This window comes from Astatotilapia calliptera, chromosome 16 (assembly GCF_964374335.1).
Source record: "Astatotilapia calliptera chromosome 16, fAstCal68.1, whole genome shotgun sequence".
NCBI classification, from domain to species: domain Eukaryota; kingdom Metazoa; phylum Chordata; class Actinopteri; order Cichliformes; family Cichlidae; genus Astatotilapia; species Astatotilapia calliptera.
In genome coordinates, this window is record NC_137437.1 from 3503299 (window position 1) to 3647477 (window position 144179).

At 40.5% G+C, this 144179-nt stretch overlaps 6 protein-coding genes and 3 long non-coding RNA genes across 13 annotated transcripts; 5 read left to right on the plus strand and 4 right to left on the minus strand.

The window, feature by feature from the left end:
• Nucleotides 1-16959: 16959 nt before the first annotated feature.
• On the minus strand, nucleotides 16960-20455 carry LOC145421123 (uncharacterized). Its single transcript, XR_013902418.1, has 3 exons — nucleotides 20315-20455; nucleotides 17615-17772; nucleotides 16960-17485 (listed from the first exon to the last, which is right to left on the minus strand). It is a non-coding gene; the product is annotated as an uncharacterized LOC145421123 (long non-coding RNA).
• A 4860-nt stretch (nucleotides 20456-25315) lies between these two features.
• Nucleotides 25316-49924, plus strand: ubxn4 (UBX domain protein 4). The gene is made up of 13 exons (XM_026144664.2): nucleotides 25316-25523; nucleotides 26499-26601; nucleotides 27588-27616; nucleotides 30013-30131; nucleotides 30980-31127; nucleotides 31467-31545; nucleotides 32323-32377; nucleotides 36293-36457; nucleotides 38894-39021; nucleotides 44885-44987; nucleotides 46580-46711; nucleotides 48134-48351; nucleotides 49148-49924. The coding sequence occupies exons 1-13, from the start codon at nucleotides 25439-25441 to the stop codon at nucleotides 49284-49286; spliced, it is 1503 nt and encodes a 500-aa protein (XP_026000449.1). The 5' UTR covers nucleotides 25316-25438; the 3' UTR covers nucleotides 49287-49924.
• A 2000-nt stretch (nucleotides 49925-51924) lies between these two features.
• On the minus strand, nucleotides 51925-61944 carry LOC113007359 (G2/M phase-specific E3 ubiquitin-protein ligase-like). Its single transcript, XM_080290976.1, has 7 exons — nucleotides 61922-61944; nucleotides 61438-61509; nucleotides 55661-55875; nucleotides 55273-55540; nucleotides 54976-55130; nucleotides 54504-54736; nucleotides 51925-53250 (listed from the first exon to the last, which is right to left on the minus strand). Exons 2-7 carry the CDS (start codon nucleotides 61492-61494, stop codon nucleotides 53000-53002), a joined length of 1179 nt encoding a protein of 392 aa, XP_080147102.1. The 5' UTR covers nucleotides 61495-61509; nucleotides 61922-61944; the 3' UTR covers nucleotides 51925-52999.
• A 475-nt stretch (nucleotides 61945-62419) lies between these two features.
• LOC145421126 (uncharacterized) lies at nucleotides 62420-64154 on the plus strand. Its single transcript, XR_013902421.1, has 2 exons — nucleotides 62420-63129; nucleotides 63212-64154. It is a non-coding gene; the product is annotated as an uncharacterized LOC145421126 (long non-coding RNA).
• Nucleotides 64155-66232: 2078 nt separating this feature from the next.
• LOC145421127 (uncharacterized) lies at nucleotides 66233-68064 on the minus strand. Its single transcript, XM_080290979.1, has 3 exons — nucleotides 67605-68064; nucleotides 67334-67498; nucleotides 66233-66928 (listed from the first exon to the last, which is right to left on the minus strand). The coding sequence occupies exons 1-3, from the start codon at nucleotides 67837-67839 to the stop codon at nucleotides 66912-66914; spliced, it is 417 nt and encodes a 138-aa protein (XP_080147105.1). The 5' UTR covers nucleotides 67840-68064; the 3' UTR covers nucleotides 66233-66911.
• A 31-nt stretch (nucleotides 68065-68095) lies between these two features.
• On the plus strand, nucleotides 68096-75773 carry LOC113007985 (uncharacterized). 5 transcript variants are annotated; one of them, XR_013902422.1, is made up of 9 exons: nucleotides 68101-68214; nucleotides 68935-69607; nucleotides 69695-69765; nucleotides 69845-69901; nucleotides 70374-70442; nucleotides 70536-70613; nucleotides 70808-70876; nucleotides 70973-73584; nucleotides 73707-75773. XR_013902422.1 is itself a non-coding variant. In XM_080290978.1 (7 exons), the coding sequence occupies exon 2, from the start codon at nucleotides 68935-68937 to the stop codon at nucleotides 69535-69537; it is 603 nt and encodes a 200-aa protein (XP_080147104.1). In that variant the 5' UTR covers nucleotides 68096-68214; the 3' UTR covers nucleotides 69538-69607; nucleotides 69695-70442; nucleotides 70536-70613; nucleotides 70808-70876; nucleotides 70973-73584; nucleotides 73707-75773. The 5 variants fall into 5 exon arrangements, 1 of the variants encoding a protein (XP_080147104.1); XR_003269974.2 differs by having other exon boundaries at nucleotides 69695-69901; XR_003269972.2 differs by having other exon boundaries at nucleotides 69845-70442.
• Nucleotides 75774-76172: 399 nt separating this feature from the next.
• LOC113007358 (C-type lectin domain family 10 member A-like) lies at nucleotides 76173-80004 on the minus strand. The gene is made up of 6 exons (XM_080290977.1): nucleotides 79887-80004; nucleotides 79680-79781; nucleotides 79353-79499; nucleotides 78527-78669; nucleotides 77568-77671; nucleotides 76173-77249 (listed from the first exon to the last, which is right to left on the minus strand). The coding sequence occupies exons 1-6, from the start codon at nucleotides 79957-79959 to the stop codon at nucleotides 77099-77101; spliced, it is 720 nt and encodes a 239-aa protein (XP_080147103.1). The 5' UTR covers nucleotides 79960-80004; the 3' UTR covers nucleotides 76173-77098.
• A 2489-nt stretch (nucleotides 80005-82493) lies between these two features.
• Nucleotides 82494-84006, plus strand: LOC145421128 (uncharacterized). The gene is made up of 2 exons (XR_013902424.1): nucleotides 82494-82633; nucleotides 83900-84006. It is a non-coding gene; the product is annotated as an uncharacterized LOC145421128 (long non-coding RNA).
• Nucleotides 84007-92234: 8228 nt separating this feature from the next.
• On the plus strand, nucleotides 92235-136519 carry plekhm3 (pleckstrin homology domain containing, family M, member 3). The gene is made up of 8 exons (XM_026144670.2): nucleotides 92235-92371; nucleotides 95461-96543; nucleotides 104544-105650; nucleotides 117676-117821; nucleotides 118306-118499; nucleotides 124412-124475; nucleotides 134115-134272; nucleotides 136001-136519. Exons 2-8 carry the CDS (start codon nucleotides 96021-96023, stop codon nucleotides 136161-136163), a joined length of 2355 nt encoding a protein of 784 aa, XP_026000455.2. The 5' UTR covers nucleotides 92235-92371; nucleotides 95461-96020; the 3' UTR covers nucleotides 136164-136519.
• The last annotated feature ends 7660 nt before the right edge of the window (nucleotides 136520-144179 follow it).

The window sequence follows — 144179 nt, forward strand, 5'->3', positions numbered from 1 at the left end:
AGGTGTTCAAACAAGTACAAGATATTTACAATAAGCAGACCTCAGTGCAAGAAAGAGTCTTTCCAACACTGAAAAAGCACAGAGGCCAACTTTGACATGAAAAGGTATAAAAACAAGTACAATATATTCACAATAAGCAGACCTCAGTGCAAGAAAGAGTCTTTCTAACACTGATAAGCACAGAGGCCAACTTTGACATTAAAAGGTGTTCAAACAAGTACAAGATATTTACAATAAGCAGCCCTCAGTGCAAGAAAGAGTCTTTCCAACATGGAAAAAGCAAAGAGGCCAACTTTAACATTAAAAGGTCTTCAAACAAGTACAAGATATTTACAATAAGCAGACCTCAGTGTAAGAAAGAGTCTTTCTAACACTGATAAGCACAGAGGCCAACTTTGACATTAAAAGGTGTTCAAACAAGTACAAGATATTTACAATAAGCAGACCTCAGTGCAAGAAAGAGTCTTTCCAACACGGAAAAAGCAAAGAGGCCAACTTTGACATGAAAAGGTGTAAAAATCAAGTACAAGATATTTACAATAAGCAGACCTCAGTGCAAGAAAGAGTCTTTCCAACACGGAAAAAGCAAAGAGGCCAACTTTAACATTAAAAGGTCTTCAAACAAGTACAAGATATTTACAATAAGCAGACCTCAGTGCAAGAAAGAGTCTTTCCAACACGGAAAAAGCAAAGAGGCCAACTTTGACATGAAAAGGTGTAAAAATCAAGTACAAGATATTTACAATAAGCAGACCTCAGTGCAAGAAAGAGTCTTTCCAACACGGAAAAAGCAAAGAGGCCAACTTTAACATTAAAAGGTCTTCAAACAAATACAAGATATTTACAATAAGCAGACCTCAGTGCAAGAAAGAGTCTTTCCAACACTGAAAAAGCACAGAGGCCAACTTTGACATGAAAAGGTGTTCAAACAAGTACAAGATATTTACAATAAGCAGACCTCAGTGCAAGAAAGAGTCTTTCCAACACTGAAAAAGCACAGAGGCCAACTTTGACATTAAAAGGTGTTCAAACAAGTACAAGATATTTACAATAAGCAGACCTCAGTGTAAGAAAGAGTCTTTCCAACACTGATAAGCACAGAGGCCAACTTTGACATGAAAAGGTGTTCAAACAAGTACAAGATATTTACAATAAGCAGACCTCAGTGCAAGAAAGAGTCTTTCCAACACTGATAAGCACAGAGGCCAACTTTGACATGAAAAGGTGTAAAAACAAGTACAAGATATTTACAATAAGCAGACCTCAGTGCAAGAAAGAGTCTTTCCAACACTGATAAGCACAGAGGCCAACTTTGACATGAAAAGGTGTTCAAACAAGTACAAGATATTTACAATAAGCAGACCTCAGTGCAAGAAAGAGTCTTTCCAACACTGACAAGCACAGAGGCCAACTTTGACATGAAAAGGTGTTCAAACAAGTACAAGATATTTACAATAAGCAGACCTCAGTGCAAGAAAGAGTCTTTCCAACACTAAAAAAGCACAGAGGCCAACTTTGACATTAAAAGGTGTTCAAACAAGTACAAGATATTTACAATAAGCAGACCTCAGTGCAAGAAAGAGTCTTTCCAACACTGACAAGCACAGAGGCCAACTTTGACATGAAAAGGTGTTCAAACAAGTACAAGATATTTACAATAAGCAGACCTCAGTGTAAGAAAGAGTCTTTCCAACACTGATAAGCACAGAGGCCAACTTTGACATTAAAAGGTGTAAAATCAAGTACAAGATATTTACAATAAGCAGACCTCAGTGCAAGAAAGAGTCTTTCCAACACGGAAAAAGCACAGAGGCCAACTTTGACATTAAAAGGTGTTCAAACAAGTACAAGATATTTACAATAAGCAGACCTCAGTGCAAGAAAGAGTCTTTCCAACACGGAAAAAGCACAGAGGCCAACTTTGACATTAAAAGGTGTTCAAACAAGTACAAGATATTTACAATAAGCAGACCTCAGTGCAAGAAAGAGTCTTTTCAACACTGAAAAAGCACAGAGGCCAACTTTGACATTAAAAGGTGTAAAAACAAGTACAAGATATTTACAATAAGCAGACCTCAGTGTAAGAAAGAGTCTTTCCAACACTGATAAGCACAGAGGCCAACTTTGACATTAAAAGGTGTTCAAACAAGTACAAGATATTTACAATAAGCAGACCTCAGTGCAAGACAGAGTCTTTCCAACACTGAAAAAGCACAGAGGCCAACTTTGACATGAAGAGGTGTTCAAACAAGTACAAGATATTTACAATAAGCAGCCCTCAGTGCAAGAAAGAGTCTTTCTAACACTGCAGAAGCACAGAGGCCAACTTTGACATGAAAAGATGTTCAAACAAGTACAAGATATTTACAATAAGCAGACCTCAGTGCAAGAAAGAGTCTTTCCAACACTGATAAGCACAGAGGCCAACTTTGACATTAAAAGGTGTTCAAACAAGTACAAGATATTTACAATAAGCAGACCTCAGTGCAAGAAAGAGTCTTTCCAACACTGATAAGCACAGAGGCCAACTTTGACATGAAAAGGTGTAAAAACAAGTACAAGATATTTACAATAAGCAGACTTCGGTGCAGGAAAGAGTCTTTCCATCGCTGATAAGCGCAGAGGCCAACTTTGACATGAAAAGGTGTAAAAACAAGTACAAGATATTTACAATAAGCAGACCTCAGTGCAAGAAAGAGTCTTTTCAACACTGATAAGCTCAGAGGCCAACTTTGACATGAAAAGGTGTTCAAACAAGTACAAGATATTTACAATAAGCAGACCTCAGTGCAAGAAAGAGTCTTTCCAACACTGATAAGCACAGAGGCCAACTTTGACATGAAAAGGTGTTCAAACAAGTACAAGATATTTACAATAAGCAGACCTCAGTGCAAGAAAGAGTCTTTCGAACACTGATAAGCACAGAGGCCAACTTTGACATTAAAAGGTGTTCAAACAAGTACAAGATATTTACAATAAGCAGACCTCAGTGCAAGAAAGAGCCTTTCCAACACTGATAAGCACAGAGGCCAACTTTAACATTAAAAGGTCTTCAAACAAGTACAAGATATTTACAATAAGCAGACCTCAGTGCAAGAAAGAGTCTTTCCAACACTGAAAAAGCACAGAGGCCAACTTTGACATTAAAAGGTGTTCAAACAAGTACAAGATATTTACAATAAGCAGACCTCAGTGCAAGAAAGAGTCTTTCCAACACTGAAAAAGCACAGAGGCCAACTTTGACATGAAAAGGTATAAAAACAAGTACAATATATTCACAATAAGCAGACCTCAGTGCAAGAAAGAGTCTTTCTAACACTGATAAGCACAGAGGCCAACTTTGACATTAAAAGGTGTTCAAACAAGTACAAGATATTTACAATAAGCAGCCCTCAGTGCAAGAAAGAGTCTTTCCAACATGGAAAAAGCAAAGAGGCCAACTTTAACATTAAAAGGTCTTCAAACAAGTACAAGATATTTACAATAAGCAGACCTCAGTGTAAGAAAGAGTCTTTCTAACACTGATAAGCACAGAGGCCAACTTTGACATTAAAAGGTGTTCAAACAAGTACAAGATATTTACAATAAGCAGACCTCAGTGCAAGAAAGAGTCTTTCCAACACGGAAAAAGCAAAGAGGCCAACTTTGACATGAAAAGGTGTAAAAATCAAGTACAAGATATTTACAATAAGCAGACCTCAGTGCAAGAAAGAGTCTTTCCAACACGGAAAAAGCAAAGAGGCCAACTTTAACATTAAAAGGTCTTCAAACAAGTACAAGATATTTACAATAAGCAGACCTCAGTGCAAGAAAGAGTCTTTCCAACACTGAAAAAGCACAGAGGCCAACTTTGACATGAAAAGGTGTTCAAACAAGTACAAGATATTTACAATAAGCAGACCTCAGTGCAAGAAAGAGTCTTTCCAACACTGAAAAAGCACAGAGGCCAACTTTGACATTAAAAGGTGTTCAAACAAGTACAAGATATTTACAATAAGCAGACCTCAGTGTAAGAAAGAGTCTTTCCAACACTGATAAGCACAGAGGCCAACTTTGACATGAAAAGGTGTTCAAACAAGTACAAGATATTTACAATAAGCAGACCTCAGTGCAAGAAAGAGTCTTTCCAACACTGATAAGCACAGAGGCCAACTTTGACATGAAAAGGTGTAAAAACAAGTACAAGATATTTACAATAAGCAGACCTCAGTGCAAGAAAGAGTCTTTCCAACACTGATAAGCACAGAGGCCAACTTTGACATGAAAAGGTGTTCAAACAAGTACAAGATATTTACAATAAGCAGACCTCAGTGCAAGAAAGAGTCTTTCCAACACTGACAAGCACAGAGGCCAACTTTGACATTAAAAGGTGTTCAAACAAGTACAAGATATTTACAATAAGCAGCCCTCAGTGCAAGAAAGAGTCTTTCCAACATGGAAAAAGCAAAGAGGCCAACTTTAACATTAAAAGGTCTTCAAACAAGTACAAGATATTTACAATAAGCAGACCTCAGTGTAAGAAAGAGTCTTTCTAACACTGATAAGCACAGAGGCCAACTTTGACATTAAAAGGTGTTCAAACAAGTACAAGATATTTACAATAAGCAGACCTCAGTGCAAGAAAGAGTCTTTCCAACACGGAAAAAGCAAAGAGGCCAACTTTGACATGAAAAGGTGTAAAAATCAAGTACAAGATATTTACAATAAGCAGACCTCAGTGCAAGAAAGAGTCTTTCCAACACGGAAAAAGCAAAGAGGCCAACTTTAACATTAAAAGGTCTTCAAACAAGTACAAGATATTTACAATAAGCAGACCTCAGTGCAAGAAAGAGTCTTTCCAACACTGAAAAAGCACAGAGGCCAACTTTGACATGAAAAGGTGTTCAAACAAGTACAAGATATTTACAATAAGCAGACCTCAGTGCAAGAAAGAGTCTTTCCAACACTGAAAAAGCACAGAGGCCAACTTTGACATTAAAAGGTGTTCAAACAAGTACAAGATATTTACAATAAGCAGACCTCAGTGTAAGAAAGAGTCTTTCCAACACTGATAAGCACAGAGGCCAACTTTGACATGAAAAGGTGTTCAAACAAGTACAAGATATTTACAATAAGCAGACCTCAGTGCAAGAAAGAGTCTTTCCAACACTGATAAGCACAGAGGCCAACTTTGACATGAAAAGGTGTAAAAACAAGTACAAGATATTTACAATAAGCAGACCTCAGTGCAAGAAAGAGTCTTTCCAACACTGATAAGCACAGAGGCCAACTTTGACATGAAAAGGTGTTCAAACAAGTACAAGATATTTACAATAAGCAGACCTCAGTGCAAGAAAGAGTCTTTCCAACACTGACAAGCACAGAGGCCAACTTTGACATGAAAAGGTGTTCAAACAAGTACAAGATATTTACAATAAGCAGACCTCAGTGCAAGAAAGAGTCTTTCCAACACTGAAAAAGCACAGAGGCCAACTTTGACATTAAAAGGTGTTCAAACAAGTACAAGATATTTACAATAAGCAGACCTCAGTGCAAGAAAGAGTCTTTCCAACACTGACAAGCACAGAGGCCAACTTTGACATGAAAAGGTGTTCAAACAAGTACAAGATATTTACAATAAGCAGACCTCAGTGTAAGAAAGAGTCTTTCCAACACTGATAAGCACAGAGGCCAACTTTGACATTAAAAGGTGTAAAATCAAGTACAAGATATTTACAATAAGCAGACCTCAGTGCAAGAAAGAGTCTTTCCAACAATGATAAGCACAGAGGCCAACTTTGACATTAAAAGGTGTTCAAACAAGTACAAGATATTTACAATAAGCAGACCTCAGTGCAAGAAAGAGTCTTTTCAACACTGAAAAAGCACAGAGGCCAACTTTGACATTAAAAGGTGTTCAAACAAGTACAAGATATTTACAATAAGCAGACCTCAGTGCAAGAAAGAGTCTTTCTAACACTGAGGAAGCGCAGAGGCCAACTTTGACATTAAAAGGTGTAAAAACAAGTACAAGATATTTACAATAAGCAGACCTCAGTGCAAGAAAGAGTCTTTCCAACACTGATAAGGTCAGAGGCCAACTTTGACATAAAAGGTGTAAAAACAAGTACAAGATATTTACAATAAGCAGACCTCAGTGCAAGAAAGAGTCTTTCTAACACTGATAAGCACAGAGGCCAACTTTGACATTAAAAGGTGTTCAAACAAGTACAAGATATTTACAATAAGCAGACCTCAGTGCAAGAAAGAGTCTTTCCAACACGGAAAAAGCACAGAGGCCAACTTTGACATTAAAAGGTGTTCAAACAAGTACAAGATATTTACAATAAGCAGACCTCAGTGCAAGAAAGAGTCTTTTCAACACTGAAAAAGCACAGAGGCCAACTTTGACATTAAAAGGTGTAAAAACAAGTACAAGATATTTACAATAAGCAGACCTCAGTGCAAGAAAGAGTCTTTCCAACACTGATAAGCACAGAGGCCAACTTTGACATAAAAGGTGTAAAAACAAGTACAAGATATTTACAATAAGCAGACCTCAGTGCAAGAAAGAGTCTTTCCAACACTAATAAGGTCAGAGGCCAACTTTGACATAAAAGGTGTAAAAACAAGTACAAGATATTTACAATAAGCAGACCTCAGTGCAAGAAAGAGTCTTTCTAACACTGATAAGCACAGAGGCCAACTTTGACATTAAAAGGTGTTCAAACAAGTACAAGATATTTACAATAAGCAGACCTCAGTGCAAGAAAGAGTCTTTCCAACACGGAAAAAGCAAAGAGGCCAACTTTGACATGAAAAGGTGTAAAAACAAGTACAAGATATCGTTAGCTTCATAGCATAAGTGCCTAAGTCATTTGACTAAGTCAATGACTTAGGCACTTATGCTATGAAGCTAACGATATTTACAATAAGCAGACCTCAGTGCAAGAAAGAGTCTTTCCAACACGGAAAAAGCAAAGAGGCCAACTTTAACATTAAAAGGTCTTCAAACAAGTACAAGATATTTACAATAAGCAGACCTCAGTGCAAGAAAGAGTCTTTCCAACACTGAAAAAGCACAGAGGCCAACTTTGACATGAAAAGGTGTTCAAACAAGTACAAGATATTTACAATAAGCAGACCTCAGTGCAAGAAAGAGTCTTTCCAACACTGAAAAAGCACAGAGGCCAACTTTGACATTAAAAGGTGTTCAAACAAGTACAAGATATTTACAATAAGCAGACCTCAGTGTAAGAAAGAGTCTTTCCAACACTGATAAGCACAGAGGCCAACTTTGACATTAAAAGGTGTTCAAACAAGTACAAGATATTTACAATAAGCAGACCTCAGTGCAAGAAAGAGCCTTTCCAACACTGATAAGCACAGAGGCCAACTTTAACATTAAAAGGTCTTCAAACAAGTACAAGATATTTACAATAAGCAGACCTCAGTGCAAGAAAGAGTCTTTCCAACACTGAAAAAGCACAGAGGCCAACTTTGACATGAAAAGGTGTAAGAACAAGTACAAGATATTTACAATAAGCAGACCTCAGTGCAAAAACGTGTCTTTCCAACACTGACAAGCACAGAGGCCAACTTTGACATGAAAAGGTGTTCAAACAAGTACAAGATATTTACAATAAGCAGACCTCAGTGCAAGAAAGAGTCTTTCTAACACTCAGGAAGCGCAGAGGCCAACTTTGACATTAAAAGGTGTAAAAACAAGTACAAGATATTTACAATAAGCAGACCTCAGTGCAAGAAAGAGTCTTTCCAACACTGAAAAAGCACAGAGGCCAACTTTGACATTAAAAGGTGTTCAAACAAGTACAAGATATTTACAATAAGCAGACCTCAGTGCAAGAAAGAGTCTTTCCAACACTGATAAGCACAGAGGCCAACTTTGACATGAAAAGCTGTTCAAACAAGTACAAGATATTTACAATAAGCAGACCTCAGTGCAAGAAAGAGTCTTTCCAACACTGAAAAAGCACAGAGGCCAACTTTGACATGAAAAGGTGTAAAAACAAGTACAAGATATTTACAATAAGCAGACCTCAGTGCAAGAAAGAGTCTTTCCAACACTGATAAGCACAGAGGCCAACTTTGACATGAAAAGGTGTTCAAACAAGTACAAGATATTTACAATAAGCAGACCTCAGTGCAAGAAAGAGTCTTTCCAACACTGACAAGCACAGAGGCCAACTTTGACATGAAAAGGTGTTCAAACAAGTACAAGATATTTACAATAAGCAGACCTCAGTGCAAGAAAGAGTCTTTCCAACACTGATAAGCACAGAGGCCAACTTTGACATTAAAAGGTGTAAAAACAAGTACAAGATATTTACAATAAGCAGACCTCAGTGCAAGAAAGAGTCTTTCCAACACTGATAAGGTCAGAGGCCAACTTTGACATAAAAGGTGTAAAAACAAGTACAAGATATTTACAATAAGCAGACCTCAGTGCAAGAAAGAGTCTTTCCAACACTGATAAGCACAGAGGCCAACTTTGACATTAAAAGGTGTTCAAACAAGTACAAGATATTTACAATAAGCAGACCTCAGTGCAAGAAAGAGTCTTTCCAACACTGAAAAAGCACAGAGGCCAACTTTAACATTAAAAGGTGTTCAAACAAGTACAAGATATTTACAATAAGCAGACCTCAGTGCAAGAAAGAGTCTTTCCAACACTGATAAGCACAGAGGCCAACTTTGACATTAAAAGGTGTAAAAACAAGTACAAGATATTTACAATAAGCAGACCTCAGTGCAAGAAAGAGTCTTTCCAACACTGATAAGGTCAGAGGCCAACTTTGACATAAAAGGTGTAAAAACAAGTACAAGATATTTACAATAAGCAGACCTCAGTGCAAGAAAGAGTCTTTCCAACACTGATAAGGTCAGAGGCCAACTTTGACATAAAAGGTGTTCAAACAAGTACAAGATATTAACAATAAGCAGACCTCGGTGCAAGAAAGAGTCTTTCCAACACGGAAAAAGCAAAGAGGCCAACTTTAACATTAAAAGGTCTTCAAACAAGTACAAGATATTTACAATAAGCAGACCTCAGTGCAAGAAAGAGTCTTTCTAACACTGCAGAAGCGCAGAGGCCAACTTTGACATGAAAAGGTGTAAAATCAAGTACAAGATATTTACAATAAGCAGACCTCAGTGCAAGAAAGAGTCTTTCCATCACTGATAAGCTCAGAGGCCAACTTTGACATGAAAAGGTGTAAAAATCAAGTACAAGATATTTACAATAAGCAGACCTCAGTGCAAGAAAGAGTCTTTCCAACACTGATAAGCACAGAGGCCAACTTTGACATTAAAAGGTGTAAAAACAAGTACAAGATATTTACAATAAGCAGACCTCAGTGCAAGAAAGAGTCTTTCCAACACTGAAAAAGCACAGAGGCCAACTTTGACATGAAAAGGTGTTCAAACAAGTACAAGATATTTACAATAAGCAGACCTCAGTGCAAGAAAGAGTCTTTCCAACACTGAAAAATCACAGAGACCAACTTTGACATTAAAAGGTGTAAAAACAAGTACAAGTGTTAACTCAAAATACACGACGTCGTACTCTCAGTCACAGCGCTTTATTTGTTCCGCCATTTTTCATACGGACAACAACAACAACCCTTCGCGGGCTACAGTACTCTCGCGATAAAATAGAAAATAACAAGTTAACAATCTCCCTCTTTCTTAAAATAAAATAAAATAAAAGTATAAACACACCCCTGTAAACATTTGTATACATATATGTATATATTTATATAAACAAAAAAAAAATTTCAAAAGTGCTTTGCTTTACTTAAAGCATACTATCATTGCACACAATAAACAATGGTACATTTGAATGCAAAGACAACTTTGTAAACAAAGGATTACAGTATCCAGAGTCCTTCATCTAGCGCCTTTAGAAGGGTTAAAGGTGAAACTCCCTTTTTTGTCAGACAATCAGCAAGTTGAGATTTTGAATCTGACCAACAAACCTGTCTGATTTTCTTGCCTTGTATGAGCTCTTTAATGCTGCTCATTTCTAGCCCCAGTCTCTTCCCTGTAACCTGCTTAGTAGACTTGAGTGCATCAAACAAGGAATGATTATCAGTCACACAGATCAAAGGAAGAGCGTTTAGACCAGTGTTACCAGTTGTAAGCTCAGAAAAAAGTGTTGCCAGGAAGACTGCACTGTCTATTCCATCTGACATGGCAAGAGTTTCTCCTGCCAGTGTACTTCTGACCACGCGCCTGATTTTTTTAGACTGCCAGAAGAGAGGACAAAACTTTCCTCCTTTACCCATAAGGACGATTAATGCCCCTCCTTGAGTACCGCCATCAGGAAGGTTGCCAAATGAAGCATCACTGAAAACAACCAATGCCAGATCCTCACTGTTACCCAAGTGCTGAAACTTAAGAGTCCCTTTCTCTGCCTTAAGTTTACGGATTACTTTGTTCACTTCATGAATAGACTGTACAGTTGCATCTTTGATATTAGATCCAAGGCTACATGTGTCAAACATAACATCAGGCCTTGTTTGTTTGGCAACCCACAAAATCTGTCCTATTTTTGACCTGAGTTGCTCACGTTCTGTTTCACTTAAGGAAGCCTCCCTCTGTACAGCCCGTGCTGCTTGTAACTGAACCGGTTGTAGGTTGTCAATGTAAAGTTGTTGATGCACCTCTATTACATCATTAACTGTACAAATGTCCATACCAACATAAGAAAAGCTGTCATGTTCTTCACGGCCCACAAGGAAGGTAGATTTCAGTACAGGAATGATATGAGTTGCAAAGTGACTTGAACCAGCCCAAAGGAAATCATCAACGTGACATGCAAGCACTCCTGTAACCTCAGATTGTTCATTCTGCCAATAGAACACTGCAGGATCAACCTGTGATATTTTACCACCAGTTTTGAGCATAATGTCTTTGACCTTATTGTACCAATAAAGTGAAGCATCTGCAAGTCCATAAACACACTTTTTCAGTTTCCATTGAACATTGTCCTTGCCAGCTTCAGGTGGGGGACGAAGATAGATGCCTCTTGACAGTTCCATTCCCTGCAAGAAGGCAGATTTAATGTCCATTGAATTTACTCTCCACTTGTTTTGACATATCACAGCTAGCACCAGTCTGAGGGACTCAGACGCACATGTTGGAGAGTCTTTCTGTAGTTCTTTAGTATTTACCTCTTCAAACCCCCGTGCCACAAGTCGAGCCTTTGGGACAACACCATTAGTAGTTTCTTTGAGTGTACAGACCCATCTAGTAGACACACATTTTTGACCCAGGTTTTTCACTTCATCAAACACACCATTACTTTGCCAGCTCTCAATCTCCTGCTGCTTAGCAGAATCAAAGGAAATATCTTTTGTTATGAGTACATCTGCATCTCTGTTTTCAGCTTCACTACCATCATGCTCAAGATATTGCACATTGTACCAGTTTTTGTATTGCCCTTTTGCTTTTCCCGCTCTGCCTAGCACTCTGGCTGTGTGTTGAACACCGTTGTCTCTGTTGGTAAAAGCAATCAGCTGTCCTGATCTTAATTTTACATTTGCAGAGACGTGATCAGTGGGTGTAGAGGGCTCATTTGCAGTTTGTGTGACAGACATGTTTTCTGTAGTGTTGGTTTCTCTGTCAATAGTGATGTCTTCTTCCTCACTAATACTCTGTTCACCATCGGGTGTGTCAGTGTCATCATTTTCAACTGCGTCTTTGTTGTCATCATCAGTAGTACTGTGTGGTATTTGTTTATCTCCAGTCTGTGAATCCACTTTAGTCAATCTTGACTGGTGTACTCTTACAAGAGTCCCCCCATGTCTTACAAATACAACAGTTCCATCCTGCCCAATAACTACACCTGGACCCTTCCACTCTGTACAGTCGACTCGTTTGTAGTATACTTTATCTCCTGCCTCATATTTGTCATCTGTAGGCCTAAGTTGTTTGCGTAGTGCTCTCCTGATCCTTTCTGAACACTCTGCCTCAGTAAATGCTTTCCTGGAAGCTACTCTTGCACTTACAGTTGTGCCCTCTAAGGCAGGTGGCTTATCCATCAACACAGAAGGAAGGTTGGGGTTTTGGCCAAACACAAGTTGATGTGGACTATAACCATGTACATTAAGCATACTGTTTTTGGCCATAAGGGCCCAGTCTAGCGCAGTGTGCCAGTCACATCCACGTTCCTTTTTTACCTTCAGGAGGATTTCTGTAAGTGTCATGTTATGTCTCTCCAGTAGTCCGTTGCTCCAGGGACTATACCCCGCCGTTGTTTTTACCTCAATGTTGAAGTTTTCAGCCATGTCCCGAATGTCTGTGTTGTTGAACTCTCCGCCGTTGTCTGTGTAGAGCCGTCTGGGGGCACCGTGAATGCTTATCCAGGTGTGAATGAAGGAGTTGATGATCTCTGCAGCTTTCTTTGTCTTTACGATGCTGCCGGCACTGAAGCGTGTGAAGTGGTCGATGATGTGAAGGTACCACACATTGGGCTCCAGCTCATGTAGATCCATCGCTACTGTCTCATTATACTCAGAAGCCAGGGGTAGACCAACAGCAGGTCTCGGCTTGGTTTTGCAATATTTCTGACAAATGTCACAGTCATGAACTATCTCTTGTAGAATAACTGCACATTGTTTATCTGTATTGCCAGAGCTTTGGATGAGCCTCAATAACCTCTCTGCAGATGCATGACCAAACTGCTTATGAAGTTTCACAAGGACTTTCTGTTTCTCTTTTGTAGACATTTCAGCAGTTACCATGAGAACTTCATTTTCATTGCAACTTTCTGTAGTATTTTCATCTCTAATGTCCACGCAATAGTGTCCCGAACTAGTGAGCTCTAGAGGAACAGGCCGCTTGAACATGACAACACTGTCATTCTCCATGTCTAGAACAGTCCCTGCTTTCTTGAGAGACGTTTTGCTCAGTAGTAGTGGAATGTCAACAGGAACTACTTCACTTTCAATGTCACATTTTGTTTGTCCAATTTTGGCTGGAAGTTTCACTTTTCTGCTGGAATACACTACAATACCATCCCCAAAGCGAAATGGTCTGGAGCTGGGGGTTTCTGATTGCAACAGCTTGTTTACTTGGCCTTGGCTGAGGTCACGCATGTAACTATCTAGCCACTTCTGACCACAAACTGTACGTGTACATGCAGTATCAATAATGGTTGACCCCAGTGCCTCAGTCAGGAAAATTTCAGCGTCTGTCATTGAGGCTTTAGTGTACAAAGTAATGTTACACTCCTCCACTTTTTCATCCGGTTATAACGCTGTTCAAAGTCTATAATGTAGTCTGCCATGGACACGCTGTGGTTCTTTGCAATGGAGTCAAAACACGAGTAGGCTTCATAAGCGCGGTCTTTCTCTTCTCTCTGAAACACCGCGTCAAGTTTTGCAAGCAGTATTTCCATACCGTAATCTTTGTCCAAATCTTCTGCGGGTATCTCCATGGCCGTTTCTCTGGCTCTTCCCTCGAGGCCCAGCACCACCGCGAGTGCCTGTTTCTTTTTATCCAGCTCCGTAACTCGTCTCCAGATGTTGACTTCATTCTTCCAGCATTCGTATGGCCTGGCTTCATCAAGCTTTGGTGGTACTTTGTAATTGGAAACCATCCTCTGCTACCAATGTTAACTCAAAAGACACGACGTCGTACTCTCATTCACAGCGCTTTATTCATTCCGCCATTTTTCATACGGACAACAACAACAACCCTTCGCGGGCAACAGTACTCTCGCGATAAAACAGAAAATAACAAGTTAACACAATATATTTACAATAAGCAGACCTCAGTGCAAGAAAGAGTCTTTCCACCAATGAAAAAGCACAAAGGCCAACTTTGAAATTAAAAGGTGTAAAAACAAGTACAAGATATTTGCAATAAGCAGACCTCGGTTCAAGAAAGAGTCTTTCTAACACTGATAAGCACAGAGGTGAACTTTGACATGAAAAGGTGTAAAAACAAGTACAAGATATTTACAATAAGCAGACCTCAGTGCAAGAAAGAGTCTTTCAAACACTGAAAAAGCACAGAGGCCAACTTTGACATGAAAAGGTGTTCAAACAAGTACAAGATATTTACAATAAGCAGACCTCAGTGCAAGAAAGAGTCTTTCAAACACTGATAAGCACAGAGGCCAACTTTGACATTAAAAGGTGTAAAAACAAGTACAAGATATTTGCAATAAGCAGACCTCAGTGCAAGAAAGTGTCTTTCCAACACTGATAAGCACAGAGGCCAAATTTGACATTAAAAGGTGTAAAAACAAGTACAAGATATTTGCAATAAGCAGACCTCAGTGCAAGAAAGAGTCTTTCCAACACTGAAAAAGCACAGAGCCCAACTTTGACATTAAAAGGTGTAAAAACAAGTACAAGATATTTACAATAAGCAGACCTCAGTGCAAGAAAGAGTCTTTCCAACACTGAAAAAGCACAAAGGCCAACTTTGACATGAAAAGGTGTTCAAACAAGTACAAGATATTTACAATAAGCAGACCTCAGTGCAAGAAAGCAAGGTGGGGAGGGGGTACTCACCTTCCACTTCACTGACACGCATCAGCATCCAGTTCTTCATGAGAAGAGGGGGAGGATGAGAGGACGATGTACTCACCTTTACTGACACGCACGGTATCAGTGTCCCACGCTTCATCAGAAGAGATGGCGCTCAGGAGACTGTCATCAAGGATCCTGATGACTTCAGAAAGGTCTCGTTCTTGGGACGTTCAACAATGTAGTCAAGACAGCCTGTAAGGAAACAAAGTTTAAAATAACAGTAGAAATGTAGTAAGCACCCAGTGCTAAAGCTACAGGCTACATTCATATCAGACTGAATGACACTTTACTTGTTCATGTGAGAAGAAAACAAGATTTCAACTATGTCCACAATCATTAAGTGAAGCATCCAAATCTCTGCCAAGGCAGCTCACTCTGTGCACACTACACTTTTAAGGTAACAGTATTGTATTTTGTATACATTCATTTTGTTTATTTGTTCTTTTTAAACCTTTATGCAAACACTACGTTGGACTAGGTCATGGATAATAGGTACTGATTTGTAAAGAACTGGACATGAATAGCATACTGCAGAAAATCCATAAATAATTTAGCAGCTCATTCTCATATTTTTTTTAATTCTTTCATTAACGATGTAAAATATAACGAAACATTTAATCTCCCCATGTACCAATTCCATGTCCTAAATATTGCTAATGCAAAAAAGGCAGTAGAACTCCACACACAATTTTAAAAATAAAACACATTTTTGTAACAGTTTGACTTTATGATTATTTTTGACTATGATTGATGTTTTAATATTCTTTTTTATATTATTTCATTTTATTTTATTTATCATCGCATATGTAGCTGGGAAAAAGTTATAGTTTATTCAAATGAAGCCTTTGAGAAGAAAATGATGTCAGGACCTACAGGGGACCTGGTGTGTTTACTCCTATATGTCCTAACATTGTGAGGAGATGCTGTTACCATAGAAACCGATATACACATATACATATGTATATTTGGGGAGGGGGGTATTTTACGAATTTTAAGCTAATTTTAACCATTTCATTGGAAAAAAGTGTCAAATTTGAAGGCTTCAAATCAAAGTAAAACCTTTTTTCACATTCATACACCAGTCGGTAATAAATTCTACACCTCTCCTGGAAAATTTAAAGCATAAAAGCGATTTGCCAGGAAAAGTCTTAGAACACACTTATTTTGATCACATTAAAACGTGATATTCACACTGGAACCTGTAAAATTACTATAGTCATCTAGTGATTCTTGAAATAATTGAAGAAATTTTGAAATGTACCTGGTGGCTGTCGACGAGTCGGGGTCCACGATCTTCAAGCTTTGCTGTTATGATGAAACACAAGTACAAAAGATCCAAAGATGCAGTAGTTGTTGTCGCTTTGTAGTAAAATCCGCTTTCTGTAGAAATATTCTCCAAAAGTTATCTTTCCACAAGCTGAGCTTGGAGCAGGTCAAGACAAATCCAAGAGCAACAGCCTGCATGGTTACGGTTGCTAACATGCGTGTGCACGTGATATAACTATATGAACTGAGCCCATCAGTGTAATTTACAGTAAAGTTATGGTCATTTATAGTTACTGCCTTTGTCACCCTTTATGTGGGATGTCTAATAACCATGTAGGTATATCCAGAAATAAACACAGATATTAGAAAGCAGTAAGTCAGTACCTGAGATGTTTGTTTCAGTGAATAACATTAGCATAGCTCATGCTAATATTACAGCTTCACATTTTTCTTTTCAAAGGTAACAAAAACTTTGCGTTCTCGCTACTTACCATGCTGTAATACAGGTATATGCTAGCAATGACAACATTTAACAGATGTTTTTTAAATGCTAGCCGTGCTAATTAGCCTTAGGATCGCTTGAGGTCTTGTTTCCAGCTCTAGTTGTCATAAGGGAACTTAGGCCTGTGCAAGCCTTTGGCACGAAAATGAGTCTCGTAAAGCTCACTATTAAACTGACAAAAAGCCTTAGAACCTAGAAACTATTATTCTTACAACTGTGCTGTGTTTATGTTATAACATATAGCAAGAACCTATAACGATAATTGACATTTGACCTCACTGTATGATTATAGCAGCTGTGTGTTATGTCATGGCATGTTTTTAAAATGCCACCTGAAATTTAGGAGGGGGGTTCTTGAGAGTTTTGTACTTTCATCTGATAACACATACTGTTTATGTATATTTAACACAACAGGCAAGGGATTGTGGTATAATTAGAATTAACACAGATTGTGTAGTCTTTAAATAGACGAGCATTTTTAAAAGCACACATATTATTTGAACACTTCCGTAACTTATTTTTAGTTTTGCTGCACATAAGTTGAATGCAATTAAATCTCATTACCTTTTATTATCCTTGAACTTATTTCATTACACGTAATATAAACACTGCTTATTTAGAAAATAATAATTAAAACACTCCTTGTAATGCGTTAAAATCAGCCCAACTTTTATTTTCAAATTTAAAGCATTTCAGCCAACATACTGGACACTGTTCTGCTGAACAACACACATATTTCCAATATTGTAGCTGGTGTTACTTAATAATTTATTATTTTATTTGTCACACACTTTAAAACTTTAATAACTTTTCAATGAAACAAAGTCTCAGATTTAATTATTCTGAAACTAAGTTTAAGCTTCCCATAACTTTTTATTGCAAGTTACATTACTAATATAATAAATATAAAATGTTTTTATTGTTCATCCACAAGTGCAGTCTCTGGCTCAAACAACACAGAAGCTTGGTATGTTCGTTTGTCAGTCGAGGCATTACTGCTTGAGTGCCTGTCATGAATTTAGCTCATCCAAATGCAATTGTCTGAAGAAAGTCTTTAACATTGTCCCAACTTCCCTTAAGTACAGTGGCAGTAGATGTGGGCTGGAGATGCAATGACCTTGAACCTGCAGGTGACCACACCATCTGTGATGGAGGGCTCATCTCTCCTGGTGTCCTGCAAGGAAACAACAATATTCTTTAGAACACCAAGTTATATTTGATCTACTTATTTCACTTATCTGTGGCCGGGTTGTGGGGGCAGCAGCCTAAGCAGAGAACTCCAGACCTCCTTTTCCACACCCACCTCCTCCAGCTTATCTAGGGGAACTCCATCATGTCTTGGGTCTGATTCAGGGCCTCCTCCTGGTGGGAGCTCGTCCAGTACACCTCACCTGGGAGACGTCCAGGAGGAATCCTTGTCAGATGCCAGAACCACTTTAACCTGCTCCTTTTGATGTGGATCTTTGAAAAATACAGAAAAAACCCAATAATCATATGATTTCTGATGAGCATGCGCTTTGGCAACAGTGGGAAGGAAAAACTCCATTTTAAAAGAAAGAATCCTCCAGTAGCACCAGGCTGAGGAAGGGACAGCCATCTGCCACAACCTGTTGGGATGAGCAGAGGAAGACAGGACAAAAGATAAAACTGAAGGCTCTGCCTCCCATTCTACTTTTAAATACTCTAGGAACAACAAGTAAGCCTGCAGTGTGAGAGCGAAGTGCTCTAATAGGGTGATATGGTACTACAAGGTCATTAAGATAAGATGGGGCCTGATTATTTAAGACCTTGTATGTGAGGAGCAGGATTTTGAATTCAATTCTGGATTTAACAGGGAGCCATAGTCTGTCCCCCAGTGCATGTAGCAGGCATGGAGGAAATCCAGGCCCCAGACACCCAGAGGCCCCCAGAATGTGAGAGCCCAAGGAGGACTATCGGAGTTGCAGCCATGCCACCCTCCTGGGAAGCGCTGAGGAGAGCCCCAGATTAGAGGTCACCCAGCAGCCACGGAGCAGAAGCCACAGGGGGCCCGTGATGTGGCTGTGGGCTCTGCCGGCAGACAGCTGTGGCAGAGTGACCTGAGCCACAGGCCCAGAGGCCAGAGGACTGAGAGCCCCCCACCCCCCGGAAGTGGCCTGACGGAGCCACGGGTGCCAGACCTCGCCAAGCAGTCACTGGGAGTGAGCCGGTACATACCTGAGCGCCCAGCCCCGGACACCAGAACCACCAACACACCGACGCCTGAGGGCATCAACTAACGGCAAGGAGTGTGGTGAATCGAGATAGGCCTCCATACCTTGGAGGGCCTGAGATGTTCCCAGAGACGTGGAGTGTAACCGACCTGACATACAGACACAGTCGAACAGGCGCACGCAGCCACCAACGGGCATTCCCACCCTCATGCACACATATTCATACTCCACAATCACCCAACGTGGAGACAGACACAAATGGACACTGTACACAGTCCTCTTTTAAGGAAGAAAAATCATTGCAGATTCATGCATTACTCACTTTGAAACAGTTACAACAACATATCTAATAAAATGGACATTCTCAGTCACCCACACATGAAGTCCTACCCCACCACCCTCGGGAAAAAACATACGTTACTTATGTTGTTTCTTTTTATGTGTTTTACAACTGTGAAAGATTCACTGACTCTTACTAAATGACCTCACACAGTGCCTAATTTCTAAAAAGGATTTCACACTAATAGAAACACATCGACGTCTCTTTTTCTCAGAGAGAACCTACACTCACACTGTATTCTTTTTGTTAAACCGTCACTGGCTCCTTCACTGGCCTCCTCATGTTTGGGTGACACTTAACAGCTAATTACTGAAATGTTCTCATTGCATGTTTGTATATCAACTAACGCACGGTTGGATCACCCAGAGAACTTTCTACTCACACGAAACATTTTTGCAAATGCATCCTGACGCTAATTTGACCTGCAGGCTTTCAATTGCTCCTCTGTTGTAAACCCCACAGCAGCTTTTTCAGGCCAAAAGAAGGTTTTGCACTAGCACAGAATCTGACCCTAAATATCACCATGATAGCTCTGACCACTTGATTTCTCGTTATTAACTTTATCAAATGAAACACTCTGAAGATGACAGCTGAATTCCAATCAATTAAACTAACTCTGCATATTGTATTCCTGTCTTGGGATCAAAGTGCTGGAGAGGTGATCCGGTGAGTTCCTGCAGGACAACGTGATGTGAAAAATTCTTGTTTGGTTTGAACAACAAAACTGATGAGTTGCTGACTGTGAGCTGCAGCTAGTGTAAATCATGCTTTTGATGGATATTTCTCACTGACACACTTTTTGACCTCCTCTAATAACAAATGTTACCTGAGTTCAGTGTGCACTGCTTTCGTGTCAAGCAGATATGTGTCATATGTCATATGTGTTCTTGATTGAACCTCCTGCTCTGGTTGTTTCATGCAGGCTATACTTATGTTCTTGATCAAAACCGACCTCAAAAATAAATGATGTTTATCTTAAGATAGACACTCAGTGATGCTGCAATAGCAGGAACTGACCTACAAACCCTCATCCTGCCCTGCACCAGTGGTCACAGTGGGAGATTGAAGTAGTTTAAGCAGTTTTGTCCTGTTGAAATCATCTTTAGTGAACCCCTCTGATAAATATTTAGACTTTCACACATTTCAGGTTGTAGGAGTGGGCTGATTAAAGTGTCTACTTTCTTCACTTTACAAGCAGCTTAAATATTGTACAAGGACATTGCTCAAAATTTTATAACACATCTGTTCTGCTATCCCTCCTGTCAGCTAAGCACAGAAAGCTGAGGCTACAGTTCATATGGGTTTGGAAAATTGGGAAACAATGCTGAGTTTCAATTTCAATCTTGTTGTAACACAGATTATATTTTTCATGAATAGAGTCAGCCAGGACACAGCCTTCCCCTGCACCCGTACCTACTCCTAATACCTAATACACAGAAGAGTAAACACAGTCAGTAAGCTTGTCACTTACGGAACTCATCAGGAATCAGAAGACTGCAAATCCTGTAAAAGAGTTAAAGATGCAGCGTTAAGAGCATATGAGCTGGCATTATGGTTAGTTTATTGAAATTTAATTTTACACTTTTTTATTTAACAAGCAGACCTCAGTGCAAGAAAGAGTCTTTCCAACACTGAAAAATCACAGAGACCAACTTTGACATTAAAAGGTGTAAAAACAAGTACAAGATAAAAATGTAGGAGACTCTCACCCACGCTTGACTGCAAAAGGTAGAGATAACTTAAACAACCAGAGGAGAAGTAGGGCAAGGTCGTAGCCTTGCTGGAGCTGAGTAAAGACGTTTAGCAGCTAATAGACAACAACCTATGAGTACGCTATGCAACGTGCCTACCGAATGCTTGTGTAACACTGTTGTTTAGACTAGAGTGGGAAAACTGTTAAGCACACACCGTCATTTCGAGATTGGCAGCAGAGTGCCATGCAGGACACATCTCCCTTTTGTAAGAAATAAAAGTGTAAAATAAAAGTGTAAAATGGTCTACTGAGTGGCTCAGTAGACCATGTGCTGTCTTCCATCAGATGCCTATGAGGAATTAAACGAAACACGAAGTGTTGATACTTAACAATATTTATGGCTGAATCTTATAGAATTCAACATCCCCATGTTGTGCAAATGTTTTTTGCAGCTGTTTGATTTAAGATTTTCAAGTTACTCACAAAATAAAAAACTATAATTTGTTTTGTTTGAGAATGCCAAATGCATGTAACAGTAAGCATTACATGCAATAAAGCGTTTTTCTACAACTTCATATAAATAGCTGTAACTTTTGATAGAAGACTCAGACACACATATTTATGGCTAAGATGTTAAAGTTATTCACATAATGAAAAACTTTTTTTTGTGCGAGAAAAGCACTGGCCACGGTGTAATGTTGATGGAATCAGCCAGCAACACAGGCCCTGGTGAAATGTGAATGGTATCAGCGAGCAGCACAGGCCCTGGTGTGGTGAATATGGCCTCACTGTCATGATCCTGGGTCTTTTGACCCAGCGTTTTAAGTTTGAGTTTATTTTGTTCATTAGGTTATCTAAGTTCATTTGGTTATTAGACTCCTTGTGTTTTCTTCCCCTGTATTTAAGTTTCCCCTCAACCTTCGTGTTTCATGCTGCGTGTCATTTGTTATCAAGTTTGTATTATCATGCCTAAGTGTTTCTAGTTATTATTTTCCCCTCGTGTTTCCAACCATGTTAAATCTCCCCTGCTCATCCATGTCTCATCTCCAGGTACCCATGTCAGTTCACTATGGTTAAGGTTTTTCATGTTTTGTTATTAGTTCACCCAGTTTAGGTTATTGTTTAGTTTTCACCGATGCCCTATTATTTTGTACCCTCGTTGCTAACCTCAATAAACGGCTTGTTTTGTTAATCCACACCACGTTTTGGTCTGCGTTTGAGTCCTCCTCTGCAACACATACGGTCTGCCCCAGCCAGACTGTGACAGAACGACCTGACCATGCTGGACCCAGCGGACATTTATTTCAGTGACTTTTTTGAATTTAAGATTCGTGTTACACAGCTTCGTGGACTTTGGATTATCTCCTGTGCAGGGAAGCAGGGGGAGGAGAAGGAGGCTATTCGGGCTCAGTTGACCCGGATAGCCACGGCTAACCCAGGTTTTATGGACTGCCTGCCTGCAGATTTAAAGAAGTTTGCTACAGCCACGATCTCCTCTGCCTCACCATCATCGTCTGAGCAGCAGAGAAGTGCTGCGTTTCCCTCACCTCAACCGGTGGCTGCTTCCAGTGCTACATTCACCTCAGCTGTAGCGGCGCCGGCCTCCACAACCACCGCTTCCAGGAGGAGGCAGCGTCCAGGTCGTCACCACGGCTCACAGCAACATGAGGTGGGTGATTGTATCCTGAATCCACGCGTTTTTTCTAAAGACAATATTGGAACAAACACTGCCTTAAAGGTTCATGGGCATGTTTATGAAATGACTAAGACTGAAAAATCACCAGCCAAGTCTTCCACGGAATATCTTATCCCTCTGCACAACTACCTAGCATCCCAGTGTATTGATCACGCTATGAACTTTGCTTCCAAGAAGCCAAATTATAAGACATTTTGCACTGGAAGTGCTAGCCATGAGGCTCAGCTAAGCCACTGTGGGACCGAGATCCAGGCCAGGTTGGAGCCAGGGGCTGAGTTGGAGTTTGTGCAGCCTATTTCAGCGTCAGCTGGAGGGCCCGAGGAGCCCGTCCAGCCTCATGCCACGTCAGCTGGGGGGCCCGAGGAGCCCGTCCAGCCTCATGCCACGTCAGCTGGCGGGCCCGAGGAGCCCGTCCAGCACCACGCCTCGTCAGCTGGGGGGCCCGAGGAGCCCGTCCAGCCTCATGCCACGTCAGCTGGGGGGCCCGAGGAGCCCGTCCAGCCTCATGCCACGTCAGCTGGCGGGCCCAAGGAGCCCGTCCAGCCTCATGCCACGTCAGCTGGCGGGCCCGAGGAGCCCGTCCAGCACCACGCCACGTCAGCTGGCGGGCCCGAGGAGCCCGTCCAGCACCACGCCACGTCAGCTGGCGGGCCTGAGGAGCCCGTCTGGCCACCTTCTGCTTCACCACCTGTGGCTGCCTCACTGTCACCTGGTTCTGCCTCTGCTACGCCAGGACCAGCTCCAGCCTGTGCTTCGTCAGCCGCAGCTCCAGCCTGTGCTTCGTCAGCTGCAGCCTCAGAGCCTTCATCCTCGCCCGGTCCGGCCTCTGCATCAGCTGCTCCTGCTCCACCTGGTCCGGCTCCGGCTTCAGCCTCAGAGTCTTCGCCCTCGTCCTCGTCTGGCCCAGCCTCAGGGTCTTCGCCCTCGTCTGGCCCAGCCTCAGGGTCTTCGCCCTCGTCTGGCCCAGCCTCAGGGTCTTCGTCCTCGTCTGGCCCGGCCTCGTCAGAGTCTTCAGCCTCGTCTGGCCCGGCCTCGTCAGAGTCTTCAGCCTCGTCTGGCCCGGCCTCGTCAGAGTCTTCAGCCTCGTCAGAGTCTTCAGCCTCGTCAGAGTCTTCAGCCTCGTCTGGCCCGGCCTCGTCAGAGTCTTCGGCCTCGTCAGAGTCTTCGGCCTCGTCAGAGTCTTCGGCCTCGTCTGGCCCGGCCTCTGCCTGTGCTTCTGCTACGCCTGGTCCGGCCTCTGCCTGTGCTTCTGCGTCACCTGGTCCTGTTGCGCCAGCTGGAGGTTCAGCCAAGCCAGTCCAGCATCCCTCCACGCCATCGCCTACAGCGCCATTATCTGGTCCAGCCACGCCTGTGCTCGTCCCGCCAGCCAAGCCACCCGACAGGTCTTGTCCACGTCACCGCCGGCCGCGAGCCAAGCCTCCCGAGTGTGGCCAGCCATGCTTGCTTCTCCACTGCCACCTTCCACATGGCCGGCCCCCTGAACCCTTGAACTATGGACTACTGTGCCATCGGCCTCCAGGTCGGCCACCTGAACTACTGTGCCATGAACTCCTTTTCTGCCAAGATCATGGTCGCCTTCCTGAAACAGGGTCTCGGACTCTTTAGCCCTTGTGTTTGGACTGAGTGCTTCGGTTTCTTTGTTTTGCAACACTGGCGGTTGCCCAGGGCGGCATCGTGGTGGGGGGCGGCATCACGGGCATCGGCAAAAAATTTTTTTAAAAAAATGCTCGTACTCGTGCTGCCCTGACGTCAGCCAGCGCATATTGGGAATGGCATAGGCACCGATCGGTTTTCTATCGCCCATTTCCTGGGAGTATAGGGCGCCCTTCGTTTGCGAGCTGCGCCTGCTGCTTGCGGCGCAGAGAGGAGAGGGCGGGGCGGCGGGGGATTCTCTGACCGGCTGGAGCAGCATCTAATAACCAACTCGCAAAATAAAACAAAATAAAAACAAAACAACAAACACGAAAACACCAGACATTATAATACAGACTTATAATTTGCACCGGTGTTTTTTCGAAATTCTATACATGAAAAGTGAGCGCGAGAGCCCTCGGTGCACCTGCTTGCTGCTGAAGTCAAAGTAAACTTTATTGTCATCTCCGCTACAGTCCAGTATATAGAGAGACGAGACGACGAGGCTCCAGTTACAGCAGTGCAAGTAAACAAACAATATATATAAGAAGAGTAAGAAAATAAAAATACACTTTAGGACTAGGGATAAAGGGATCAATAACAATTTAAAATTTACAGTTTGATGATTTAAAGTCTCACACACAAGCCGTCGAAAGGGGAGGGGGGCTTCCAAATAGAGCGCATTTCATTTATAATGTTGTAAATCCAAGCCTCACAGGGAGAAAATCTCAAATCTCAGAAATGCACCCTAGACAAAGTGAATCTGTGAACTAAGATGTAGGTGTGTTAGATCATGTTGGGTTGAGGGATGGGTGTTCATACTGGAGTGCAAAATTAAAACCAATGGAAGATGGACAAGAAAAGTTCAAAGCCATCAGGTCCTCAGTTTAGAAAAAAGAGAAAAGAAGAGGAAGAGAAACGAGCAAAAGATACAGGGAGGGAGTGTTCGCCCAGGGCGCCAAACAGGCTAGGACCGCCACTGAGAAGAACAGTACCAAAAAAGATGTGTCATAGTTTATGGATGATCCCTACATAAAATGCTGTTAGTATTTATGTCTCTTTTAATCATGTTACTCACGAAGCCGTGCTAAGTTTGCCCGTCACTATGGCAGTGGGTGGGCCTGGACTCCGCAGTGGATCTGCCCATTATCCCATTTCTTATTAAATAAACACTCTTTTCTACAGTCATGGGCGCTTCATTACTCCCCATAATTCTTTAGAATGTAACTGTGTTGATTTGACACATGGATGCAATGAACAAGAGGAGAGGTGATTAGAGATCTGTAAAGTTTAGGGCCAGGGAAGAACAGAAGGAGACTCTTTTCGAGAATAATTAATTAGCATAGAGTTGAACCGATTGTAATTAACTAGTGAACCTGAAGGAGGCAGTAATGCAACACTTAGGATGCTGATTGTCGTTAAACTGGAGAGAAGAAGAGAAGCTGACGCTGCAGCCAGCTGATGTGCGCTGTGAGCGGAAGTAGAAAGTGACAGGCTGACTGGGCTTTAGGTTTGGTAAGCCTAGCTGCTCATCCGTGTCTCCAAAGCAGAAACACAGAACTCAGCTTGCAATGATGCTTTGGTTTCAGGGTTCAATTCCCGATGCCATTAAATCGGCTAAACAACGGAGTTTGGTCTTTGTCGTTGTCATCACAGGTAACAGTGGAAAACATGCGAAAACTCTACATGGTGCTAGCCAGTTAGCGTTGGAAGCCATTGTAGCCATTAGCTAATTAGCATAGTCAGTGTGGTATGAAAGAAGTCGTCATATGTATTTGATGAATACCCATCGACAGCAAGAATACAGAAGTCTAGTAACGTATCTATGGTGTACACGGTGTGTCGGTGTAACGTCCTGTGCAACAGCACCTGCTGTCCTCACAGCTGAACCGGGCTGACGTAACGCTAGCGTTAGTTGTTTGCATTCCGCAGGCCAGTCCGAGGATTTCATAAATGACGGACCGTCCGTCCACTTCCAGAACAGTAGCCGAGTACACTCGTGTGGCCAGCCGCGGCGCCTTCGTCGTTACATCACAGTATGACAGGGCGCTCTGGAGCAAAAGGAGCTCCACATAGTCAGCATGGTTCACGATATGCCGCATATATCTCTGTGTTTTGTAATTAATCAGAAAGCGAAATGTAAAAAGAAACACATTTATGGAAAGGCCTACGATCATATGTATAATAAATAACGAATTATAAAGAACTAGACCCATGGCATGGTCTCCTTTAAACAGCTCTCTACAATAAGTCTCAGCATCACACTGGACCAGGTATAAACAGCCTGTGTTAGTAGTATACAACAGTTTATTGATTTTAATGTGACTTTTGATCTGAACAGATGTTGTCAAGCACAAAGCTGACACAAAGTGAAAAGCAGCTTCTGTTTTCTGTGGGGTAAAAAAAGGTTTTGTGTCTCCGTCCTGGCACAGTTGTGTTTCTGTAATACATCAGTGCATCACAGAAACACTGAGAACAGAAGAGAGAAAAGTGGATCCCAGAATACGCAGAGGGACGTTACTGTAAGAGTTGGAAAAGATGAGACTTGCACTCTTCTGCAGTTCCATCTGTGAAGCTGGACCCATAGTTTTGACCACATGTCTCATCAGTTTTCTGTCACTCTGTCCTTAGGAGAAGATGAACAGTCAGCACAGCTGATGTCCAGCTGGGAGGATGACAGGGTCTCAGAGGCAGCCCAGAAATGTTGCGTGGCCATCAAAGTGGAGGCCAAGAGGTAAAGAGTCATTTTAGTTGAAAGTAAACTGCTAAATGATGAACCAGGATTTAAAGTTACCTGTGTGGAATTAACTGTACATAAAATCAACAATAGATTGAGGTGTACTAGCAAAACTTGCTGTGGCGACTTTAAAATCATATGACAGGGTGCTTCATGGATGTTTGTAGATATGATCTGTTACACATCATTTTGTTTCAGCTTCTCAATATTGAATCAGTTGAACATGACCTAAGTCTGTGTGTACCCTGTCTCCTACTCACCGTGTCGGCCAATCTGAATGAAACTCTGCATAAACATTGTCATAGGTACGGCGATTATGAATATTGATTGACATCGCATGTCACAGCATGATTTATTGACATAAAAAAGTTATTGTATTTGGCGATTAGACCCCGATGATCCATCATAGCAGGATGAATCACAGCAGTGATGGGATTTGAGACAGGACGCCCTGGAGTCTAGACTCTGGTGGCGATGAAGATGAAGACTGAGGCTTGGATGGAGCTATGACTGAGGTGTCTGAGGTGGAGATGGGGAGGAGGTTGGTTGCATGGACGAGAGTCTTTTTAAACCAGAGGCTAATTGGCTCAAAGAAGGTGGACAGGAAGATGATTGGACTAGAGTAATGATGCAAGTATTGAGCTTGACAGTGTGAGAAAGTAGAAGAACAGAAAACCAGACCTTATTAAACTTATGCATAAACTTATTGTTTTTAAAAAGATGTGTTATAAAGTCTTCTGTTACCTGTTCGTAGCTTAACAGTCACCAAAAATTGTATGTGCTGTGGAATTTTGTGTGAGTCACCACTAAATGTCGAATGAAGAATTTAGAAAAGTATTGATCATTGTGGGTTTTTGCCTTTTGATGTAGATCTCGATCACTCTGTCAGTCTAACAAGCATTTGATGTAATACCTCTAAACAGATGTTAATGTACATGGAGTTAAACCATGAAATGTTTCAATTTTTTCTTCTTTCCCCACAGTGACACGTGTGCACAGTTCTCCCAGATTTGTATCCTTCTGTTGTGCGAGGTTTGAACTTATTAACTAAACTTATTACTGACTTGTCTTTGGGAACTGGGTGTCTTGCCGGAGCCTCACAGTAAGAAAGTTCTGACTTGATCTGATTTTAGAGCTTTCTGTGAGCACGTTTTGCTTGTGTGGCTTTTCTCCAGGCTGCTGTGGCTTATCCTCACAGTTCAACAAAGGAGTTTTTAGAATTGTTGCTCAAGACAACTTAAAAACTTTACACAGAAGTCTGCCTTCATAGAAGCAAAATCCAAGGAAATGAAGGCAGGCTTGAGATGCTTGCAAAGTACTGTAAATTGAGACAACAGATGCTGATGTTAGCCCATATTTCTTAGCTTGAAACTGAGGTCACAGTACATGTTGCCTCTGTTTAGATATTTTTCTTAACTTTTAACTCTTAGCATTGTTATATTTATACTATTATTTCTAAGTTCTCGTCTCTTTTTAATTTCTCAGCCTCTGCTGATGATAATGTTGGGCACCTAGTAAACTCTTTTAATGAACATTGCCTTGCCATTATGATCAGGTTGCTCCTTACAAATATATAAAGTAATTGCTTTAATTTTACCTAATAGGCTGAAGGCTTTGGCTGGTGTTTCTGTCTCAGCACTTGACTGATTTCCCCCCTGTTTATCTGGAAGGACGTTCTCCTTTAGGGCAGCTTCTCCTCCTACACTGCTTGTTTGACCTGCGGTGTCTCTCAGGGTTCCATCCTGGGTCTGTTGTTATTCTCCTTTTACATGCTTGCTTTAGCCGGTATCATTCAATCTTTCTCTGGTGTTTTGTTTTTTACCATTTTTAAGCCAATGACATTCGATTGTAAGTAGAGCAGGGCGATATGATCAAAAATATTTATCACGATATACATTTGAAAATTTGCGATAACGATATAACTGACGATATAACTGACGATATAATTGACACTAGACAAAATACTTTACAACTCCACAACTTTATTAGTGCAAAAAACCCCATTAATGTATTTTCACTTAAACAAGCAGCTGTTTTTTAAGTGCATTAAAGTTATATAAAAATGTAACAGTGCAAAGGCAAATTACTTGCTGACAGTTTAACCAAAAGGCATTTCCAGTGGAAACTGGCCGACATATCCTCAGCATAACCATGTATAATATCCACAAAACTTAAAAAGAGCTTATACACACACAAGATGTTGAAGCACATTACGTATCACTCCGCGAGGCTCCTGCCTACGATAGCTGTAATGCTCCGACAATCCATCAAGCGGTGCGGGTTCGTAGCTTAGCAAAGTCGTACTGAAACATTTGAGAGATTTTCGAGTGCCGTGTACATAAACTCGTTTCGAGGTCAGTAAACACAACCAGAGTTCATACATAAGGCACACGGGATTATAAGAGGCACTGTCGACTTTCAGAAAAATCAAAGGATTGATTTTAAGTGTGCCGTATTTTCCAAGCAACACGGTAATAACGACGGCCCGCTAGCATGCGCTACCAAAAATAGTGCTTTGTTGTGTATCTGAGGGACGAAAGCTAAACCACTTCCACACCACTGAAGCTGCAGCATTTTTACAAACCAGTTCTGGTTCATCCGTTTCATTTAACGATCTGCTTTCGCTCTTCTCATTCTGCGTCGCCGCCATGTGCGTATGTAAATATAGGCACTGCGCATGCGCGTTTTACCCATATTTTATCGCGATATTTCATTTTCCTATCGTTGCCCAAAATTACACCGGTATTACCGTGAACGGTATGATATGGCCCAGCCCTAATTGTAAGTGTCTTTTAAGCCTCACCAGCTGGATTGGCTGTCCACCCTAGTTGACTGTTAATCCCGCATTAGTGACCGGCTCACCGATAATTCCCTCATTTTAAACTCCAACAAGACTGAAGCCGTGATTATAACTCCTCCTCAGATACACTCAAGAATCAGTCAGACAATTGAAGTGTTAATGACGTGTGTGATATGAACTGAGATGGTAAGGTTTAAAGCCTTCAAAGAAAATAATGAGAGTAATGATGAGAACCTGCTACCAAGATCCATCTGCTTGTAACTAATGACTGGAATAAGTAACGTCGGGCTTGAATGAATGAGCACATTTTTTTTGCAGTTCTTAATGTCAGTTATCGTATTGTCATTTTTAGAAGGAAATGCAGTAAAGATTGTGCACATTCATGCTACCCTCACAAAGTCTCGTAGGTCAGCAGGCGTACTCAAATGTTTGGTGTTGTTTTGGTGTATTGTGTTTATTGGCAACCCTTTCTGCTCTGTATGCCTGTGGACTAGAATCCACTAGAAACCCTTTTAATGTAAATGATGTGTGCTATTTAAAGACTCAGTCAGTTCACATCACTCATGTGAGTTGCTTGAAACTTGGGCCTTAACAAAACCACCCTTAAGATCCAGTGGTGTGCGTACCATCGAGCTTCTTCATTGGAGAGAACGGGATTCCTTTGGAGGTCATCGCTGGAAGTGTGTCTGCTGAAGAACTGATAAAGAGAATCAACAGAGTTGATCAGGTACTGATGCAATGTGTGAATTATGTACAGTTACTTTTACAGCTACGGGCAACCCTACTGTTAATTATTTTTTTGAAATAACTGTTCCTGGAGTCGTGATTCTATTTTGCAGCTCAGCAATGTGATGTTTGTGTGTGTCTGTGTGCACATGACAAATTCTTTTAAATGAAGATGGCAGCAGAAATCAACCATACTTTGTCAGTACTTGGTATCCCGTTGGTAGAGAGATTGTGCCAGAGACCCTTTAAAGACTCACACTCTGGCCTTTGTAATGAGGTGACAGGTCATTTTTGTTTGCACAGTCATGCTGCACACTGTATCAGTGCAACATTATATTGATGTTAGTTAAAAGTTGCTGCTTTTGCAATGGAATTGAGGTTCTTTTATCTGCTCATGACGTTAAAGTTCCATATGTTGTGAGGTTGAGCACGTATGATTTTATAGCCCTTCCAGTAGTGAGTTTCATAATATACAGTGCTCATCAAATGTATTAGACCACCACCCAATGTTACACATGAATTATACTTCTGTGTCAGATCTACGTCGTAATTTACACCACAAGGAGAGCCCCACCAAACGCAGCAGCCTTGTACATAACCTGGTGTGTACCTCCTGAGAAATGTAACTACACGTAGCGTTGACAGATAGCACAATGACTTGGAAGGTTGTGCTGTAAGGATACCAGTTACTATGTAAGCTGGGACATGAATTTCCTGAAGAATGCCACAGCTGCTCTAAATTATCAGTATTGGTAATAACCAAATACATGTAATGTTTCTTGGTTAACACGAGATATTTAATTCAAATTATTTTTTTGTGTTATGATTTTTCTCCCTGCTTTCTGGTAGATGCACACTCAGGAGAGTGGAAGTGGGACAGTGTCATCAGAGGCAGATGATCCTGTAGCGACCAGCTCAGCCACAGAACCTGCCTCAGCTTCAGCAGTGCCTCTATCATCTACAGAAACCACAGAGCCTGTAGCAGAAGCAGCAGGAGGTGATTGAACCTGCGCCACATACTTAAAAAAAAAACAAAAAAAAAACATGTCAGAAAAAAAAGTCCACCCTAGATTTGGGGATCATGTGTGATCGCTGTTCAGATAGCAATACCTGCTGTTAATGAAGCTATACAGCAAACAATCGTTGTTAACTGAAGATCTGAAACGGTCACTTGTTCAGACCACTAGCTGTGGAGATTTTGATCCATTTCCATTTTTTGATGGATCAGGAATTTAACGAGGTTGTGTGGATGTAGGGAAAAGATTATGCTCAGACTGTGTTCATGCTGACAAGGTCTTAACTCTGTGCTTCTCTTCTGCGTCCCTGTTCTACATAGTGTCTCCCTCAAGTCCAGAGAATGCATCTTTAGATCATCCGACTCAGGGTGAAGAAAACTTGGATGCTAAGGTGGAACGGTGGGTACACAAATGCATGTCAGGCTGAGTGTGATCTAAACAGAGGATGTTCTTTGTGTTAAATTGCAAAAAATGGCAACTTTTACAGCAGAATAACAATCAAGTCTAATGTTTCACTGCAGTATTAATAAAAATGTGAGAGTAGCTTTGTGAAGCTGTGCTTTGATCTTTGTGTTTGTAAGCTTAACGTCTGAGACGCTGCTTTTTTGACCCCTCAGCTATAGAAGGCTGATATTGCCAAAACCCTACTGGGCGGGTGGGCAACGTGGACAGTTTGAAAATACGATAACTCGAGAACAAGGCAACATGTGATTTTTTTTTTATTTTATTTTATTTTTTTATTTTTTATTAAATTGATAGCAAAGGTGGAGCTACTAAAAAATCTCTGATGAGTTTGCCTTCCAGTGACCTTAACCTCAAAGTCAGGTCGACTTTTCTGTAAATGTTCACATTTTCATCATAGATGGGTCTATTGGGAGGCCCAGGGGTAGCACTGGTGGCTGCCAGTATTCTCCAGGGTTCTAAGACACAAGCTTAGAACCCTGGAGAAATATTGGCAGCGTATTAAGGTGTGGCGTGATGGATGTCAACCAAACCTTCTGTGCCATAGCTCGATTAAAACATTACACGTAACCAGCAAAGAACAACAAAGACTCAGACTGCCAAGTTTAATCATAATTAATTTTGGCATTTCGGGACTGGGTTACGATTGACATGAGACTGCAAAGATAAAATACCAGCTCGATGTTTGATTGGATCATTTTCTTACTTTGTCAGATTGACCAAGAAGCTGGAGGAGAGACGAGAGCAAAGAAAGAAAGGAGAAGAAGAGGTAAGACATTTTGAACACTGAAAACTGTTTAACCAGAAAGAGCACAGTGTTTGTAGGCCCTGGTTTTTTGCAATGATGCTTACATAAAGTGAAAAGTGTAATATCAGAGAAACATAACAAATCCGATGCCTGGCCATAGCATAGCCCATTTATCTTTGTTTACGCTAAGGGAACAGTCAGACCACACTTGAAGGATTTTCACCATGTGATCCACTGGGGCATCTACAACAGCAATGTGTTGTTTCAACAGATATGAGTTAATTACCTTTGAGCTGAGGTCACATGAGGGCAAAGTGGGCTCTTCTGTGAAGGTGGCGTGGTGTTTTGATGCGCTCTGTTTATTCGTAAACTCTGCTTTGCATTCAACCAGAACTTCTTACACCAGAGATAAGCTGATGAACATAAGGGCTGCAACCCATTAAGACTTATTTCTATCATTCATCACCTCAACTGCCAACATTTGGACCGTTCTTATTCACAACGTGAGACACCGTAGGAGAGGAAAGCCAGACAGTGTGCTCGTGTGTCTCTTTCCTCTCCAGTGTGTCCTCACCAGTGTTGGTCAAGTTACTTGAAAAAAGTAATCAGTAACTAATTACTGATTACTTCCCCCAAAAAGTAATCCCATTACTTTACTGATTACTTATTTTCAAAAGTAATTAATTACTTAGTTACTTTTTTAAAACACGATTTACAACCTGAATAGGTGATAAAGTGATAGATCTTTCAGCCCAATTCTACTTTTTCTACATAATCCATCATACAAAATGTAATCAAATGGAAAAGTCCCTTTTTAAAACTTGTTTTATTAGTTTTAATCTTTTAACTTTATGCATCAAGCAAAAATTTAATTACATGCAACATTCTCTGACTGGAAGAAATTTGTTTAATATTTAAACCTATTTTCTGCACATTCCAGCACATAAAATAAAATATTTTTTTTGTGTGTTTACACTCACTAGATGCAAGTAAAACACAGCAGAAAATAAATAAAATCAAAGACTAGCGGTCCTTTTGCTCTATTTTCACCTGTAAAGCAGGAGTAGGGAAGGCGGAGGTTTACCCTGGTGCAGGTGTGCCGCAGCGGGCAGTGGAAGAATCCGCGAGTTTCTCTGTGAATTTCCCATTACGTCGTAGCGCACTCGGTGCTTGCTTGGAAGTTTAGGGTTTTTTTCGCTGTAAAAAGAAGTTTTCTTCCCACGCGCAATGGACGCTAATGTTTTTGCCACGTTTTATGTAATCAAACTCAAAGTAAGATCAGTACTTCCACACTTTAAACGCTGCACGCTCATACTCTCTCCCGCACTCGATATATGATCCATTGTTGATCTGCACACAGCTGTTGTCACGAACCTCGCACTCACTTACGTCACTGTCATGAGACAGTCTCGCCAAAAAATCACGGTTTTAGTAGCGCAGTAACGCAGCGTTCCTACGGGAAAGTAACGGTAATCTTATTACCGTTTTTGCAATAGTAATCCCTTACTTTACTCGTTACTTGAAAAAAGTAATCGGATTACAGTAACGTGTTACTGCCCATCTCTGGTCCTCACAATAAAACAGATGAACTCCAGCGATTGAGAGGGAAAAACAGAGACCCCTCTTCATCGGCTGTTTTGTGGAAATGTAGCTGTGCGGATCAATATTGGGCTCTGCGATGCAGCTGGCAGGATTCCACTTCTTCAGAGCAGATTGGCACACGGAGATCTGCAGCAAGACAAAAGCTGGAGGAATCTGTGTTTATATAGGCAGTGGTTGGTTTAACCATGTGACTGTTATTTAATAACATCGCTATCCTTACCTAGAAACTTGTTTCATCCACTGCAAACCTTTTTCCCCGTTTTGAGTATACTTCAATTATTTTGCTCAGCGTGATTATTCTTCCAAAGGCCAGCGTACAGGAGGCCCAGTGTGTGGAGTGAACAAACCCAGAATCCTCAGGTATTGTTCTTGGTGATTTTAACAAAGCAAACCTCAGACAGGAACTCCCCAAATACAGACAAGTTATTAAATGTCTGACCAGAGAAGACAACATTTTGTTACGTCATAGTAAACAATGCCTACAGCTGTATACCATCATGCACCAGGGTGAGTTATAATGATAAGTCCTGGTTCCCAGCTAAGGAGGCCAAAGCAAGAAAAGAGGAAGTGTTTCAGAGTTGAGACAGCGACTGTTTCAAGTCATCAAAGTAAAGGTTTAGCAAGGCAGTATGAGAGGCTAAACAGACAGAAGAAAATACAGTGGCCGTCAGCTTATGACTCTCCTTCTGTCTGGAAAGGGCTCGAGAAGTTAACCAATTACAAGCCTAATGCCACCCAGTCCACCAACAGATCACCAACAACCTGAACAGCTTTTTCTGTCACTGACAAACAGTGAAAGAGTGACCTGCCCACCCCCCGACTCCAATACAGGAAATGGATTACTTATTACTAGGGGCAAGAATCTGGCGATGTGATATATATCACAGTACAGGGGAGACGATACGATATATTGTGATACTAAAAACCAGACTATATTTGTGATATTTTAAGACTGAATTTAATTGTAGGAACTAACAGTAAACAGTCCAAACTGTTAAATGCTTAACATCTCAACCAAAATAAAGGGCTACATTTCACTAGAGGAAACAAAAACACTTGCTCTTTAAGTTCAAAAGAAATGGAGAAATTAACATCTTTATCAAAGTCATTTCAAATAAATAAAAAAAGGCAGTCACTGTAGTGTTACGTTCCCCTAAAAGGGTCCAGGCGATGAGAGAAAGTAACAAAAAAAGGAGACAGAGAAGCAAAATGGTTAAATTAAAGAGTTTTATTAAAGGTTCTATTAATAACTCAACTAACAGAGACTGACAAGCCGCTATCACCATTTAAAGAAACAAAACAAAACTGAAGCGTCGGTCAGTAAACTGAAAAGTAAGTCAGAAAAGGGTTAGTAACTAAGCCAAGCCACCAAGCAGGACCAAACAACCAGCTGCAACCACTCACATGGCACTCTGGCACCGGAGCTCACCTTTCTCTTGGCTGAAATACTTTTACTTGCTGATGGAAGGCAGCTGTACAAAAGAAAAAGGTGGCACCTAAGGCAGGAGAGCTGGTAGGACCACACAGGCAACTTCAGGAGGAGGCCCCGATAGGGCCGTAACAGTAGCAACACAAACACAACTACTTTCATCAAATATCAACTCTTTTGAATAACATGAAAAAATATGTGAACAAGGTAACATTGAGGTCTTTCTTATTAAGTACTTTGATTTTAAAATACTAACCCAAAAAATGCTCTCAGCAACATCAAAACAAAGCACTTTTATGTTACTTTAAGATACACGAATATAAATCAAAAATGAAACTGCCTGAAAAATTAACCAAGTAAATACTGACAAACAATATGTGCTATTACAATAAAGTACAGCCCTGCAATGTCCATCAGTAGAACACTTTTTGTGCAACCTGAAAAAGGAAATTTACTCGTCTTCCAATGTAAATAAGTGCCTATGAGATGGATGAGACCAAAATATCAAACTCAAACCTGACATTTTACATGTTCTAACTGATGCTCACGAGCGTTTGGTACCACAGTGTGTTCAAACACTGCAGACAGAGGGGGCTGTAAGTGACCCGGAAAAGTTTGAACACCTGTAGGAATTAGTAACACAAGCTTTCAAAGCTCGATCAACCCCCATTGGTGCAGAACAGCTTTAAACTGTGTTTAATCCTTGTTTTTATAGACAGCGGCACTTTTCATATCATGGGTATTGTCAGTAGTGCTTTGTTTTCATTTGGTGACTAATTTGTTTTGTAGTGTTCCTCTTAAACATGTTGTTACAGCTCTGACCTGTTAGTAGTGTGTTGGATGATGTCTTTTTAGAATATGAGCCACTCCACGCTTAACCTACCTGTGTTTTGTCTCTGATTCAGAATGAAATCAGAAAGGAAATGGAGAGACGGAAAGTGGGGAAAGACATGCAGGACTTCAAGAGGAAACAAGAAGAGGAGAAAACCAAGCGACTCTTAGAGGAAAGGAATAGAGAGAAGGCAGAGGAGAAGGCTGCCAGGGAACGGGTCAAACAGCAAATTGCTATGGTAACCTTATCTGCTCTGTTTGGAAGGAATACCAAAAACAATCATGTCCCCCTCAGAGAAATCTGTCCTTTGTGTTTTACATCATCAGACCTTTAGATAGTTGTTAAGTTAACTTATGCTCTATTTAGCATGTGTTGAGCTACTGTTGCTAAATCAGTTTTACCCCGGTTCTTTTATTCGTCGAGGCATCCAGAGACTGCACCGGAACTCAGTAGTTATTTCACAAAACCTTTATTCATCTTTATTCATCTTCATTTAAGCATGCATCTTCTAGAAGGGAAGCCTTGCCAGGCCGGTGCCCCCCTGCAAAATCTTCCCCCCTTTGTCTGTGAAACACAGTTTTGTAGGGGCGACCCTATCATAAAACCCCCACGGTGGGCTGTCTGTGTGTCTATGTGCACAAGCACATGAATGCCTACATGTGCGCGTTCCCGCATGTCTATGTGAGTGCTTGTGAGTGAGTGTGCGTGTGGATGTGTGTGCGTGACAGTTAAAACACTGTGGGTGTAGGTGACTCCCTAGAGGTCATAAAACCCATCTCCCTTCCAGACCACAGTTATCCAGTTACAAATGTTGAGACCCCCACCCAAACATTCTCTGGGGAATTTCCACTCAGCATTAACTCCTCTCTGTTTTACTTTCACAGTTCAACTGGGGAGGGTCTCCTATACTATACTCCTAAGTTCATGACACAGTCAGGCCTTTATTACATTGAGGGCAGTGTCAGTGTCTCTACAATAATTCTAGATTCTATGTTTACACATTTCTAAACTCTAAATCAGCTAAACATTTCTACACTACTTGCAGTATATATCTGTTTATCCCATTGTGGTCCCAGCTGTAATGGAGCGAGAGGTCAGTACACACTTGTACAGGCTGGAAGTCTGTGGAAGGGCTAACACAGAAAGTCCTGAAACACCCCTGCTGTGTCAGCTCTGTGACAGGAAAGAAAATGGATGGATGTGTTTTCATTTTGTTTTGGGTGAAACTTGAAAGAAAGGCATCAGAGCTCAAATGTGACATATTTAAAGTTTTTATACAGTATTTTCAACATGTTGACTACACACAAAGCACACTTGTAGGAATCCTAGTCTCTTCAGTTATAACAGTTTGTGTCACTGCTGAAAAAAATGTATCAGTAAGTTGAGCGTGAAGACTTCGGTGGATGTAAGGCACATTTTAATGGATCGTTTACATGACCCCATTGTTCACCCCTACAGAATTTTTTTCAAATTCATTCAAAACTTTTTCAGCTGTCTTGTTTACAGACAGAATGACACAAGCGTAGATGCAACCAAAAACATAACCTGGTAGAGGTGATTAAGTGTAGTCATGTGTTAGATTACTGGATTACAGACATCTTAACAGATTTTCTAACGTCTGTTTGAATTCCCATGCTAAGGACAGTTGTAGAGTTTACTGTGAAAGACCAAAGGTTTTGACAGTAAATTTTATTTCAGTTGTTGTAAACATCTTATAATCTGATATTTGAAATTTGCCCCACTCACATCCTGGGTGTAAAGGCGTCTGGGAAAGGATCTAAAAACTGGATTATAGATGGCAGACAGTTGGTGTCGTAAGCCCCGCCCTCTGTTCAAAGATGGTCGTTCACAGTGGACATAGATGGCTTCTTTCACTCCTCTTTCCATCTTCTCTGTCCAAAATGTGAACACTGGCATCCTCGAAAGAGTGACCTTTGTCCTTTAGATGCAGATGGACCGCCAGGTCCATGACCCTCTTGGGACGCTCCCATAGGGCTTAAAATCTGGGACTCTCCACCAGTTGCTCTTAGAACCAAAGAAGCTTCTCGAATGTGAGGTGAATCGTCTTCAAGGAAACTTAAAGAAATTCCAGACGCTTTTCTTTCCAAGCTTCTTAGACTACGATGACCTGGATCACTGAGGACATTCACAGACATTCTGTTTTGCGTTCTTCACTTTCTACCCCTCAGCTGTAAAAACCTGGTGGGGTGTTGTTGTCACCCTGAGTGAGCAATGTAGACACCCAAGTTTTTTAGATGCAGTAAGTTGAGAATGATGCGATCTAGGAACTTCAAATGAATACAATAGGTACATCTACTAAAAATCTTGGACGAGTTTGAATTTTGACCTCAACGTCAGAGTAAGTTTTCCAAAGATCTTGTGAATTTGATAACTTGAGAACAAGGTTACATAGGATTTTGAAATTAATACCATAGGTGTGTGTACTAGGGGCTGAGGGGTAGGACTGGTGACTGCCTGTATTTTTGTACTATTGGTTTTATTTAATTGGTGGCTGTAACAGAGTGATTTCCCAGTTTGGAGAGAAAATAGCATTTTTATTTTATCCTGTTTTTTATTTATTGCAAAAAGTAATTGTTACTACAGTATTGCATTACTTTGGAATGTGTTGTGCCCAACTCTGGCTGTATCTGCTTCCTGTCTTTGTGTTTTGCAGGACCGAGCTGACAGAGCAGCGCGCTACACCAAAACACGAGAGGACGAAAAGGCTGCTAAGCTGGCGCTGCTGCAGGCCAGGCAGGCAGAAGAGGAGGCCAGGAAGGAGGCATTAGTTAGGGAGAGGAGGTGAGTGGACCATTTAAATTTAAGAAGTAATGTACAGCAATCACATGCATTATTGAGTCAACTGATAGGTGAAGCGAACAATCTCTTCACATTTAGAGTCCGACTGATTTTTAAGACTGATGTAGATATTTGGTCAGTTAAAATTTGATATGTGAGCCAATATTTTTCCTTTCAAACTAATAAAACCTAAATATCTCCTCAACATTTGTTGTGTAGTTACATATGAGTCCTTAATAAGATGACAATGGTATTTAAAAATACGTTTCTTTTATTGTCACAAGTTACTTGACTGACTGTGGTTGGATCAGCTGCTTTTTGCGATTGTGGCGTTCAAAACCAACATGGAAGTTGCAAAGTGCCCTCTGGTTGACAAACTATACAGTATAATATGGTTGAAGGGTGTTTATCCAGTCCTTTTTTTACTTTAATTTTCTCATACCAATATATTTTCAAATAGCCAATATTGGCCTTGAGCTCTAATCACAATCTGAATGAGCATCCACAAAACCCACACAGAACCCAAAAGATCCACTGCCAGTTTGAGAATTGCAGGTTAAGTAAGGGCACTGAGAGGAGATCCAGCATTATATGGTAAATTGACTTCTTATATAGCACTTTTTCTGCTCTACCTGAGCACTCAAATCGCCTTGTTCACCCATTCAAATAAGCACTTTTTTTCTATACTTTTCTGTGTAAGTGTTCTCTAACAGTCACACACATTCATAGTGGTTTATACTCTAATGGATGCATCAGAGAGCAACTTGGGATTAGGCATGCAGACTGGAGTACCAGCCTTCTGATTGGTGGATGACCTGCTCATCTTCCTGAGCGACAGCCACCCCACATTTACATTTGATTTCCTGTTTGTTTCAAACTGGACTTATGACAAAAGGGACCCGAGGCGGCATCATCATCGATTTTGGTAAGTTTAATGTGTAATTTGTTATCTGTTCAGTAATGAGTCTCAGCTAGCTAGCGCACAGTCAGCTATCAGAGGAAAGCCAGGGTAGATAATGCATGCACAAAAATGAAGTTCCTTACCCCAACTAAGGAAATCACTCTGTTGTGCTTAAATGTTAATTAAATGTCAGTGCTGTTGTTTAGCTATTAGCTTTGCTGGTCATACTGTAGTCGACTGAAGGATGTGAAGATCTGCAGCAGGTGTTGAAACTGTTGACATGAGAAACTGAGAAGTTATTAAGCTTGCCCCAGTCAGTAACCATTACTGTGCGTTTATTGTAAGTGATAGCAAGCGGAACTTGCTATTAAATGTAATTATGAATTTGCTACTAATGACAGGGAAAACACAGCATTAACCAAAGATAAATTACTGAGAAATCTGAACACTTTCCCACAGTATTTTGGGCTGAATTCACACACTGTTGGTGATATTAATTGAAATATGGATTAAATACTGAAAACACAGCTGATAACCATAAAATAAACAGGGTTTAACTAAAGCTGTCTATGTGTGGCTGAGCTGTTACAGCTCAGTTTGTAATTCACATTAAAACTAGTTAGAGCCTGGTAAACTCAATCTGTGACTACTGGCGTTACATCAAGGCCTTATCACATCTAAAACTATATACAAAATTAAACTTTAACAAAGCAAATTGACCTCTCCTTTCATTTCATAGAGCACTATCATAAAGCTCCTCATCCGTTTGCATTGATCATTTACATTACTTACCGCAGTGAGGCTATTTTCACCACAAGCTGCGCTTGTTTCGCACTTATAGGAGATTGATGCTGTCTCCGTTTTACAGGTGTTTCTGTCTCCCATTTATAATAACTTGAGATAGGCAAGCTGAGAAGCCAGCAGCTATTTTCTCATGGTTTACACATTGTGGATACATTTTTGGCCTTTGACAGTAAACTGATCAGAGACTTTTGCTGGTCTGAGATCATTTCTGTGGAAAGCTGTGTTCTGTGGAAGCACAGCAAGCATTACCGTGTAACCAAGTTCAGTAATTTGTCATTGTATTAGATCAGAGTATAAGAGATTGTGTCCTGGGGATCTCCTCCTAATTCTGGACCAGGGCATCACTGAGCTCCTGGACAGGGCATCACTGAGCTCCTGGACAGTCAGGTGCAACCTGGCAGTGTCAGCAAAGCATCATTTCCCAGAGCTCTTCAATTAGATTTAAATCAAGCGAGCTTGGTGGCCACTCAATGGCATCAATTCCTTAATTCTTCAGGAACTGCCTGTATACTCTCACCACACGAGGCACCAGGAGGAACCCAGGACCCACTGTAGCAGTGCAGGGGTCTGACGATGGGTCTAAGAATTTAATTCTGTTACCTAATGGCAGTCAGGGTGCCATTGTGTAGGCTGCATGATTTAGGATGTTAGTGAGGCACTTTGAACTCTTCTTAGCAGAGTTCGAACCACATATGAGGAGGTAGAGAAATCATTTCAGAGAGCCAAGTGAGCTGGAGTATTGTTCAGCTGTGTGTCTGAGGTAAAACTGTATTTATTTTATTATTTTTATATCATTGCATATTCAGTACAATTGCGCAATTTGAGCCATGAGTGCAATTGTTGCCAAATGCAGTGATCTGATTGTCGGATCCGTTTATTCGGATCCCAAAATATTTTTACCCTTGAAATATTCACATGAATTTCACACATCCGGTGTGAAAGGGTCTTTACTCTGCTCAAAAAAAGTTAATCGGTACAGTGCTTAATCAGTCTTTTAAAAGGACAAAATTTTGAGAAATTTTTCAGCACCACATTTTAATATTTTTATTACAAAAATGTAGATACATACTGAACACATCAAATATATGAAGCAAGATATATGGAATTATGTATTAAAGAAGAAATTGATTTTAAAAAAAAAGTCTGATATTTTAGATTCCTGAAAGTAACCACCCTTTACTTTCCAAAAGTTGATTCTGTTCATCTGGACGTTTTCAGTGGGAGAAACGTTTCGTCACTCATCCAAGTGACTTCTTCAGTCTCAGATGACTGCAGGTTTCCAACTTTATAAACAGAACATTACCACAATGACTGAAACTAGCACCACTTAATGAACAACGGGCTGTGAGGTCAGTTCCTTCATCATAAATATGCAAATTGTCATGACCATTGATTAACAACTACTGATCACAGACCACTGATCAATGGCCATGAGTACCATTCACAGAGAGTTGGGGAATGGCTGCAATCACAGCATTGTAAGATGGTTAAAGATGTACCCTTAGGCCCCCTAATTGATTCAGAGAGGGTATTTCCCTTTTCACGTAAATGGCTCCTTGACTCCCCGCACAAACCAGTATTCTCTCCTGTCCAGGATGTGTACTTCCTCATCGTTGAAAGAGTGTCCACTGGCCTGAGCTGAGACTGAAGAAGTGACTTGGATGAGTGACCAAACGTTTCTCCCCCTGAAAACACTACGTCCCGAAGAACAGAATCAACCTTTTGTGACCAAGCTGTGTAAGGGCTATTTGACAAAAAAGAAGAGTGATGGAGTGCTGTGCCATACAGCCTGGCCTCCACAGTGACGTAAACCCAATCGAGATGGTTTTTTGATGAGGCGGACTGCACAGTGTAGGCAAGAAGGCCAACAAGTGCTTAGCATCGAGCAGGGATAGCTCTGTAGGTAGAGTGGTCGCCCCATGATTGGAAGGTCGTGGGTTCTAATGCACTGAATACAAGGCTACCCTGAGGCATCCTTGTGCAAGGTTTTGTCTCTACACATTGCTCCCCCTGGCGCTGGACTGGTAGCTGCCCACTGCTTTGCTGAGTGAATGGGTTAATGTAGAGGAGGGGTTTGAAATTAAAAATCTCTGGGAACTCCTTCAAGACTGTTGGAAAACCATTTCAGGTAACTACTTCATAAAGCTCATTGAGAGAATGCCAAGAGTGTGCAAAGCAGAGGGTGGCTGTTTGAAGAGTCTAAAATATAAAACGTTTTGAGGTATTTCTTACTTTTTTTGTTTACTACTGTGTCCATTCATAGTTTTAATGTCTTCAGTGAGAATCTACAATGTAAATAGTCACGAAAATAAAGAAAAATGGATAAATGAGAAAGTATGTCCAAACTTCTGACTGGTAGTGCATGTTGTCAACTTCTAGGGCAGCAGATTAATATAATTGTGTTAATACCTCTGTATGTTTTGCTCTGTTTTTTTTTGTTTTTTTTTTAATGTTGACAATGCTTGACTGGCCTGATCTTTGCTCAAAATAGGTAAAATAGTCTGCATTAGTAAAAATCTAAGAGCTGAGAAAATCAGGACCTGTTTCAGGACAGGGATGGACTTTATTTCAGCTTTGAGGGACAAACTGAACAGTTAACTATTTGTGATCATTGTTTTCTCTTTGTGATTTCAGGAGCTGCCCTCCGATTCAGAGCCCAGCAGCACACAGAGACGACATGGGCAAATCATTCTACGTGTCTAGTTCTTATACTGAACACACTTGTTTTTATATTGTAAATAAATCTAATTACCAAATACATCAAATGTATGTAATGTATGTATATATTAAAATTAAGTGATACCTTAAATATAAGTCATGACAAAAGCACGTTATGAGCTGTCAGTAGAAACTGTAGTTTCACCAACAAAATAAAAGAGAAAAAATTCAATAGGGATTAAATATGTTAATATCATCATTATATATCCACACGTACTCTGCTTCTCCTACTTTTGTATTTTAGGAGTATAAACTGTGATTTGGTGTTTAACAAAAAAAAGTCCACTGTTACAAGCCGAAAAGTTGCTAATCTAAATGGGCTTGTGTCTGATACAAGTATGTTTTGAGAAAAATTAAAGCTGCAGAATAGCTGACACATAAATGTTAAAATAATGATGAAAGCTCTTTTCTTATAGCCTTCTGTAGGAAATTAGTTGAAAAGGAAATTTTCCACTAATAAGTGTGATGGCTGAAACCCAGTGGTGTTTCCCACTTGAGTTGTCATTCTTTTAATATTTTATCTAATTCTTTTCTGTTGATGCCGCTTTCTCCTGTAAAATGCACCGTGAAACAGCACAAATGTCATGCAGTAGTGTGCAGTGAAACAAAATCTAAAATATCCACTGATTCTTTAGATGACTTGGTTTGGAAATCTTTGACTTGGCTAAGTTTGGCCACAATGAAAGCGAGGATGATCACCCTCTTCATGTAAAACAGAGTTTGGTGCTCATGACATTTGTATCCTGTTGGGACTAAATGATGTGAATTTGAAACTGTAAACATTACCTGATTGTGTTAGGAATAATTGCTGCTTTTTAATCACTGTGAGGGAGGGAGAGTGTACTTTATGTGTCTGAAAATGTGAGGAGTAGTTAGATAACAACTCACGCATTTCAGTTTGTGTAAATGTGAAGGTCTCGCCTCGTCACACCACCGCCACCGCTGAAAGCCTTCTATAAGTGATGTCACCAATGGATGGATGTTGCACGTATTACACAACAAAAGTGAATGAGACACGAGGCAATTACAGAAGATTTAAAAAAAATGTTAAGACTGAATCCAAAAAACTAATGTGAAAGTGGAGAAATTATGTGTTTTTGTTTTTAGTGCAACTATAAATTAGTATGAAAATGTATCAAGTTGAGTTTACTTTAGGTAACCACGTGGAGTTTCCACAGCTTGCATTATTTCAATAGATAAACTACTATTATAGCAATTTGCTAACTTGAATTGTTAAAAGTCAATATAATGCATATCGAAAACATGACTAATTCATACGTGTACAATACAAAGTTCCCAGGCTGTGGCCCTAAAAAGTGGTTTCCCATTCAGCAGGACTAACCTTTGCTTGACTGTAGCTTCTAGCAGTTCTGTGAACAGTCTGATGTGCATGTGTATATGCATATGCTGCTCAAATTTTATCCTCTCCTCGCTCTTCTTCAGTACCATAGCAAGGATCCAGTTCCGCCTCCCAGACGGCTCCTCCTTCACCAACCAGTTCCCCTCACAGAGTAGACTGCAGGAGGCTCGAAACTTCGCTGCTCAGGTCTGTCTTGATTCTTGAATTTCACATCCTCTCTGCTCTTGTTGAGCAGTCCAGATATCCTAATATATAAATATTAGGATCAGGTTATCTTTGTCACAATCGGCTCAAAGGATATGACAACTGGGAGACCACACACAGGCTTTTAAAGGCTGTAAGATATATTAATGAAATAAAGTAAAGAAACTCAAACACAGTTTAAATGTTACAAAGGCCATAACAGAACATAACCAAGGGATAATGAGCCACAGACGGGGAGAGACAGAGGTTCAGTCAAAGTGGCTTTATAATGCACCATGACTGGATTTCTCTGGTGTGCTGCATCTGTAATTGGGTCAGCTCCTGAGACTTAAAACATGCGGTTGAACTACTAAAAGCAGAAGACAAATCAATAGGTCTGGCAGGACACCTCTCTCTTTCCAAGTGTTTAAGGAGGAAGTTAAGATATGTAGCATCTTCCACTCCTCTGTGGGGCTTGTAAGCAAACCGTAGAGGATCCAACATAAAGTCTCTTGCCTGGATGACTGTGGGACAATTACAGCATCCTCCCAGACACTAAGGAGATGTTGTCATTTTAAGGACTGATTAAAGATGTTGTGAAACACTGGACTCGGCTCCTTCGCACACTGTTTAAGGAGCTGTCCACTTATATTGTCTGGTCCACGGCACGTTTTACCTGAATGTGAAGAAATTTCTCACAACTGTTATAAAAGCAGTTTAGAGCATTGACAAATTCTGTGTGAATTAATACCCTCTAAAATATCCTGAGCACTGGTCTTTGCATCCTGGATTCCTACAGTGTTTTTTTTTTTCTTTTGCAATACCAAGCCAAGTCCAGGTTATTGCAGACATTTTATTTTCGAAGAGGAAAAAAAAAGTCTTTGTTCACAGCCAGCTGGATTTCTCCTCCTCAAATTTCTGCGGATCGATGAAAGGCTTGTCGGCTTGTTTAGCCTTTAGGATTTCTCCTTTCAGCTCTTTGGTAGCTGTCTGCAGCTCTGATGCCTCATTCTTTAAATTGTGGACAAAACTGCCCAGATTGCTTGAAGACATCCCATTCAGTGCATTGGAAACAGCCCCACAGGCAGAGCACTGCTTCCTCATTCCAGTTCTTAATGTACATGATTTGGACTTTTTCCCTCCTGACAACAGTTTTATAGCTAGGCAGATGTACACAGTTATGATGTGTCAATCCCAGAGGTGGGAATCTGAGGGATTTAAGAAAGACATGCTGATAAAGGTTAATGTTTTTGGGTGTTTTTTAAGACATACATGATTATAATCATCCAAAATAAAAATTCGGGGCACCAGGGATAGTGTTTGCACAGTGTTAACAACTAGAGACAGAGGCAGGCCTTCTGGTGAATGTACACTGTGGTACTAAATGTATCGCTTTCAGCTGTAGTGTGTAATGTATGTGTGGTTGCGCTGCATTTTTGCTAATTCAAGCATCAGGATGATTTTCTGCTTGCTGATTTTTGTAGCCTGTGTGTTAAACAAAGCTCTTCATTATTCAGAGTATGTTAAAGCATGTCACCCAGCACTGTATCACTTCATGCTAAGTCACTGTAAAATGTTTGTCCTGGTGTCCTCAGGAAGTTGGCAACCGCTATGGAAACTTTTCCCTCGCAACCATGTTCCCTCGGCGCGAGTTCACCAGTGAAGACCTAAACAAGACTCTGCTAGAACTGGACCTGGCTCCAAGTGCTTCTGTTGTTCTTTTGCCAGTGAGTAGTCTACTTTTTAGTAGTTAGTTACTAAGTTACTCAGAGAGTTTCATATTCAGCCTTGGCCTTAACAGGTTTCCTTGGCAACAATTGAAGTTTCACCTCAGCGGGTTTAGCAGAACGTGGAAATCCCTGCTAAACCTAAAAAAAAAAGTTTCTTTCTACAAACCTTGACTAAATTAAAAACTGCAGATTTCTTTTATGGTTGGCAAACATTTACGATACTCAAATGTCTTAAGTCACTTGTCATTGCTTTTCTGAAGGAATGTACTGTATTACCTTGTAACTTTTTACCCCTCAGCCATAAAAGGCTTGTATTGTCATCCTGGACGGACACAAACTTGGACGTCCAAGTTTGTGAATGTGATAACTAAGAACAAAGTGATTTAGTAGTTTCGAATTGATACTATAGGTGAAAAATCTCAGATAAGTTTAAATCTCAGGCCAAGGTTAGAGCTCAAATTTTCTGCAAGTCTTGTAAATGTTTATAACTTGAGAACAATGGGACCATTGGCAGTATTTTTAAAGTGGTCTTGAACAGTAGTTCTCCAGGCTTAAGAAATTACTTTCAAGTCAAGTCATCTTTATTTATATAGCACATTTAAAAGACATCAAGTGTCGGCCAAAGTGCTGAACAGAGGGATAATATAATAAAATAATTAAAATAGAAAGAAAACATTTTAAAAAAATAATTGTAAGACATGTAAGAGTATATAGCATACAGTATAATGTACATGCAAATATGCACATACATATACAAAACTGTACACATTCACACACAAGCACACATATGTGAACATAACGTATATACACATACAACACCATCCAATAAGATAAGAGACCAAATAGACAGAATCAAAAAGATATCAAAGTCCCGTTTTTTCAGGGTTTGCTGTGGTGGTATTTTTATGTTAAGTATTCTATTATACTATACAGTACAGTGAGTGGATCTGGGCAGGTAAGCTGACCCTGAACCACTCTCGCCTCAAGGCACTTTATGTTGCAAGGTAGACCCTAAATAATACGCACAGAGAAAAAGCAAACAATCATGACCCCCTATGAGCAAGCACTTTGGCATCAGTGGGAAGGAAAAACTCGCTTCTAACAGAAAATAACCTCCAGCAGAACCAGGCTCAGGGAGGGGCGGGGCCATCTGCTGTGACGGTTGGGATGAGAGAAGAAAGACAGGATAAAGACATGCTGGTGAAGAGAAACGCAGATTAACATGTAGAGGGAGCCATGAAATTCTCTGAAATTTTCTTTGACTTATGCACAAACTCAGTTTAACATAGAAAAGTGTGGACACACACACACACACACACACACACACACACACACACACACACACACGTGTGCATGTTTGAAAAGGTGAATCCTTTTTAAATGCACCTCCTGTGACAGTGTATGAACTCTTCTTCTCAGCAATCAGGCAGGCCTGCAAACACAGTGGTCCAGTCCTCTGGTGGTGGCATTTGGGCAGTTCTGGGTACACTCCTCTACCCTCTGCTGGCTGTATGGAGATTTCTCAGTTCCTTTGTGTTTGCAACACCACCCCCCTCTGCAGCATCTGTCCAGCCCAGGGGTCCCGCTCAACAGTCCAGCTCTTACAACAGCTCATCAGCCTCAAACAAGGCAAAGAGGTGAGGGCCATTTTGCAGTCTCCACACATGTAGAAGCACACATCATTAATGCGCATATAATGCGACTTTAATGAGGTTCTTCTTAGGGCTAACATTGAATCCCTGATTTTCTGTATTTTTTTCTTGCAGAAATTCACATTAAAGGCCTTGACACCTGTGTGTAACATTTGTGCAGATATTTCCTATTTTTAAAAATATTTTTTGTACTTAATTGTTCTTAACGCAGTCTTTCATATCCAGCGCTTAGTGTCATTAGACATATTTGCAGCATTTCTTTTTTTGACCCAAGCTTTTTTCCACAGTATTTCTGATCTGACCAATCAGACCACTGTATTTGACAACAAGTGTGCAGGTAGCACAAAACATGCGCTGCTACTGAATATACAAATAGTTTTAAGTCAGACACACAGTTACATGCTGCTCTGGGTCACTCAGCTTCGTGAAATTACTTCTCTGCCTCCTCAGATGTGCACTGAAATATATACAAAAGCTTCCATGATGTTCCTGCTGAAGCCTCCTGTTGGGAATCGGATGACCCAGAATCTCAGTTTTTTCTTTTCTTGTCTAAAAACATCAAGACCAACTCATTATCGCTTGATGTCGACTTCCTTTTTCTTTCTTCATTTTCAAGTTTGGATCGGGAAAATTCTAAATGTTGTTGTTTTTTCACAACGTGTGATGGCCTTAATATAATGACATTTTTAGACATCAGATGTATTGTTTCTTTTTCTTGATTTGGAGAGTTTATGTTCTGAATGTGGTAACTGGCTTACTGTCCTGTTATTTTCCATTTCAGGGGAAATCTCTCCAAACACACGTTGGAGAACCGTCCCAAGGAATTCAAGAAAGATGGTAAAGTCTGTAGGCTCAGGACTCAGGAGGACAGTGAGGATGACAACAACACTTGGAATGGAAACTCCACCCAGCAGATGTAGTACATTCAGTAACAGCAGCTTCTCCTTCCTCTCACTCTGTTGCTGTGAATTAGTTCAGTCTGACCAGTTCCAGATTTCTGCTGCACGTAGACCTGATCTCTTTTTCGTTTTCTCTTACTGTGTTCCAGCCCTATGCTCTGCACCATGGGTAGCTCGGTTATAATAATCCACAGAGCCTCCTTTGGGCTTAATCTCAGTGCTTTGTGTTAATTTTGACATGATTCTGACACTTAATTAGGCTCCGATTTTAGCAGGTTGAAACCCCTGCGACCATAAAAGACTACACCAGCACCACCTCTTTCAGTTACAGCTCCTATGTGATTACTGTTAAGTACATGAGGCGGTTAAACCAAACTGACTTTGTGGAGAAAATGACAGAAAAGAGTTGACCTACAGGTCTTGTAATCTGAGTCCAGCTTTATGTTTTGGAGTCACTGCGTTTTGAAAAGCGCGCACTGGTATGTCTGCTGCTGCAGTCAGAGTTCTACCAAGTGAGACGCAGCACACCTTCACAGGACTGTTGGGATTAGTTGGCAGTGGGTGACTGTTGTAGTTCTTCTAATTCAACATTAAAAATCAAAGCAGCTTGGTTTTGTTTTGGGTTTTTTTTTTTTTTAAATAAAATCACTTAAACTGTGTCTGACTGCTTTAGTGATGTCATCTGAATTCAGACAAACTGGTTCAACAGACTCACTGTACTGTGGTTGCTTTTAAAACTGGAAGCGACCTGGTGACCAGAGACCACAGAATGAATATTTGCCTGTACGTAGTTTAGCATTTGTCGGCAATTTACCCAATTTAAGTGGATAAATTTTGGGACCCTTGCAAACTTAACTTTGCAGGAGCTGCAGTCTTTGAAGCTGACTTCTTGTGCCCCTCTTTGTTTAAAATTCAGTCATTTTCAAGTTGCACTCTTCCATTCACATTAAAATATGAAGAAGGGCATGAGAGAGTTAAAAAGTCAGCTTAATATGTATATAAAAACATATCAGAGAGGGGAAACAAATTGGCCCAGCCACTGCTACAGATATGCGGACGACACCTGGGTCAAAATCAAAACTCAAGAAGTATCCTTCACTGCAAACATGTGGATAAAAACAAAGTGGATAAAAGCTGTGGATAAAAACAAAGTTCACCAGGGAAGACATAAAGAATAACTGTTTGCCAATCCTGGACTGTGCCGTGCACATTGAAGGGAATGGAAACCTCAACATTAAAGTTTACTAGAAGCCCACACATACGGACTAGTACCTCCTCTTTTACTCCCACCACCCTCTGGAACACAAACGTGGAGTAATCCGGACCCTACAACACCAGGCAAAAATATTCCCTCTAAGCCTGAAGGGGAAAAGAGGTAACGCACACCTGTAAAGAAAGCTCTTAAAACGTGGTTATCTTAACTGGGCTTTTATCAAGTCAGCAAAGATGCACAGAAAAGAAGATCAGACACCAACTAAGGATAAGAAGAACAATTGGAACAAAATTGTCATCCCCTATGTAGCAGGTTTATCAGAGAAACTCAGGAGTTTTCTCCAAGCACGACATCCCAGCTTACTTCAGACCCATCCACAAACTCAGACAAAAACTGGTTCATCCCAAAGACAAAACTCCTAAACACAAACTTAACAACGTAGTGTATGATGTACAGTGCAGCAAGGAATGCCCAGACCCAGGGCTGGACTGGGACAAAAAATCAGCCTGGGCATTTTGACTAGAGACTGGTCCACCAGGTATTATAGGAAAAACCATAAAGCCTTTGAATGAAAACAAATGTCGTTGTGACAGTGATGTACACTGTCTTGTACACTGTCTCTAATATTAGGGGACTTTAATCATGTCTCGCTGGACTCCACACTGCCCACCTTCACCCAGTATGTGACCTGCCCCACCGTAGGCAATAAAACATTGTACTTAATGTATGCCAATGAAAAAGTGGCATACAGTTCATCACCTCCCCCTGCCCAGGGAAGATCCGATCGTAACCGAGTGCGTCTTGTCCCTGTGTGCAGCCCTTACTGTGCAGGGAGCCACTAATCACCCACGCAGTGCAGAGATGGTCCGCGGAGGGCATATAAATAAATAATAAAAGCAAGTAAATGACAGTATGCTCTTTCTGAAACAAACAAAAGGAGACCTTAACTTTTATGAAAATACCGCTTTACTCAGTTTAAAGTAATACCACTGTATAATAGCCTTCAAATTTAATGTTAACAGTATCTCAGGAATATTTTTCAAATCTCACCTTTTCCCCTTATTTTTCAGAGATTACAAGTTCATGTGTGACATTTATTTAAACCACCATGTAGCTAAAAGTAAAAACAAACACTGTAGAAGCACTTGTGGCTGTGTCCTTTGTGAACACACATTAGGGAAAATGAAAAACATTCATTTATAGAGTGTTTGATCTATAAACATGTACCACTGTGTAATCCTGTTTTTGGATGAACTGAGGCTTAAAAATATAGGCTAGAAAGCGACTGTTCATTTCAGGGATTTTGGTTCCTTATCAGCGGAGTCAGAGCATGAATATGATGAGGCTTGTAGAGATGACAGTAGGCAAGCAGACAAGTTTCCTGAGGTTGGGCTGAATGAACCTAGAACACAGGAAGAAACCTAAACAAGCATAAGGAACTTTAGCTAAATATATTGTCACGTACAGCCAAATGACAGTAATAAAGAAGGTAAGCCGTGACCATAGAAAAAGCAAAGCAATCACTGGATTGACTGTCCAAATTGCTACACACTTTTTAAGCATCGTTCACCAACAAACTGAGTCTAACAAATCATTTTCTTTACTTTGGTAATTACAGTTATTGCCTTATGTATAAAATATAATTTTAATACCAGTGTTCATTATCTTGACATTATTTTTTTACAAAAAACACTAGCTTTACAGCCATCATCTCTTACATAATTCTACCACAATACTACCAAATTCTACCACATTTACATAATTGATTTTTAACCAGGTTATAGTAAAAGGCCAGGTGCCAATCTCAGAGTTAACGCCGGAGTTTAAAGTCAGTTTGTTAAAACTGCTTTGTTCTCGAAAGCAGTAAAATTAATTCATAACTTTTAATTCTGAGTTGAGATGGATTCTTCAGTTCTTGGTTTGAGAACAGATGAGGGTAAATTCATTTAACCTTTTACCTTGACTTAAGCACATAATTGTACTTCATAGCCCTCGTCAATGGAACCCAATACCAGTATTTGACAGTAACAGGTAAGCCTCAAATTTAATTTTTAAATAGACAAGACACCATGAGAACTGACATTACAATATTTTATTTTACAAAAGTCAGTGTCTTTTAGTTCAAAGTTTGTCTGGCATCTCTTGTACATCTTGAAAATAAATAAATAAATAAATAAAAAAACCCACACTCTATGCAGTGTACTATAATTGAACATAAACAACAATTTTCCAAAAGAATATTTCTAGATGAATTGTCATTTGAACTATTTCCTGGAAACTTTCTGAACACCACTTATTTTGCATGGCTTGATGCATGCATACCCTAGTTGTCTTAACTGGACTATAAATATAACTATATACACAATGAACAGTCATTTGTAAAAACACTTTTAAAATGTAAAATCTTTAAGAAGCCTGAGTGCCAGGAGCAATCCCCTTTAAGAACACTTACAATAACAACTTCATCCCAAAAGGCCACAGGTTTTAACCACAGCTTCCCAGCATCAGTTCATGTATGCAGCTACACCTTTCCAAATCCCAGGGATCCTTTTAATGCATCGTTCATAAGATCTTTGAATTGATCTTCATCTGCAACACCTCTTGGGAGATACAGGGATAAGCTGCACATTGATTTGTATGGGAAGCGCCGCATCCCTGACTCCTGATCGTAAAAGTCTATGTTGCAGGACTGTGGGAACCCCAGTGGTGGAAGTAAGTCAGCCCCAGTTATAAAGACCAGCAGCTCTTCAAATGTGTGGTCCACCTCTTGCTCTGTTAAAATACATACAAGTGTTAAATAAGGTGCAATGTGTAGATTTATAATCAGTTACACTGACTGCATAGTAGAGCAGTTGCGTTAATGACTATTTTGGAGTCAAAAACAGGTTTTTAGGCAAAACCATTATTGCAAAGCATTGTATTAAAAAAAAAAAATACTCAAAGCAATCCTGCCCTCCTAAGACAGGAAATTAATTTTGGTCCTCCAAGTCAGACCTATATGTCAAGGACTGTTTATGCAATGTGTATTTTTTTTTTAAAGTTATTCATTCTGTCCTTGCAAGAGTACATTGGCTTTCTAGTGATGTCACATTTGCGCGGGTGTTGTCATTGCACCACTCGATTACCCTAGGACACTAATATACAGGAGGTTTCGTTATAGTCAATGGAATACCTGAAGGTTCTTCTAGTTAGGCAGTGCATCTAATTAACAAATGACACAAATAACACAATTTGAAACCTGTCTTAAACACTGCAAAAATACTGGGGGCGATCGTGGCTCAAGAGTTGGGAGTTCGTCTTGTATTCGGAAGGTTGCCGGTTCGAACCCCGGCTCGGACAGTCCCGGTTGTTGTGTCCTTAGGCAAGACACTTCACCCGTTGCCTACTGGTGGTGGTCAGAGGGCCCGGTGGCGCCAGTGTCCGGCAGCCTCGCCTCTGTCAGTGCGCCCCAGGGTGTCTGTGGCTACAATGTAGCTGCCATCACCATTGTGTGAATGGGAGAACGACTGACTCTAGTCCTTAGGGACTAGTAAAGCGCTATACAAATACAGGCCATTTACCATTTACTTAATTCTCAGATGTGCTAATACAATTGAATCTTAAATTTTACCATATTTTAAATACAAGTATGTAATATAACTATTTAATATTTTAGTGTTAGGAGATGTTTTCGGTCATGTAATAAAAATAATGTTTTACCAGAAATCACAATGAAAATCAAATTACATCCTATCAGTCTAAACAAGATCTGGTAGAGATGACAGAGGATAAAAGAAATAATCTTCAAAAAATATTTGTTGTAGGTGGTTTCCTTTCAAATACCTCACCTAAAAGGTAAAATAGTCAAAAACTTCCTCATATGCTCTAAGAAGGGGTGGATTTTGCAAAGTTCTAAGGTTTTATTGCACCCAAGTGTTGTTTCGATTTAGTTGTCTGTATTTTGTATTGTGGACACTGTATTTAACATGAAATGCCTGAAGCAATTCAAACAGAAACAAGACATGTGTTGTATTCTATGTACTCACCCTGAATGGCCATAAGCCACCATTCCCACTGAAAGATGGTGGCTTTTTCACGTCTGTCACTTCCAGCTGGACTCCATCCAATGGTGAAGAGATCCTGGAAGCTGTTTCTTGTAAGTTTATTTCCTGCAATTGTAAATACAGGAAGGAACTGCTTCCAGCATCTCTTCACCATTTGCCAGAACCGACCACACGAGTCCATACCGGCAACAAACTGCTGAATCATGCTGGCAACCCTGTTGACCACAGATTGTACTCTCAATTCATACAACATAGCAAAATTGTGAAACAAAACAAAAAGTTTTGTCAAAACAAAAAGTTTTGTTTTGTCAATTTAAACACCACCTTAACTGCAATACAGATATCAACTCAGCAGATTGATGATTTGTTTAAGTGTTAACTATTAGGGGGGAACACAATGGGAAGACGAGCCCTGACCAGGAAACTACTTTGGAATTTTCTAGCAAATTCTCACCTGTGAAATGCAAAATGAGATACAATCTTGCCCCTTATCCTCTTAACATCAAGTAGTGTGGCAGTGTAGATGTCAGGGATACCACAGCCTGCAATCCAGTCCCCAAGGTGACTTTTCAAGTCTGCCAGGTCTTCTAGGGTGCTGAAGTTGGAAACCTTGAAAATCAGGCACCTCCATAAATACATACGTTTAAAGCATTCACTAAGTGCACTTACATTTTGAGACGTTCCACTTATGAGTTAAGCTATGCATCGTTTCATTGAATTTAATTACACCTCAGCATGCACACAGCTTTACCTTTTCTATGTTCTGTTTGATGTCTTCGTCCATGAAGACCTCTACATCGAAGTCATCAAGAGATGTCTTCTGGCCACACATCATACAGAACAGGTGTCTGTTGATACACCGTGGCCCTGGCCCATTGTGTGCTATCGACCAAGCAATCAGTTTACCAGCCGTATAAAACTTGTTGCTTGACAGCAACTGCTGGCTATAGCTGAACAACAGACTGCCAGGCTTCCCCTCAAAAATCCCTAGGGAATTCTGAGTTTCGACCATAAGTAAGCTGCAGGAAAAGATAGTAAAAAATAAAAAAAATTGAGTCAAATTGTGATTTCATCTTTGCAACAACAAAAAACACATTCACACATTCTATTATTGTGTGGGAGAGATGGGAATGGGTTACCGAAAAAATTCCTGCCTTGGGCCTCCATAATCATCGGCCATTTCACCAACAAATTCAATATTTGGCAATTTATGCCAGGCAAAATATGACTTAGAAAGTGCCATGCAGGCACTATGTAGGATTTTCCTTCGTCTGGCTATTATTGTACAATAATTGCTGGTGTCAAGATGTGTTTCCTGGAAATCTTTCAACACAGTCGCAAGGTCCATCTCGTCCTGAAGAAAAGAGGGGGGGGGGGGGGGGGGGGGGGAGAGAGAAAGGTCATGACTACATGAAACACATACACAGCAGTTCTGGCAGTGTTGTTCATGAGACATACATGTGAATCATTTCGTTCAGGGGAAGCCAGGACAGCCTCATCCAGGTCTGATACTTCTGACTCTGCAGAGTCGATGTAAAACTCTTCCCTAAACAGAACAAATGCATTTGATTTTTTTAATATCATGTGTACATACTGAAATGGAATGACTCATATGATAAAAGAATCTGATTTCACATTCTTTTACTGTATAGATACAGGCACCTCCTATTAGGTCCTGCGTGTTGTACTAAAGTACATTTAAAACACGGGAGGGCATGGTGCTTCCTGCCAGAGAGCAGCAGGTGTCAGTACGGCCCCTCCCGAGAACACTCAGTGTCTACATGCATTTAAAATTGAGAGGTGGGCAGAGGTGAGGTGGAACACACAGACCGTCCTCTGGACGCCGTGTAATGTGCCCATCCCCAAGGCCCTATATGTATGAGAGTGTGAGTAATGTGGATGTCTAAGTTGTGGAGTAAAATTGAGGTACAGGTAGCCAGAAGGGAACAGAGGAGGAATGCCTCCCCTGCACCCTGGTGACACACCTGCACTCCAAGGCCCTGCATGTGTGGGTGGGTGTGGTGGAGCAGGAAGGGCGAGGGAGTTGGGGATGGGAAGGGAAGGGCAAGTAGCCCTTTCTGGGGTCTCCCCCGCTGACCCCAGTAGGAACCCCTGCCCTCTGGACCCCACCAAGGAAACGGGGCCCAGGCCCATCCAGACTGGGGCCCATGGCAGCAGCACCGCCAAGCCCCACAGGACCCAGGGCAGCCCAACTGACCCCACCGCAGAGGAAACTGTACCCACAATCAATCAATCATCAATTCAGTTATCTCCCAGGCTACACAAGACAATAGATATCCAGGTTAAGTCCATTCTCCACCTCTCCTATATCTCTCCCCCACCTACAGCGTGAACTCCTGCATGGATGAAACAACCTCCCTGCCAGCTGAAGAGACCCCCAGTTAGGCTGATGCACCAGAGGCCCCCTGTGACCCTTCCCATGAGTGATTTGGGTAGAGATTTCTATCTAGTCAGATCGCCTTGTACTTTCTTTAGAAGTGGGGTGTGGTTTAATTTAGTTAAATCTGCAAGCTTAGGAGAGACGGACGATCTGATATTCTCGTGTTGGCGTTGTTCCCACATCATCATAATTAATGTTGTTCCAGGGTCCACATTACAAGTAACCAATCACCTTCTTGTGACGTCATACTTTTGCGACTTCGAAAAATACCCACCTTAAAAAAACAAATGTTCTTCGAGAAACCACCTTTTGTCCGACGATTCAGCAATTTCAATTCCTCTCAAGATACTTTTCTTTAATAAACGGTAAGTATAATACATATGTTTTCCTTGAAATGGATAGCTGTTTGTTTGCTAGTGATAGGCTACTTGCGAACCAGTGTTCTCCAGACAGAGAATTGCGTGTCAATGTATTATGATTAATTATGAAAGTACAGGTGAATATAGCTCTCCCGTCAATATATTATGATATATAATAAATGTACAGGTGAATATAGCTGTGATAACAATGTCAGGCAAAATTGCAGTAGCTTCCCTGATCACTTTACAAACATAAGTGAAGAGAATTTGAACTAAAAGGCCTAGACTAATGGTTGTGTGCTGAATCTATGAATCAAACTATCACCTGGAAACATAATTAACTGGTCCATAGCTGTGAAACTGGACATGAGTTCTTGATTCTATGGAGATTAACAGTAATCCAGAAATTTACAAATTTGTCCTGGGACATCTTGTAAATGTTGTCCCTGGGACATCGTGTTAAAGTTGCCAGACACATACCATATGAAAGTTTAGCCTCTTTTAGCCCCTGCTTGTTTAATATTATATATATATATATATATATATATATTGTTTTAATATTATATTTAATATTTACATTGTATTGGAAAACAACCCAAAACAAGTTAAAATGAATTAATGAATATTGACTAATTAAACCTTTGTTATTTTACCACCAGAAATGCACGATATAATTAGAAGAAGTGTTCTGAATGACGAAAAAAAAAGAACTGGAAAAGACACACAACTTTGTGTGCATGTGTCACAATGCCAGGAGGACCCATTCAGTGTCGTGTTAGAAAAACTGAACTCATTAACCCTTCATGGACATTATAAATGTTTAAATGTTGCCTCAGGTAAAGACAGGAAAAGAGACTATTACAAATTCAACTGCATCAGAGCTGGAAAAAAAAGTCGAAACAGCTACAGGGCAGTGGGCTGTAAGGCCTTTGTTTCATTTAAAGTACTCAAAGTACTTTGTTTTTTGCAGTACTCAAAAAACAGAGTAGGTGGATTTGCCTAAACCAGCTAAACCGGCACAGAGCATTCCTTTATAAAAGACGTGTGCAATTCCAATTTTTTTTTAAATAATACAGTCTTGATTTAAACTTTAAATTCCTTCAATTACAGTTACTAATCATTTCAAATAACTTTTTTTCAGATTTTTCCACCGCCTGAAATACCTTTTTTTTTTTTTTTTTTTTAATCTGGCTACAAGAATATGTGTCTGGATGATCTAATTGAAGTGCTCCTAGGGAAGGCCGACGACTGCTTCTCAGTCATAAAAACCCTGCAAGATGTGGGCCGCATGAAAAACCGGTTTGCTGACACCTTGTCTCAAATTTCAGACTCTGCTTCAAGACTGATGGAAAGTGGTTGGGCTCTTAAAATTACAGTCAAGAACAGCCATGGAGTTAATGCATATCAAGTCCCATTTGAGTCAAGAGAAGTGTATGATGTCTGCCCTGTTGAGTCCTACTACAACTGTACATATGGCTTACGAGGACTTCTTTGCAAGCATGTAGTGTTACTTGCAAAATTAGCAGAGGCTGACAATGACATCTATCCAAACATGGAAACAGACATTTCTACCTTGGCAAGAATTGCAGTGAAAGAAAGGCATTACTTTGTACACTGTGAGGACTTGAAAATGCCAAGTTTGTTTGGAAATCTGTGTTTTTTTGCATCGGCTGAAACACTTCAGTGCACTTGTTGTACGTTCTCTCACTATAACACATGTGCTTGCCTGAAGGTGGCTTGTAGCTAAGGATGCAACGATACCAATTTTTTCAAACCGATACAATACCGATACTTGGATCTGAGTACTTGCCGATACAGAGTTCAAAAACCGATACTTCTACCACACACACACAAATGCAATGAATTGGAAGACAGGTTTTATTTTATTCTCTGCCGATAATAAATATCTTAATAAAAATGACCACAAAAAATTTTCAAGTGAAAAATAAGCACTTCTGTTAAATTATTGCAATTGGTAAATGGCCTGCATTTGTATAGCGCTTTTCTAGTCCATAGGACCCCAAAGCGCTTTACACTACATTCAGTCATTCACCCATTCACACACTGGCGATAGCAAGCTACATTGTAGCCACAGCTGCCCTGGGGCGCACTGACAGAGGCGAGGCTGCCGGACACAGGACTAAAATGAGTCAGAGCCTCTGTTATTTTAACTGCGCGTGGATTTTCTCTTGACATTTTTCATCGCTTTTCCAAAACCTGAGTTAAAGTTGACTGTTCCGGTCCACTGCTGACATTTTGTTTAGCCTAGCTACAGCAGCCTCCAGTTTCTCTTTTTTTTTTATCTGGAGCTGCCAGTCTGACTCGTCTAACCCTGTACCTGTTTAGCGCGGGATGTCCCCTAGTGGCCAATCTAAAAAACTTCTACAAAAATGACAAGCCACCCTCTGATTAATGAAATAAGTTAGTATCGGTTCATAACTTTTACGAGTATGAGTACACACACATTTTACAGTATCGGCCCCGATACCAGTATCGGTATCGGTGCATCCCTACTTGTAGCCATTTTAAACAAATGAAAAACGTCCTTTATCAACTTTGAATGACACTCCTGTAGTTGAAAGCACAGACAAAAAATGCACAGAAGATGCGGTAGGAAAACTAAATGCTGTTTTAGACACAGTTAAACAGTGGGCATTCATTCCAGAGGGCATTACTGCAATGATAGATGAACTGCATACAAATGTCTTAAAAACAAAACAAGAAGTAGGCAAAGGTATATGTCAGTACGAAATAAAGACGACAGATAATGCACGCAAAATTAGGCCATTGCATTCTTGCAAGAAACGTTTGGCCAGCATCGATATTCCAACAGTCTGTGAAAATGAATGTGAACAGTCGATAACCACTGACAGAGAGACATCCTCTGGAGAAAATGAAAACATTTTGGAATACAAAACAAAAAAGAGAAGAGTTAAAGTTAAGTATATGCACAAGTAGACTTTTGTGTAAACATTTCAAAGGGACTGCATCCATTACTTCTGTTTATTGAAACCTAAAGCTGAATAGCTGTCTTAACTTTCTGCCAAGGAACAGATGAAAAGAAATTGTTTGGTCTCTCTCAAGCAGTTGTTTTTTATGTGTGTTATTCATTACTTTGGCTTGGTTGCTGTTTTTGATACAAATTCATCTGTGCCCATTGTAATATTTTCATATGTTACTATTTTTATATTGCTATGTATTATAAATAAAGGATTACTTATTACTATTAAAGGTCTGCATTTGTAATTGTTGGTATTATTTATAAAATATGCGCTCTTAAGTTTTTTGCTCCATAAAACGGTACCTGTCACTTTTTGGACATAGAGTATCAGCTTTTGAGGACCCCTGGCTCATACAAAATAGAAGTAAAAGGTTTCAACATCCAGCCTTTTTATGATTAAATACAAAGTGTAATAACAGAGTTATCAGGGTGTGATTTTGTTAATAGGTAATCATCCTTAATTGTAATTTAGAGTATGACTAAGTATAAGTTTAATAGTAATGATGAGTAAGAAAATATAGCCAGAGTAATGGAATGAGACTAATACCTGACCTCACACTGAGATTTGGTATGAAGTGGCATGTTTGTGCTAATGCTGACATTGGGGCTCAGAGTTCCTCTGTGTGTATATATTTGTGAACGTTAACTTGGCTAATGTCCAAGGGTCTAACTGCTTTCCTGTTGGATTGTATCACACAGCAAAAATGTAAACATTACTTATATAGGTTAAAGCTATAGTTTTCAGTACCATTATGACATGCACTCCACATGAGTTCCCATCCTGTTGATGTGGGTGGCTCACATGTGACAAAGTCCACTCTCCAGTGCAGCCTCTTGCTGAAGCAAATGAGCTGAGAGATCGCAGTTATTACAAATAAAAAGCATATAGAGAAATCAATAACCACGTTTGGTAATGATTTCAATTAAATTAAATATGTTAAATATGTTGATTAATTGCCTCCAGTTTTTCAACACCGCACTTTTTCTGACCTCCGACTCTCCAAATGAATTCATATAGACTATGGTCCTCTTGGGTATGTCACAAAACTGTTTTGTAAAAAGATGGATATGGTAGGCTTGTGCCTTGAGCTTTCCTAATGAGGGACACTGAAAAGTATCATGCACTAGAGAGAGTGCAAAATCTGTGCAACTTACAAACAAGGTCCAGTGGCTGCCGTTTTCCAGACAGGCTCCAATCAATTTCTCATACATCTGAAAGATGTTTTTCTGGAAATAAAAAGAATGTGGCAAGTATGTTTTTCTGTCAAGAATGACACTGCAAAATTGCGAAAGCTTGTCAGGTGAGACTTGTAATTAATTCCGCAGATACACAAACATATAGAAAGTGTCATTTTTTTGTTTACATTAATTAAGGTCTATAGTGTGCATGAAACAAATCAAGACCACAGACTCAAAACGCACCACTCAATTTTTGGTGTTCTTTATCAGATGGCCAAGACAGAAATGTTTTAATCTGTGTGCATTGCTTTTGAGTAAATCTTTACACAGAAAAGGTTTCAGAAAGGTATTTTTCAGATTCTTCTGACAAGGCTTCAATTTTGGAAAATGCTGTTTGTTTATAGTGGCAACTTATAAACCCTTTGTGATAAGAACATAGTTACCACAGTCCAAGTCATACCTTCAAAAAGTATGCACTTTGTGCTCTTGTGAATTTGAACTAAAAGTTCAAATTAAGTCCTAGGCTAATGGTTGTGTGCTGGATGCAGCACACAACCATTAGCCTAGGACTTTTAGTTCAAATTTTCTTCACTTATGTTTGTAAAATGATCAGGGAAGCTACTGCAATTTGGCCTGACCCAACCCCCGGGCCACGAAACACCAAAAAAGTTGGGGAACGCTGGTCTAGAGAACACTGGTTAGCTAATGCTGTCGTCAAGTAGCCTATCACTAGCAAACAAACAGCAAGCCAAGTGAGGAACATATGTATAATGCTTACCGTTTATTAAAGAAAAGTATCCTAAAAGGACTTCAAATTCGGCGGACAGTTTCTCGCAAGTGAAGAAAATTTGTTTTGAGGCGGGTATTTCGAAGTCGCAGAAGTATGACGTCACAAGAAGGTGATTGGTCACTTGCAATGTTGAACCTGGAACAACATTAATTATGATGATGTGGGAACAACGCCAACACGAGGATATCAGATCGTCCCTCCTAGGAGACACATTAATAACTAAATATTTAATATTTCCAGATTGTAGTGGGGTAGAAGAAGAATTATGGAAGGAGCAATTAATTGGAAGATATGTAAATTTTGAACAGTTAATTGAATAATCTGAAACCTCTTGAAAACGAGTTTATCAGTGTAATTACATTGTTGTAGCCTGTCTAATTGCTGCTGCTAGTGGTTCGTTAAGAAATTGCAAACAGTGAAGGGAAGAGAGGGGGCGTCCCTGCCATGGTGCCCCTCAGGAGACAGAAGCTGGAGGATGTCTGGTTATTTTTTCTGACACAAGCTGTTGGGGAATTATATAATATTTTTAGCCAGTTTATGAAAGAGGATCCAAAAACAAATTTGTGTAAAGTTGCAAATAAAAAATTCCAATTAACTCTGTCAAACTGTCAGGTTCGACGGTGCCCCGACCGGCGACCTGTGTGTGTGTGTGTGTGTGTGTGTGTGTGTTTGTTCTCCCGCTCTGTTTTTGTCTCCGTTGTAGTTGTTACGCGGTTGCGTAGCAACGGGAGATGTCCGACCCGGAAGTTCCGCCACTCTGAGTGGTCCCACCTGCAACTGATTCCTCGCCAGCTGCTGCCAATCATCCACCATTGTGACAGAACTATTTAATGGTGTGGCTGAGTGACAGACAACGCTGGAGTATTCCACCAAGCCGGGTAGTGACTCGAATTCAGCGAGTGTTAGACAAACGTTTGATAGCGGAGGGAGGCTAACCGCATCTGTTTGCCTTTTTTCCAGGCTACGAGTGAGACGGAGATACGAGAGGAGAGACGTCACTGTTTACGAAAGTCGTATGGACACACGAGGGGAGCACGGAAGGGACTTAGCACTATGGATTACTTTGGATTTGCTTCACTGTAAATAAAGACACTGTTCAATCTTAACGAGCGATCCGCGTCTGGGTTCTCTTACTCATCACTCCCGTAACACAAACGCTTCTTCTGCATCTAGAGACAATATTGTGGTTTCAATGTTTTTACTGTATGAGTAGTCTATTAAATTAGGTAATCTACTTGTATTTGTTGATGAGTGCCTACCTTTTATGAAACCAGTTTGGTCAGGATGAATTAGATGGGGGGGTTATCTTCTCTAATCTTTTTGAGAGAGCTTTGCAGATTAATTATTTTGCGGTCTACATTTATAAGGGATATTAGACGATAGCTTGAGGGAAATACAGGGTCTTCCTGGTTTTAGCAGGAGACTAATGTTGGCAGCATTCATAATCTGCCATTTTCCTTGATGTCCTTAAACATTCTGTGGAATACTGGTGCCAAAAATGTCCAGATTTCTTTGTAGAATTCTGCAGGAAAGCCACCTGGACCTGGAGCCTTATTATTGGGCTACTTATCAGGGTTTCCTGTAGTTTACCTGGCGTCAGTAACATTGCCTGACTGTCTAGTAATTTTGGAAGAGTTACGTTGTCAAGAAACTGATCAATTTCATTTTTAGACGGGTTTATTTGTGGTGAATATAAAGTTTCATAGTAATCCTTAAAAATGTTAATTCTTTCAGGGTCATATATTGTGTTCCCAGACAGCACATATAGTTGTTTTTTCTTCACTTATTTTTAACTGTTTAGCTAGAAATCGACTGGATTTGTTACTGTGTTCAAAATTCTGCAAGTGAAGTCTTTGTACAAGGAATTGAGGTTTTTTTTATTAATAAATTCATTTCATTCTAATTTTGTTTTGCATATTTTGACTTGGTCCATAAGGATTTTATGTTTTTTTCTAGTTCCTGAATATTTTTGTTTTCTTCTATCTTTTTATTTGATGAGAAAGAAATTATTTTGCCTCTCATCACAGCTTTCCCTGCTTCCCAGAGAACAGATGCTGATGTTCCAGGAGTGTCATTATAGTCTAAACATAAAGTCCACTCTTTTTTACAGGAAAACGCTGGCAGCTGGGGTTACCAGGGACTTCCTGTAAAAAATATAGTAGATAAGATAAGATAAGATAACCTTTATTAGTCCCACACGTGGGAAATTTGTTTTGTCACAGCAGGAAGTGGACAGTGCAAAAGTTATGACGCAAAAATTAGAATACGATAAGAATAAATACAGTACACAACTGTACAGAATAGAATAAAATAATATACTATATACAGTAGAATAAAATAGAATAAAAATATACAATAAGATAAAAATAGAATACAAATGCTATATACAACTGAGTAAAAATACAACGATGCCAGAAAAGATTATTGCACTTAGTATTATTGCATATGTATGGATGTGTGTGTTTGCTCAGTTAAAGTCTTTGTTGTGGAGTCTGACAGCAGTGGGGAGGAAAGACCTGCGAAATCTCTCCGTCCCACACCGTGGGTGCCGCAGTCTCCCACTGAAGGAGCTGCTCAGTGCTGTCACAGTCTGCTGCATGGGGTGGGAGATGTTGTCCAACAGGGATGACAGCTTAGCCGCCATTCTCCTGTCACTCACCACCTCCACTGGGTCCAGAGGGCATCCTAGAACAGAGCTGGCCCTTCGGATCACCCTGTTCAGTCTCTTCCTGTCCCCAGCAGAGATGCTGCCGCCCCAGCAGACCACACCATAAAAGATAGCAGAAGCCACCACAGAGTCATAGAAGGTCTTCAGGAGTGGGCCCTCCACTCCAAACGACCTGAGTCTCCGCAGCAGGTACAGCCTGCTCTGCCCTTTCCTGTAGAGGGCGTCTGAGTTATGAGTCCAGTCCAGTCTATTGTTCAGATGAACACCAAGGTACCTGTAGCTGTCCACAGCCTCAATGTCCATACCTTGGATGTTCAGTGGTTGCAGTGGAGAATGCTTGTGCCTGCGGAAGTCTACCACCAGTTCCTTGGTTTTACTGGCGTTGATCTGGAGGTAGTTCAGCTGGCACCAGTCCACAAAGTCTTGAGTCAGTCCTCTGTACTCTTTGTCGTCCCCATCAGTGATGAGGCCGACTATTGCAGAGTCATCAGAGAACTTCTGCAGGAAGCACTGGGTGGAGTTGTGGGAGAAGTCTGCAGTTTAGATGGTGAAGAGGAACGGAGCCAGAACCGTTCCCTGTGGGGCCCCCGTACTGCAGACGACCCTGTCCGACACACAGCCCTGAGTCCTCACATACTGTGGTCGGTCGGTGAGGTAGTCCAGGATCCAGGTAGTGAGGTGATGGTCCACTCCAGAGTTCTCCAGCTTGTCCTTCAGAACCGAGGGAAGAATGGTGTTGAAGGCACTGGAGAAATCAAAGAACATGATTCTCACAGTGCTTCCAGCAGTCTCCAGGTGAGCGAGGGAACGATGTAGGAGGTGAATGATGGCATCATCTGCTCCAATGCCAGGCCGGTAGGCAAACTGAAGTGGGTCTAGTGATGAGCTTGTTAGGCGCCGAAGCTGAGCCAGGATAGCTTTACATACAAAATATGTAAACTGGTTTACAGTGAATGAAACTCACAACTGTTAAATCTACAAAAAAGAAGTTAATTTCACACAACAATTGTTGTATATTCATAGAATATTTCCTGTATTTTTTTTACATGTAATAATTGCTTATTGTGGATCCATAAATTGTAAAATTAACAGGGAAATATCAAACAAAAAACAAATTTGAACTGATAAAACAACTGTGAAACTGTGGATTTTAAGTGGAGCTGCTCTGTATATTATACATAAAATCTATTACTATGCTGTATTTTTATGTTTTAATGTAAAAGTTTAAATCATAAACCTGCAAACTTCTTACTGCTATGCCTACACCTAAACATGCAAAAATACATCTTCAGAAAAGACAAGTGAGGAAAATATCACTTTTGGGAAATTTATTTTGCAGCCATCATCAATAAAACAATTGACAACAATTGGATGCATTTTTTTCAACTTGCACAACAGTCACACAATTCAATCAAAATGCTATAAAACTGTGGAACATTCCCGCAAAGCAACAACCATCTTCATTAAACAAGCATGTGGCAGACCCTCTACCAGAAAAAGTTACATAGCAACCTGTTAAAACAAAAATGACATATTGTGCGAAAATTACTGTAATCACCATCCCGCGCAACACGCACTCTGCTGTCACCACAACCATGGCCCTGGTCATAGAAAACACATGTGTAGTTACCGTACCAAAACATCAGGAAACCACCTGTGGGGAAACAAACCTATGAACACTGCAGTAACAGAACTATAGAAAAACAAACAAACAAACAAAAAACTGTGGAACATTCCTTCAAAGCAAGGACATCTTCATGAAAAAAGCAGGTGGCGGACTCTTGACCAGAAAAAGTTTCAAAGTACACATTGTGGACAGTACAAAGTACAGATTGTAACAATGTAAAAGCTACCAGTCCATGAAGTGAGTCAATATTCAGGCTTAACGCCACTCGTGGTCGGAGAGATCCTGAATCAGGGTGAGGACTCGAGGGTTCTTGTTGGAAAGATGCTTCAAGTTTTTGTTCTCTTTTTTGGTTCCTTTTTCTGGGTTTATGGAGAAGAAACAACTGTAGAATAAAATCATATAGGAGCATATTAAGCATTTTAATTGGTCAGTTAAAAAATAGTTACAACCATATAAGTACACATACACAGTCATGGCCAAACTGCAACAACAGTTGGTTTCCCCAAATTCAAGACAAAATATAACCAAAATGCTTTGGGAAGTGAACACTGCATGGTCAAAAGTATTGGCACCCTTCACAACATGTGTCTTTTGCAGTGATAAATCACACTTTAGCATTTTAAAAATCCAGCCCAAAGGTTATAGGTAGTCAGACGTCAGCTGAGTCTTGGTCTGGCCCCGAGTCTTAGCCAGGCTTGTACCCAGATTCAGATCCCAGACTCTCAACCACAATTGTTGTAACGCAAGAGTCTCAGGTCTGAGAAATAAGAAAGACATATTTGCTCACCTTTGAAGAACTTCCAGAGTGGAAGCCAACTCAGATAATGGATGTTAAAATTGTAGTAGCTCCCGAACATGATGCACAATGCAGAAATAAATGAGGATATGTTTGTGCTGATGAGGTTCCGATCAAGACTCAGCATGTATCTTCTTAAGGAATAGCAGGACTGTCCTGTGAACAAATTATTTAACAAGTTATATTAATAAGCACTGCAGTACATGACATTCTATAAACAGTGCAATAAAAAGAGAGAGAGAGAGCTATAAAACAGACTTACCAAAGACAATAATAGTGGGTGTCAGAGACACTTGCTCCAGTTGCACCTCATCTGCCAGACATGTATCTTCTACATGGAAAAGCATGAACTCCTCCTCCTCTTCAAAGTAGCTGAACAGAAGCAGGACCACCTCTTTCACATCATCTGAGCAGCCACTCTGCGGTCCCCGTATCCTCTTAAGCCTTGCATCAGTCTGAAGGAACGTCTTGCTTTTGCTGACACCAACTGTGGTCATGCAGTCCAGAAGACCTTTTCCCCTTCAAATCCAAGTAGTCTGTATAAGCAGTTAGCAGCTGTCCTTGCAGTTTAAGGTAAAAGAGACACATGTTTCTGAGATAAGGCTGACTATCACTGGCTGAACTAGCAGATGACCCGCGCGGGAGCTTGGGATTGTTTACCTAAACGGCCCTAAACCGTTTCCCATTCATTCTCTATAGTAGTGCTAAACAACTACGGATGTAATCTATTTTTGGCCACTACGGTCTTCCGGCGCTGTTGCGAGTTTGAGATGCTGCAATTTTTAAAAATCTCCACTTTTAAATTCCGGGAGACAAAACAAGTAACTCACCGCTTGCAACACATCTCAACGATCCTCGTTCATTGATCAAAGGTAAGAAACGTCGTTTGCAATAAGAGTAAACCAACAGAATACATTTACAGGTGTATATTACAGGTAATAGACGTGTTGCGATTGCATTTACGAAGCATCCATCGCTCGGTTAAAGACAGTGGGAGTTTATCCGGTGTTGTAAAGTGGCACGGTAAAAAATGAATGAACCTGCTCCTTAAATAAATCGCGTGTTCCATTCACGTGTTTTACTGTTGAATAAACTTGGTAGGTTTCTGACTGCTGTGACACTGACATTACAATAATGTGGTATAATTAATGCTAAATGACTTAACCTGCATTTTTTTAAATTGGTATTGCATTCATGTTGTAATGGTCAGTAATGTTATCTATACGATAGTCTTGATATCTCACTAACATGAGCAATGCCCTCTAGTGTACGAATAAACACGATAGCTTAAATAGGTATGTCAATAATCTGCCTGCAGTTCTTATGTGCCATGACTACTAAGCAGTTGGCACAAATTTTGCATTAAACCATGAAAGGTTTTTATTTACAGACAGAACAGTTTGTAATGCCTGGAGAAAAAACACTTATATCGCAAATGTTTATTCAGATTTTGTCTCTTTATTGTTCTCCTGCATCCTGCTTGTCTAAACCCAGCCACAATGTGCAGCAAGATTATAACCTGAAATGTCTTTGTTTCTGTTTGGAATCAATTTTGTTTAATATAATTGTTTATTTTTTCACTGCATGTTAAGATGCACAAGAAAGTTGCGCCATATCCAGGGAAAATCTCTGTGGTGTTCCGCAAGGGGCCACTTGGATACCTTCTCCAGGACCCGTCAAAAGAAGCTCGACGGATTAAAAATGACCCCAAACGTCAGCACAAGTCTGCACCTGTGAGGGAGGACGTTGTACGTCAGAATGCTCTGACTGTCGTCTATCAGAGAGGAGGGGATGCGTCTGACATGAAGGAAGTGCAGGGACAGTACATCCTGCAGTTTGGAAAGTATAAAGGGAAATCTTTCTGGTGGCTTCTGGGGAATGATGTCGGATACACCATGTGCCTGATCAAAGATCTCCAGAAGCAAGAGGCTGCAGAGACCTCTGTGGAAGAAGGGCATAGCAAGGAGAGCTTGCATTCATTTGTACAGTATGCCCTCAGCTTTGCAGAGATAAAGACTCTTCTGAACTACGAGGCCAGCAGAGTGAGTGTTGCTGCAGAAGCCTCTGAGGATGATCAGCTGGTTGGCGTTGGCTCACGAGCCAAGAGCACCTGGAAGGAGATTTGGGACGGCAGAGGTGACAGCTATGCAGACTTTATCATGAGGAAGAGCTGCAGTCAAGGCACAGATGCATAAGCTGCAGCAGTACCTGCGGAAGAAGCAGCTTATGCATCTGCTTCCACAAATGCTCCAACTAAACCCCTGGGTAAGTTGTTTTAAGAATATTTTAATAATGTTGTTGATGTGACATAAGTTCAGTATATATTTATCTAATTGTTGCCTGCATCATAAGGATGGATGAGGATAAAGACCTGGAGGACGCAATGCTGAGCATCTCACCTGTAAAACTACAAATGCAGAGCTGTAAGTACTGCGTTATTACTAAATGTCAGAAGTCTGTTTCTGTCTCATATGCCTCTGTCCTCTGTCTCTGCATAACTAGTCACTGTGCCAGCAGCAGCAGGGTCCACACCCAGAGGATCTTCAGGAGCAAACACAGGTTTTCAAATGAAAGGTTTCAGAACTGGAGTACAATAGTTTTCCATGAATTGCTCTGCAAACTGAGCCTGAACTTGAACTTTTATATATTGTCTTGTTCTTGTTTTGTGTGTTCTGGCCATGTTCCTCTAATAGTATGGTTGTATGCTGGCATTATGCTAACTGTCCAAAGGACTATGAATTGATACCAACCACAAAGAGTATGTGTTCTTGTTCTCTATGAATGTGTTAAAAACAAATTAAGTAGCAGTAGTTACTAACACCTGAATGCATGTTGTTCACTGACTTATACCGCTCCTCCTGCTTTGATGTGAAGAGGTTAAAATGATTTGGTTTGGCATTTCTGTTGCATATAAATATATTACATTTGTTTTTCAATGAGAAACAGGAGTATGGATGTGTGAGTTCCTACTAACAGCAACACTCATATACAGTGTAAATTATGAAGTTGCTGACAAGTTTTCTTGTTGTAGTTCCATCTGCGGCGCTGTCCATACCACCGTCCAGTACAACTGCTGAACTTTAGGCCTCATCAGCCGATGGTACAAAACAACTATAATGTTTTTCACATAATTAAATGTTCTTTTTATTGTGTCTAGAGTAAAAAAAAGTTTTTTCTATTACTATACCTGTAGGTGCAGCCTCAGGTGTGAAGAGGAAGTCACCTGTGCCCCTCCCACAGGAGCTGGCATTTCTACTAAAGGAGACCACAGGTCAGTCAAACAGAAAGGCCTGAGTCAAATCCTGGTCCCTCTCTATTTTCATTTATAGTTGATGTTCAGTTAAACATCTGCTTAAAGCATAGATCATTAATGATAGCATATTATTCACGCTCACGTTACATTTTGTCATCTTGCTCATAATTTGCACAAATGAATTACAGAATGACTGCATTAATTTGTTTCAGGACCGAGTACAGATGCTGCTTCCACATCTGTGCGCAAAGTGCTGACTTTTGAAGACAGCAGCGAAGATGGTGAGCGTATACAGCATGTCTTTTTTTTCTGTGTATTCCAACAGCAACAATATAAGAGTAACACTGTTTTGTCAAATATTTATGTTTCAATCCCAGCTCCTTCAGCTCAGCCAGCTGTTCCAGTTCCAGTAAAGTAAAAGTAAAGTGTAAAGTAAAGTGTAAAGTGTGCGTGTTAGTCCCCATAGGGAAATAGTTCCTCTGCATTTAACCCATTCACCCAGTGAAGCAGTGGGCAGCCACCAGTGCAGCGCCCGGGGAGCAGTGTGTAGGGACGGTACCTTGCTCAGGGGTACCTCAGGGTAGCCGTTCAGTGGAGTCGAACCCCCGACCTTCCGATCATGGGGACATCACTCTACCTACTGAGCTATCCCTGCCCAGTGGCTGGTTATGAGTATGACCTCAGGAGCTGGAATTGTTCTCCGCACCAGAAGCTGTGGATGAAGACTGAGCTTCAGGACGTTGGACTGTGGCCTGGGTCTCGACCAGTGCGTCACACAGGGAACGCGATTTCACTCTGGCGTCTCCCTCCACAGCCTGAGATCATAGATACAGTGGCTGACCTACCATTGCCAAATTTCTTCCAGCTCCACCCCTTCTTTATTTGGAAACCTGAGAGTGCTATCATGGTCAGGTTAAGAAACAATTATATCTTGCCATGTCTCCATGGTTGCTTTCGTTCACAAGTGGTCTCTGCTGGTGTGGGCAGGCCACGAGTAATTGTTTGCACCAGTGGTGAGTATTACATCCTGTCCTCACGACTCTGCTGCAGGGCTTGTCAGAGGAACTGGTTTGCTGACAATCCACGATGGCTGGAGAAACTGCCCAAAAGGTTTACCAATATTCTCCCTGCTTTACTTACATACAAAAAGGCCATCTGCAAGACTGTTATGAATGAGCTCAGGAGGACTGGCAAATCTCCAGCAGACATGGCAAACCAAATAAATGAACTCATGCACCTCAAGTACGAGCAAGCTCACCTGGCGTACCTCCATGCCACAGATTCGGTCTGAGATTCTGAGGCAGGAGCACGTGGACAGAGGACCATTGGGCAGTTCCTGAGGAAGGAAAATAAGCCACAGGAGTTCAGGTCTTATGAAGACCCACATGCCTGGTGTGGCGTCTCTGTGTCCAGCCATTACCTGACTGACTGCCTGCTCAATGAATTCCGATGTCAACATCCAGCCATATCTAAGGAGCTCGGAAAGAAAAGCGTCTGGACTTCTTTGAGTTGCTTGAAGATGTTTCACCTCTCATCCGAGAAGCTTCTTCAGTTCTAAGGTCAAATGGTGGAGAGTCCCAGATTTAAACCCAGTGGGAGTTTCCCCCCAAAGAGGGACAAAGGACCCCCTGATGATCCTCTACCTAATCACATGAGCCCAGGTGTGAAAGCGGGTGTGGGTCACAATTAGCCAGGGTTTCGGGGGAGCTCATTGTGAAACCTGGCCCCACCCTATCATGTGATTTCCTGAGGTCAGATGGCCCAGGAAGCCATTTACGTCCACTGTGAGTGACCATCTTTGAACAGAGGCGGTGGTTTACGGCACCAACTGTATGCCATCTATAATCCAGTTTTGAGATCCCTTCCCAGACGCCTTAACACCCACTCACATCCTGGGCCATCTGACCTCAGGAAATCACATGATAGGGTGGAAAATCTATCGTGGGATGCCTGGAAAACTACTTCTGCTGTTGTTGCTGCGGCCACATCTGGACCAGTGGCAAACAGCTGTGCCTCTCAAACCCACTAAAATAAGAACGTTATTGTAAAACTGGACCTGTTCCACTGCCTGAGGTGATTTTCGCGGGAGTGCACCTCTGAGCATCATCCTCTGTTCAGCACTTTCTGCCAGCTTCTCTCTGCTGCATTCTCAGTGGTTGATCAGGCGGACCGGAAGAGGCTCCAGGAAGCTTATAAGTTCTGTGGCATCCATCCTGCTAATCCCACAAAGCAACACATACGGGAGCACTGCAGGATCCAAATACCACAACCCACTGAGCTGCTGAACAGAGTGGAAAAGGTCCTGAACCATTTTCACCTGGCCACAGACCCCAACAACGTCCCACTCTTCAAGCCATCCATGCTGAAGGTGTGGCACATTCAAAGAGTGCACATTCTGCGTGGCTGCCTCAGTGACCCTGGATTCCTGTCCGAGGCACTTCACAGCAGGAGGGTTATCATTTCCACCAGGCCCAGTGGATTACCAGGACTCATGTATCCACTGAACTATTCCAGGCCCAGGGCATGACAGGGGTGGCACAATGGAACTACCAAAGACTGGTGGACCTTGAGCAGCCAGGTGTCAGTCTCCCTTCTGTTTTTGAGTCAGCTCTAGTGGTGGAGTTGAATGCAGCCTCCAGAAGAGTGACTGGTCAGGAGAAGTGCCCTGCACTTCACCTCTCTGACAGAGACACTGGAGAGCGATTTGGGCTTGAACACAGAGAGCCAGGCTGCCGTCCAGTCCCTCTGAACTGGGACAAACACAAAACCCTGAGAAAAGATGAACCGGCTGCCCTTTAGCCCCCATCCTCTGTTCCAAAACCTGTGGCTGCCCAACTTCAGGTTCCAGCAGCGGGACCCTCCTCCAGCCTGGCACCGCTAGGTGTGGCATCCCCTGCACCAGCACCACCTGTCACCCACCCTTTCTCTGGTGCACTTTTAAAGCAGGAGTTAGCATCAGAAGACACCCAGCAACCTACAACAGTCATGGGTAAGTTAACATAATGGTATTGTCAAACTGTAATTACTAGTATTATTATTATTAATATATACGTTATTATTATTATTAGTTCATTGCATGATATATGAGTAACTATTACTATTGTTTCCCAGAAATCTCTGAAGCTCTACCTCTGCCGATGCGGGCCTCACCAAGGAGTGCTCGCACTGGACCTATAAAGACAGGTGGACAGGTTTTTGTGCTGGACCACACACGCTGGACACGACCCATGAAAGAGGCAATAGATGATCTGTTGGAAAAGTACCATGGGAAGAAGGACAACCTGAAGCTTGTGGATCAAGATTATGCAGACATGGTCCATCGCTCGGCTACAGATCCCAACAGCCTGCTGCATCCCACATCCAAGGTGCACATATCCCCTGTATGTGAAGCACTTGGCTAAACTTCTCAACTAGGGCTGGGCCATATTATACCGTACGGTAATACCGGTATAATGTTAGGCAACGATAGGAAAATGAAATATCGCGATAGAATATGAGTAAAACGCGTGCCTTTTTTTTCATACGCACATGGCCGATTGTTGAGTGAAACAGATAAACCAGAATTGGTTTGTAAAAATGGTGCAACTTCAGTGATGTGGTTTGGTGTTTGTCCGTCAGATACACAACAAAGCACATTTTTTTGCAGAACATGCAAGCGGCCGTCGTTATTGTCGTATTTGTCGGACTAAGATGCTCTTAAATCTGGGAGTAATCTGGGTCCTAAACTCTGTATACTTCAGGTCAAACAACACTGCAGCATCACTGAGAGTTAAAAACTGTCTAAATTCTTTCATCTTTAATAAAACGATCAGCATTGCTGCTTTACCAGGTGTAACTATGAAGTTTAACTTCCAGGCATCCATGAAAACAAAATTTATCATATTTAACGGAGTTAGAAGTTAGCAGGAAGCTAGCGGAAGTTAGCTCGCTAGTTTCGCTAGTTACCTAAGCATGATATTGCATGTTCTGACTGACAGATTTCTGAAAAAAATCAAACGTACAGCTCTGCTATCACTTCCAACATAAATGAAGACAGGAAACTAAACAGCAGTGACGTTTGTAGGGTTACTGAAGTTGGGCTAGCTGGTATATTACGTGATCACTAGCGACACAGCTATGTTAGCATAACATAAACAGTGAAGCTGGAGGACAAACACTAACACTTTTCCACTTATAAAAGTTAACGTGAAGGTTCCTCATGGTTAGAGACAAATGCAATCGCTTGGCAGGATGCTGTAAACGGACCACACTTCAGTCAGGAGAACAACTGAGATAATCCATCCACAATACGAGGTTAGTCATTAATATACTGCAACAACATGGGAATAGAGCAGCTGCCAGAGAATTCAACATTAATGAATCAATGGTACAGAAGTGGAGGAAGCAAGAAGAATGAGTTTAATAAAGTTTGATTTATCTGACTGCTTTGTTTCGCTTAATGTGCCTTATAATCCCGTGCACCTTATGGTCCGAAAAATACGTACTGCACACTGCAGTTTAATGTTGCAAAGCACCTCTTTTTAACTTCAGTGGATATTATACATGGTTATGCTCAGGATATGTCAGCCCATTTCTACTGGAAATGCCTTTTGGTTAAACTCTCAGCAAGGAATTTGCATTTGCACTGTTACATTTTTATAAAGCTTTAATGTACATAAAAACCAGCTTCTTGCTTAAGTGAAAATAAATAGAAGGTTGTCTTTTTGCGCTAGTAATGTTGTGGAGTTGTATTTTGTCTCGCATCAATTATATCGTCAGTTATATCGTTACCGCAAATTTTCAAATATATATCATGATAAATATTTTTGGCCATAAATCCAGAGGAACTAAACTTTGTTGTTGTTTCTTTGGGCTCAATTTTGCCTGAGGCTGAAATTGATCTGATTTCTGACAAGGACACAAAATGTTTTCTTCTTTCAGAAGAAAACATTTTGCCAATAATCAGATAAAAAGATTGTTGAACCAGGTGGTATTCTCTGGAGTTTAAGACCAAAACTGAACTCAGTGAATTGACATTAGACTGGAATTCATAAGATGAATAGAAATACTGCTGAAGCTGAATGATATATATATGTGCGTGTGTGTGTGTGATCTTTGTTTTCTCCAATTCACCAGGTCTGTATAGTTCAGTATGACTGTGGTACATGATACAAAAGAATAAATACAGAAGAATAAAAACTTTATGTGAATAACTTTACTCTTCTTAAAAATAACTCATAAAACAAGTAAAAGTACAAATGTGTACAAGTTAGAGACTTCCTCAGTAAGTTTACACTCTTTTGGAGTGATTTTAATTGTGTGTTAAAGAAGAAAGAGATTAGAGGTAAAGTAGAGGATGAAAGAGTCCATCACTGAGGCCGTCTCTCCTGCATGAAGTCCAGGTGCTGGTTTTCCAGTGTGTGCGTCTGATGGCCCAAAGCTACCTCGGAGCTGTAACAACATCTTTCTCCAGTTTTACTTCTCATCGTGGTAACACAAGTGGTGTTCCTGTTTAAATTTAAAACATCTTTAAAAAGTAATCACATACTTTTTCGGTGATGTTTTTTTTTTTTTCTACTTAGCGGGAATATATTGTCTGCTAAAGATTGTTGTGACTGTTAGTTAGGGTTAGGGTTTTTCTTTAAATAGCTTGGGGTCCCTCTAATCGGGAAGGACCCCCAGCTGTTGGGGGAGATCAAAAGATACTAGAAATGCACAGCATGGGTTATGGAACCAGTTTCCTGCAGTCATAACTGTATTTCAGTCAAAATGCTTTTCAAAAATGCATGTGGTTATTTTAATAAAATAAAATAAATGAGATTATTATATGAATAAAACAGTTAAAATAAGGCTGGCAGGACCATGTCCTTTTCTGCATCAGAAGGGAATTTAATTTATTCATTTAACTATTTATTTATTATTTATTTCTGTTATTCATTTGGCAGGGATAATGTCAAACACATTTATTGTATACAAAAAACAAAACAAAAAAACCCACTGAAAATCAAACCAACCAGCTTCCAACCAGAATATAATAAACATTTAATTAATGCAGTAGAATTGCAACTGGAGGTGACACATTCATTATTGTGCTTAATAACTGCATACCTGAGAACCTTTCAGCCATGTTTTTAAACTATAATTAAAACTCTCCAAAAGTATTTGTGTAAAAAGTTCTAAATTTCCACTGACCGTGCTGAAACACAAATAATTAACTAAATTAATATAAAAAAACGTTGAATGAAATTTAACACAACAGCCCTCTGCAAATGAAGCTCTTGTTAAGCCTAACCATTGAACCAGCACTACAAGTTGATAAATGTTATTCATAAAAAAAGGATCTACAGACAATAAACCAACTTTAGCCATAGTGGATTTAGCTTAGATTTGATTGGATTTCTATAAGCTGGATACCTATCCTCAGTAGAATAACTCTAAAAATGTAAAAACAAAACAAAAACACAAAAAAACAAACAACAATGGTACCTCAATTTGCAAAATATGTACACATATCTTCGTGTTTCTTATGACATTTTTTCACAGACCCAATGCAGAGAAGCTCCACATGAACGATCATTCCACAAAGTGTTAGCAGGAGTTCTGATATGAGCACAGTCCTCTTCACCCCACCGTGTGTCTCCAGCACCATTATCAGGTTGATTACTTTCCCAATATCTGGAAGGTCCGTAAACAACACATTTAGTATTGCTGAGAAAAGAAATGAATTAGATTAGAAAAATGTATACAAGCACAAAAGCCCGGAAGAAAAACACCTTTTAGATCAGGGAAGTGCCAAAAGTAGTGTCTATTTTTGTTACTTGTTTAGTTTCTACTGGTGTTGAGTAAAATGTTTAGGTGATAATATGCCATACAAAAATGCCACAACTCAATCTTTAAAATTATTTTTATTATTATTATTCAGTGATATCTTAAGTCCGTTAATGAGGTCATTTCTACATGTGCAGAAAATATGCTGCATGAGTGAAGACTTACTTTAGAGTCAGAGGAGTTCCGTCTATCCATTTCCACTTTCCTTCTTCTTCTTTGTCATTTAAACCAATCCAGGCTGGGTTCTGAGTGAGTGTAATGAGGTAGTTCTATTCAACAATAAGAAATTCTATTTAAATGACAATATAGTTCAGTATGTGGGTGGGGTTTTTCAGTTTTATCTGAGCACATAGAAAATGATCAAAGATTTCACTTGATACAACTTAAGCTTTTAATATATCATTTACAATGGTGTTATTACAACTTATACATCATTGCTAGGCTGCATTTTTATTTGCTTTCCCCTCCCAAGGGCAGGCTGTTGCCATCATGAAATGTTCACAAATTCTAACTCTGTTGCTCCACATTACATTAAACTTATTTTAGCAGGAAGTAATCTTCAAAGCAGCAGTTTTCTACGTAGTTATTTTGAAATCTAAATAATCACACAGATAGTAGTCCATATAATTGTTATAATCTGCTGATATATCCACATGGACATATCATGGGATTCCAGCAAACAAAGATTCTAAATATTTCAGATTACTCGGTGTACACCTCTATGTTATGCGTGTGAGTTTTCTTGTTTGCCTTCAGCTTAGTTCTGTTGGTATTTTGACCTCATTAGTTGGTGTCCCTTGTGTCTTCTTATTACTTTTAATTCTTGTCTGGTGATTGTCTTGATGTTGTTCAGCTGTGTCTCATTCCCTTTTGATTTCAACTTCCTTAGTTTGCCCTGAAGAATATATGATCCTGTCTCGCTTTCTCCCCTGTGTGCTGTCTGTTTGTTTTGGTTTGGTTTTAAATTTGCTTCATATTTTACATTTTTGTATCTTGGACCTTTACATTCAGCGTAAAAAATGTATTTATTTATTTAATTTTAATTTGGGTCTACTTTCTGCATAGACTGACACACATTTATAAATATGAAAGAAAAAACACCCACATGCACACAGACATTTTACCTGTTCTTCAGGGCTCTCTATCACCACTAGATCTGCTCCTTTGTTTCTGCAGTCCTTTCTACCTTCATCCCAGGAACCAGACCTTTCAGAGAGGAGATAACAGCTGCAGCTGAACATGCTCCATCTTGAAGGACACGTTTTCTCTGAAAGAAAGATTGAGCACAAAATACAGCACCAATTTACTCATACTAATAATGAAAGTAACCAAAATTTGTGTCACTCAACACACAACAACACAACAAAATGTTGGTCATCGTTATAAACTGCTTGTTTTAGATACCTGGAACATCACTTCTCTGGTAGGGAAGGAGTCTGAGCATTTGCAGGAGGTTTACAAATACTTCCTGCAAATACACAGCACGGGTTATAATCAGTCTCTGGCAGAGACAGTCAGAACCTGTAGCTTGAGGTTTTCCCAAGCTTTAAAGTAGACTTTGACCTTAAGGCTGGGGAATGGATCCTTGCTACTGGTGAAGATTATGAACCAAGCAGCAGCTCAGAGTCCTCAACTGTCTTGGAGTCCCTTGATGGGGTGCTCGAAGGACCATTTTCAGAAACTCCTTTGCAGGCAGCACCAACCTGCGACAGGAATGTGGTCATTTTCTTTTGTTGCGACAACCCCCAAACCAAAAGGTTTGCACATGAGGCCTGGGAAATTGTCACCCAAAGACTTGGGTGTGTGATGGCCTCATGGGAAAAAAAAATCTCTTTTTGGAAGTCTAAGAGAGAGGAAGCCATCTACCACTACCACGTGTGGGGGTGAGGGGAAGAGGAGAAGAGAAAGAGACTCAATAACTAAATATTAACAGCACATACAAAGACTTACTCTGTTTAGACATCATCTGAAGCCTTTCAAGTTCCTTGGTTTTCTCAGTGAGGTTTGCCTGGAGCAGGTCTCTCTCCTCAGTCACGAAGGAAAGGTTGTTACTGATGGCAGAGAACGCTGCTGCTGAATCACGTAAGGAGTTGCAGTCTGAAACAGATTGAGATGGATGCTTCTGAAACACAAAACATTGCTTCCTTCCATCATTCATTCATACTTACTGTGTCTGTAATTATGTGAATTAAAGTCAAAATATTTAAACTTTTTTAAAGTTGTTTCAGGATAGGCTGATAGAGTTTTGAGTCTCTTCAAATGAAGAACCAGACTCACAGCTGACACCAAGGATGATGAGTCCAATCAGCAGGAAAAAACTCAGCAGGCCCAGAGAAAGAATAATAACTAAATTGAAACCCCTCTTAGAGCTCCTTGGACCTGAAAAAAAGAAAAGATCAGTGAAGCAGTGCACTGTACAAAAGATTAAAGACCATCACAAATGATAAAATACATCCGTTTTGTTTTCTGCCACTTCTTTCTTACCTGTGTAATTTGTTGAATGTGTTGGGTAGGAAAGTTTGGCACAATCCACATTAGCGTAAATCTCCTCCATCATTCCGAAGGCTGCAGACTGTTTCTGTCAGCTCTGCCGCACTGGTCATGTAAATTGTGAAAGTAATACTGATTTCAATCACTTGTTTTTCATCATTAGAGGAAGTGAAATGTTTCAGATGTTATTAATATCGTTACAAAACCATTGAAACTAGCTGTGATCCAGAGGTGTGGACTCGAGTCACATGACTTGGACTCGAGTCAGACTCGAGTCATTAATTTTATGACTTTAGACTTGACTTGAAAAAATGTTCTAAGACTTGTGACTTGACTTGGACTTTTACACCAATGACCTGGGACTTGAATTGGACTTGAACCGGTTTACTTGAAAAGACTTGATATTTCACCCCAAATATAAAATTTAACATGCATATTATATAGAGATTGAAAATGTGACGTCATTCAGGGGTAAACCGCAAAGGATTCTGGGAACTCATGGCAAGCGGTACTAGCGCACGCAGGCTTTCAATTGAAATCAGTCACACAGCGATAAAAAGAAACACAAAAATGTCAAGAAGCCGTTGTATTATTAACTGCAATAGCCGGTCGCATGACAGCCACGGGAAGCCGACGGGTAAAGAGATCGGTTGTTATCGGATTACGTCGTTGAAGAGAAATTGTTCGAGCCATGTTTCCGAAGTAACAAAGACGCGATGGATGGCCTGGATTGCAGCCATTCAAAGATCAAATATAACGTCCCAGAACTCTCCAGCTCACAGGTTAGTCTGCTCCAAGCATTTACACAAAGGTCAGTGTTTTTTAGTAGTTAATACGTCATTTTCATAACATAATTGGTGATATAGGTTACAAGCAAGTCTGGCGCTGAACAGAAATTGTGGCGCTATGCTCCTTTATTTATTGTGCATAAATAGTGAATTGTCCTGACACAATATTGCGTTTCGCTTCTGTTATTATGGTACATTGACAAAAACATATACTTTTATTCACAGGATAAAACAGCTTTTTGTATCACTAATTGCCCAGTACGATTACAGCATACAATATTGTTGTCACTGCTACATTTCTGTAACGCGTACCAGAAATTATTTCCACTACTAATTAATTACCGTTGAGCTCAAAGGTCCTATTAATAAACTGTTAAGGAATGTGTATTTATGACGACGATTTGTGAGACTGGTAAACTTATGATAGGTACGATGGTCTTTCGTTCTACACGGTGCAGTTCAAGGTCCTGCACCCATCCGTCGGTAAACTGTACCTGGGCTTGTTGCAGTGACCTGAAGTTACTAAACTTCATGAGTGTATGCACTCACTCCAAGAACCGTATAATTATAAATATGCATATAAATATGCTACGATGAGATAGCTGACTTCATCTAACTAGCAAATGTTGTCCAGGCTACGTTGGTGATACAGTTTTTTTTAATATGTATGATATTTTTGTCATGCGATTTTAAAGCCGGTCCTACAACCGCATCCAAGAATAACATGCAGCTTATCTCAGAACTGTCGGTGAAAATTATTCTTGGAGCTAGGTTTAATTGAGCTGCATTTTATAGAGGTGCAATTTCACAATTTGTGTATATTTTCTAAGTTCACTATTTTGTCATGTGTTGAGAAAAACACAGATTTTAAAATTACATGGTCTAATATTTACATTTAGCATAACTGCAACATTCTTTTTTCTTTTTTTTTTTTTAAAGACTCGAAAGGACTTGAAATTCAAAGTTTCAGACTTGTGACTTGACTCGGACTTTTACACCAGTGACTTGAGACTCGACTCTGACTTGCCTGACATTACTTGAGACTTGACTTGAGACTTGAGGATAAAGACTTGAGACTTACTTGAGACTTGCAAAACAATGACTTGGTCCCACCTCTGCTGTGATCTTCAAAAGAAAAACAAAAGGAATTTAAACTTTCTTTCTGTTCATAGTTCTCTGAAAAACTTCCTTAATCAAAGAAATCACATAAAAGATCTGAACCTCAGTCAAAGACCTTTCACTTATCGAAAGTATCCATGCTAATAGAATTTGTCAGGATATTTTAGAGGTTACTGACTCAAAATGATTTATAGACATTCATTTTGTATACTGAAACTGTTCAACTGTTGTTTTTGCAACCGTAACTCGAACCTCTCTTTCTCTATAGATATAATGACAAGGCACGAACACATATACACAATAAAAAAACAAAACAAAACGACACCTCAACATTAAAAGTGCTCCTATAGGAAAAAGTCAGGACCACTAGATGGAGCCACTGGAACTTGTAATGCTGTAAACTGTGTGTCCATTGCAAAGAATAGGAAAGGTTTGTTTAATCAGCAGTGCCCTATGTCACCCTGTATCTTGCTTGTGTCACATTAGGTTTTTTGTGCTTTCTTGTTGTTTTAAATATCTCTGCTTAATTGTGTTCTTGTTGTCTGTTCAGATCAGATCAGGCTTTTTTTGTACCCTGTTTTATTTGTATTTGTGTTTTTCTACTTTCTTTTGTGTGTGTGGTGTTTGTGAGGCTGTGTGTGTGCAGACAGGTGTATTTCGTGGCCCTTGTGGACCCTTGACATGATTAGGTGTCCAGCAGGAGTCTTGGAGCAGGGAGCAGCAGCACAGAGGAGCTGATGGAGTCCTGAGCCCAGAGCTGGTTTCTATTGTCCCCAGTAATTGGATTTGGTCTGGGAGGAGAGATGGCAACCAGTGAGAGGCTGCGATCATTAGGTGTGAATGAGACATGTGGTTCGAGGGCTGAACACACAACCCCACGCAAATATGCGTACACACAGACACACATTGGTATTGTATGTGTGTGATACACGTGCCCGCTAATCCAGATTAGTCAGAAATCGTCAGCCCTCATGTGTTTTAAGATCATTTTGTAAAAGATCTCCACAGCAGTGAAATATAAAAAACAAATAGCAGAACAGCATTTCTATATTACATTGCTGCCATCTTCCATCATAATATTACTGTCAGTACACAGTGAAGAGGGATGTTTCATGGTCACCAGGTAGGACAGGCCTCACTCTAGAAAATCAGTGTTTGTGGCAGCAAACTCAGATAAATCCCTCCTGTGCTGCAAAGAAGGTATTCACATAAAACATCCTGGTTAGTTTTCAGGCTTAGCTTCACCAGGACAACCAGTCGATATACAGAGATATACACTCACCTGTTGCTCACCCACTGTGACAGCTCTGTTTATGGGTGTCTTTGTCCTCTTATGGGGAAAATGTAATTAGTAAACTAAATTAGAATAAATGTATCTGAGAGGTTCCTCTGTAGTTAATCTCTGCTTCAGCCTAACAACTCAAAGCACTAGTATTATGCATAACTACATCTCTGACTAAACCGCCAGATACCCTGTTGCATTATGGTTAATGTGGTCGTTTGGCTTTGACAAGTGAATGGTAAATAGACTGGTACTTCTATAGCACTTTTCTGCTCTAAACAGAGCACTTATTAACCCAATTACACAAACATTCACACAAACACACACACACACACACACACACACACACACACACACACACACACACACACACACACACACATGGATGCACATCAAGGACACCTGTTGTTCACTATCTTGCCCAAGGATACTTCAGCACACAGGCAGAGTAACCACTAACCTTCCAACAGATAACCCACTCTACCTCCTGAGCAACTAAGAGAACAAATTATTGTTACCTTAAAAAAGAAAAAAAGTTTTTGTTTTTTTTAAAAAACACTTGTAAGCTTCCCATTTGCTTAGTTTAATATAAAAATAATTATTCAGTTGGTTTCTGAAAAAATAGTGGTTGGCTCAAAATATAGGCAAGTAAAAATTAAACACAAGCAGACATTCTTCAGTTTGACAACAAGCATCAGTGTCAAAGTGTCCAGCTTCTCATGCAAAAAATACACATTTAATGAAGAGCTGATTTGAAAATATTTTACAGGTGTACGGGACTGCGTTAATGAGGGAGATGTCTTTTTGTGTTCCCACAGTGAGATGGAGCAGATGATGCTGGCAGAGAGACAGAGTGGCTGCGTCCGAGGCGGGTCCCAAAAAACCCCCGCAGATTATTGTCAAAATAAAAAGACACTAAGCATAACCCGTGTGTGTGAGGGTCCTGTGTCACAGCCATTTTTGGGGGCAGGGATAGCTCAGTAGGTAAAGTGGTCGCCCCATGATCGGAAGGTCGGCGGTTCGAATCCACTTAACGGCTACCCTGAGGTACCCCTGAGCAAGGTACCGTCCCTACACACTGCTCCCCGGGCGCCTGCTTAATTCAATTCAATTTTATTTATATAGCGCCAAATCACAACAAAAGTCGCCTCAAGGCGCTTCATAGATACAGAGAAAAACCCAACAATCATATGACCCCCTATGAGCAAGCACTTTGGCGACAGTGGGAAGGAAAAACTCCCTTTTAACAGGAAGAAACCTCCGGCAGAACCAGGCTCAGGGAGGGGCGGCCATCTGCTGCGACCGGTTGGGGTGAGAGAAGGAAGACAGGATAAAGACATGCTGTGGAAGAGAGACAGAGGTTAATAACAGATATGATTCAATGCAGAGAGGTCTATTAATACATAGTGAGTGAGAAAGGTGACTGGAAAGGAAAAACTCAATGCATCATGGGAATCCCCCGGCAGCCTACATCTATTGCAGCATAACAAAGGGAGGATTCAGGGTCACCTGGTCCAGCACTAACTATATGCTTTAGAAAAAAGGAAAGTTTTAAGCCTAATCTTAAAAGTAGAGATAGTGTCTGTCTCCCGAATCCAAACTGGAAGCTGGTTCCACAGAAGAGGGGCCTGAAAACTGAAGGCTCTCCCTCCCATTCTACTTTTAAATACTCTAGGAACAACAAGTAGGCCTGCAGAGCGAGAGCGGAGCGCTCTAATAGGGTGATATGGTACTACAAGGTCATTAAGATAAGATGGGGCCTGATTATTTAAGACCTTGTATGTGAGGAGCAGGATTTTGAATTCAATTCTGGATTTAACAGGAAGCCAATGAAGGGAAGCCAAAACAGGAGAAATCTGCTCTCTCTTTCTAGACCCTGTCAGCACTCTTGCTGCAGCATTTTGGATTAGCTGAAGGCTTTTCAGTGAGTTTTTTGGACATCCTGATAATAATGAATTACAGTAGTCCAGCCTGGAAGTAATAAATGCATGAACTAGTTTTTCAGCGTCACTCTGAGACAGGATATTTCTAATTTTAGAGATGTTGCGCAAATGGAAGAAAGCAGTCTTACATATTTGTTTAATATGTGCGTTGAAGGACATGTCCTGGTCAAAAATGACTCCAAGGTTCCTCACCGCGTTACTGGAGGCCAAGGTAATGCCATCCAGAGTAAGAATCTGATTAGATACCATATTTCTAAGATTTTCAGGGCCGAGTACAATAACCTCAGTTTTATCTGAATTAAGAAGCAGAAAGTTAGCGGCCATCCAGGTCTTTATGTCTTTAAGACATTCCTGCAGTTTAAGTAATTGGTGTGTGTTATCTGGCTTCATGGACAGATAGAGCTGGGTGTCATCTGCATAGCAGTGAAAATGTATGCTATGTTTTCTAATGATACTGCCTAAGGGAAGCATGTATAATGTAAACAGAATTGGTCCTAGCACTGAACCCTGTGGAACTCCATAATTAACCTCAGTGTGTGAAGAGGACTCTCCATTTACATGCACGAATTGGAGTCTATTAGATAGATATGATACAAACCACTGCAGCGCAGTACTTGTAATACCTACAGCATGTTCTAATCGCTCTAATAGGATATTATGATCAACAGTATCGAACGCTGCACTGAGGTCTAGCAGGACAAGCACAGAGATGAGTCCACTGTCAGAGGCCATAAGAAGATCATTTGTAACCTTCACTAAAGCTGTTTCTGTGCTGTGCTGAGCTCTGAAACCTGACTGAAACTCTTCAAATAAACCATTCCTCTGCTTAGTGGGCTGCCCACTGCTTCACTGAGTGAATGGGTCAAATGCAGAGAAAAACAAGTAATTTCCCCATGGGGATCAATAAAGTATCCATTATTATTATTATTATTTTTATTAGGATGCTGTTGAAGCTGTTTCCAGTGCAAAGACAGTGAGTGAGTTTTATTCGAAAACACAGGACACTTTGCACATTTGCTGCTTTGATGTCATTCTACTTTGCTACTTGAATTATTCTTGAGATCATGCGAATTTCAGGAATTCCTATATTCATATTCAGAATTCCTGAAATTCGCATGGTAAGGTGGGGCCAGGTTTCACAATGAGCTCACCCGAAACTCTGGCTGATTGGGACCCACACCCAGTTTCACACCTTGGCTCAGGCGATTAGAGGATCATCAGGGGGTCCTTTTGTCCCTCTGTGGGGGGAAACTCCCACTAGGTTTATATCTGGGACTCTCCACCATTTGACCTTAGAACTGAAGAAGCTTCTCGGATGAGAGGTGAAACGTCTTCAAGCAACTTAAAGAAGTCCAGACGCTTTTCTTTGCAAGCTCCTTTGACTACGATGACCTGGATGACTGAGAACCTTCACAGACATATTCTTGAGATTGAGCTTCCTTTTTTTTCACCACTGAAACATACACTTGTTGCTCTTTCTTACAGACCAGCACGTGTGCAGCATATTGCTCAACTCGCCTGAAGTCTTTCAGGTGATCTGACCAACAAACCTCTCACTAAAATGAGACCAGTGCAGTGTGCTGCTTATGGATTATTTGCATAGAAAATTTGTCCTATGTTTGTTGAGAGTGCATGTTCAGCTTACTCTCAACGAGGGAAAAACATTACCTCAAAACACATACGCACACAGTGTTTCCATGGGGACCAATCAGCCACTCTTCTTTTCAATAGCGCGCGAGTGAGTCGAGGTAGACGTCTATTGTGTTGTGTGTGTTTGGGGGGTCAGGGTGGTGGTTCGAGAGGGGTTAGGGGGAGCAGTATTAAACAACACACTAGACAGATGAAAGCGCTGCACATCCTTAAATCTAATCATAATTTAGTCATCAGTACAAGATGGTATGCTCGAAAGAAAGAAAATAGGCAAGACTGACAGGACGGCAAGAGACAAGAGTCCATAAGTCAAGGGAAGGGAGACGGGAGATTGCTCTCAGATGGAAAATGATGGACAGAGACGGTCTTATTCCTAAAGATGATGCTTAATTGTTGCTTCAGTCCACATATTCAGCAACAAACACTTAGCCTAAAAGGATTTCTGATGCTCAGATACACTGCAGCAAACACAGATGACTTAGGTGTGAATAACGATGCCTAATCATCCATTTAGGAAATGCAAAATTATTACTATTATCTTATTACTATAATTATATTACTATTATTGGTATTACAAATGGAATTACAGCTGCTCAGTTGAAATATAGCAAAAGCAGAAGTGTCATATTCACATCTGAATTATTAGTGTTGACATTTAAGGCAGAAAACGATCTGTCCATGAAGAGGCTTCTAAACCAGAATGTCAAAAACTTTAATTAAAACTTGAGATGAAGGTTTTTTGTTTGTTTGTTTGTTTGTTTTGTTTTTGCAATAATTTCTAGAATAGACCATTCCTAGTCCTGATCCCCTTCCTCACAACTTATACAGGAAGCATTTTGGAGCAAAAATGAAGAGAAGCAGTCTGACTGGGTTTTTTTCTCAAATGGGAAATTTGAAAGCTTGCCTTATGTCCATAATAGTGTTTAACACAACTGCAGCTGTATTAAATATTAACATCCTATTTTCATTATTTTACATTTTGCACAAGCTCAGTAGAGTGTCTAAGATAAAGTACTTGCATTAGGAGAACTTTACTAAACCTGCTGACCACTCAAAGAACTTTAGAGTGCAAGTCTCATTTCAGCAATAGTTGTTTATTCCATGCACATCAATCACTTTATCGACCTCACATCCACGGTCAGTATAGAATCACCATTTAACCCTGCATGTCTTTGGACTGTGTGAGGAAACCTGAGTACCCTGAGTAAACCTGCCCTCCCCCATCTAGAACCAAATAACTTCCTTTTATGAGTTTTTAATAGAAGTGTGTCTACTGACTATTTTGAAGGTGAAAAAAGATTTTAGAAAGATTGTGACTGTTTCTGCAAAATAATTATTTAAGTTCCAGAGTTACCTATAAACATTCATGATGAAATTCAAAACAATTTTGAACACTAGAACCTGTAGTTTATTTATCTGATGGGGCCATAATTTCAATAATATGTTCCAGAAGCAAATCAGAAATTCTGCAAAAAGTTTTGGTGTAAACTTGTTGAGATGTTGATGTTACACAAGCAGAAACATGACTGATAAAAGTAAATATTTGGTTGATAGAATCCTTTGATTACTGATGTAAATTTAAATAAATGTGTTATAGGTTTTAACTATTGGTGCTGCCCAAGTGTGACTGGGTTTTGCAATGTATTAGAAACAGCTTTCCATCTAACAGCTGAATATATGTTTGAAACATGCTTAAAAAACCCCAACACAATTTCTTTTTAGCATGTATGTTTTCCCCTTCCCTTCGGATGTTATCATCCAGTGGATGTTATTAGAGGTAATAAAGTCCATTGAGTGGACTGATAACATCTGAAGAGGGTGGTTCCTTCCACATTCTAAACAAACAGAAGTAGGAAAATGGCATAATAAAAACACGATATCAGTTTTTTATGCAGCTAAACTTATTATGCACCAGCATTAGGATACACTGTATGTAATATTCATTGGTGATAAAAAAAATTTTTCAACAGATATCAAAGTAACACTGTGAAGAAAGTAACCAATGAAAATGCAGAAACACACTCAGCTGAGTCAATTGCCCCAGAGCATGCTGGGTTCTTTCCTTATGACAACCAGTATTAAACCAGTCATACGGATACTAAACATGGTTTATTAACTCCACATATTTCATACTGTTCGCCTTTATTTCAAAATAAGAGCCCAAACTTATTCAAGGTAATTTAATTTAGGTTAACAAACAAATCATCAACCAGCACTGAAAAGGCAAAATTAACAAATTTTTTACCTGCATAACCCAAAGGTCCCTGAATCCTTGTACAGTTATGATTCTGTCTGTCGCTCTATAAGCATTTATTTGAACCTCTTACCTATCTTTGTGTTTTACACACCATTAGTCAAAGTATTCATATAGCCAGAGTGTCAGTTATTCCCCCAAACAATATACATGAAACTACATGTCAATGGTTTTGGAAAGGGACAATATTAATTCAATGTGTCTGTAATAAAGCATCTTGTGTTGGCCCCATACATCAATTCAGCCCCTGTGAAACATGGGTTGGAGGAGAATTACTGTGCTTCTCTCTGTTGGACTGACACTTTGGGTGCTGGGTCAGCTTCAAGCACCCCATTAGCTGGAAACCATTCTCCACCTCTTCTTTGTCCTGTTCTCTTTGGTCCTCTCCCCATCTTGGTCAGATTTGTGTGTGTAGACGCATGTCATGAACTTTTCTTTGTAAGACTAAGTAAATGCACTACCTTCTGCTACTAAGTGTGGTATTGATCACACCTATTATGGATTTTTATCCCATTTCATGATAATGAAAATAATGGAAGTGCCCTGTGTGCAACAGAATTGGTTTAATGCAGAACACGTCACTGAAAGATGGAGAATGGCTGCTGGGGAAATCTCAAAAACCTACAAATAGCAACGAAATGAGGAAAAGAGTTTTTTTTTTTTTAAAGAAATGTTATGAAACTTTTATGTTAGAAAATGCAAAGTAATTCTAGTGTTTTAATCCGGTCGTTAAGCGATGACGTGACGAATCCTACTTCCGGGCCTAAAGTAGTAATAATAATAATAATAATAATACATTTTATTTAAAAATAGTGCCTTTCAAAGCACCCAAGGACACTGTACAACAGGTAGTCTGCGTTTAATATGGCTTTTGTGTTGTTAACATGTTTAATGTTTTGTATTTTCTTCTATTTAATCTCAAAAAGCTCCTAAAACAGTCAGTGATCACTGTTAACCTCCCTCGGCTTTTATTCCCGCTAATCATTTATTTAAGCTCAGTTTTTAAAACCTTAGCATGTAACTACAGCCCAGCCCATGCAGCAGTATATGAATGACTAACCTCATATTGTGGATGGATTATCTCAGTTCTCCTGGCTGAAGTTTGGTCCTTTTACAGCATCCTGCCATGCGATTACATTTGTTCCTGACCACCGACAACACTCACGTTAACTTTTATCGAGTGGAAAAAAAGTTAGCTTGTTTATATTATGCTAACATAGCTGTGTCGCTAGCGGTCACGTAGCACATCATTATATACCAGCTAGCCAAACTTCAGTAACCCTACAAACGTCACTGCTGTTTAGTTTTCTGTCTTCATTTATGTTGGAAGTGATAACAGAGCTGTATGTTTTAATTTGTTTCCAAAACCCCGCAGTCAGGACATGCTATATTGTATTTAGATAGAAGCTAGCAAGCTAACTTCCTGCTAACTTCTAACGCCGTTAAATGTCATAAATTCCATTTTCATGGATGCCTGGATGTTAAACTCAACTGTTACACCTGGTAGAGCAGAACGCTGATCATTTTATTAAAGATCAAAGAGTTTAGACAGTTTTTCAACTCTCAGTAATGCCATAGTGATCGTTTGATATATGGACCTGCAGCGGAGTTTAGGCCCAGGCACGGCTAGTGACGTCAGACTTAACGACCGGATGATGACGATGATCGTGATTATTATGGTTTTAATCTTCAGCATTGTCTTCTTCTTCTGGACGCTCCTTTTAGGGGTCACCATACAGGATCATCTGCCTCCATCTGACCTTCTTCCAATCATCCTCCTCTGTCACACCAGCACTTTGCATGTCCTTCTTCGCTACATCTTCTCTGAGGTCTTCCTCTTTTCCACCATCCCTCCTCTACACATGGCCAAACCATCTCAGCCTTTCCTCTCAAACTTTGTCTCCAAACTGCTTAATCAGAGCTGTCCCTCTGATGAACTCCTTTCTGATCTTGTGCATCTTGGTCACTCCCAATGAAAAGCTTAACATCTTCAGCTCTGTTACCTCCAGCTCCACTTCCTGTCTTCTTGTCACCATCATCATACATCACAGCAGGTCTCACTACCATCTTGTAAACCTTCAATTTGATGTTATCTTTCATATGCTATCTTTCACCCCTGCCACTCATCTCCACCCACTCCATCCTGCCTCCGTTCTCTTTTTTACCTCTCTTGTGCACTGTCCAAATTTTGGAAGGTTGACCTCAGATACTTAAACTCATCTGTGTTCACTGTCACTGCTCCTTGCAGTGTTACACCTGTGTCCCTCTCATTCAAACACGTTTTGTTTTGCTTCTACTGACTTTCATTCCTCTTCTCTCCAGAGCATACCTCCACCTCTCTGGGCGCTCTTCTTCTCCTTTCCTCTTCCTTTGCCCTCAGCCAACAGTAGCGTAGATTCCACTTGCAACCCGTTAGCCAATGGCACTAACGTAGGCCCACATTTTTTCCCCCCTGTTTATTATCTGCATGTTCTGTTTAGCAAAGATTGTATACCTTTTGCTTTTCCTGACACAACCCTACTCATTTATCCGGGCTTGGGACGAACAGGAGTACACTGCCTTGTGGCTTCTTCTTCTTTCTTTTTTTTAGCACATCTTTGTAATATATTTCTGTGCTTTTTCTTCTTTCTTTGTTCTGTCGATGGTGTTATCTGGTTAAATAAATGTCAAAATAATGGGAAAAAGGAAAAATATGTCTGTGAAGGTTCTCATTCATCCAGGTCATAGTCTAAGGAGCTTGGAAAGAAAAGTGTCTGGACTTCTTTAAGGTGCTTGAAGACTTTTCACCTCTCGTCCGAGAAGTTTCTTCAGTTCTAAGCTCCACTCTAAGGTGGAGTGTCCCCCCAAGAGGGACATGGACCCCCTATTGATCCTCTACCCAATCACGCAAGCCAAGGTGTGAAAAGGTAAAAAGGAAAGCATTTGGAAATATTGTTCATATTGTTCGGTTTGAAATTGCTGCTCAGAGCCTTTTGCAATTCATAGCACTTATCATTGTTGTTGTTGCTGAAGTTGTTTTTGGTGTATGTGTATATTTTTTCAGGGAAATGTTTTTAAAATATGTATTTGCTTTTTTATTCTACTTACTATGAAGAAGTTTCTGTTTATTGGTTTGCTTGTTTTTCAGGGGTTAAATAAATGTTGATCAAAAGAGACACTTACCTGGTTTTGCATATAACTTATAACTTAATAGTAAGAGGTTGGATTTAAATTTGTTGCTGATTTCACTATGTAATAAATTCTTCAAATTCTTTCAATAATTTTTTTTTCATATTATATTTTCACTAATGTTTACATTGTGTATCTGTATGTGTGTATTTGTGGCGCATGCTGCGTACAATAGTCAAATATTACACGGAACCTTTATCCCGCTAACCCGAGTTGCACCCAGAGGAGTGTTTCGTTGACGGACTGTCAGATGACATAATGGTAAACACAGTAAGGTGAGTCAAGAATTATGTGATATAGCTTGTGCAGGGCACCAGTTCCTCCATCTGAAAACACCAGTAAAGCACTAGCGCCATGCGATGGTGCACATTTGAAAAAGTGAGCCGTTTTATCTCGTTTTTAAATGACATTGATCAAGGATGGAGAGAGGCTAGCGTTAGCTGGGAGCTAACTAGCCCCGGCTCACATCACTTTAGCTGGGGATGAGCACGGGCCTTTTTCAGTCAGCTTTAGGAGTGTTCCATCGACTTTCTGCATACATTTATTTCGAAAGAATTTAGACGATGAACTAGACGCGTTAGGGGAGCTGACATGGGCAGCAAATTCATGTAAGTGTCGGAATGTCTAACTGTGGCTTCACCTTTGTCAGTGTTTCCAGCTGAGTGATGCTGACTGTGTGTTTGTGAACTGAAGTGCACAGGGCTGAGGCTGATAGTTTTTCATCTGTACCTGCTATCCCAGTTAAATGTCAGCATAATTATTGTCGAAAGCTGCTTAAAACGAGGAGCTAATATCCTTATAGATGTGATGCATTCAAGCATCTATGAAATGCTTTGCGTTTTTTTTAAATTAAAAAGTTAAATATGCTGGTGTGTTCAAGTCCGTTGGTCTAAAATATGGATATGGGAGTTCTATATAAAATAATTTAGAACTCGTATATGAAATCTTGAGAGGAAGGATTGACACTCAGCAATAAAGCAGTCATTCAGTACTCATGTTTTTGTGTAATTGGATCCCTAGGTTGGTTCTACAGTTGTGAATGTTTAAATCTGCAGCCTCAATCGAAATAAAAGCTCAGTATAACATTAAAGATGTGACAAAAGTGAGCCCAGGGGAACCTGATGTGCACCTCATCTCTGGCAGATTTTCATTTTTGTTTCTGTGCAAACGGCTTTGCACACTCATGGCTGTTTCTCCGTCAGGTTCATGATGTTTTCATCTGGAAACGATCCAGCTGTCTTAAAGGAGGTGCCACAGAGAGTGCTTTTTCCACACTCTGCAGTGTAACATATCCCAAACCGCCTCAGCTGGGTTGAGGTCAGGTGATTGTTGATGTGAGGCCATGTGCTGCAGCACTCCATCAGTTTGTATCTCGGTGAGACAACTCTTACAGAGCCTGGAGGTGTGTTTTTAGATTTTTATCCTCCCGTAAAGCAGATGGTGTTCCCCCAACTGAACTCGAACCTGAAGGGATGTTGGGTCACTGAAGAATTATGTTACTCTGCTGATTAGAATTCATCATACATCGCCAACAGTGTCACTACCAAAGTCCGTCCACCATTAAAGAAAGGTTGGTTTTTACTTTTTGCTTTCTTGGCATTGTACTAAGCTGATTGTAGGGCTATGTCAGCATGTGTGAGTCAACAGGAGTTCAGTGGGAAGCTCGATGAGTAATCAACCTTGATGACGATGCAGTATTAGCTCACAGCTATATCTGCAAGCAGATGATGTCATGGTAAATATGTTCATAAGAGATGATACATAGTGTTGCCAATTAAATGGATTACAAGGTGGTCAGTGCTCGCTAGATGTACACAGCAGTGAATTCTTGGTGCAATCCAACTTCGATCATTAAATTCTATCTATCCATTTTTTGTTGTTGTTGTTTTTTTTTTATAGCTTTTTTTCTTTCAAAAACACAACCTAAACAGATTGTCATAGCATTTGCTATGGGTAGTTCTTTATTTACTGTGCTTGGGTTTGCTTGAATCAACTGGGTGTTGTGTTTGTGGCGTTTCAAACGTTGCAGAGAGCCCTCTGATGGACAAAATAGGCAAAGCCAACACTTGTAGGATGGAGGAAGGATGTTTCTCCCATTTCTTTTTAAATTGTTACTTATTTGCAGTTATAAATGCCAACACTGATAAATCAGCAAATAGCTAATATTGCCCCACCAATAAATCAGTGAGACTCATATTTCGAGCTTCTCTGATTAGATTTTTGACCACCTTTTTCTTCCAGTGAAATTGTTCACTGAAAGTTGGTTAACTGTGTTCACTTTGCCACCCATAGTCTTAAAATTATGATGATTTCAAATGTGTTGGAGAATTGGTTTAGAGCGACTACACGTTTTATTACAAATATGAATGTTTGATCCCAGTGTGTTTATCACTGCATCGCAAGGAATATTAATGGTGATTTTGACATTACCTCACCTAAAGGCAAAATGTCATCAACTTATTAATGTAGTTTTTTAAAGCATTTTCTCTTTCTTGTGAGAAAACTTTTAAGTCAGATTAGATAGTTAATAATAATTTTTAAAAGTAATCAAGAAAATCCAGGGCTCAGCCATTTCTGTGCAATGTAGTGTTTACCAGCAGCAAATGTTCTAGGACTTTGTGATAGTCGACTGTATAGTCTCGCTTACATGTGCTACATATAATAAATCTTACGTAAAAATGCAAAGCTAAGAAAATCCCTGACATTTTCCCTCCCATGATAATGTTCTGGGTTTTTTTTATTTTCAACAAATTATCACCGGCAAATTGCTCCATGAAAATGAGTTTCAATGATGCAATGGCCATTAAATAATTCATAAGTGGACAAAAGTAAAAGAGGCTGAGCTGTGGAGGAGGGGAAAATCAATGAGAGTGAGAGAGCACAAACGAGAAAGAAAGAAGTGTGTATATATGGAGAGAGAGGGAGCGAGAGACAGAGGAGTGGAGACAATCAGAAGAGACAAGCAGTCAAGCAGATGGATGGGAACCCCACCCAGGTCTGTTTCCTCTCTGTCCGCTCAGTCCAGAGATAATCTGCTGAGGAGGAAGTCAAGTATTATTCCAGTACGAGGAATGATGATTGTTTCTGTTTGCCGAGACGGAATCTGAAGTTGGGTTTTTTTTTTGGCCTAAGTGTGATGAAGATCCTGTAGGTGGGTAGGTGGTTTGATGTTTAAACTGTAACTAGATGCTTTATTACCCTCTTTCATAATTTTAGTCTTGACAGAGACTCTATTTAAATTTCACAAAAGCACCTGGAATGAGCAGCAAGTTTTCTTACTGTCAGCTGTCTTTCCAGTCTTCGTGCTTATTTTGCATACTTCCTCTTTTACAAGTTCCTCTTTCTTTCTTCCCTTCTGTTACAGTCAAGCCACAAACACCATCCAGCTGATGCCCCAGCCGTCACCCGATTGGCCGGAAGAGTGTAAATCAGCTGATGTATGATTTTGACTCTAGTCCCTCAGCAATTGAGACAAAGGAGAAGGACTTTGCTGCTTTTTGCGCCCAAATGTGAGTGTATCTGGCTGCGTAAGGTAGTTTGCCACCCAGATTGGATTGGAAAGTCCCAGCTCCTGCCAGTCCTGGCATGAAACCGCAGTAGCTCCCCGGAGAATATACTGACTCACCTAGCAGAGCTAGTGGAGCATCATTAAAAAATAGAAGACTGTAGCCTGGATGAGGGTACTGTCTTCATGCAGAGGGCAGATCGCAGCTTAAGGCAGCAGTTTTTGAAGTTTGTGAACTGCGTGGGATTTGTTTTGTTACTAGCTTGTCAGCATACCTAAAACACCTGCGTTTGTCCAACTGACAGCTGATTTTTGTTTATTGGCCATGCAGATTCTGCTAACAGGGATTTTAAACCCTTTTTGGATAGCTGTCTAGTTGTAAGATTTCCAGCTCAGGGAAAGCCTGTCCTGGTACAGACATGGAGGGTCTTGAGCAGCTGGACATGGTGGGTGATATCAGCCCAGCTTTGGAGGCCACAGAGGATTTCATCCACTGCATGGATAGGATACAAGGCCAAGGTACAAGCCAGGCTCAAACAGGGAACCTTCAGCCTGCCAGACAGTCGAAGCAGCTGCAGGAGGTATCTAATGCAGCGCTGGGCAAGCTGAGCTCCAGTGGCGTGTGGAACCTGCTAGCTGGAGAGCAGCCGGAGGTGGGGCCTCTAGGCCTAGCTTGGGCCGATAACGTCAGTGTTTTGGGGCTAGGAGTGGGTTTGAGGCACGGCAAGAGAAGCCGAGCGCGTTCCACCAATGACTTGGCTGCCCATACCAACGAGTGTACCAACAACACCACCAACTCCTCATCTAACTCTGCGTTTAAGAAGGGACACAGCCGGTCCAGGTCAGATGTCCACTACCGTCCGTCTGCCTGCACCGACAATGGTCTGCCCACAGTGGACTGCAACACCCTGAAGAACATGATCCTCAACCACCAGCAGGAGGGTGAGTTCATGTTCACACTGTGGATAATATAATATATATGCTAATGTGAACAGCTTAGTCCAGCTCCATGGCAGAGCTGAAAAGGTGAGTCACTGCTCATAAGTTAATTGACAGAATGGATTTTGAACAGCAATTTAAAAAAATATTTGCTACATATTACATAAAATAATAATAATGGATTGGATTTTATATAGCGCTTTACAATGCCACTATTCATTCACTCTCACATTCACACACTGGTGGAGGCAGCTACAGTTGTAGCCACAGCTGCCCTGGGGCAGACTGACAGAAGCGAGGCTGCCATAACGCGCCATCGACCTCTCTGGCCATCACCAGTAGGGTAAAGTGTGTTGCCCAAGAACACAACGACCAGGACAGAGAGCCCGGGGAAAGAATCCAGGAAAAGGTCACCAACATGTAGCCACACATCTGAAAGCATATTGATTTGCTCTCCTGATATTTAGATTGTAGTATTGATATTTTAACCTTTGCCTTATGTAAAAATATGTAGCAAATATTTTTGTTAATATTTGCAAAAATATTTGCAAAGTTTACTTGTTAATATTATAACAAGTAAACTTTTTAAATGTGTCTTTCACGTGCAAATGAAGTTTATTCATAATCTGGTACATGTTGATATGCATGATCTGATATCATGATTGTTCAGGGGTTGGTGCTTTCTTTAACTATGTGGTGGATTAGTGGAAAAGTTCCAGGTGAACCCAAACTTTAAACTGTAGTTCTACAGTTCAGTGTGACGTACTTGTACATGAAGTGTTGGAGCCAACAGGTATATGCTTTCCTATTAAATCACCAGTAGTTTTTACATCACCAACCAATGTAAGATTTATGCCACAGCTGACCTAAAATAACTAAAATATAATATAAAATATAATTAGTGTTATCCATCCATGAATTTTTAAACGTACTGTTTAAAAAAAAATTAGAAAAAAGTAGTAAAATACATTTTTATTTTTGGATTAAGATGCCAAATTACAGTTATTTACTAGCATTCCTAAACAGAAATTCCACTGTGATGGTTCAATAATTTTTAGTTTTAAACAACTTTTTTGACAGATTTCTAAATACATGTTTTCTTGTTTTTATGAAACCTAATAAATTTGATACGCAAAGTTATTTATTTCGCTTCATGTGTTACCAAGGTCACAGATTTTCAAAAGCATTTTTCCTATGGTGGATATAACTTAACCATGTCTTTAGAATCAAGAATACGTTTTGACACAGACTTGAGACTTGAGACTGTATTCATCAAGAGTAAACATGGACACAGGTTGGAAGAGCATTACGAGTTGTGCAGAATAACAAGGACATTCTTTCTGGAAAGACTATAGTTCAGATTTCTAAATGTACATTTTACTGATTTTCAGCAGCATAAATAAATAGATCCGCCTTTACTGTGTTGAGGAGATCATCTGAAAAGTCATACCATCACTTACATCCAGAAATTAACTTCATGCTATTGAGTCAAGCTGACGTAAGTGAGGAGATGTGTAGCTGCAAGTGAAAACGTTACAAACACTCTTGCCTAATACAGTGTTGACCCTTTGCATGCCTCGCCCTGCTGAGGAGTAGCTTCTAAACCACCTCGTGTCAGAGAGGTTAGCAGAAATGATAAAGTTGTGAGTTGAAACTGTCGCAGGTACCTGAAAACCCAGCTTTCGTTATTTATCTGTGCTCGTGCCACTCGCCATGAAACTCGAGCTGTCAGATTCTCTGACCCAGACGTCTGCCCATAATTGTTACGAGGTAATCAATATTATTCACTTCAGTCAGTGGTTACACCGTTTTTCTCATCTGTGTGTGTTTTCTAATTTGAGTTAACTGACCCTTTAATCAGATTGAATTTGCCTAATTGGGCGTTTGTGGCATGGAGAGTTGCTTTGACTCATTGAAGATGATGTCATGGCCTCTGGTGACCAACTCATTGAACCTGCCAGAAATATGCACACCTCCTCCTCCTCTGCTCCTATCGACCGTCCATTCACTGAAAAGCTTTCTCAGCCTTTGAGAGGCTTTGGGAGGACAGAAGTCCTGCACTATTTGTGCTGCGGATCGGGGCGTGTGCTGTACTTAGGCTGAAGCATCCTCAGAGAAAGCAATAATGACAGAAGATGATGATAACTTGAAATGACACAGCTGTGCTATGACAGTCCTTACTCAGGCAGAGAGCCCAACACACACACACACACACACACACACACACACACACACACACACACACACACACACACACACACACACACACACAGCATTTGTTTGTGTGTTTTGGCTATCTAAAGGACTAAGGAGATCCTAAGGGATCCTGAGGGATAATAGCCTGTAATCCTGTCAGCAAATGGACTCAAATGAGGCAAGAGAAGAGGCAACCCAATTACCCAGGCCCTGATACTGGCAGGATTATTTAGTATTAGCATATGTGTGAAAAGACATCAGGCTATTTAGTTTGGCTCGATGTGTATTGAAAAGAGAGGAGGAGGAAAAGGACTGTAATAAGCACAAGGCACAGTGATTTAGCTCGCCTTGCTATGTGTCTTCATTCACATTAAAAAAGAAAAGTAGCCTGTTGGCTTTTCCATTAGTGACAGCTGGGGATGTTTAGGTGCTAAATGGATATGATTATCGCCTTTTTATGTACACAATATACATGCATATGTAACCACATAGGCTTTGCTTCTATTTAAGTTCTATTGTGTTTAACTAGAAAAGCTGCATTGATTAAAAAAAACAAAAACAAACAAACATTGGCAACAGGTGTATTTTTTATGCTGTATGCTTTTTAAAATAATAAACACATTCATACTAAGTCACCAATATTTAACAGGAAATGCAGCAGTAATAGTAAAAAAAAACAACCACGCAAAAGAGCTTTAGAAATGGGTAAGACCTTGAGTTACCCCGGCCTGTACACCTAACATGTCAGGGGTACTTAAGGTTGCTTACGGTGCAGCACGCCTAGGCCGCTGGGAGTGTTTCTTCTTCACTCACCTCTTTTCACTAACTCTGTGTTAATACGTTGCTCTGCATTTAATCATTAGTTATTATTCATCCCTGGCTCTCTTGCACAGCATGTCTTTGTCCTGACTTTCTCCCCTCTTCCTATTAAAAGGGAGTTTTTCTTTCCCACTGTTGCCAATTGCTTGCTCATATGGGGTCTTCTAATTGTTGGGGTTTTCTCTCTAACAGGGTCTTAAACTTAGAATATAAGATACATATGTGAGGTGACTGTTGTTGTGATTTGGTGCTAAATAAATAAAACTGAACTTTCCCTGTTTATGGCAGCTTACTATGAGTGCACTTCTATATACACACACAAACAGTGGAGCTGACAGGACTCAAGCACTGAAACAACAGAGACTGTATTGTCTTAGGAGCCCCTTTTGGTTGTGTTAGTTTCTTTGGAAACGGATTCCTCCATGCTATGTTGACTCTCCCCCCCCTAGCAGCCTGTGCAGTGCTTCTGACGTGTGGCATTGTAAAAACAGATCAACATAGAACTGAGTTAAATAGACTGGCTGATTGTTGCTGATACCTGATCCAGCTTTTAGAGTCAACCCTGGACTGTTGTCCGTTATCTATTATTATGGATTGGTGCATCTCTAGTGGTAACTCATTGGCACAAACAAATGATTCACACTCAAATGTCTGCACAAAGTCATGGCAGACTTGTGACATGCTAGGTTTACCCTGCAGAGTTTGCAGCAGACCTCATTTTTGTTTTTGTTTTTTTAATCCTTTCTACTTTAAGGACTATTAGAGTACTGAGAAATTATGACAATCCCTACAGATTACAAGATTGGCCATTTGAGCCACAGCCTTTGGATTCCTACTTGTGTTTACTTTTAGTTGGGCCTTCTGCTGACTGTGTACATTCATGCTTTCTGTGTTTCAGTTCCTGTTATAAATGTCAATTAGTTTTGACACACGAGTGAAATTCTGCCCTTTCTCAATCTAGGGAGTTTGAACTTGAACGTCCAAGAAAAGCGTTAAATCCAGGTTAAAGGAAGAGGCTAACGATAGCTGAAGTGCTCTCCAGGCTAGTACTGGCTCAATGAGGATAAGCTCTATGATCTAGAAAATAGGTCAAGGGTATACCTTTGTACATTTGTAGGATAGGTCTTCACTTATAGCCGGAAACTTGGAAACAGCACGTAGTTTTAAGCAGGAGTTTGTACCTCGATGAACATAAAGGCAGTAGTGTTACTTAACAACAGAGTGAAATGTTAATTATGGTTGAAGGCTTGAATGTGTACGCTAGACTATTATTGTGTGTGATGTCAAAACCCACCAGGTAGAGATGAAGGCTAATTGAACAGAGCAGCTTTCCTCACCACAATGCCTAATTCTCATCTCGAGCCTCCCAAGCGTGAAGACTGCCAATCAGCCAGACCTGATTTCATTTGCATATTCATTTGTTCCCTTAGCAAAAAAGGTTTGTTAACATGCAAAGTCAGAGACCTAGAGTGACACTGTCAGCTGCTGTTTTGATAAGATTGATGAGGCACTGGACTTGCCACCCTTAAGTTAACAGGGGCTCTAAGAGAATTGGCTTTTTTTCAACCAAAATGCAGTATGCACCAATTAGACTGCTTGTGGCGGGGGTTAGCAATTAAATCAATTTGTCAGATTTATTTAGAAAACTTGTCTTTCACACTTTACCGAGTTAAAGTGTGTCAGGTCAAAAAGCATGAGTACATCAATGTTTAAATTGAGTTTTCAGCATGTTCCACTTGGAAAATAGTCAGTTTTAACGTGTGTAAGTAACCATTGTTGCAAGAGTGTAATTAATTTTGATGTGAAGCAGGTCCCAACCACATCTTAATGGCTAAGGACAAGAAGTACTTTCTATGCAAATGTAACCAAGGTAAATGGACTGGTTTTCATATAGTACTTTTGTATTCCACTTGAGCACTCAAAATACTTTATACAACATGACTTATTCACACAAGCACTTTTTCTACATTTATACTGCAATGAACGCATTGGGAGCAACTTGGAGTTCAGTATCTTGCCCAATCACACTTTGACACGCAGACTGGAGCCCCCAGGGATTAAACCACGAACCTTCTAATTAGTGGATAACCTGCTTCAGTTCCTGAGGCACAGCCAGTATGGATTTTGTAATAATATATCAAATAATCACAGGTGCAGTATAAAATCATTGTTTTTTCAGTCCTCAATCTTTTCTGCCTCATTGAAAGTTCACCTCTTTGTCACCAGTTTCGGTATAGCAAGTGGTTCTTTCTGTTCCTCTTTTAGTGGAGGACAAGTGGGTGTAGGTTTAAAAAAACTAAATATATATGCTTTTTTTTTCACCTTGATGTTGGCTTCTTTTAATGATGTGAAAGGATTGGAGTTTGTTTTTATAGTGTAGATGCCAGTTTGCAGCACTTTGCTTAAAGTCTAGTTTAGTTTTAACACTGGGTTATAAACAGTTAGAGAAATGAAATTGGATATAAGGGCAAAGTCTGGACAAGAACATTATTGTCACTACAGCGCTCCATATATCTGCTGTAAGTCCCTACAATTGTGGTCAAGTGCATTTTCCAAGCAGATGTTGTGGTCCCTGAAATCTGCCTTAATCTGAACCCTCCTTAATCAATGAGAAAGTTAACGATAATCACAGGGCAAGACTGAAAGAGAAAAAAGAGAAAAGGAAAACAAGTGTGAAACCAACTTTCTGAGGAACAGACAGTGGATTATCTGAGAGAAAATGTGGGCTCCAGCCTTCAGATTAGGAAAGTGGGGCAGACTGCCCACTGGCCTCTTTAACAATACTGTTTCTTCCTGCCTTCGTTACAAGAAACGTTTCCAGAGGAGCACCCGTGGATAGCTATCTCTGACCAAAATACAAAAGCTCAGGTCTGAGCAGTCAGGCTATGATAAGCGACCTCCTTCAGGAAACTGACCGGCCCTGATTATATGTCCAGTGGTCAATTAGACTTGTAACAAATGTGGCAGGAAAAAGCTGCATAAGCAAGTCAAGGTAGGAGGTAGGTCATTGGCTTGGAATTAGGCTTGGAGTTTTCACGTCTCTTTAAGTGCTTTGAAGACTCCCGGGTCTTTTATCAGTATGAGTTCACACTATAGATGCTGTCCATAAAAGGAAAACACCACAAAGAATTGTCTTGATGCATTCTCAATCATCCAGGAAAGTAAATCTCCAAAAAGTTGATTCTGTTCATCTGGACGTAGCGTTTCACCATCCCCACTGACACAGCGGCAAGGGAGGCAGAAGAACGGCACATCAAGAAGGCCCTGAGTAAATGTGGTTATCCCAGCTGGACTTTTGACAAAGTTGGAAAGGCACCTAAAGAAAGCTCCAGCCGATCCAGGAGAGAAGGACAACCACTGCCCAAGCGAAAACCTGTAGTGATCCCATATGTGTCAGCAGTATCGGAGCAGCTGAGACACATTTTTTCTAAACACCGGGTCTCTGTGGCTTTTAAACCCCAAAACACGCTGCGCCAAAAACTGGTCCACCCCAAGGATCGGGTCCCCCGACACAAACAGAGTAATGTTGTGTGCGCTGTTAAGTGGCAGGAGGATTGCCAGGATTTATACATCGGGGAAACCAAACAACCTCTGGCAAAGCGGATGGCACAACACAGAAGAGCTACCTCGTCAGGCCAGGACTCTGCAGTCTATTTACACCTACAGGCCAGTGGACACTCTTTCAATGTGGAGGATGTAACATCCTGGACAGGGAGGAACGCTGGTTTGAGCGCGAAGTCAAGGAGGCCATTTACGTAAAAAGGGAAAGACCATCTCTGAATCGAGGAGGGGGCCTAAGGGGGTACATCTGTCACCATCTTACAATGCTGTGATTGCAGCCATTCCCCAACTCTCTGTGAATGGTACTCATGACCATTGATCAGTGGTCTTTGATCAGTGGGTTTTGATCAGTGGTTGTTGATCAATGGTCATGAGAATTTGCATAATTAAGATTAAGGAACTGACCTCCCAGTCCATTGTTCCTTTAGTGGGCTGGTTTCAGTCATTGCAAATGTACTGTTTATAAGATTGAAACCTGCAGTCAGCTGAGACTGAAGAAGTCACTTGGATGAGTGATGAAATGTTTCTCCCACAAAACGCTACGTCCAGATGAACAGAATCAACTTTTTGGAGAACCACAAAGAATCCACTTTCAGTATCTCTCCCAACCTTTAGTCTTTAAAGTGTGCATGTAGCTGACTTCATAGCAGTTACAGTGGACTCAATTGCCTCCTCTGGCGTCGATCCATATGTTCCCGCCACTCACTTTCTCAACAGCACGCCTCAACACACTATTTCTGTGATCACCTTGTCATGCTGTGTTAGAGATAGCATTGTTGAGCTCTGTTTTATTAATTAGTCCTAAACATGATCAAATGTCAGTGGATTATCAAAAGATTATCAAATGGTATTGAAACACACATTACAGAATTTTTTTTGCAAAACTTTATTGTAGTTTAAGTAGCTTATTGCATGAGATGTTTCCCATGTAAATAATTTTCACTTGACTGGTTTTAACCAGTGTCGAATTGGGTAGTTAAAAAGTAACTAAGGAACATAACGTGAACATAAAAGAAAATATTAGAAACTAAATTACTAATCTTGAAGTAGGGCATGAAAAATGTTAAGTTTTTATGTGCATGAAAAGCTAAACTTGAACCATGCAAACAATACTGCTGCCAACACCCACAAAAGGAACTCTTAACAGCCAGATGTTAAGTATCTATACTTAACATCTGGCTGTCAAGAGTTCCTTGACAGCCAGGAACCTCTAGGTTGATGTTTACTTCTTAAAGTCACATGCCTCAGATGGTGAGGGGATTGTTAAAAACATACATTTTTGATCCCCATTTAAAACTTGGATGGTTATGGTTGTAAATTGCCAACGGAAAGGCCCTTGTTAAAACAACTGCTTGTTCTGAACATATATATTATTCATTTGTTTCATTTCTACCTTTTTCCCCTGCTCTTCTTCTGTGCCTGTCCAGCTGATAAAAGCAGCAGTAGCAGTGTGGTGAAGCAGTGTGAGATGGAGCAGCGTGAGGGGCCGCGAGGCCGCTGGACACCCTGCCATGTTGAGCTGACGCCTTGCGAGCTCCGCCTGTACGCTCTGGACAGCAGTGCCAACCGCCAGCTGGGCACTGCCTACTCACTGTCACACTGCCAGAGCGTCATCTCTCCAGCACCCTGCAGCCAGCCCGGCCAGATCACCCAGCCCGCAGACCAACGCACGATCCAGGCTGTCTTCTTCAACAGCACACGTCTTCAGCTGAGGACGGCCAGCCAATGGGAAGCCATGGAGTGGAGACGGCTGATTTGGGAGAAGGTGCAGGCAGCCAGACCCATGAGGCAGGAGAATCGTCAGCATAAAAGCGGAGTAGAAAATCATCATGTCGTGAAGTTTCCTGCACCCATGTCACCTTCGTCTTCGCCTTCTCCTTCTGGGCTCGACACCAGGCCTGATGGCGAAAGCGACACCCCGACTTCAGCAGAGGCATCGCTCTGTCTTCCACCTAATTCTGTTGTCCTGAGCAGACCCACCACCCTGCCTTTGTTCACGCAGTCGTGCCAGGACGTTCTCAGAGTCGGTCTACTGTACCAGCTGACGGATCAGAACAACTGGCGGGCTTTCACTTTTGTCCTCACCAGATCTGTTCTCCAGGCCTTCCCTACAGAAGGCCGTGGGTCTGTGTCCCAACCTGTTCTCCAGTACTCGCTGGCGTCCTGCATTGCTGTTCATCATGATCATGAGTTAGAGAATGGAGAGCCATGGACGGGGAAAGGGGAATTTTTCCAGGCTGTTTTCCCAACAGAGGTACTCAAACTTCGTGCTGATGGTCACCTCAAGGCCCAGGAGTGGGTGGAGACCTTGCGGGAGGCAGTTAGAACACAGAGGCCTGCACAAGAAGGGACAGAACCAGGAGTAGGACCTCCTGGTCTCCAAGGGGTGCTATTGAGATCAAATCCATCCAGGGACAGGAGGCACAGGGACGCACAGAGAGCAAAGCGACAGTCGGTCACCACCAGTTTCCTCAGTATTCTCACCTGTCTGGCTGTGGAGAAGGGGCTCACTGCTCAGAGCTTCAGGTGTGCAGGTGAGTGGTTTTTACAAACACAGACAAGTTGAAGAAAATTACCATCCTGAAGGCTGAGTTTTCTGTGTCTTAAAAGTGGCTCTTTATTTTACCTGGTTAAATCACTGTGGCATCTTAGGCTAAACACATAACCTGGTCTGGAGCAGGTTATGTGCAGAGTTTTGGTGTTAAGTCATTTGCAAGTGCCACATTTTGACCATTTTTGTATTTACGGCATGTGTTTTAAGTATAAATTATTTTCTGGGGAACATATGAGCTAGCTCTTAAGCTGGATCATTAAATTTTTATTTCCTGTATCGTAATTAGAGGTGAAATCACCAAATTAATATACACTTTCCTGTGATGATGCAAAGCACAGGAAAGTGTATATTAATTTGGTGATTAATATACACTGTTAGTTAATCACAACTGTTAGTTGTGATTTTGTGACTTTCTTTATTTTTCATTTCTTGTTTAATTAGGCTTTTTGCACATTTTCCTCTTCAGTCCCAACAACAATCTCTACAATTACAAGTAACTTTGCCTAATTGGCTCCCAAGACATTATTGTAGGTATACAGAAATATCTTCCCTTCACCCTTTCACCCCCATTGGCCTGCTTTCAGCCTTGTTCTTATTCACGGCCTGCTTGTTTAGTCTTCTCATCAACAAAGTGTGACTGATTATTGCAGTTCTCAGGAAACTCGACTGGACCCGGCTTTAATGTAAACAGAAGAGGCAAGAAAGGTACACGGTCAGCTGGGGCTCTTGAAGTTGAAAATGCATATGATGCCCACTGACCCAATATATGCTCATTAGAGAATAAAATGATATAATACAGAGACGTAAATCATTTTAAATGGCGCACTTATTACTGAATAAAATATGAACAGTGGGTCAGGTAGAAAAGGGCTTGTTGTTACGTTATTTGCAGGACAGTCATATAAAAAAGATCCATTAGGATGGCTCGAAAAACTTTTTGGTCTTGTTTTTGATTGTTTTGTATAAATAGTTTAACACTGTTGCAGATGTATGTTAGCACTATCTTCTAGGTATCTGTATGGATGCCTATAAATGCACCTTATTATGCCAGCTGGTATTAGCTGATGGTTTCAAAACTACAAAATGCGATTTTTTTATTTTATTTTTATTATTATTTTTTTTTAAGTGGCTTAAAACTCCATGTTCATCATGTAGGCTGTGAGCTGCAGATGTCCGGCTCGGATTAACTGTTTGCTTGTAGCTATCTGCTGTGACCTTCATATAGCTACATGTTCATCATTCATTCTTATTTTTTCCCAAGCTGGTGTTCATAGTAGTTTATTTTCTTTAGCTGCACTGTAGATGATGTCTTCTGTGATGATTCTAACTCTTCTGTCAGGATCACCGGATGTTTTTCAGTATTTAGCAGGAATGATTTTTCATTTCCAGGTCTATCGCAGCCTTCTTCTCCTTTATTGTTATTTTTTTTATCACTCTTCATACCAATTCATATAAATTGCATTTACTCACCCTAGGTGTAAAACATGGGCTTTCGCTCTCTCTCTTTCTTTCTGTCTCTTAGCAGGGCTTTGAATAATCACCGCTCACCTCCCTTTTTATTTGTAACAACTGGCTTATTAATGCAGAGCTGTTTGAAAAGCCAGCTGAAACAGGAACAAGGACAGAGGCCGTCTGGGGGCAACTGATGATAATTGGTAGGCTTAAAGCACCGGAGGAGAGGAAAAATGGATGAATGAATGAATGAATGAGAGGGAATAAAAGCAGCCTGGGGATGCTACAGTGGTCAGCCCTGATTGTAGTTGTTTGTTTGAAGGGTTTTTGGGTAGGACGGGACAGCTGGATACGTCCATTTTTCTATACAGAGCACACCTCTGCTCTCTCGATCCATTCACTTCCCTCCTGTCCTCCCTTTCTTTACTTTTCCGCTCACCAGTTCTTTCACACTCGTAGCCTTTCCCTCTTTTTGTCTCCCTTTTCTCCTGCTGTCACCGCCTCATTTATTTGACTGTATCCCTTCTTGGTCTCCTACAGTGTTAGAAGCCCTGAAGTCTTTTACAACCATTGAATTCAAGGCCTTGTTATAGAGGTCTTATGTCTTCTCACAGGTTTTTAGCTTTCATTTTCAAGATTTTCTTTTGTGGAAATTGGTCTTAAAATTTCCCTCCCTTCCCTTAAAGTCTGAATCCTGATTTCTATGGATGTAAATGTTTTCAGTCTTCACTTCTTCGTCTTCTTCGTCTTCTTCCCTATACAGTCAATTATCGAAGTAGGTTTTGGGATGTTATACAGGTTTCAGTTTGACATTTTCTCTGTTAATACCATACCACCTTTATTTATAAGGCACTTTAAAATAAACCAGGGTTCACGCTAGAGCAGGGCAATATGACCAAAAGTATTTATCACGATATACATTTGAAAATTTGCGATAACGATATAATTGACACGAGACAAAATACTTTACAACTCCACAACTTTATTAGTGCAAAAAAAAAAAAATCAATGTATTTTTACTTAAACAAGCGGCTGTTTTTTGCATTAAAGTTATATAAAAATTTAACAGTGCAAATGCAAATTCCTTGCTGACAGTTTAACCAAAAGGCATTTCCAGTGGAAATTGGCCGACATATCCTCAGCATGACCATGTAGAATATCCACAAAACTTAAAAAGAGGTTAAGCACACACAATACGGTAATATTATGTTGAAGCACAGTACGTATCACTCCACGAGGCTCCGCCTACGATAGCTGTAATGCTCCGACAATCCATCAAGCGGTGCGGCTTCGTAGCTTAGCAAAGTCATACTGAAACATTTGACAGATTTTCGAGTGCCGTGTACATAAAATCGTTTCGAGGTCAGTAAACACAACCAGAATTCATACATAAGGCACACGGGATTATAAGGGGCTCTGTTGATTTTCAGAAAAATCAAAGGATTGATTTTAAGTGTGCCGTATTTTCCAAACAACACGGTAATAACGACGGCCCGCTAGCATGCGCTACCAAAAATGTGCTTTGTTGTGTATCTGAGGGACGAAAGCTAAACCAGTTCCACACCACTGAAGTTGCAGCAAACCAGTTCTGGTTCATCCGTTTCATTCAACGATCCACTTTCGCCCTTCTTATTCTCCGTCGCCGCCATGCTTTTTCCGCCATGTGCGTATGTAAACAAAGGCACTGCGCGTGCGCGTTTTACCCATATTCTATCGCAATATTTCATTTTCTTATCGTTGCCCAACATTATACCGGTATTACTGTGAATGGTGTGATATGGCCCAGCCCTAGTTCACACAGTGCTGTACATATACAAATACCATAAACAGAAAATAAAATCAAACATGTTAAAAATAGAGAATTAGGAAAAAGTAGAGTCATTAAGAGATTTAAAAACAAATAAAATAACTTCAAAATTATCCTAAAATGTACAGGTAGCCGGTGGAGTGAAATAAAATGGGGATAATGTGCTCAGACTTTTTTGTGCCAGTTAAAAGACGCTCTGCAGCATTTTGCACAACCTGCAGATGCCTAATGGACACATCACTAACACCCCAATAAAGTGCGTTACAGTAATCCAGCCTAGATGTAACAAAGGCATGGATTACCGTGTCAAAAAGCAGCCTTGATAAAATAGGTTTTATTTTGGCTAACTGCCTCAAATGAAAAAGGCTACATCTTACAACAGCCCTGACCTGGCTTTCAAGTTTAAGATCCGCATCAATTTTAACTCCCAGATTAGTAATGTTCAGTTGAACGTACTGCGCCAAAGAACCAAGATCCATAGTAGTGTCTCAGAAGTGTCACCGAAAATCCTCACTTCTATTTTTTGCTCATCAAAGCCACCCAGACCTTTATTTCACCAAGACATCTGAACAGGGAGTCTGCTGTTAAACCATTTATCTTTTTAAGAGGAAAATAAATCTGGGACTCATTGGCATAACAATGGAAAGAAATCCCATGTTTCCTGAAGATAGATCCAAGGGGGGCGTAAAACTGAACCCTGTGGACGCCACATTGAAGAGAAGCAGCAGAGGATAGAAAGTTACAAATCAACAAACGTTGGCGTGAGCTGGATAGATTTCCAACACTCTCCATCACCATCAAACTCCAAATAGTGGTATAGCTTTGAGAAGAAAGCTGCTCACTGCTCCAGCAGACATCCAGCGAAGTTGTTCCCCTGGCACATGATCAGACGTCACCAAAGATCTTATACTCTGGGCCTCTTTTGTTTACATTTTAAGTTTGACTTGTTTTATTAGATATGACGCTGTCAAGGGAAAACAAGGAAAGCGATAAGACAATAACAAGGAACACAGTTCATCAGCTGGTGGTTTCAAGTGTGGGTCCTCATTATCAAGCTTCTTCCTGGCAGCGTCACTCTTTCACTCAAAACAGTATTTGTCCATTCATTCGTCCATCCATCTTCTGTCAAACACCCTGTTAGCAAGTTCTTCCTTTTCACTGTGGCTAAGCACTTGCTCATAGTATCTTCAGATGATACTTGTATATATGGATCAAAAGCAGACAACAATTGGATGCATGCATTTGCACTTTAGGTGCAAATAGAAAATTTATTTATTAATGAATCCAGCCATCCGCTGTGCAAATGTGCATCAAACCTCCATCTTTTCAAAAGACATTGACCTTTACATTTTTAGCTGAAAGTAGGTTTGGAGAATCGTTTAGCGTGCGACTACAAGACGGTAATAAGTACCTCATGTTCGGTATGCTACCTCAGCTTTCACCGTTTTCCCTTTGAACTTGTTTCAAGTCTTCTCTTTGCATATGCAGGCTGCTTCCTTATAAACATATCGAGTGAATCGTTGTTTAAAATGTAAAATATATTCAGCTAATTACATATGGGAACTGCTGCATTTTAGATTCCTTTTGAAGGAAATGGTTAGTGTTCGTTTGAAGGCTGTGACTCTCCATCACCCCATAACCCCTCGCCGCACACGCATGAGTGTGCAGACGCACACACACATTGTGCAGAGTGTGCTCTCAGGTTAGATGACCCCTGTTTTTGCGCTGGAGCACATTCTCAGGCCCCCACAGACCATGTGAATCTGTGGGACAGGGGGGCTTTGGGTGAAGTGGGAATCAGTAGATATGAGAGAAGTGAGGAAGTAGGAGGTGGGTTCACATCAAAAGACAAACAGTTTCTCTCTCTTGCGCTCTCTCTCTCTCTCATACACGCACACACACACGCCATCTTACTCATAGTACTCTCCATTTGTCCACATTTTCATTGGAGTGTTTGGTTGGTGTGAATGGGACACATCAAAGCTCAGGCTTCTCTCGTCTTTTGAGTTTTAATTCACACATGTACATAACACACACACACACACACACACACACACACACACACACACACACACGGGTGTCCTGTCAGAGGTGTGGTTGTTTGAACCACTGGCGGGCAGATGAAAGCATGAGCCCCCTTTTTTCCCTGATGTCATCGCTCTCTCTCTCGCTCTCTCTGTAGCTCTGTGTCTCTTCCTCTCTCTCTCTCTCACTGCTAGCAGGTCAAAGTGACCCTCTCTCACTACAGAGAGCCGCAGTACAATCGGTAGACCTTTGAGCTATGTTTGAATTCCCATTCATCTTTCCCTCTGTCTCTCATTCTCTGCATCCCAAAAAGACGCATAAAAGATCAGAGACGCGAATAAAACGAGGTTGTTGCTCTGCTGATAATGAAGGAAGTAGTTAGCAGCTGAAACTATTAATAGTTACTCTGGACATTTTTTTAAAAGTAGCCTTTGAGAGGATTACAGTATTTCTGCTATTGTGGAAAAGAAATAGGCTAAACAGCTGAGAAATGTAACGTCTAGCATAATATGCTTAATAGTTTTTTGTATGATCTTATCAGTCTCTCACATTATTGTGGAGGGACTTTTGAATTGCTTTTAGATTTGGTAATGCGCATGGGATCATTGGCCTCTTTGATGACCCAGTTTGGGCCAGGCTGTAGCTGTCAGGCAGATTACCTCACATCTGTCCAATGAGGTTTTTGTGATGCTATGCTTTGTTTGGTTTTTACCAGATATTGTGCTGTGCATTATGGTCAAACTTTGGTCTCATCTTTCCAAAGGGCATTGTTCCAGAAGTGGTTTGTTCAGATGTAACTTTGCAAGCCTAAGCGGTGCTGCCATGCTCTTCCTTTCTTTTTCTTTTCTTTTTTTTTTTTTTTAGAGAGAAGAGGCTTCCTCCTGGCAACTCTTCCAAACAAGCCATACTTGTTTGGTCTTTTGGTCTTATTATGCTGTCATGAACTTTAACATACATCTTAGACTCTACAGGCCTCAGTTAGTATCTGTTGGGGGTTTTTTTCCAGTTTCTCTGAGCATTGCACGGTCTGAACATGGGGTGAATTTGCTTCTACTCCTGGGAAAATTGTGGGTTAACACACACTTGTATGCCTGAATGCCAAATCAGCAAACTAATAAAACCTCTGCTTTTATTAGAGGTGTGCACAATTTCTACTTCCATAGGAATTAAGTTGGTAAGTAAATGTAAATCATCAGCAACAGCCTTTTTCACATGATTTCACTTTCTTTTTCACATGATTATGATTTTTTTCTTGTACCTTCAAATAATAAAATATAGAATATTTGCCAATGTCATTTTTTTTGTTTATTTTTAATAGACCTATAAGATAAATTCAGTATAAATGGGTGGCTGTGATGTTAAATGCATCTGAAACAACGGTATTTGTTGAACTTATAAAAGTTAGTGGATGCAACTCTGTTTCTGTGAGTATAGGTTGTGCGGGGTGGGTCGGAGGGGGCCACTAATTGGCTACACCCCTGCTATGAGCCCAGACTGTTGTTTCGCCTATTGCCTATTTTGTTCAACAGCACCTATAAATGGATTAAATTTGTAATAATACAAGAGAGGAAAGATGCAAATCCCCATGCTAGAGAGGCTAATTAAAACCTCAAATCAATATGAATTTTATTTTTTACTAAGTAATCAGTTATTCCACTAGAGATTTTGTTTTTTAATACTTCAGTTAAAATAAGCATAATTAGTGTCTTTTCATCTGCCACCTGCTAGCTACACCACCTGGTTCTCAAACTGTGAGCCGGACCCGGCTGGTGGGCATAGAGCCACTGCCAGAGGAAAAATATAGAGTGAAACTAAGCTGGATGAACGCTATTAATGTAGAGAAAGTAAACAAACAAGTTTGCAGATGGAGTCATGCGGACCTTTATTTCACTAAATGCTTTTTTCCATTAAGGATGGATAAAATGGTTTGGGTGTGGTGGGGTTGAACTTTTTCTTGTGTCCTGCAGGCAACAAAAGTTGCAGGTTTTTAACACATACACTCGCTGCAGGTATTTTAACAAATTTCTATTTCTAAGTGAAATAGAAACACACTTACCTACACCGGTTGGATGGTTGTAAAGTCTTTCAAACTGTTATCGCCCATGTCTACATGAAACTCTTCCACATAACCATCCTAGGTGGACAGTTTGTTTGGGATCACCCTTCTTTCTTCTTCATAATAACCAAAAAGTACAAATGTACTTTGTAGTTTGGGTGGAAATTAGCTGAGATTTTGCAGCTTTGTAATGTACAAACACTTCAAACACACACAAACAGTAGCTATAAAAAGAAGCTGCAGTTGTGCCGCTGGGTGGTATTCGTTCGGCCTGGATTTAGATGCTTCACAGTGATGAAAATATGCATCCTTGTTAAAGATATTGACCACAATCATGCTCCAATCTGCCCACTGAAACTGCTGACAAAAGTGCCTAATGGGAGAATGAGTTGACTGTCAAGGATGAAATAGTGCTGCTATTTCTATGTATTGAAATTGTAATTTATATAATTACTTTTATAAAGTCCTTACATATTTATGTATAGTCACTAGTGTGTTATTACAGTTTATTTACATGATATATACTTCTAAACCCACAGTGTCTATACTTTACATTCACTAAGTGTCCACTTTGTATTGGCTTGGATAAGAATCGCAGGTATATCTATATATAAATACTTGCTTAGACTTGATTTACTTTTTATGACAGTAAATATTCTTAAAAACACAACTTCCTAAAAGTCCAACCTTAGTTTGAGTGAGTAATGTGACGTAAAGCATACATATTTCTCATTGCTCCCAGAACACAGAAGTGCCACCTGTCCTTACTTTGATCTCTCTGCTCTTTGGTAAGAATTCCTGCAGTGTGTATGTTTTGCAGTTGTCTTGCTGCAGTTTCGAGGTTTGGAAGAGGCACAGATCAGCATCAGATTTATACGGATGGTGTTATTTGATATTTGTCATCTTCTGTAGTCCACATTGCCTTTGCTGTTGACTTTGCTTTTTGTTTTATTGAGCAAAGGACACTACAGAGTGCCCCCGCTGCTGTAGAGGTCCTTTCGCCACCGTGTGACCAGTCAGCGTGGGTGTGTTCTCTTCTTTTACTCATGATATAGAATTTGAGGTTAGGTTAAAGGTTGTTATTCGGTTTGCAAATGTTTTCAGGCTACATACATATCTGTCTTTGTTCCTCTGGTCCCAACAGCAGCACACCAAATTTGAGACCACAGTTGGCCAGAAAGCTGATCTGGTGGTCAGCCGTTTCCTCGAAGTGACATAGTGTTTCTCTGATTGTTAACCATCCCCTCAGCCTGCTGGCTGCCAACCAGCGGATTGTGGTTTTTTGGAAAGAGCATTGACCAAAACAGCAGCATGAGCTCATTGCTGTAATAAGCCTAACTAGAAGTGAGTTACACATATGTATTCAATTGTTGGCCCTTCAGTAAGATAAGACTTTATCGTTGTCTTTTGTCGAGGATTGTATCCTTGCACAGTGGTTTTGATTAAAGAAAAACAAATGCACATTGTTTAAACTTTATAAATTCTTAAAAATGGATGCTGATTTAGAATTAGAGATATGAATTAGAGACACAGCGGACAGGAAGTAAGACAGGCAAATCACGTCTGACGGTGCTTTGACTCATGTTGAGGTCATACATGTGACAGATGGAAAATCACTTTGTAAGGTTTACTCACATTTTTAATTAAAGGCAAAAGGATTGACATCCAGGGACTGCACTGGCCACTCGCTTATAGGCTCACTTATAGGAAGCTTTTCTTCCGTAGTTCAGATCTTTGTGAGCTTTGGTACATCGTCCCACAGGATACAGCGTTGTACAGAGTTGTTCACGATTCTCTTTTATCCGTTACTAATCTCTTTGATTCACAGTGACAAAGTTTAGCATTTCATCACATTCAAAGCATAAAAAAATTAAGAATTTGAAAATGTTAGAACTTTCCACCTACCGTCAGGCCGCATTATTCTTCTTATCTGTCATATATACACTTACATATTACATATGGCAAGAATTTTTAAATATTGAGGTCGGCATATGTGTAATTAATCCCACTGAGCAATAACCCAGGTCTCAGACTTGCTCTAAACACTGGGTTTCAGACGGTTTTGTTTTTTTATGTTTGGCTCTGTGTGATGTCAGAGAGAGTGGATGTCCTCTTCTCTGACTTGCTCTTTAAATAATAGCCAATCAGAAGAAAGCTGGCTTAAAGGTAGGGAGAAGAAAACTTAAGCAATAAATGAACTGAATAGTAAAATATATTTTAAAAAAAAGATTATTTTGATCTCAGAATCAAAGCTTCTAGTGGAGTACTAGCTGGGCCTGGTTTTCCATTCTTTTTGTGAGTGAAGCTCCCAAATTAATATGTTTTTTATTTTGGTTAGATAAAGAAGGAGCTCAGCTCTGAATGCTGATTGAACCATTGTCTGCCTTTTTTCAGATTATTGTCTGTGATAGTTGTCTTTATTGTCTGCCATCATCTGCGCTTGTTTGATCTTACTCTTCTCTTTCACGCAGTCCCTTCTTTCCTCTCATCTCTCAATAGCTTTTTACTTATTATGTCTTTGTTTTCCTGTTTTCCTCTCATTCAGCCTGCGCTTCTTGTGTTAAAGCAGAGCTGACAAACACGCTGACACATGTCCCTCTTCCACTGTTTTTCCTTTTCTTTTTTCCGTAGCTTCCTAAGCCTGTGTTTTCCTAGATAACAATCTTCAGGATCTTTTCTTCTGTGCCTCTCCTCATTTGCTGTTTTCCTCCAGGCTCTGTGTCCGCTAAGATGGTGCGATAAGAGACACCTGTTGAACTGCTTCAGCGCTCAACTGTTTGGGTGCGCGTGATCAGAGAGCAGGGCCGGGTGTTTGGGTGAAGAATGAACTTTAAAGAGCCTGGAAGACAAAGCAGAGTGTGGAAGCTAACAGGCTGAATAGAGCAGAGAATCTGTTGGTCTTTTAGGTCTGCAGAGCTCCTTGTAAATGGAGTCTGCTGTGTTGTGGCTACTGGGAGAACCAGGATTCTGTTATCTAGGGATTACCTCAAATCAGTGAGGTGAAGATTTTGGATAGAAGATGCACTAAATGGGAACTATCAGGATCATCTTTCTGAAGAATGCATGTGTGGTTTCAGGAGTTTCTGTGTTGCAGTGGAGATCAGCACAGGCTCCCTCAGCCAAAAACAAGAGGGATATTGTTGCTGTAGTGCATACTACATTAGGCTCTGTGGATACGCTTAAAGATATTTCACTACAACGTAAATATAGTTTAAAATACCAAATGTATTAAACGTTTCAAGATGAAATTCTTCTATTAAAAGCAGTAAAAGGCACAGGAACCAAACTAGTGTGTATGAAGTTTTTACAAAGCTGAGCAAACATACAGAGAAGAAGTTTTCATCATCATTCCACACACATTTGTGAACACCATCAGTGGCTTTATACTTGTTTTGAAAAGTCACTGGAAAGCATGATAAAAAGCACCCATTATACCCACTGTGGCATAAATATGGAGGCAGTCTCTCTGGAAGCTGCTCGCAGTGTTTATTCAAAATGTGACAAACGGTTGTGTAATGAGTGAAAGAGTGAAAGTCTGGCTCAAGAGCTTGTTTATTTGCGTACCTCCAAACACAGGCACTGCATGAACTTTGCATGAACAACTATTTCAGTTTTGCTAGCCCCACCCTACAATGTCTGTCCACACACACAGCTACACACACACACCCACTTTGTTATGCCCTAGTCACACTAAAGAAAACGGTGGTTGTGGACCACAGCACGACCCAAGTTATAATGACGGTGTGCAATCAGCTTCTGATCTGGATGCCTTTTGAACGATTGGTTTGAAGCCGAGGGCCAGGTCTGCGATCACTCGCAGGCAGCTGTTGTCTTCAGAGTGGCTTTGGTTTGTCAAGATAACACAACCTCAAAACATCACAACATCAAAATGTCAGAATAAAAAACATAAAAAAGGAACGACAAGTTCATGAACTGTGTCTAAGGTCCACTTCACTGTGACATCATATTATTTATTATTTTGCAAGAAAAACATTTGACCATTATGTAACCATAATTCAGGGATGGATAAGAGATTGTGACCATATTTCACATTTGGTTAAACCGAGTGACACTGATCTTTGGTCCTCACCCATTAATTGCTTTCAAGGTATTCACTACATATACTATGAGTGAACAGGCATGGATATAAGCCTGCCTGGTTGTCAGAGGTATAAAACCTGCAAGGTGATAATTTAAGTTTGATTATCTGTGTTTCCTGATCCAATGGATTACCTTATCGGGGTCAGAGCATCTTGTCAAATAGAGGCTATCTTGTTTATTATCTACAGGTTTACTTGGCTGGATTAGCATGGCATTTAGTGTGGGGCAATAAACCGATACATATTAACACCAACCAATTTGCATTACAGCCTTTGTGCTCTCTCTCAGGGCTCGTCTTTGTCTGCTTCAGTGCACTTTTAACACCAAGTGTGTGCAATACTAATTAGCCCATGATAACAAATACAGCTACAGATATGGATCTCTTTAGTGAAGCTGCAATTTGATGATATGTGAGTCAGAGACAATAAAAAAACACTTTTGGATTAAAATGTTTTGGGACTGAAAAGCAAATTGTGTGACTTTGAGTTGTCCTGATAGCATTCAGACACACTAAAGTACCAAATTTGAAGGCACACATATACTCATCAATGACTTCCTCCTCAGGTTGTCAGCGTCCCATTGGTCTGTCCAGAGGAAAGGCGAAGGTTTGTTACTATAGTGGCTGGTACTACTGCCAAAGCTGCCATCAGGACAACTCTTTCCTCATCCCAGCACGCCTGCTGCACAACTGGGACACCAGCAAGCACAAGGTATGAAAGCATACACACAGAAATATGAAAGAAAAAACAAATTTTTAATGCAGAATCATTAGAGGAGGGGCTTTGGGGCTTAAAAAGCCTTGTCATGTTTTAGCTTATAGTATAGTATAGCTTATAGACTACTGTTAAAGATCTGCAGGTTTCCAGTAAGTACTGGAGAAAAATTTATCCTATCACATCTGTACGCTAAATATTAAGCTACTGCCAGAAAGCGTGGTCTTAGATTTGTGTTCAATATGGGATTATTTTTCAACTAGCCAACCATACTTCTTTTACTGACTCCAGCCCCCCACATTATTAGCAATTAATAGAAAAAGCAGAAAATGGCTACTGTAGCTCTGGGCGGGGGGTAAATAAAATTAGCCACCCAGGTTTTATCTTGTTCTATCTTGTCAAGCATTAAAGTCTGAGCTCAGGATTATCCCTCATATGTCAGTGGTCTTTGATGCAGTCATTTTAATGTAAACTTTTCCAGGTGTCCAAACAGGCCAAGGAGTTCCTGGAGTTTGTGTATGAAGAGCCACTGCTGGACATCCAGCAGCTTAACCCCTGTCTGTATGAACACTGTGAGCCTCTGAGCACAGTCCTGCGTCTCCGTCAGCAGCTCCAGTCACTGCGGGCCTACCTGTTCAGCTGCCGAGCAACCGTTGCTGAGGACCTCAGACGAAGGTATGAACACTGTGGGACTGAGATGCATTTCTGTAGCCCAGCAGTTATTTACTTTATGTGAGCAGTAATGAGGAGGTACGCAAATATTTTACAAATTGAAATGTCTCGTGCTGATTGACCTGAAGAATTTTGCAAGAAAATTAAATTCATGTAATGTCTCTTAAATGCAAGTACAAGCCGATACCCCGACCCAGCCTTAACTCTTCACCCCTTGAAAGCCGACTAAGAGAAAGCCTTGAAGCCTTTTTCTGAACTGAGTGGTTTCTGTCATTTTTAAGGCCAGCTTATAGAAAAAAATGACTGGCTGTGAATCAGAAGTTAGTGAGGGTGGTCTCTCCCCGGAAAAGCCTGGAAACTACTCTAATGTAATATATCCTGAGTTGTCAAAACTCATCATTATGAGAACTGGGGAGGTGGTCAAATGTCATGTTTATGGAGGAAAGAGCTAAGTTGTTTGAACTAACCGAGAAGCTTATCAAGTTATATGGCTAAATGTAAAGGAAGGAGGAAAACATGAGACAAAACACGATCCTTTAAGGAAGCTCTGCTCAGATGAATATGCAGAGATTATTTAAAAATAAATGTTCCACATCAGAAACCTTAATAATGCTTTGACTGACTGTTATTTTCTCCTTGCGTGACGTGCACATGCTCATATGTGTGTGTCTGAGTCCATATGTATATATTATCATAACTTTTATCTGCATGCATTCCTTTGTGTGTGTATAGACTGTTTATACATTAAAGACATGTGTCTGTGTGTGTATATGTCGATGTGTGTGATGGTCAGGGGGGACGACTGTTTATGTGAGTGGGATCACACACTGAAAGCCTTGTCTGTGCAGTGATGGATGCTCCTTGCCCCGGTCTGGTTCACTAACAGAGCATTCCTAATGGAGAAGCAGCACATAGATTTGTCATACTTTAATGTTGGCAACAAATAAGATGAAAGTCTATAAAAATATTTACATGTGGAGATGAAATGCATGATTCATCAGTTGGTTAGTGGGCAGAAAAACACTGAAATATGCATTCAGATCATTGATTAAGTGAGCTATAAATAGTTTTGCATTTAAAATCAAGAGGAAATTGTAATATGACTTATATTTTAATAGGGCAATTTAAATAGTGATCAACCCAAGTCTGCGTTTTCTTATAGTTTCCTAGCTGATTATTTAGATCAGAAACTAGATTTGATGGATGCTACAGTCACCATAATGCAATGTAAGCCTAACATTCATATAAATCTGTTTCTAACATTTTAAAATAGGAAATCGGGATCACAAACTCAACTTCCAAAAAAAAAAAAAAAAAAAAGCATTTCAGTCATGCCGTAGTAGTCAAGCCGAGCAGCATCGTGGCGCTCTGTGTTTACTTCTGTCCCATTAGCTTGTGCCGGCCAGTGCCCCGTCACTTCCAAACACTGCAGGATTGATGAGGGCCATGGCGCTAAAACCTTTCCGTAGTCATTAGTTTATTTCAGGGGATCTGAAGAGATATGCTATGGAAACACAATCACACAAGGAACCACACGGGGCCCTCAAAGCTGTGTTTGTGGCCCTGTGTAGTGGTTCTCGGACACTATGAGAGGTTTGCACAGGAATCTTTGGCCCATGTCTGTTAAGGTTCTCAGTCATCCAGGTCATTGTAGTCAAAGGAGCTTGGAAAGAAAAGCCATCTATGTCCACTGTGAGCGACCATCTTTGAACAGAGGCGATGGTTTACGACCCCAACTCTCTGCCATCTATAATCCAGTTTTGAGTTCCCTCCCCAGACGCCTTAACGCCCACTCACATCCTGGGCCATCTGACCTCAGGAATTCGCATGATAAGGTGGGGCCAGGTTTCACAATGAACACACCCGAAACTCTGGCTGATTGGGACCCACACCCAGTTTCACACCTTGGCTCAGGCAATTAGAGGATCACCAGGGGGTCCTTTTGTCCCTCTGTGGGGGGATACTCCCACTAGGTTTATATCTGGGACTCTCCACCATTTGACCTTAGAACTGAAGAAGCTTCTCGGATGAGAGGTGAAACGTCTTCAAGCAACTTAAAGAAGTCCAGAATCTTTGGCCCACTTAATTTCCTCTTTATAGCGTTGCCTTGAGTATATTGAGTTGCCGGTTCATTTGTTTATGCACAATCCTCTTAAGAGCCCAACACAGCATTTAAGTCAGGTAAAGATCTAACTAAGGACTTTGACTGGACCACTGGGACTCTTCAATTTGTATTTTTTTTAAATTTTTTTATTTCTGAGATTCTGTTGAAGATTTGCGTCTGTGCTTTGGATTATTGTCTTGTTGTAGGACCCAGTTTGGCCAAGCTTTAACTGTCAGACAGATGGCCTCACATTTGACTCTAGACCAGCGGTCCCCAACCTTTTTTGTGCCACCGACCGGTTTATGCCCGACAATAATTTTACGGACCGGCCTTTAATTAAGGTGTCGCGGATAAATACAACAAAATACAACTAGTACCGGTACCGAAAAAAGAAGATTTATTAATAACACACGTGAAAAGACCCAGGAAAACAGAGTTAACGATAAAAACGATAACAAAATAACGCTGAAAACCGATAAAAACCCTGAAAACCATACATTTCACACCTGAGCCTCAACTACTTACCAAACGACTCACGGACCGGTACCGGTCTGAGGCCCGGGGGTTGGGGACCGCTGCTCTAGACTACGTTGGTATACAGAGGTATTCATGGTGGAATCCATGACTGCAAGGTGCCCAGGTCCTGTGGCTTCAAAACAAGCCCAAATCATCACCCCTTCACCACAGTACTTGACAGTTGGTATGAGTTGTTTGTGCTCATATGCTGTGTTTGATTTTCACTAAATGTGCTGTGCATTATGAGCAAACATCTCCACTTTGCTTTCATCTCTTCAGATGCAAGTTTGCGATCCAAAGCAAAGCTTTCCGAGAGCAGCTCTCTTCTGGCAACCCTTCCAAACAGTCTTTTTTTTAAATTGTTGGTCATGTCTGCCCCTCCCTTCTTGCTCTGCCAGAAGTTTCTTCCTATTAAAAGGGTTTTTTTTCCTTACCACTGTCACCATGTACTTGCTCATGGGGGGGATCTGATTGTTGGGTTTTGCTGTATTGTTATAGGGTCTGTGGTTTACTAACATAAAGTGACTTCCGACTGCTGTTATGATTTGGCACAGTATATTAATAAAACTGAATAGAATTAATTTTATTAATTCTGAGATGTAGCTTGCTTTTGTATTTTCTCTGAGCGTTGCCTGATCTTACCCTGGGGTGAATTTGTTAGGACGTCCACTCCTGAGAAGATTGTGGGATTGAACACACTTGAATGCTCCAGACCGGCAAACTGCCAAAACTACTTTTATAGAGATCATCACACTTTCTGATGATCAGTTAATGAAATGCATTTGATTAGCACCACTTGGCTGCTACGTATTCTTTTGATAATAATACATTTTATTTATAGGCGCCTTTCAGACCCTCAAGGTCACCTTACAGTAACACGTAAACAATACCATAAAAAACATAAGAAAAATGTATATATAACAAACATGGTAGATAAAATTTAGACATAAACAGTCATAAAAGTATAAAGTATGCAAGCAGTAAGGGTGTGCTTACTTTTTCCACAGGACTGCATGTGGACATGACAGTGTGTTCTTTTTCCAATGTCTGTACACGATTAGGAAAACTAATGGTATTGTTTGCTCTTAAAATATGTTAATCATTGAAATAAACTCAAAATGGCAGAACACATATAGATTTGATGTTCCAGTCACTATTTCATGATTCCTTGTGCTGCCACTTATCAGTGAAGAGTGATGTAAAGTTAAACAAGTTGTGGTGAAGAAGAAGAAACTCACAGGGGTAAAATGCAGACCACAGGTGAAAGCTTATGCTTATCTTTGGTTACACAGATAATTTTCCTTCATTGTATCAAGTAACATAGAATCTCTGTATCCTAATGCCTGGCATTATCGTATCAACATATCGATAGTACGCTTGTCTGAGAAGTGCTTTAATTCCCGTCTGTACATACAACATTGTGATGTCCTTCCTGACTTCAGTGGGGATGTCATGGAGTTACGTGCAGGTTGCTGTTCTTGCGTTAGTAACTCAGGAGGCTGTGTGATGGACAAAAATGTAAAGCTTCACGTAAGTTGTATCAGCACTTCCCTGACACTTTGTCAACATAAAAAGACATCCAGAGGTTTAAAAGATAAGCTTGTTTTTGCCTCGAGATGCTGCTTTGTTTGCTCCATGTTGTAATTTGTTGGTTTGTCCACTACTTACACATAGGAACATACTCGTTTGCACAACTTCTTCCTACATCTGTACACAGACCTACTCAGGTCAGACCCACCTTCAGTACACAATAATAATCACTGAGGGATAACAGAATTTAATAAAAGGTGTGTCAGTCGGAGTGGAAATAGCCCAGAGGATATCGAAATAAAATATAGAATTAGATCCTATCAGGTCTTGCACAAATACTGTCAGTTGTTGGCATGTGTGTACATATGTGTACATGAATTGGTGTGTGCTCTTGCTAATCTAAAACATATTAGTTCTCAAGTCTTTTTATCAAGATCAGCACACACTTTGAGGGTGTGTTCATCCGCACATGGACGACACAATCAGTGTGTGTGTGTGTGTGTGTGTGTGTGTGTGTGTGTGTGTGTGTGTGTGTGTGTGTGTGTGTGTGTGTGAGAGAGAGAGAGCGCGTTTCTATGAATGCTGATGTGGTAACCATTGGTAATGTTCCAAACAGAGCAGTTTATCAGTGGTGCCTATCACCATGAGGCGTCTACTTCACCCATGCACTCAACCTTATGTTTTAATGACACTCAGCACAGCTTTAGACATGATTTAAGGTGGTGCCATCCTTCTTAGAGGTCTGAGAGGAGGCCTCATAGCACACTCGTGTGTTTTTCCTGATTCGTGAGGACATTTGTTGGCATAATCCCTCTGTAGCCCCCCACAGTAACCTTGAACATTGCAGCTAAATGTCTTATGTTCTCACTAAACACAACCTAATTCTAATCTTAAAGATTTCACATTTCCTCATCCAGCAACTTTAAACTAAAACAAACCAAAATAAATTGTTGGACCAAACACACACACACACACACACACACACACACACACACACACACACACACACACACACACACACACACACACACACACACACCACACCTCTGCCGTCTGTTTCGTCAAACACTACTGAAGGAAATGAGAAAGCTTTTGCCTCTAGATTAATATTATTACTTTGTTTAGCAATCACTGCACTGAATGGCTGGTGGTTAAACATTAAATGTGCTCATAATGGGCCCACAGAGCTTGATCATTCTGTTCTTATTTATACACTTAGATGACTGAGTGTATTGCAGTAAAACTCCCTCGCATGGTTTTATTAGAAGCCAGTTTAAGATTTAACTTGAATTCAGTTTGTGTGCAGTAATGCTAGTAATTGTTGCCATGACATAAACAATAGTTGGTTAATGTCATGGCAGTGGCTTTTTTATGATGCTGCAGGATTCTAAGTGTCTCCAGTGCAAAGCATACTGTGTGTTTTATTCATGCATCTTATAATTCATCAAAATGCTACATGACTAATATTAAATACTTTGAAGGGTCAGCAGTATAATCGCCGGTACCCCGTCTCAGTTTTGTATATTGTAGCATGTAAGTATCATAAATCTCTCATGCACGGTGTAAACAACATCAGGCTCTACCTTGCTGTGGGATGATCTTTGTGAGATTCATCACAAAGCAAACATTTTTTAAATCCAGATTTTCTCTTTTTTCCGTGGTCAAAAGAGAAGAGTTGGAGTATCAGCATCACTGTTTAAACCTGATAAACTGTTTGTATAGAAAGTGACGGACAAATGGTTTTTTGTTGTTGTTCTTTCAACAGGATTTTCCCCCGGGAATACCTCCTACAGCACATCCACCTATACTCCCTGGCTGACCTGCAGCAGGTACATGCACACATCCAGAGCTACATGCACACAGAATAGGATGCATAAACTGTGACTCTGTGTGACAGCATTGCTCTTTGACTTGGATCAGTCCTGTTTCTGTGTCAAGTATCTCTAATAATAATCAAAAAAAGCTACCACTCCTGTGCCATCTGTGGAAATGCACGCAGCTCTCCTGCTCGCCGATAGATTCTGCTGCTGCAGATATATGATAAACTCAGAATGTGTTCTTGAAGCTGGAAGCTACAAAATCATTTCAGCACCCATTAATATTTTGTTAAAACTCTGGATTGTGTTCAATAGTGGTATATTTGACTAAACCACAATGTTTGTAATAGACTTAAAATTGAGTAGAAGAAAGCATACAGTCCATCAACAGGCCACCTAAAATGTCAGCGCTGAACTGAGCTGCTTGCCACGTTTTTAAATTATGTATTTTCGTGTTTGAATACAAATTGAAGGTTTAACGTAGAATAAGGCATAAAGCATAGATTATAGGCTTGAATAAACTTAAATAAACAAGTAAAGCAGCATTTGGTTTGTCAGTGTCTGTTAGAGAAACAGATTATGATGCTAAAAATGACATTTTCAGTCTGTGTCAATCGTAATAGTGTTTGAAAAAACTATTTTTTTATGCTTCATTCATTGTTTCATTAGTCATTGGAAGGTATGTTCCTTTATTATCAAGAGCACACAAACATTTGCAAATTTTAATGTCATAGCAGATAGAAGCTGTGAAAAGGAGCTCATTTAGCGATCAAGTCTGCACATGTTCACCGCTCATACGACTCGGCTCAGAGATGGGTTTCATTCATTACCAAAGTCATACACTGAATTCCCAACGCAGGAGCTATTTACTAGAGCAGCAAATATGTATTAATCCACTACTAAAAATAGACCTCAGCAAGAGTCGATGAACTGCAGCTGAGAGCAGCAAACAGGGACGTGACTAACACATTGGTGTTTTCCTCTTTTCGTCTGATTTGCCAAAAGGTTGTGTTGCGTTTAAGTAAACACAACCTTTCCTTTGTTTCTTTGGCGAGTGTCCGTGTCATAACAGTGATAAGAAAGGGTGATATCCTCCAGCAGCCTCATTTGGAGACTTTAAGTATCCAGATTGAGAAAACAATGGTCTGGCATCTTATCCTCATGACTCTGCATTATTACTCTGCAGTAACAAAGAGACTTTGGCATTTTAGTGAATCACCAGATTTTCTCATTAAATTACAAACGCTTATATCTGTGAATGAGTTTAAAAGTCGTCATGTCTTTTTGAAATTATCAATGAGGAGATTTTAAAGAGATTTGCATAGATTCTTATTTTTTTCTTTATTGCGGCCTTTTTTAGCACAGAGTTGCCGGACTGAGTTGGGGGGGGTCAGAGGAAAGCGACCACAAATGACTGAAAAGTTCTTTTGTTTGTCATTATGTTCATTATGTTGTACCCTGCCCCATTTTTTTTCTTTCATCCTGCTCTACTCAGAGCTTGGCCACAGACTCTCACGGTGAAAGAGATTGGAGCCCCCCCTCCGCCTCCACCTCCATCTCCACCACCTCCTCCTCCACTCCCACACTCTGTGTCTCTCTGCTTCACTAATTGGTCACATTCAGAATCAACAGGCAGAAAAACAAAGCGTGACATCCTTCCATTCTTCTAAACATCGCCTTGGCCTCACACACGCTCAGCACACATGTGTTGAGTGTGTGTGTGTGTGTGTGTGTGTGTGTGTGTCTTTTTCCTGCTTAAACTCTGATTTTCTGTCATAAACTCTAAACTGGGGATTTTGAATTAATTTCAACAATGTGTGTCTTTGGGAGAGAGTGCACTGCTCCCTCTCCCCCTCTCTCACCCTTCCTCCCACAGATTCTTGAGCACTCTGCCTCTTAATTGGTTTTCCATATTAACAAGCTTGTTTCTTTTGATTCGCCTCCTGAATAAAATGACACTCTTAATCAACGTGGCTTTTTTTGTTCCACCCCAGAGGTCAGTGAAGGCTCAACTCCCCTGGCTAAAGCCCGGGACACACCAGTCTTTTTTTTTTTTTTAAACCTCCCAACAAATAGCCTCCACCCATATCCCCTATTAGAGGCCCATTGGTTTTGTAGAAGCCATATGTGTTTGTCTAAGGATGCTCTGCACCATCCCTCTGCTTGCTTTAAGGATGGTTTCTAGGAAAGAAAAATGCTTGTGTGTACGCAGACAGCAGGCTTCCCACAGTGACACCCTGGCATTCCCTGTATGCCAGGCATGCCTCTCCACTCACACTTGTCCAGGCACACAGAGGCCTCTTGAGGAAGTGCTATATGTTCTCCGGAAGATTTCTCCTCATGCCTTTAATTGTAAGGGGAGCTTTAACCTCAAATATTCAAGCAATCCACATAATAAGAGCTATTTTTGTTAAGAGATTGCACAATGCTAATACTGGTCGCTATACAGTTTCTTAGACTATATGTGACGATTTATGATGTCTGTGGAGGTTTTTGAGTGGCAATGCCATGGGGCAGGTTGATAAAATGTATGTAATTAAAACACAGCTGCTATCTAGCTGTTCCTTGTGAGATTAAAATGTCAATCAAAGCCTATTTCATAGAGACCTGCAGTTGTATTAATCCCTTGTCATGGTAAATCTGGCTTTTGTTGTCCCAAACACTCCTAATAAAAAAGGTTAGCGGTAATTTAGAAACTGTGATCCATTACAATTTCTACAAATGTAGATTTTTAAAGGCTTCTGTTGTCTCTGTTGCGATTTCCCTTTAACAATCATCACTTATGGTGTGCATACGTTTGAAGATGCAGTATGTAAAACTGTTGGTTTTTAAGCCATGATTGATTGCCATGATGTTTGTTACTTCATTAGACGTCTGTGTGTTGTGTAGCAGAAATATAACCTGTAGCTAATGCTGGCCTGCACATCAACATTGGGGAAGTCTTTGTATTTATTTTTTTCGTATAGTCCATGGTTACTGTCAGTCATGTCAAGTAAGGGGGTGTCTGTCTCGGTGCGAGTGGCACTCTAGAGCCACACTAGAGTAAAATTAGGACAGCAACCTCCTTGCAACTAGAATTGGTAGCTGCCACATGATCACAACTATCAATGCAATCACGGGGGGGACAGACCGACAGCAAGTAGCTGAGGGTGCTGCCTGCTCAACCAACTGGTTGCCCAGATTGCAAGGCAGTTCACAGTTAGGAGGCAACCTGTCACAAACAATAATGGTCTTGCTTGGCTGACTGCAGTCACGCTTAGTTTTAGATTTGTGAGTAATTGTCATCTAGCTTATAAACGCAGACAGATTGAGTGCAACATGTTGGCAATCTGTGTGAGTCTGCACTCATGAGGTCTCTTTGGAGCAATGAGGTCCAATCTCACTTGGTTGTCCACTGTTTGTATTGTGGTCATATTCCTATTTAAAAGCAAAGTTGTGAAGCACCTGTGCCATTTTGCAGTTAAATGGCTGTCCCGCACCAACTACCTGACTATTGCTGGAGGAATTTCTGAATTTCTGTTTCAGTTCTATGAATTTGTAGCTGGATTCTTAATCTAAGTAATTCATATGAATCACAAACAGATTGAGACATTCAGTCACAAACTGGTTGCAGACTCATTCTGTCTTATTGTCGCCTTGATGCACCAAAGTTGCTTTCAAGACAGCAGATGATTGTGAGGGATCACAGATCTTGTTTTTGTCTTCGAAGCTGTCAAAGGCAGCAAGATCAGTCTAGTGCCTCTCATGACGTCAAGGGCTCGAGGCTTTGTCCAAGGTGTGTTTCCTACGAGCAAATCAAGTAGCTTGGTTAATTTTTAATCCTTTAAGAGGCTAAATCATCTTTTTTCTACTATCGCTGTGTGCCTTAGTAGAAAATAAATAGAATGATGTCACTAAAGAGTAAAGTATTCTATTGTGCCATTAAGGTTGGATTTTTAAACTAAAAAGAAATAAAAGCATCAGAGAAACACGTTTCTTACATCTGCTCAGCCAGAAGATTACTTGGAAGTCTGGGGATTTTAGGGGAATCTCCTGAGAAGACAGACTCTACCATCCATACACTGACATCCAACATACGTCAGGTTTTCTGTGTGTGTGACACAGAGAGAGGAGAGAGGGTGCTATCCAAACAGATCTCACTCTGGTCTTTCCAGCCATGTAATCCCAGCTGGCTTTCTAGTGTCTCAATGGAGCTGCGGTTGTGTGTGTGTGTGTGTGTGTGTGTGTGTGTGTGTGTGTGTGTGTGTGTGTGTGTGTGTGTGTGTGTGTGTGTGTGTGTGTGTGTGTGTGTGTGTGTGTGTGTGTGTGTGTGTGTGTGTGTGTGTGTGTGTGTGTGTGTGTGTGTGTGTGTGAGAGAGGAGGGCAGGCGAACGGCTGTTTAACAGCAGTTTTAGGGGATTAGGAGGTTTTGGAGCACAAAGACTCTGCATGGAGCAGAGAAAGAGGTTCAACTGGAGGGGGAGGAGTTTAAGAGGAGGGATGGAGGGAGAGGAGGTGAAAAGTGTGTGTGTTTTCTGGGAGGGTTTTTTGGAGGGAATGAGGGTTAAATAGGTGAATACTTCTACAGCATTGCTCTGTATGCTGAAATGAATTCTGATAGTGCTTCATGTTGTTTTTTTTGTTAACTATAATCATGAGGACCTTTGCACATTCACTGGTGTAGACGTTCATGGTGACTGGCTTGCTGGGGGATGGACTAGCAGCTTGTGAGCTGCCATTCAGTCTCATTGTTCTAGTTGGCAGTTCAAGCTATTAATGTCACTTACCTTAAGTATGAATTATGCTCAAATTCCAATTTTTAGACAGCACTTTTAACTGAATGGTTCCAGGTTTATTTATTGAAACTAAACTCAGGAACTAGTTTCTTTTGTAAGGAGGTGAAAAGGGAAACTAGAGAATTTTGATTTGAAGATAACTGAATGTACTGTACTTTATGTTCTTTTTAATAATCCCAATAATTTCCCAGTTTGTTTTGCTCTGCAGTATATTTTTTGTATATTGAGACAGAAGTTGGTCGGTCCCTAAGCGACCATTAAAGACAGCTCTACTGGTTCACCCACACACTCTGGACGGTCGTCAATATTTGGCTTCATTGTTGTTCTGCCCAAGTTGGAAGTTCTAGTCTAAATAATTACCCCACAGTGACCTTGCTGGTCTCAGGGCTTCCGGTATAACTAATAGAAGTGTCGCTGTATATTTCTGGAAGGCTTTGACAGCAGGGACCTAAATGTGATTAAAGTCACTGAGAAACCAGTTTGCTGTAATTCATTTGAAACAGTAATCGTTTTAAATGAAGAAACTATGGGCAAGAAATAGAAATGGATTTCCTTGTTTTCTTTACGTTGCCTTTATATTCTTCTTCTTGCATATTTATTTCTCACTCTACATCCATCCATCTTTCTGTGCCTTCCTCTTTTCCCATCATCCCCCAAGAGAACCAGCCAGTCACCAGAGCTGTGCTGCCAGTCGTTTGATTCTGCCCAGTGCAATTATAGTGGGCCTTAATTACTGAGCTTGTCAGCCTCCATCAGGAGAGCCATTTGTCATGTGGACTGGGCTGGACCGGACTGAGCAGGCCTACTTAGGTTTGGTGTGGGGGGAGAGGGACACACAAATCTGTGTGCCACTCTCGGTACCTGTCCGCTCGTCTGTCCGTCTGGAAACATTTTTATTTTCTGACTGTTGTTACGTTCTCCCTAACATTAACTTAGGCTGCATTTTGGTTCCACCGTTTTGGTACTCTTAACATTTTTTAAAAATCATGTCGATATCGTCATAATGTAAAGTGTATTTAAATTAGTTATTAATTTTCCTAATGTTTACATTTATTTTTTTTTTACTTGGATGTAATATTCTTTGACTCCTCTCGTGCTGCTTAGCTTAAATTCTTTCTTTCCCTTTTCCACATCTAAAGTTCTCCCCGTTGAGTCTTCTGGTCACAAAAAATTATATCACCAGTCTCGTACTTGTTTTTCTAAGATGGCTTCAAAAAGCCGAGCACCTGCATATAACCCACATTTTGTTCTCTTTCCCATGGACTGTATTTAAACGATGGACAAAGCCACAGTGAACTCACCCACAGGTTTTGTAAGCTACAATTTTCAAGCCTCACAATTAGCATTTCTGTGTTTTTTAAAACCAGATGTGAACATATTTGGATGGTAGAGCTGGGTGGTTATCAGCTGGTGGAAACAAAATGGAGACTTCTTGCACTACTTCAGCTACTTCTGGTGTGGCAGAGATGAACAAGGGTCTAAATAGGCTGAAGCTCCACAAATAATAGTGTATTATTTGATCAACATGATTTTTGGTGGGTTTTTTGTTTTGTCTTGTTTTTTTTTAAGTACCATGTTGATCAAGTAAAACTGTTTTTCATACCAGAAGTGTTGCTGGAGCTTCAAACCCTTTAGAGCTTTGTAATCATATATTGTTCTTTAATACAGTCAAACATTCAACAAGAGAAAAAGGCATGCATAAAGATGTTTATTTCTGCTCTAAAGTTTTGAAGTTTTCTTCAACTGGTCATAACTTGAAGTGGCCAGTAAAGTTTTTGGTGGCATTTTTCAGGCCTGGAGGTTACCTCTCGACCTTTTTTTAAGATGGTAAAATTACTAGAATGAATCCTGTTGTTAGTTAAATATTGGTCCAAGGCATCAGGCTCGATTTCATCCAAAGACTAATCATTTTGTATTTTCTTTATGTTTGTAAAGGTACCCTATAGGTTTTTAAATCCATTCAACTTAATGAATGTCTTTGCTTTGGTCCTGTGACTCAGTGCAGAGGGAATCACTGTACCTCAGTGTGCTGGGTTTCCTCTGTGTAAGTGTGGTTTCTTCCTCCTCTCTACGTCTCTCATCCTCTCGTCCTCATCGTCTAACAAACAGCATGAAGGAGGTTATAATTGGCAGGTCCAGAGCTCTGCCAGGTGGAACCACTTGTATCTGAATACAGGCTCTCGCCCTCTCTCAAGATCTCTCTTGTATATTGAATCTGCTACTCTTTCTCTTACTTTCTACTCTGTTTTTTTCGATTAAATTTCTCCCTCTGTCTTACATATCCTGGGTTATTAAGCTTATAGCACTGTCTGCACTGTTAACAAGGTACAGCAAAGCTTGAAGCCATGTTGAGTTGTTATATCTGTTAAGAGTCTGTACACCCTTTCTGTGCAGTCTCTCATCGTCTATTCACGACTCCACAACTCGAGCCCCCCACTGCTAAGCCCCCCATCCCTCAGTTCTTTAAGGAACTTGCCAAGCGTTGCCATCAAAAGTTGTTCACCTCATACACTGTTTGCCTTACTTCCTTTAGTTTCCTGTCTTGTTTTGCTGCCTTTTCACCAAGCATTCAACTTTGTTTTGGTCCTTTTTGAATGTGGCGTCGCATTAGTTTCCTCATTTGTCATTTCCCTCCATTCCCCCATATTACTTTCAGACATGTCTTTGCCCCAGATCAACTGCACTTTCTAAAACTCAGCTGAATTTGCTAAACAATCTTGGGGGAAGCCAACACATCCTTGCCCCAAGATGATCTTGAAACATTTGAAGGGACCATTTTAAGAAAGTACTGCTAGGTACATACGCACATGGCGGCGACGCAGAATGAGAAGAGCAAAAGCGGATCGTTGAATGAAACAGATGAACCAGAACTGGTTTGTAAAAATGCTGCAACTTCAGTGGTGTGGAACTGGTTTAGCTTTTGTCCCTCAGATACACAACAAAGCACTATTTTTGGTAGCGCATGCTAGCGGGCCGTCGTTATTACCGTGTTGTTTGGAAAATACGGCACACTTAAAATCAATCCTTTGATTTTTCTGAAAGTCGACAGAGCCCCTTATAATCCCGTGTGCCTTATGTATGAATTCTGGTTGTGTTTACTGACCTTGAAACGATTTTATGTGCACGGCGCTCGAAAAATCTGTCAAATGTTTCAGTACGACTTTGCTAAGCTACGAACCCGCACTGCTTGATGGAGCATTAGGGCTATTGTAGGCAGGAGCCTCGCGGAGTGATACGTACTGTGCTTCAACATAATATTACCGTATTGTGTGTGTATAACCTCTTTTTAAGTTTTGTGGATATTATACATGGTTATGCTGAGGATATGTCGGCCAGTTTCCACTGGAAATGCCTTTTGGTTAAACTGTCAGCGAGGAATTTGCATTTGCACTGTTAAATTTTTATATAACTTTAATGCACATAAAAAACAGCTGCTTGTTTAAGTGAAAATACATTGATGTTTTGGTTTTTTGCACTAATAAAGTTGAGGAGTTGTAAAGTGTTTTGTCTTACGATTATATCGTCAGTTATATCGTTATCGCAAATTTTCAAATGTATATCGTGATAAATATTTTTGGTCATATCGCCCTGCTCTACTATTGTTTCTACTGCATGTGATTAGGAGACTGAAACAGTGTCTGGTCAACATAGCTGATCCTTTGCCTCTGGTTTAATAACTAAAGAGTTCACTAGTATAAAACTGGTGTATTATACTGAAATCTGTGATTATTCATCTGCACGCATGATATTATGATGGGGGCCTGAGCCCCCTAAAGGTTAGATCATAGAAATGCCCCTGCCTTTCAGCAACCAAATCTGCATGAGCTACAGTGCTAGCTCCTGGCACATTAGCAGAGAAGTACAGCTGTTTGTCATCTGCATAGCAAGGATATGAAATGTCTTTGTCAGTCAGACATGTAAAGACACATATATTGGCAACCTTCAAACATTCCAGTAAAGAGGATGATGCTTCTCTGTTGGTAGACTGACTTAATAAAACTGCTATAATAATAATAATAATAATAATAATAATAAAGCCTTCAATGTCATGTTTTATTTCATAGGTGTCAAACTCTGGCCCGCGGGCCAAATTTGGCCCGCAGCCTAATTACATTTGGCTCGCGAAGCCATACCAAATTATTATTAGAGCTGGCCTAGTGGTATTATACAGCTAATATATATATTGTTTAGTATTAAGCTTTGCTTGTTCCATATTCAGTTTTTCAGCAAAACGTGTTTGAGTCCATAAGAAAAGATTCATTCTTATATCTGGAGGAATAAATATTTTTCAATAAATATTAATGTTAGTCCGCGACTTTGTTCCAGTTTTGAATTTTGGCCCACTGTGTATTTGAGTTTGACACCCCTGTTTTATTTGATTACATTGTCCCTCTGTTCAGCACTTTGGCTGACACTTGATGTCTCTTAAATGTGCTATACAAATAAAGCTGACTTGACTTGATTGTCAAAATATTATAGTTTAAGCTGCTTATTATAAAATTGCTTTCTGAATTAGTTATATTAAGTTAAATGTTATCAAACACACTCATTAGGAATTTTGTTTAAACATTAAATGTATATGTTGAGCTATGATGCATGCTTTAGTACTTTTAATTTAGTTTTTACCTCGGTGCGTGTGACTAATACTTTATTGGCCACCCTAAAGATTTTCAACTTGTAAGAAAAAACTTAAAAAGGAAAAGATAAAAACAGACAAAGGAGGAGTTAGTGGGCTTAAAAAAGATAATGAAAGAAATCAGAAGAAGAAACATAGCAACTGTCACACTTATTGTTTCATTTCATGTATTTCTTATGTCTCCTGCTGCTCATCTTTTTTATCCCTCACACCCGTCCATGCTTTCTTATCATTCTCTAGGTGATTGATGGAAAACTCGCTCCTTTCCTGTCCAAGGTGATCAAGTTTGCCAGCTCACATGTTTTCAGCTGCAGCTTGTGTCGAGAGAAAGGCTTCATCTGTGAACTCTGCCAAAACGGGCAGGTCATCTATCCCTTCCAGGAGAACGCCACCCGGAGGTACACATCCTTCGATAACCTTTCTACAAGTTAAACATGACTGGTTTTACATTTGGAAGATCAGATGGAAGATCAGCGCACATAACTGATAGTTTCCAGATAAATGTATTTAAAGTTGACTCAGTGGAGTCAGGAGACTTTATTGACTCAGTAATTGTTTTGAATCCAGAAATTGATTAAAAACAGTTTGCATGGGAGAAAGCCGGGTGAGCTGACACTTTGCTATCTGGAAATGAGGCGCTAACGTGTACGTGAGTTTTTGAGCACCAAGACTGAGTCTGCTGTTTGTTACTAACACTGGTTGGCATGAGAGCTGTGTGTGTGTGTGTGTGTGTGTGTGTCTGTGTGTGTGTGTCTGTGTCTGTCTTGGGTGCAGGGATTGTCACGACAGTGTCCAGAACCTCGTCCCCATCACTGAAATTCAGAGTGACAGATATCACAGAGATAAGAGCTGATCAGGACCAATAGTTGAAAGACTGTGAGCTCTGGACGTACACACAACGTACTTGTTGAGCTGTGTTTTATGACTTGAGAAGTGTTAGCTGATAACAGTCATATCTGCTGTCCTTACTGGAACAGAGCTGTAAAGATTTACTGAGCTGTTGACTTAGTTACACATACTCAGAAGATGCAGGAAATGAGCAATAACTGGGCGTTAATTGCCTATCCTACTTCATGGACAGTTCCAATCTATTGCTATCAGATTACAATGTAGTCTTTGTGGTTTTAACAGTGAATCATATTATGGAATATTGCAATATGCATTTCACTTAACAGTTTGGAAACTACATTTTATCAGTTTATAGTTATCGATTTATTTGGAGCTTAAAGTCATTGGGAAATCATCTAAAATGCCAAAGGAAACAGGAAAGAGCTTGTTGGCCTGGACATTTTGGTTAACCAGACACTCGTATTTCTTGACTCACCAGATCAGTGTAATCAGCAGGTAACTTAAGACCCATTATCAAATCTATATGCGCTTCTCAGTATCACTTATTAATCACTAGTAGTAAAAGTGTTAGACTTCTTTGGAAGTTTGGTTGTTTCCTTTCTAACCAAAATTTAGGTGGGAGCCCTGATGCCACTTTCACTGGTATAACAAACACTTGCGGCTGATTTGCTTAATTTTAAAAAGATTATTTTTAATTACAAAAATTCTGTTATAGTTTTGGACACTTAGTAAACTTGGTTAAAGTTTCAAATTCAGACTACCTTAAACACTCAATTTAAAAAAAATTTCAACTCCTAGCTCTGCATGATGTCATTGAGCACAAAAGCCACACCCACCTGCAGTTCAAACCTTCTGTTTTCAAGGGTTAGCAAATCAGAAGAAAGCTGGTTTCAAGGTAGGAGGAGCAGCTCAGGTGGCTTATTTAAGAAAGGGAATGAAATTGGATTGCACCAGTAATCTGAGTACAATAAATATATTTAGAAGTCAGATTCATGCAATGCTTTAGTAGATATAAATGATACATTCTCAAATATGTTTACTTAGCCTTACCCTGAACTGCCAAAGCATAAGGTCATGCCACATATATGCACCATAAAGACCTAATCTCATAATCTCACCACACAGTCACCATCCACTCCTTCCTCACATAATTCGCCACTCAGTCCTGCAGGGCCAAATGACGCCTGATGCATGGCAGTTGGTATGGAGTCTGAATCTGACTCTCTGATAGTGTCCTTGTACAGCTGGTGAAACTTGACCGATGTGTGTGTTTGTAGGTGTGACAGCTGCGGCGCCGTTTTCCACGCCGAGTGTCGACAGAAAGCACAGCCGTGTCCTCGCTGCGTTCGCCGGGAACTCCACCACAAGAGGCCATCGTCCTTCTGGTCACCTGATGACGACAGCCCAGGCTGTTTCCACGTGCCCTACCAAGACACCTGAGACAAATACCCGCAGGAGCCATAACAAACAGGGCACCGCCGCCCAGCCATCACCCTGGACAACAAGGGCCTGTTTCTCTGATTTGTGTGTGTCTGCAGGATGGACCTTGTGGGAGCAGTGACCAGGGAGTGGACTTGGAGCACTTTGTTGCAGCGTCAGGTTTGTGTTTTTGTGTGTGGACTTGCCAACGCACACGCCTGAGCCGAGCACCCTTTGGTTTGCTGTAAAGAGCAAGAAGAAAACCAACTGAAGAACTGCTGAGTCAGGCTCTACAGATCAAACTACTTGCATTTTGTAGTCCAGCACAAACCGATTATCCTCTGATTATCCTCTATCCCATCTCCTCCTCACTCCTCATTCCTACCTTTTACATTTTTCCAACTGCAGGAGTTAGACCTGCATAATCGAAGCTGATCAACTGGAGGAATTCAAGCTTAAAAACAATGTTGTGGATTGTAGCCACCTGCTCTCAAAGTCCAGCTTAAGTTTAACAATAAAATGAGTAGTCAGTAGGCAGAAAACTAGTATACAATCTCGGCAATGGATGTGTAAAAAAACATTAAATTTGCTGCTCTCTTTTGGGTGAAATAAGCAAATTTTGAAATCCCCCTCCTCCGAGACCATGCAATGTTTTTGTCTTTGTTTACAGACTAAAATAGAGAATAACTGAAAACAGATCTGTGTGTAATGGAAATGCGTCAACTCATGTTAAAGTGATAGAGCTCTCAAAACTTCAAACCCTTTTTTCACCATTTTTCCTTTCAGAGAGAAAGAGACATGTATTTATGTCAGCAGTCAAATATTAAAGGGTAAGGTATCAGTTTATTAATTTTATAATGGTAGTCAAAAGTGAAACACATTTTATAAGCTGTATTTTTTTTTCCATGTTCTTATTGACCACTGATAAGAAAAAAAAAACATTTTAACAGAAGCTATTTGGTCTAAAACTCCACAGTCCTCAGTCTGCAATCAAGACTGAACCTGAGATCACTTTCAGAACATGCTAGAGTGAATGAAGTATACAAACGGTGTCCTTTGTAATAGGATTTAGAAAAGTGTGTTTTAATGACGAGTGCAGGACAGGAAGGCGTGATTCAAATAAGCTGTTTTTACATGAAAATAGTGCCAGGAGGAAAACTTCTCAAAACAGTCCTGCAGCACAATCAGCTGCTTTACCCACATAAGAGCAGATTTCCTATAATATTACTAAAATCACATCTTCTCTGAAAGCACAGGTGCGCTGACGCAGAGTGGCTCATAAAAATCATAAGACCAGATTTCACAATAGTGCCACAAATTGTTGTCGAGATGCTCAAAGTCCCTGAACAGAGTTACTGTAAGTGACAGATTATTTTTTCAGCGGGACTCAAATGTTCTCAGCTTGTCTCGTAATGACAGTATTAATTTACTAAATCAGCTAATATTTGTATTATTTATAATATTTTTACTGTAGTGTGTGATAACTCTGACAGCATTTGGAGCACGTGGATAAACCCAGCAGAGTGGATTCTGCTGCAGGGCTGTTTTAATGAGCAGTAATTTAGTTTGTTTTTTTTTAAACTGTGGCAACGTGTCTGCAGTGACATTTACAGTCTGACTAAATCCAAACTGACCACAGCTGCTGCTGTTCTGAAGAAACAAAAAAAATAATGTGTATGAAAGTATAAAAATCCTTCCCCTCTCTTCTACTTATAAGTTATTTAACGTGTGGATTTTCACTCACTCACTTGATCGCTGTTTCTTTAGTGCAGACTCTGTCAGTGTGTTTGGGCACGTTTTCTTCCCTCCATCTCTCTGACTGTAAAATAACAAAAGGGGCAATAATATAAACTGTAACTTAATTGTTTATTGTTGCCTTTTCCCCCTCCTGTGTCATTCTACTTCCTGTTGTGCTTTATTCATGCAGAATCTATCAAGCATGATAGCAGCTTTAGCGTTTTAGTATCTCTATGCAACCTAGATGGCCTTTATAATCCACAGCTCTGATGTGTAAAGGTCTGGGAACATGTTCTTTACAGCGCTGAACGAGCTGTGTTTACATCAAGTTTTAAGAATATAATAATGAAAGGAAATTAATCTAATTAATTTTCTGTCTTCTTTGCTGGTTTAAGAGTAAATAATTAAATCCTGCTATTTTTTTCTGGTTTGGTGTAGAGTGAAATGTTAGATACAGTAAGCTTTTATTTTTTCTACATAAAATATGAAACTGCTCCAATCAGTAAAAGATAGTAAAGTCTGCCTGTAGTGATCGATGAAAGCTGCACTCTCTTTGTTTTTAGGCACTGCTATAAAATCAGATTTCAAATATATTGCAAACCAGAAAATATTGGATTTCTCAACGTCTTAAGACTCAAGGACTGCAGCTTTAAAGTTCAATATGCCAAAATGTGTAATATGTTTTGTTTTTTGTCTTTTGTTTTTCTTCCTAACAAGCTGAAATCTCAGTGCAGACTTTTTCCCATCTGTCCTTTCTTAACCTCCTCTTCATCAGCTTGTTTGAGCCATAAAATTACATCAATGTTGAAATGTGACAAACTTCAGCTCTGGTTTGATTCAGGAATATGTGTTTTTGTGAGATCAGTGACAGTTCTACGTGTTTGTGAAGCACTCAGGATGCTGCGCGTTGAAACTAAATAGGTGTTTGAGCTGAAATTAAATCATTTTTATTTATTTTACTTATTTATTTTTGTTTGTTTTAATGGTCATAACTGAAGTCATGTCGGGTGATATTAAAAACAGTGTTTAAGTTGTCAATTGATCGTGCCTGCTGCATAAAAACCTTTTGTTTTTGTTTTGTTTAATGAAGTTTTTTATTATTATTATTACACTTTTTGACTGTGAACTCATGCTGTTTTTGTACTTTGGAGCCCAGCAGAGGTCAAAGATTATTTAACTGTTTATCACACAGATCAGAGTTTTGCAGGGAGAATAAATCACATGTAATCAAGTCCAAATCCAGCCCACCACACAAAGTTAGCTCATCTGTTTCCAGTTGCATAACGAGCATAATCAAACCTCATCCTCATCCTGGCCCCAACAAAGAGCTTCAACTCAGAGGATCAAAATATGTCGATTTAGGGATTATATTCCTGTTACAGATTGCCAGATTGTAGAGTTTGTTTGTTTGTTTTCAGACTATGGCTATTTTTACAAGTCTACACATCACCCACAAAATCTGATTTCATGCCACTAAAACATTTCACACTGCAAAAGGCAAAAGATTGAAAGCCTTTTTTTCTTTTAAATTCCATAAACTATCAACTGAATAAGCACACAAAGCACCAGTGATGCATAAATTATAGAAGTGAAAGGCGTTACAGGTTTTCTGTGTGTGGAAACAGGCAGCTTAGACAAAGTTATACACACAAAGTGCAGACTCGATATTATGATTTTTGCACAATATGCAAAAAAAAATGTGGGGCGTTATCCCCAAAATATTAATTTCACAAGCAAAAGTGCAACAGTAGAAAAAGGACTCAAAGAAGAAAATGACTGAAGAAATGAGGCTACATCTAACTAACCAGTGTTTGTGTGTCTGTGTCAGCCACAATTTCATACAAGTATAATCGACTGAGCTGTGTGTGGGTAAAGTGGGTTGAAAAATTAGAACCTGTGTGAAGCAAGAGACATGCATTTACTTTTGGCCGACTTACTAAGTGAATTGGCTACAATTGTTTCAAAGACAATAAATATATTAGTAAAAGTTGAATTCAAACAATTACCTGTAAAAACTGGATACTAATTACCGTAGTACTTTATATTACCGTTGGTAACAATGTAGTAATAGTGGGGCAGTAAGAAACAAAAGCTAATAATGGCACAATTACAAGTTATTACCACTTAATTACAAAGTAATTATCTTGTATCAACGCTGATATTTATGATGTTACCAGTACTGTAATGCTATCATTAGCCTATATCTGTGAATCTGAGTGAAATATGGGTGGAATATGCATTTGTGTAGTTACTTGTTTAGACCTAATTATCAAACATTTCTATACTATGCACGCTATGAACTAAGATTGCAAACATAGTAAACATTATGCATGCTAAACATCAGTTATTGTCATCTTAAATAGCTCAGAGCACAAGTATAGCCTCGGGGTGATGCACGCTTCTCTATTTGTACAAGTGAAGTCATCTGAATAAATATATAAAACACAGCAAGAGGTGTGCAAACATCCTGAAGACATAAGCCAATATGCAAATTGACGCAAATGCAGACGAGGTCTTAAAAGACATGTTTGCATAAACAGTAACATTAGAATCTGTCCAGAAGTCATGCCTGTCCTCATCTGCCCCAAACAAAATGATAAAAGTGACATTAAAATCAATTAAGACCCAGATGTTTTTCTGTTTGTTGTTTCTGACATAATGCAGAATTAATTCTAGTATTGTAATATGATAATAGTATTCTAAAATATAAAACATCAACCAACATTACCTTATTTTGAGGTTACTACCAGTTTCTGCAAGTCAGTGTATAAAAATTTGAATACAGATATTCCTGTTTTGTTGCTAGCAGGTTATTATTTTTTTATCAACATATTACTATGATTAGCTTTTGGTTTTGCTCCATAGGCATATGGCCTGTTATTACCCATCTGCATAAATGTCAGTGTAATATTACTCAGCTCTTTATAGTTGTTGATACAAGATAATTATGTGTTATAATTATAATATAATTAATAAATAATTTTTATCTCCTCATTTCCAACTTGTTACCTCACTTTTACCATATTTTTACTGATCTATAATAGAAAGTACAACCATAACTATTTTTTAAAAGGTAAAAGGGACATTTAGTTCTGTTGCTCCAGTCTAATGATGCATTTTTAAAGAGCAGAAACCTAATTTATGGAAAGAAAACCCATATAGGACAAATACCTGCTGGGCCCAACAATTTGCCGCTATGTAGCTAAAGTTACTTGATTGTGTACTTTGAGAAATGTATTAAATTACTTGCTAATTTTATGCTGTTGTTTCACTGCAACCTGGAAGTGCAGGTCTATGTTTATTTGATTTTTAAATAATACTGCAATATTGCAACATCTGCAAATCTCTTATGTCTTTTGTCCCAGCTGCTTTTTTATTTCTTTACATGACTGCAGTGTTATCCTAGTAACCTCCAGCTCAAGCCTAAGTTGAAATTTTAAGGAAGTTTTGTTTTGTTTTTTTGGTACTTGACTTGAAATGTTGCTTATGTTTCAGGCACATGGGGATCATTGCAGTATGGTCTTAGAGTATAATATATTGTACAGTATTTAAGCACAGTAGCTGGACTGAAAATCTTTTGCACTTTTAAGTTTTTTTATTGTCCTTGTTTATCCTTGTTTACACATCCAAATTCTGATGCAAATACAGGGAGTTGAACTTTTTTTTCTGTCTTATTTAATCAGCCCTTCCTGCTGTTGGATTTTGTTCAGGTTTGTCTGCTAGCCACTGATGCCAATAAAGACAAACTTCTCAACAGTGAAAGTGTTTTGAGTGCATGTTGAGAAATTGTTTGGGTTTCACTGCATTAAGGATTGCTAATATTTTGTGTACAGTACAGTGTAAAAATGTAAGAATGTACTACATCTCAGGCCCTCCAAGGTTTGGAGGCCTATCTCCCCCTACCACCACTTCCCCTGCCAGTGGCGGACCCCCTCAGACATCGGTGCGTTGGTGGTTCTTTGTGTCCGGGGATGGGCGTCCAGGTACACACCGGCTCACTCATTGGCGGCCGCTTATCGGGGCCTGGAGCCTGGGGCTCGCTCGGGCCACTTCGGAGGTGGGGTGCCCCCGGCCTCTCGGCCTGGGGCTCGGTCACTCAGGCGCAGCTGGCTGCCGGCGGAGCTCACGGGCGCGTCACTGCAACTCCCCCTGGCTTCTGCTCCGCGGCTGCTGAGTGAGCCCTCATCTGGGACTCTCCTCAGCTCTTTCCGGGACAGTGGCGCAGCTGCCCCTCTGTTGGTCTTCCTTGGTCTCTTGTGTTCTGGGGGCCTCTGGATGTCTGGAGTTTTGATCTCCTCCACACCTGCTTCACGCCCTGGAGGACGGGGCTGTGGCCCCCCCACACCCTCTAGCAGATTATTACATGAAGGAACCTTTTAAAAAAACAAAAAACAAGCGCGTCCATGCTCACAGGTGTACACACGGGTGATCACACCCACAAACTACACCCTTTTTGGCTCCTACCTCAAAGCACACTGTGTTCTGTTGATCTTATGTGCTGCACAATAATGTTTAACATTTAGTATTTACTGTCATATTCCCATATATCATTGTGATGTTGTTTATTCTATTACTCTTGTTCTCTTCTGCTTGCTTTCTTTTTTCTTTCTCAGCAGGTGACCCAGGTGATTGATATATGCATTTTTTTTCTCTGCCCGTTCTGTTGGTTTTTGTCTTTTGCCCTTCTCTCCCGTCCCTCTTCTCAGCTGTTTCTCTTTCCCTCTTTCTTTCTCCCCTTCTTTCCCCCAGAAAAAAAAAATGTACTAAGATGCATCCAAGAATAAGAGGTGTATTTTCTAATTGTAAACCTGGATAATTATGAGTCTGAGCTGAGGGTGGAAGAAGTACTCTAAGCTTAAATTGAACTTATTGGTATTACCATGTAGTAGAAATACTCTTGCTACAGATGTGTAGTTTAATTTTGCATTAAAATATAGTCATGATACAAAAAGTAAAAATTGTGGGGAACTTTGGGGTTCTTCAGAGAACTAGAGTTACAGAGAGTGATTCAAAAAAGAGGAAATAATCAGTGATCAGCAGTTCTCTGGGTGAAAAATGCCTTGTGGATACCTGAGGTCAGAGGGGTAACAGCCCTGCTGCTGATAGGAAGACAAAAATAACTCCGGAAATCAGAACACTGGAAAAAACTGTTGTCTGACAAGTCTTGATTTCTGTTGAAGCATTCAGACGGTAAAGTCAGAATTTAGCATAAGCAGCATGGGGGCAGGGATAGCTCAGTAGGTAAAGTGGTCGCCCCATGATCGGAAGGTCGGCGGTTCGAATCCACTTAACGGCTACCCTGAGGTACCCCTGAGCAAGGTACCGTCCCTACACACTGCTCCCCGGGCGCCTGCTTAGTGGGCTGCCCACTGCTTCACTGAGTGAATGGGTCAAATGCAGAGAAAAACAAGTAATTTCCCCATGGGGATCAATAAAGTATCCATTATTATTATTATTATTATTATTATGATCGCGTGGATCAATCCTGCTTTGTATCAACAGTTCAGACTGATGCTGCTGACACTGTTGGTGTAGGGGATATTTTCTTGAGGCACTTTGGCCACCTCATTATCAACTGAGAACAATTTAAATGTCACAGCCTGCATGATGTTGCTCATGTCCATCTCTTTATGACCACATTGTACCCTCATATGATAACATGCCACATCAGAAAGCTCAGATCATATAAACTGGATTCTTGAACACGACAATGAGTTCACTGCACTCAAATGGCCTCCACACTCTCCAGATTTCAATCCAATAAGAGAACCTTCTGGAACAGGTGATTCGCATCATGAATGTGCAGCTGACAAATCTGCAGCAGCTGTGTGATGCTGTCATGTCAACATATCTGCCCTGTCAGATGCATGCGTACTGCAACTGATTCAAGTGAAAGATATGTGTGTGTATATGCAGCATTAGACTTGATTTTTTACTTGGTAATTTATTAATCAGTCATCTCATTGCAAGAAGGCAAAGTTTTGATTTACTGACATCAATCTGATTTTTTTTTCTTTAGAAAGGAGAAAGACAAGTCTGAGAAGATGTTAATATTGGAAACTGACAAAAAGTGGAACTTGAAACAATTCGAGGGCAAACACTTTTTGTTAAAACAAAGAGAGGTATCCTACTAGTCATCTGAATAAATATACAGTGTGCAAACATGCTGAACACATTTGCTAATATGTAAATTACATGAAATGCAAATATGCCTTAAGTATTTATGCAGCAAGATTGAAATCATGTGTTCATAAGTCATGCCTGTCATCACCTGCCTCCAGTAGACATTAATATGGCTTT

Coding starts and splice junctions, on each gene's coding strand:
- plekhm3 (XM_026144670.2), top strand. CDS start 96,021: ATGGAGGGTCTTGAGCAGCTGGACATGGTGGGTGATATCAGCCCAGCT. Junction 96,544..104,543: donor CCTCAACCACCAGCAGGAGG/GTGAGTTCATGT, acceptor GTGCCTGTCCAG/CTGATAAAAGCAGCAGTAGC. Junction 124,476..134,114: donor CCCTGGCTGACCTGCAGCAG/GTACATGCACAC, acceptor ATCATTCTCTAG/GTGATTGATGGAAAACTCGC.
- LOC145421127 (XM_080290979.1), bottom strand. CDS start 67,839: ATGACCACAGTTGGTGTCAGCAAAAGCAAGACGTTCCTTCAGACTGAT. Junction 67,499..67,604: donor ACCCACTATTATTGTCTTTG/GTAAGTCTGTTT, acceptor ATTTGTTCACAG/GACAGTCCTGCTATTCCTTA.
- LOC113007985 (XM_080290978.1), top strand. CDS start 68,935: ATGCACAAGAAAGTTGCGCCATATCCAGGGAAAATCTCTGTGGTGTTC.
- ubxn4 (XM_026144664.2), top strand. CDS start 25,439: ATGATGCTTTGGTTTCAGGGTTCAATTCCCGATGCCATTAAATCGGCT. Junction 31,128..31,466: donor TGTAGCAGAAGCAGCAGGAG/GTGATTGAACCT, acceptor TGTTCTACATAG/TGTCTCCCTCAAGTCCAGAG. Junction 31,546..32,322: donor TTGGATGCTAAGGTGGAACG/GTGGGTACACAA, acceptor TTACTTTGTCAG/ATTGACCAAGAAGCTGGAGG.
- LOC113007358 (XM_080290977.1), bottom strand. CDS start 79,959: ATGATGGAGGAGATTTACGCTAATGTGGATTGTGCCAAACTTTCCTAC. Junction 79,782..79,886: donor ACATTCAACAAATTACACAG/GTAAGAAAGAAG, acceptor TCTTTTTTTCAG/GTCCAAGGAGCTCTAAGAGG. Junction 77,672..78,526: donor TAGAGAGCCCTGAAGAACAG/GTAAAATGTCTG, acceptor ATTGTTGAATAG/AACTACCTCATTACACTCAC.
- LOC113007359 (XM_080290976.1), bottom strand. CDS start 61,494: ATGTATGAGAAATTGATTGGAGCCTGTCTGGAAAACGGCAGCCACTGG. Junction 54,737..54,975: donor TCTCATTTTGCATTTCACAG/GTGAGAATTTGC, acceptor TGTGGTCAACAG/GGTTGCCAGCATGATTCAGC. Junction 53,251..54,503: donor GTGGCTTATGGCCATTCAGG/GTGAGTACATAG, acceptor GTATTTTAACAG/AGCAAGAGGTGGACCACACA.